The sequence below is a fragment of the Sminthopsis crassicaudata genome, chromosome 4 (assembly GCF_048593235.1).
Source record: "Sminthopsis crassicaudata isolate SCR6 chromosome 4, ASM4859323v1, whole genome shotgun sequence".
In the NCBI taxonomy this organism is placed as follows: domain Eukaryota; kingdom Metazoa; phylum Chordata; class Mammalia; order Dasyuromorphia; family Dasyuridae; genus Sminthopsis; species Sminthopsis crassicaudata.
In genome coordinates, this window is record NC_133620.1 from 361,591,247 (window position 1) to 361,697,730 (window position 106,484).

Consider the following 106,484-nt stretch of genomic DNA (forward strand, 5'->3'; position numbering starts at 1 on the left):
TAACTCGGCGCCCGGGAAGGACGCGCGCGACAACGCCAAACTCAGTATCGTGACGGCGGTGGTCGGAGGAAAGGGGGGAGGCAGAGGCAGGGAGCTGGGGGGGGGGGGAGTAAGTGGCCCCGCCCCCGCACGCCTATGGGGGAGCGGTGCGGGCCCTGACGTCACTTTTGCCTGCGTCCCTGCACATGGGCTGCCGAATGCACTGAGCGGGCTGCTGCGGGCCAAGAGCTGGGAGCAGGAGCAGCAGCAGCAGCAGCCTCGGGGAGGGGGGGGTGGGGGTGGGAAGCACGCGCGGCCTCGGGCTTTTGGGGCGCGGGTGCCCTGGCTATGCGGTGCATTTTTTAATTTTACAGTCCCCTCCTCTGTTTTTGCAATTTTCGCCCTAACATTTTGCAGAGGAGGGTGTCTGAGAAGGGTCTTGCAGGAACCCGTCTCACACTTCGGCCGCTTGCCCAGGACCAGCTATTTCCTGAAACTTCTGTATTTTTCATTTGTGTGTGTGTGTGTGTGTGTGTGTGTGTGTGTGTGTGTGTGTGTGTGTGTATCTATGCACTTGATTATATTAGCATAATTTCCCTTACACTCCTCTGGCTTCCCCACAGCCTGGGAGGAGTACACGTTGACAGGAAGGAAAAGCGAATTGGGGCTGGGGGTTAGGGGGGGAAGGGGAGGATTTTTTTTTTCATTATTATTTTTGCAAACAGAAAAGAGAAGGAAAAAAACAAAAACAAAAAACTAGTACACCGAGATGGAGAAAATGTCCCGACCGCTCCCCTTGAACTCCACGTTCATCCCTCCCACTTACGGCGTGCTCAAGTCCCTGCTGGAGAACCCCCTGAAGCTGCCCCTGCACCCCGAAGACGGTGAGAGTCACCACTGCTGCCGCCGCTGCTTGTCTTCTTCGGGTTCCTCTGGTTTGGAGAAAGAGACCTCCCCGGCTGGGGCTTTCCCCGACTTTGCTTGTCTTCCTGGGCATCCACCTTGTATCTCCAGCCGCCTTCGCCGCACCCCGCTCCCCACTTTGCCTTCCTCATTCTCTTCTCTCTACCCTTTCTTGCACTCCCCAGAGCCAAATCCGGTGCTGCTTCTGCTTGGATGCAATTGAGGATTGGCTCTCTCACCCGCTCTCCTTCTCCCTCCCCTCCTCCTCCATCGCCCACCCCCGAATCGTCTTTCCGCTTTATTTTAAGTAATTCTGGGAGCAAGTGCCCAACCTCTGTGGTTTGTTCAGCTGTGCAGGTAGGAGCTGATGCAACTTAAAATAGGGGTGGGATGGGATGGGGAAAATTCCCCCTCCCCCCCAAGAACTATTCCCACGAGTAAAGTTAAAGGCAACTAGAAGAGAGGAGCTTTGAGAGGTGAGAGTGTAAATGTCTACTTTACCTGGTTTGGAGGGACTCTTGGAAAGAGGTTTGCAGGCGAATTTATAAGCATAAGCAGCGTGATAGTAATGGGATCGAGGTGTTTTTTTTTTTTTTTTTGTTTTGTTTTTTTTTTGTTTTTTTTTAAGTAATTGAAGGTGTGGATAAGGAAGGAGTTTTAAGAGGCGTTTTTATTTTCAGAAGTTGAAAGGGGTGTAGTGGGGGAAGAGATGGGCTTTTCTGACAAAAGCTGATCCTCTAGTCAGTTTCTCCGGTCAGTTTCTCCCTCTACCTTTCCGGGTGGGAGAGGACTTGGAAGGATGCTCACGTGTAAAGTAAGACCTAGTCTCATGACATTCTGGCATTAAAGGTGTTGGGGAAAGATAGTCCGAGACATAGACTCCACTACTTCCCCTCCAGTCTTCAGCCAGAAAAATGTATTATGCTGGAAATGTGATAAATTTGTGGTTTAAGGCTTCTGTAGTTCTGTTTCCCAGCTAATCACGACAGTAAGTCTAGTCATTTGTAGTACAAAGTCTTCTAAGTGACTCCCTTAAAACTGATTTCAGGACATTTGTACCTTCTTTTCTTAATCTAGACCTGTTTGCTACGAATTTTAGGGACTTGGTAAATTTCCGAAATGCAGAATGCATTCCCTTCCCCCCCCCAGAAGAATCCACTTTGAAAAAAAAGAACGTGTTAAAAAAATAATATATATTTAGCTTGACAGTGTTCAGCATTCTAATCCAAGTTGTCAGGAAATTGACAGCATTCACGGTCGTGGTATTTAGAGAATTGAAACCGGGTATTTAGGGGCCAGATTCCCCTACGGGACTTCACTGCGGTTGAAGTTAACATGTCAAATGATCAATTATGCATTGAAGGAAATATCAGGTATTTGCCTTTACAAGATAGCTGCATGCTATCTCTGTTAGGCAACAGCTGTGTTTCTTGAAAAGTTGTGGACAAATACAATTGTTTTGTTTTATTTTGTTTTTTTAAACGAAATCATCTTAAGATCCCTCCCGGTACTAAGCATTTGAAGAAACATCTTGGTTTCTTATAAGAAGTTTTTTTTTTTTTTTTTTTTTTTTTTTAATCAAAGAAAAAGTCCCCCTGAATAATTAACGTATTTTATAAATCTGGATTTTTATGAACCCCATGTAGAGTTTATTGAAATTGAGATATACCTGTATAGTCAGTGAATGTGTGTGTAAAATCCAAATGCTGTTAGCCTTAAAGGTATTTGTAAGTAATCACAGTAAAGATTCCCCCTTACTGTAGGTGTAAATTTTTTATGTCCTCCGACAGAACTCAACTGTGCAACTGATTGCCCCACTGTGGGCCCTTATGGATCATCCTTATACCGCCAGCTTTTATCTTAGCTCATACTGAACCCCCATCCAGTAAAGCGATTGTCTCTTTCCAAAGTAAATAGGGAGATTGCGAAAAGCAGAGGGAACTCTACATTCAGCCAGACTTTTAACTCTGGATTATCTGAGGTCCACTGAGGACAAATGCAGGGGGACACAGTGCCATTTGGGATGAGAAAAATCCCCAAGTGATTTTTGGAAGGGGAGACTAGTGAGAGTAGCAAGACTAGTTTTCCCTAAATTAAAAAAAAAAAAAATTAACTTTTGTTTTCTGTTCTAGCATTTGGTAAAGAAAAAGACAAGAAGAAACTGGATGATGACAACAGTAGTCCTATGGTCCCCCAGTCTGCTTTCTTGGGGCCCACCCTGTGGGACAAAACCCTTCCCTATGATGGAGATACTTTTCAGTTGGAATATATGGACTTGGAAGAATTCTTGTCAGAAAATGGCATCCCCCCCAGCCCCTCTCAGCATGATCACAGCCCCCACCCCCCTGGACTGCAGCCAGCAACCTCAGCAGCCCCCTCTGTCATGGACCTCAGCAGCCGGGCCTCCACCTCCGTGCACCCCAGCATCTCCTCTCAGAACTGCCTGCAGAGCCCCATCAGACCAGGTAAACCTCCTGGAAGGCTACCCCCCCACAGGGTGGGGAGGGGGGAGATGGAGGCTTCCTGGCCATGCCCAGGAATTGGAGACCTAGAAATCCAACCCTTCCCTCCACAGGGGCCTCAGCTTGGAGAGACACTTGGTACAGGAGAACAATGTCCTAGTTCTGAAGTCAAGAGGATCTGGGTTCAGATCCTCCTCTGCTCAGGTTCAGGACCTCTAGTTTCCTCATCTCTGAAACAAAGCAGTTGAACTTGATGACCTAGGAAGGTCTTTTCCAGCTCTCAATCTCTGAAAAACTACCAATCCTCATAAATCTTTCTTTGTTTTGTTTTGTTTTTAGTGCTCAAATTACTCAGACAACAGATAGAAATTGGTATTTCTTTCAGGGCTTAACTTAATGGTTTGTACATAGTAGGTGTTAATAAATGTTTTTTGATTGAATTTTCTGAATAATTCAGATAGGCTTCCTGTACTGCTTCAGTTTTCTTGGTGTCTAGCCCTTCATTTCATAGCTTTGTAGATTTGGCATGAAGAAAATAAACTGGGAAAATATAGGAAAATCATTGGGGGTGAGAAACAGCTTCCTTCAATCTTGGGGTCTTGATGGTCAGACTGAGAAATTTAAGTATCAGAAAAGGAGATTGACACTTTTAGTAGTCTAGAACTAGAACTGAACTTCCCCACTCTTCTGATGACTTTTAACCATTTTGTTGAGATGTTGAGATTTTAGCCCTGGTTTAATCTCACTTTGTTCCCCCCCAAAATTGTCTATAGATACAATGTTTGGTTTTTTTAAAAAGTACTATTTTAAGGTGCATTGTAGGTGCTCAATATTTAAAAGAACTTTATGGCAAATTCTCTCCCCCCCAAATGGTTTAATGATAATTGCACTCATGTCTTACCTAGAATTTCATGGGATATAACTGGTATTTAAAATCCCTTCTGTACATGAAAGACAGAAAGATATCTATTTGCAGGCCTACAAAGTTTTGCCCAGTGCAAAATGGGGGAAAAGAAAGACACTTTCATACTTGGGTAATAGGAAGAAAGATGTAGCCAAAGAAGCCATCGGGATCTGTAGTCTGAAGGGAATGTGTCAACGATGGGATGTATGAGAGATCTTTATTACACTCTTTCTCCTGCGTAGCAATTTCTGGGACACAATGAGAGAGAATGAAAATAGAAAGAAATCATGTGAATAAGAAAACTGTTCTCTTAAAATGGAGTTGGGGGTGTATCTTTTCAACTCCTCCCTCTCCAAATTGGAATCCTGACATTGAACCTTTTACCTCCTCTGTAACAGCACCTTGGGAAATCCATCCCTTTTTTGGGATGTGTGCTTGGTCTGTAGCAAATGGGTCATGTTATTGTTAGAGGTATCTGCTTGTGAGAAGATTGGCCAGAGAAATCAATAGCCTTGTAAAATTAGAAAAGCAGAAGCAAAAAATCCAAACGAAAAGCAAATGTCCAAATAGAAATAAGCTCCAGCACTGCAGTTGTTCCCCATGTTTTGTGTATCTTATTTCCCCAAATACCTTCTTTTCAGAAGGCTTTGCACTAGTCTTAGAGGGATTAGGACATGTCTAATTTCATTTTTGCAAGGTAGGGCAAGTAACTCCTCCCAGAATTAAATACTAGGGGGTATATTCTGTGGATAATTACTTCATGTGGGTATTTCAGGCCCTATGCTCCTTTGCCTTTTGACCTAATTAACTTATAATCTATCAGTCAATTAGTATTTATTGAGCAATTCCTGTGTTCAAATATGTAGCTTGCATAGGGAATTGGTTTTATTCTAGCTAATGCTTGACAGCTCTAAGACCAGACCCTGCCTCCCCATGCCTATTCTTGTTGAGTAAGAATCAATATACACTGATTTTTCTCCCCCTCCCCCAAATATGGTGAAAAGAAATGGACATCTTCAGCGTCTACCTGGCAGAGTTCATTTGTTTCTCATTGAGCTGGTTCTTATAGTGATCTTGGGTCATCGCCTCCTACCTTCTTGCTGTCCCAGAGTTCCACCCCATAGTGTTAGAAACCTTGAATATGAAAGTGCATCCCTTCATCTCTGTTGATTTAAAAACAACAACAACAACAACAACAACAACAACAACAACAAAACCTAGCCAAACAGGCTTTGAAGGCTTTTTCTCTAGAGACAAACTGTACTTGAAACTCATTTTCTTTTCAACATTGAAATCTTAACAATAATTTTTAGTTTAAAAAAAGACTTTACAAACAGCTATTTTCTTCAAATATATTAATTTCAGTTAGAATACTAGTTCCCTGCATAGGCAGTACTGCTAATTTTAAAGAATATAGTACATTCTATTAATATTCTCAAAATGGCCAGAGAAATGGAGGAAAGTCAGAACCTAGTTCATTGTGGCGGACTTCATGTCTTGGGCACAAGATGGGCAGGCGTGAGTGGTTTGCCATATGCATCCTTGGAGGGAAAAATCTGCTTTGATGAAATCACAGTATTAGAGTGTTAGTATTAGAGCTCAAAATAACAGAGAAGGCCATTCAGTTAATAAACATTTATTAAGGGCCTACCAAGTTCTGTGCCAAGAATATAGAGGAAGATAAAAGACATTTCCTGTTCTCAAAAAGCTTACAGTCTAGTGGAGAGAGCTGTCATCAGAACCAGGAAGAACTGGGGTAAGTCCGGTCTGAAATATACTTACTGTATGATCCTCTCTAAGACTGAGTTGTAGGGAAGGAGCCAATCTGCATGGGTGGAGGGCCTTGACATTTCTTTCTACCCGTGATGTGCTGGAACCAATTTGTAAATTTTTAGTGTGAGGATTTATGCCTTAGAAATCATCACTCACTATATAAATCAGGGCTTTGTTGATTGTCCAGACATAAGAAAGTGTTGGAGAAAATGTTCATTTCCCCCTCCTGGAGAGCTGGTTGTAAAACACCCTAGGTCCAATCTGTAAATATTGTGTAGCTTTCAGGAATCCTGGGAGTCATTAGGTTGTCGAGAAGGTGTGTGATACTAATAAAAATGTACTTATCCGCCATTAGCATGTTGGTAAAACTAAAATGTCAGGCTGATCTGGAGATAATTAGAGTGCAGTTTTACTAAACATTTGTATTCTGCTATTTGCTCAGCATGTATCCTTTAAGCCATGCTTAATAGCACCATGTCACCAATGGTGCTTGGTTGGGAGAAAGGAAATGAAGCTGTAAGCTGACATCTCATATATGTCTTGAAAAAGACCCAATCCTTTTTGGAATAGTCAAATGAGCTCCCTGGTGAGGAGCATCTCACCCTAATTTGGCCCTGATTCCCTATCTTATCTACTCATTTTAAAACAAGTGGGATCCACTTTCTCAAGTAAACTGAAAGAATGAAATTTATATGACTGATTTCCCTGATTTTTGGGGGGAATTTTGTTCTTCCATTGGAGTTTGTGCTATTTATCTTCAGGGTCTATAAACAGAATAATTTTTTTTTAATTAAATGTTTTTTTATTTTCAATTACCTACATGTAAAAACTTTTAACATTTTTTTTTTTTAAATTTTGAGTTCCAAATTCTTTCCCTTGCTCCCCTTCCCCTGTCAGTAAGAAGACAAGTAGTTTGATATGTCTATACAGGACAAGCAGGATAATTTGAGGATTCAACAAAATGATGAATGAAAAGATGTCTCCATGGCTGAAAGGCTCCTTCCCCTGACTTCCCAGGAGCTCTTCCTCCCAGAGGCTCCTAAGCCAGCCAATATTGCACTACACTTGTGGTTTTATTAGCAGGCTCTAGCCAAAGGCCCAGGTTCCCTGTGTTTGGGAGGAGGTGGGGCTTCCTTTGGAGAAATGGGAATCTGCCTGCTTACATTGAGGAGGGCCCTGAAAAGTGGTTGGTTTAGGACAGCAGCTCCATGGAGGAGAGGTATCCACAGTGTACAAAGGCAGGATTATGTCTGTCTCAGACTAGCCAAGCCAGTTCCTAAATTGGTTCCTTGTGGTGTCCTATGTTTTTGTTTTGTTCTGTTTTTGCGCGGCTGGGACTAGCCTGCCTGCCTACCCTGGTAGAAAAGTGAGGGGACCTCCTGCTTGCCTTTCAACTGTCTCTTTCCTGGGCTTGAGTTCCTCTGGGAATGAACAAGATTTCATTGTCAGGTCAGAACCCTGTGGCAGCGAGACTTTATGGCTTACAGGTAGTGGTGGAGCTGGGAGGAACCAGAGAGGACTCATGGTCCGTGTTGCAAATGAAATTAAGGCCCAGGGAGATGGAGCAGTTTTCTCTGGGTCACACATTGAGCAAGTGGAGGAAGGATTTCATGGAGGAGGGGATTAGATTTGGATCTATTCTGCTCTAGGAGGTAGAAGGAGAAAAAATGGAGGTTACAAAGAACCATTCTAGGCTTGAGGAAAAATAATTTCCCAATGCTTTGGGCTACCCAAAAGTGAATGGATGACTTTGGTCTGGTGTTAGACCTTGGAGATCTATAAATAGAAGCAGGATGACCATGTCTCAGGTCCATTTGTAGTGGGGGTTTCTTCCATGTATGAGCTAAACATTCTTTTGAACTCTGTGATTCCAAGAAGCGACTGAGGAGAGACTAGAACCCAGTTTTATTTGTTTTGTTCCAAGTCTGAGTCCAGATATTAGTTAGTCTTTAGTAAAAAACTGAATCACAGATACCTGCTGAACTTCTCACATGTGACTTGTTACTTCCCCCCATCTTCCATGCTTTATGTTTTCCAGTATCCCTTTACATGTTGTCTTTCCCTGTTAGAATATAAGCATCTTGAGGGCAGGGCCTTCTTTGCTTGATTATATTTTTATCCTCAGTGCTTAGCATGTGCAGGAAACAGTTAATAATGTTGATTTATTGACAGCTGAACTTTTTACACGTGGCTTCATTTCCCTCCCTTTCCAGTACCTCTTTGCATATTATCCTCTTTTATTAGAATATAAGCTCCCTCTTGATTTTTTTATAATTATGTCCACAATGCTTAGCACAAATGCTTCACATTTAATAAATACTTTTTTAAAATGTCTTACCTGGGCAGAATTCTAAGGAGCACAGAAAGCAGGTGAAAAGGAAAGAAGTGAAGCACTGGATGGGATAGGAGGAGAGCCCCATTGTACTTTTAGTAAGGAATTGAAATGTTGCCGGTCTTCTCTGGCCAAAGTTTGGGTCGGTGGCAGTGGGGGAGATGCGTGCAGTCTAAGATGTCCAGTGGTAGCTCAGGGGCCATGCATGAGACTGTGCCAAGGCCTCTGGACTGGCTTGCTTTTAACCAGACAGCTGTGGGCTGCAGCTTTGGGGTCTGCCTTCCCTCAAGGGGCTGCAGGCTGTAGATTTTCCTAGGCAACAGCATGAATCGTTTGCAAGCAGGCTGCAGCAGCAGCAGCCATGGATGGTGTAGGGTATGTTTCCCCTCTAGTATTTGGGAAAGTATCTGTAATCCGTCAGGATCAAGGAGCTTTCAAAGGGATCTAGCTGGCTTTGTTTTCATTGGACTGTTGGGATGCCAGGTGAGCTTGTTCATTCTGTGTACAGAATGATTCGGTTTTCCCCTTGTAAGCCTTGTCCCTGCTCTTCTTCATGCTATCTGGTTTTATTTCAGTACATACTTGTTAGTGGTGTGATAGTCCCAAAGAATTTCAACCTCACCAAACCTCAGTATTCTCCTCTGGAAAGCAGGAGTGACAATATTGTCATGACAGCCTCCCTGGGTTGTTAGATCTAAGTGCTGTTATGTATTGGTGCTTTGCAAACTAAACTATTGTATAATTGTTTGTTAACTATCAGGCAACAAGTATGTGTTAAGAGTGCCTGTTAGGCGTGAGACCCTATGCCAGGTACAGAGGATACACATTTAAAATTGAGATATTCCCGATTTCAGTGAGCTTACATTCTGCTGGGATAGACATAGCATATTCATATATAAGTAGTAATTACAAGATATATACATACAAAAGAACCATAGAATATATTTACTAAAGAAATACTTAGATTGTTTTGGGGAGAATTGGGTAGGTTGGGAGGAAATCAGGAAGGCCTTGAAGTATTTGTCACTTAAGTTGACCCTTGAATGGATGGACTTCTTTGAGGTTCCAAGAAAATGAGTAGAAAAGGGAGAGTATTCCAAGCATGAGAGAGAGCCTGGACAGAGGCCAGAAGACAAGGAATGGAATGTCATATGTAGAGATGGGCGGGAAGCCAATTTGGCTGGAGTGTGGAATTCAATTAACATTTATTAAGCACCTACCATGTGCCAGGTACTGTACTAAATGCTGGGGATACAAATGTATGAGGGGAAATAATGTATAAATCATTCTGGAAAGATCAACAGCAGGCAGGTCATGGAGGACTTTATATTTAAAAAAAGAAAAAGAAAAAGAAAAAGAAAGAAAGCATGTATAAAGGCAGTAGGGAGCCACAGATAATTCTAAGGGCAGGGGGGTGACATGGGGTGAAGGATATGTTGGAAAGGAAAGAGCCTGGGTGTAGGGGACTAGTTAGGTGGCTATTGTTCTAATCCAGGGAAGAGGTAATGAAGGCCTGGACTATGATTATGATGGTGATTATTTATGAAGTACCTTCTGTGTGCTAGAAGCAGTGTTTGGCGCCATGAGACAAACAGGAGAATGAAGTAGCCCCAGCAGTCCCTGGACTCCATCCTGAGACACAATCCCTAGAGATGCCACAGACACACGCTTATTTGATGTTTAAATCAGAGAAAGGAGTAGAATGACCGCCTTCCTGCCTTTCCCCTAGCCCCAGGAGCTGCCACACAGGACCTCTTCCTCTCATTCCACCTCCCACGATGGTGTATACACTTTGAATCATGTCCCAGCCTGCCCTGCCCTCCTCTCTTCCTCCCAGGGCAGCATCTGGCCACCTCCCTATTGCCCATCCACTCCTGCTCCTTGCTGCCATGAGCCCTGCCAGCTCCCTTGCCCTCCCTGCACACCCGCGCTCACGTGAGCCCTGGCAGCAGAGGCTGCCTGAAGAAGGTCCATGTGCCATCGGCACGTGGCCATGCCCTCTGGAGTCTGAGACACTCTGGGCGGTGATCTGTTTTTCTCTCTGTGTCTCTGAATCTGTCTCTCTTGACTCTGTCTCTTTGTTTCTTTGTCCCTCACCTTCCGTCTCCTTTTCTCTTTTTGCTCCTCCCCCTTCTCCCTCCCTCCCTCCTCTTCTTTCCTCCCTCCCTTCTTCTCTTCTTCCCTCTTTCCTGATTAGGAAGATCCTGCCCCTGAAAGAACAGAGTCAAACTGATAGGGGGAAAACCAAGCTAAGTGGGGACATCTCCCAAGCCAGGGAACTCTCTCTGCCCTACACAGCTACTTCCAAAGCCCATCTTCTTTCCTCTCTTCTCTCTCTTGCTGATGGGACCTGAGTATTATTGAGATGTCCAAGATTTTTTTTTTTTAAGTCACTCCATTCCAAAAGCCAGGAGAGTGTTTTCTCCACAATCTTATGCATGTCAGATGAGAAAAATATGAAGAGGCAGGCAGATGATAGAAAGATATACAGCCAGCTAGAATAAGGAGAGAATGAGAGGGAAGCTCAGAGGCCTTTGGTAAAGCTTAATATGGGAAGGCAGACAGTTCTAAATTAGGGTTCTTGGCTACCTTTCCTTTGAACTTTGACTAATTGTGTTGATCATAGTTTATTTCTCTGTAAATTGGGGATAATAGCATAGGTACTTTTTCCTTAATGGGATCATTGTGAAGGAGACACTTTGAAAATCATGGAATTTATTATTTCTCTGTGACCATTTTTAATGTCTTAAGTGGAAAATGACAGGGAGAATGAGGCTAGTTAGGCACAATCAGTAGCACTTTTAGATGCTTTAAGGTTTGAAAAGCACTTTAGAGAGGTTATTTCATTTGATTTTACAACAGCCATGGAAGGGAGGTAAATTGAGGCCCATGAAGGTAAAGACACAGGATCACACAGAGTACATATTTAAGGCAGAGTTTGAATTTTGGTTGTCCTGACTCTCAATTCCAACTCTGTCCACTGCTCCACCTAGCTATCCTTGGGAATGTAGTAATATAGAAAGACCAGAGAATCCTAGGATTGTATAGCTATGGAAGGACTGAACAGAAATTCTTTTGCAGCTGTATCCAGGAATATTGTCACCTGGGAGAGAAATAGTTGAGTGTGAGGATGTAGGGTAGAGAGGATGATCTGGCTTCTTGGTCCAGCTGGGTCCCTGGGGCTGGTGCAGGGGTGGAGCTAGGAAGGTTAAGTCCTTCCAGGAGGGCAGCACAATGGCAGCAATCAGGACGACAGGAACTTCCTCTCTCAAGAACTCCACCCCTCTGTGGGACAAAGCTCCATTGTCCAGTGCTAGCTATAGCTTTGTCTCTTCTAGCCATTTCATTGTAGAGATGGGGAGAACTGAGGCCCAGAGACAGAAGTAGTTTACTAATTTAGCTGATTTAGTCTGGAGTCAGGGAGGCTTGAGCTCAAATGTAGCCTCAGACACCTAATAGCTATATGACTCCATTACTCTGTCTGTCTCAGTTTTTTGGATTGTAAAATTGGGGTAATAATAGCTCATTATGAAGAAGGCACTTTGTTTCTTCTTTACAAAGCACTTACCTCCCAAGGTTGTCTCCAGGATCAAATAGCATAGTAAACATGATATTTGTAAAGCAGGCATTTTGTAAAACTTCTTTCCTTCCTCCCTCCCTCCTTTCCTCCTTCCTTTCCTTCCTTTCCTTCCTCCTTCCTCCTTCCTTTCCTTCCTCCTTCCTTCCCTCCTTCCTTTCCTTTCCTTCCTCCCTCCTCCTTCCTTTCCTTCCTCCTTCCTTCCCTCCTTCCTTTCCTTTCCTTCCTCCCTTCCTCCCTCCCTCCCTTCCTCCCTCCCTCCCTCCCTTCCTCCCTCCCTCCCTTCCTCCCTTCCTTCCTCCCTCCCTTCCTTCCTTCCTTCCTCCCTCCCTCCCTTCCTTCCTTCCTTCTTTCCTTCCTTCCTTCCTTCCTCCCTCCCTCCCTTCCTTCCTTCCTTCCTTCCTTCCTTCCTATTTACCTGCCTTCCTTCTTTCCTTTTTCCCTCCACTTCGCTTATTAACAGAGCTAGAATTTGAACTCGGGTTTTCTAATTTCAAATCAGTGCTATTTCAACTACAGTACCAGTTCTTCTGAAGGGGAAGAAAGTACGATATAGAATTTGTATTTATTTCTGTAATGGGAGAAATTTCAGTGAATCTGTTCTTCCACTTGATATTTCGCCCTTTGTTACATAGGGCGTTTCCAGAGGGCCCAGACATTAGCCTATTAACCCAGCCTTTGCTTCCTAACTTGGCTCAGTGTTTCCCTTGAGAATGTGGGACCTCTTGGCCTACAATGTACTGGACTTGTCAAAATCACTTGTGTTGGAAGGCTGTTTCTTTAGATTTCATTTACCCTGGGGAGCCCTGCTTTCAGCCCTAATGTTCTGAAGTTGTTTTTGGTTGAATCCCAAACAGCAAAATAAGTTCTTTGGGGAGATAGTATCTCCTCTGAGCTAGGCTTCATTCCCGCAGCCACAGGGACAGCAGGAGTACAGGTGTATCCATTGAATCTTTTTATTCCTTCCTTTTTATTTTTCTTCTGACCCATATTCTGGCCCACAGTAATCCTGACTCTTCAAAGCCTCCAAATCCTGGTGTGCCCCTTGGTTAGATGATGATAATGACTCCCTTCACCTGCCTCTCCACAAAAGTTTACAACAGGAACCCTTGACCACTTTTGTGTCATAGATCCTCTTGCTAGTCTGGTGGAGCCTGTGAACCCATAGTTTTGAAGGGTTTTTTTTTTTTTGACTCTTAGTATTTTTAAGTGCATAAAATAAAATATAAAACCTTACAGAGAAAACTGGTTATGTTGAAATAAAGATGCTTTTTTTTTTTCCCCATCCAAAGTCATGGACCCCTCAGAGATCCATGGATAAAATCCCTGGTTTACAAAAAATATTAATGTCAGGTCAATCAGAAGGCACTTGTTTATGTTTTTTTTTTTATTATTTTTTTCTCTCTCTTCTTTTTCTCCCTTTTCCTTCCTCCCTATTCTTGGGGAAGGAGCGAAGAATAAGCAAAACCCTTGTGGTAAATATGTATAGAGAACAAAAAAAAATCTCACATTATTCATGTTCAAAAGTATGTCCCAGGATATCACATCTCTGATAGAAGAGGGGCAGCATGCTTCATCATTGATCTTATGTTGATTTGAACTTTTAAATAACAATTGTTTTTGCAATGTTATTACTGTATATATATATATACACATTTTTCTCTTGGTTTTGCTGACTTCAGTCTCCATCAGTTCATACAAGTTTTGCCTTGTTTCTCTGAAAACATCTACTTCATCATTTCTTAAGATACAATAGTCTTTCCTCATTTTCATAACATCATAATTTGTCTAATCATTCTTCAATTCTTAGTTTCCAATTCCTTGACATTATAAAAACTATGTTTGCTCACGTATAACCTTTTCTTCTTTCTTTAATATTTTTGGGTTCTAAGTCTAGTGGCAGTATATGTTTGGGATATGTGATATAATACAAAGGATACGCATACTTTAGTTATTTTAGGGAATTAATTTCAAATTTTGCTTGTCTAACTTACAGTGATAGCAACAGTAGATCAATTTGCTTGTTTTCCCATAGCCCCACTCACCAATATTTGTCACTTTCTCTTTTTTGGTCATTTGCCAGTCTGATGGGTATGAGGTAGAATATAAATAATTTGCATTATTTATATTAGATAGCATTATCTAATTATTGATTATTGGAGATTTTTTTCTTATCACTATTTTTGATAGGTTGGCTATCTTCCCATGAGAATTGCTTATTTATATCCTTTGACCATTTATCATTTGGGGATTGGTTCTTAGTCTTATACATTTGAATCATTTCATTGTATATCTTGAAAATGAGACTTTTATAGAGAAACTTGTTGAAAAAAAATTTTCCTCAATTAACTGTATTTAAAATAACTCTTTTACTGATTAGTTGGTTTTCAAAATCCTTCATAACTTATAGCCCTTCTACCTTTCAAGTCTTCTTACACCATTTTCCTTGACACATACACTATAATTAGTAACACTGCTGCCCTCCTGACTTTTTCATAAATACTGCATTCCATCTCTGTGCTCCAGGCATTTTCTCTCACTCTTCCCTTATGCCTTGAATACCTGTCCATGGTAACACAGTTCATAAATGTCTGAGGCCATATTTGAACTCTGGTCTTCCTGTCCCAGCACTCTACCTACTGCACCACCTAGCTGCCCCTCTTGACACATAGCAAGTACTTCATGTTTTTGATTGATTAACTAACACAAAGCCCCAGTCCTGATAAATTATGAAATGAAAAATGTTCATTGTTTCCTATATTTTACCAGTGGCTCATCAACCAATAAGAAAAATTAAAACAAAACTATTGTCTTTTAATAATTAACTATTAATAATTATAAATGACAAGTTAGAAATAATTATTCTATATAAAGATAGTATGGTGACCATGAAAGTAAGACCTAAAAAGTCAAAGAAAAAGGTTGGAGAAGTGACTTCACATGAATGATTCCATCCCTTTGTATCCAAGCAGATCTATGTATATAATCAAGTAAAAATTCTAAATGTCTCATGCTGTCCTTTAAAACCCAGTAAAATACAGTGTGATCATTAACTTGCTATAGTCAAAAATGCAATGCAGATGTATCATCATCATCATCATTATTAACTATTTGTTAAATAGTTTCTATATCCTGGATGAAGAGGACATGGATAGAGAGCCAAATAGATTGCGATTATACCCACCTTAACCTCAAGAAGCTTATAATTTGGGAATATCTTGGAGTAGATTAAAAGGAGTCTATCAGTTTGGCAAATGTTTATTAAACCCTAATGTGCTGGTGATAACGGAAACAAAAATGAGACTGTGCTCAAAGGGTTCCATTCTTCAGAGAAGTCAAAGGCAAGAGCTTTGGGGAGGAAGAAAACATTACTAGCCTGAGAGGGTTACAGAAGGCTTCCTAAAGGCAGTAATGTGTTGGTTAAGAGCCTTGAAGGCTGAGAGGAAGAAGTGCATTCCAGGAATGGGGAGCAGCCTGCTGTAGACACAGCTGCCAAATTCAGAAAACAGGTAATGGGCTAGTTGGCAGGAATATAGCATGCATAAAGGGGAATGATATGAAAATTTTAGGGAAATGCAGATTAGAGCCATTTCTGGAGGACTTTAAATGCTAGATCTGAAGCATTTGTATTTTACTCTAGAAGGAATCAAGAACTTTGGAACATTTTTGAACAAGGTTAGGAAGATTATTTGGCAATTGTGTTGAAGATAGGCAGGAAGTGAGGCAGGGGTGGGATACCCATGAAGCGGGCACTCCAGTAGTCCATCTAAGAGGTAATGAGGTCTAGAATAGGGGATGGTGTGCTTGTAAAAGAGCAAATTAGAATAATGAGGGCAAATGTAGGAGATGTTATGGAGTTATAATTGACTGGATAGTGGGGAGTGAGGGAAAGGATTACTAGAAGGATGGTAGTATTTTCAATAGAAATAAGGAAATTTGGGGCAGAAATGAGTGTGGGACTAAAGATGAATTCAGTTTTGAATGTGTTGACTTTTACAGCCTCAGGAACAACTAGGTAAGAGCTGTCCAGCATTCAGTTAGTGAAAGGGGAGCCAGAGTTCAAAAGAAAGATTAGGCTGAATATATTCTATATAGAATGTGTGTGTGTGTGTGTGTGTGTGTGTGTGTGTGTGTGTGTGTGTGTCTATTCTTTATAGGATCTATCTATGTAGAAATGATAATTGAAGTCTTGGGAATAGGAGGATGAATAACAATGAATTGGTGTAGAAAGTAAATGCTATGGGAATTGGAAATAGGGAGATTTCCAAAGACTAAGGCAGTCTGGGAAGTCTTTTTATAGGAGTTTGGCTTTGAACACTGAAGGACAGAGTCAGAAAGCATCTAATATGTGCCTGCTGGCATTGGAGATGCAGAAAAGACAAAGGCGACCTCCAAGTTCTCCACAACAGTTCTTTGTTTCATGGAATGTAAAGTCTAATGGGAAAACATATATACACTATATATGTGTATGTGCATGCAAATATGTGTGTGTGTGTGTGTGTAAACATCTCAAGTTAATTTGGAGTTGATCTACAGAGAATACACTGGGGATTAAGAAAGAAGGTGGGATTTTAGCTGAGATGTGAAGAGAGCTAAGGAAGTAAAGAGGTGTTCTTAATGTAAGCTCTTTGGACAAATTTCAGAGAATCTATGAATTTGGACGAAAAGACTATGACATCTGTATTTCCCCTAATCTCTTATTTGAAATTTAGCATTTCCTTTAATTATTTAAAAAACATTTTTCTGAGCAGGAGTCCATAAGCCTCACATGACTGCCAAACCTCCTTTGGGCTAAATAAAATATTTGTATTTTATCTGAGCAAGAGGTCTAACTTGTGAACATCTCTACCTGAGTTCAAGGTTGGGCCTTCAAATACCTTTGACCACTTGGCATTTTGTTGTTTTTGGCAATCAAACACTTCCTAATTATTAGCATTTTTATATAAATGTTCTCCTTGGACATCAAACAGCCTTATAAAACATGATGTTCTACTGATTTAAGTGTAAGCAGTTTAAAAACACAGAGAATAATTTTGATATGACATAAGTTGCCTACATTTGTGATTGTCAAATGAAAATTTTGGCAAAGAAAAGTTTGAGGGATTTCTTGATTTCAAATGTTCTTTCCCAGTCTGTGGAATTTTAAATGTCTAAAACCTTATTGAGATTGACCTGTCCCAGGAGAATTGAGGGACTTTAACAAATGCAATTCATTAATATTTATCACTTTGAAATTTGCAAAAAAAAAAAAAAAAATTGTCATATGAAAAAGCTTACCGGATCTTGCCAATTGAGTTGATTTTTATGGTTCTTTTTGAAAGAGTTTCCTACCTCAGACTTATGTGTCATTATTGATCATGTGAGATTATCAGCAGTGGGAATGAATGGATGCCTTACTAAAAATCCCTGGCTTTGTTTTTGGCTCGGTACCTCTCACATGAGAGAGAAAAGAATCATTATTCCAGCATTATGTACTGACCCTGAATTTTTTTTTCTGAAGTTTTGCACTGATATGTGTGTGTATTTGCTTTTGGACCATACTGTGGTATCAAGCCAAGATTTCAGACAGACTAGCATAGCTGCCATAACCTGAAATCATTTACTTAATACAAAATAGAAACAATCACAGTGTACTAATTTAACTTCCAGCAACATATTACAGATGATTGAAGGGCTCTCTGATGGAATTTAACCTTTATGTATTTACTGAGAAAAATCAATCGTTGAACATTTATAACTTCTGCAGGCCAGGTGCTATGCTTAATTTAGGGCGTTTAAAAGATTTAATAAACAGTTCAGATGCTGTATGAATTAGCCTTGGAAGAGGACTTGGAGATTATAGATTTAGGGCTGGAAGAAATCCCACCCTCTCATTTTAAAGATAAGGAAATTGAGACCCAGAGGTTGCCTAATATCATGGTAAAAAAATGGCAATCTGTATTTGAAACCAAGTCTCCCAATCCCCAAATCCATAGCCTTAGTCATTTATCAGCTATGTGACACTAGGTAAATTATTTAATGGCTTTCTGCCATAATCTCCTCATCTGTAAAGTGAAGATTGTAATAAAATGGGGATAGCCCCAAGATTGTTGTGGGGATAAAATAAAATGTAATAGTATTTATGAAATGCTGTTATTAACTATTATAATCTATATTTTTATTTTTCTTTACTTATTTTTTGGAGTTTTTTTCTGAGCAATTGGGGTTAAGTGGCTTGCTCAGGATCACACAGCCAGGAAGTGTTAAATGTCTGAGGGCAGATTTGAACTCACCTGACTTCACTATCCACTGTGCCACCTAGCTGCTCCATAATCTCTATTTTTATAGCACTTTTAAGTTTGCAAATGTTTACCTTATTAATATATTTTGTTTTCTCAGCATCTCTTTGAAGCAAGCCCTATAGACATTATTGTCACTGTTTCTTTCCAGATGAAGAACTGATGCTGAGTAAAAAAGACATGTCTTTATAAGTGTCAGAGGTAGGATTAGACCCCATTATTCTTCTGAGAACTCCCAAATCCCCCAGAAGTCCTGTATTCTGTCCAAGCCATATTGCCTTTGAAGTAAGAGAAATTGACCAAGGTCTCATGAGTAAAAATTAATAGTCTGGATTGGAAGCCAAGCCTGATGACTCTAAATCTATGTTCTTTTCACAACACTGGCCTAATAATGTGCAAAGAATTCTTTAAAAACAAACAGAAACCTTTTTTTTTTTTTTTTCCCTGATCTCATTATCTCCTTGCTCCTCTACAGCTTTATTCCTTCCTAGTGTGAATGTAGTTCCCTGAAAAATCACATGAAGCATCTGGCACACATTCCTCAGATTTTTTTTAAAGTAGAATTTAAGAGCCCTTATCCATTGGTGGGCACACTGGGACATTGGAACTTGGGGGTTTTGTAAGTCAGGAGTTCTCTGCTATTAATTCCCACCCTCCCTCTCCCTATTCGCCTGGAAAAGAAAATGTCCCTAAAGAACTCATGTGTGTGTATGTATGTGTGTGTGTGTGTGTGTGTGTGTGTGTGTGTGTGTGTAAGTGTGTATGCACGTGTGCGTGCGCGTGCTTGCATGTCACAATCAGATGCCTTGGAGAGCTGCATCAGTAAATTGTCTGTGACAGAATGTTCTCTTAGAAAGTGCAGTCACATAAATGGATTGTCGGAAATAAATGGTTTGGCAATGATTTCTTTGAGTATGGGGAATGGCAGTGATCCCTTTTCTGATAAGCTCTGGATAACAGGCTCCTCTGATCGCTTTGCTGTTGGGCTTAGGCAGGGGCCAGTGGGTCAGAGATGGAAGGAGTGTTTCATCAATGCTGGGGCTTGTCAATGGTTAAGTGGGACTGACCATCCATGGAATGCTCGGTTGGTAGTGGTCTCCCTCCCTCCCTCTCTCTCTCTCTCTGTCTCTTTCTTCTCTCTATCTCTGTCTGTCTCTCTTTCCTTCCTTCCCTCCTCTCTCTCTTTCCTCTCTCTTTTTTTCTCTTTTCCTCTCTCTGTCTCCTTTTTCTGTTTCTCTCTTTCTTCCTCTTTCTGTCTCTATCTCTGTCTCTTCCTCTCTGTCAATATAATTAGCTGGTTAAAAGAGAAAGTCTGTGGTATAATTTGTAAAGGATCTCACAAGCCTCAAGGATTGGAAAGAAATGCCATAAACCAACTGTGCATGATAGCATCTATAAATCATCTGTCAAATTAGCCAGGCCAGGACTTTTGCCCCAAAGTTTGAAAGGTTCTGCCTAACTCTTCCTTCCCCACTGCTCTTTAAAAAAGAATAACATGGATTCAGCCTTACAAGAATGTTTTCTGTAAGAAACAGATCATGAGGTTTTTAATCTGTGATCTGTGATCTTGGTTTTAAAAAAAAAATTTTATAATTGTATTTTGATGTAATTGGTTTCCTTTTTAGCCTTCTGTACTTTATTTTAGATACTTAAAAACATTATTCTAAGAAAAGGCTTCACCAGAGTGCACAGCAGTTATGACTCAAAAAAAAAAAATTAAGCCCCTAGTTTAGATGGTATCATTATATTAGAATGGGATCTTTCAATTGAGCAAGCATTTATTAGGGGAAGGGAGGAGAAAGTAGAAAGCATTTATATAGCACCTTCTGTGTGCAAGCACACCAACTGCTTTTTACAAATATTATCTCATTTGATCCTCATAACAACCCTTTGAAGTAGGTGTTATTATTATCCTCATTTTATACTTGAGAAAGTTGAGCCAAACAGATTATGTCTCCTGGGTCACCCAGATAGGAAGCATCTGAGGCTGGATTTGAACTAGGAGTTTTCTGAATCCAAATCCAGTGTTCTATCTACTCCACCACCTCTCAGTGCCAGCTGTATGCATGGGATTGTGCTAGATGCTGAGGATACAGTGATAAAATGAAAACAATTTCTGTCATCCATTCTAATCAATTGTCCAATTATTCTTGCTTTCCATTCTAGCACCAGGAGCCATCAGGATATTTAGAATCTGTTGGATTAGGTGTCTTTATTGGGAGCCGGTACTTGGCTACGGCACACAGTGCCCCATTGCTGTAACACTGACAGAGAGGAATCCACTTTTTCTAAGGGACAAAAATCTTTTCTCTCCCCCTTCCCTGACATTATTTTGTAAATGCCATAACTCCATTCAAATTGTCTTGCACTCTTCCAGTAAGCCAGAAGCAGATCAGATTAGAATGTCTGGCATATCTGTGTTTTCTAAAGTAGGTGGTAGATATAGAACCCCAAAAGTGGCCATTCCTTTGGTGGTGGTCAGCTACATTAGGTGCCCAAGGCTGGTTGTTAAGGAAACAGCAAAAGAAACTAGGAGTCCAAAAGTAACTTTGAATCCATGTGGACTCTATTTTCTCCTTATGCTCAAAGAACAGCTAAACCTCATTAATTCAGAATATGTTGTAATTTGATCTTAGCTGGGCTCAAGTTCACTTTTGAACTACCACACTCTTGTGTGGAAAAATGATATCAAATAAATTAGTAGTATAAGTGCATCTTGAGAGCACTTGTTTAAATCAATAGCACAAAATTGTTTTTCATGGGCTACACAGGCTGTGTGCAAATGGATGCTTCTATTTATTTATTAAAATAGGTTTAGACATTGATTACATCTCTGTAATTCAGACTTCTTAATTATTGGTCAAAACAAATCCTACTCTGATTCCTCATCGTGGTGTGAAGGTGACTTTGGGTTCTCCAAGGCAAGTACAAGATCCCCCAAGCTGGACAAGCTTTGAACATAGTCCCAGAAACGGACTCTGAGTCTCATCTGAGAACTAGCATAGCTAAGTTCAAAGAAGCTCATGATAAGACATGTGATTTTTTTTTTTTTTCCTGGCCCTGACAACCCACAAAGACAATGTACTAAGTCATAGAAAATCTGAGATCTCAATTGACGGAGAAAGCAGTATCCCAGCTCCTAAAATACTGAATTGGGTTTGAGATACCACTAGATGGTTCTATTATTTGTAAGACTTGATGAAATTCTTTTTTCTTTTTTTTCCCCCTGAGGCTGGGGTTAAGTGACTTGCCCAGGGTCACACAGCTAGGAAGTGTTAAGTGTCTGAGACCAGATTTGACTTGATGAAATTCATCTCAGAAAGATGTTTACCTAAATTTTCCCATTCCATTATTCCAGTCCATATTCTAAGAACATAATCATGTCTGACATTTGAGAGGGTACCTCCAATTTATCATTGTCAAACTGTGAGCTGAGAAGCTGCTAGTTAAATTATATTTTATTGAGAAGTGCTGAGATTGATCCCAGCCTGAAAAGCAAAAGATTATGTATAAAGGATGAAGGATGGGCAAAGTGGATGAACAAATGGTCATTTGCAGTATATTTATAATCGTCACAATATGTATACTATGATAGAGGGCAAGCTTGAGATTGATCATTAGATGCTATCAATGAACAGGAACATTGTCAACTTGGAGTACTTTTTTTTGTGTGTGATGTTTTTGAGTTACTTTATAGAAAAAAATTCATTCCCTCCACCTTTGTGACTTTCAAACCCTGGAATATCCCTCCAGCTCTATGGCTCCCACCCTTTGATGGAGTCCTCTTGGAACTTCTATTTTGAAGAAGTGTCCAGACCTGTCATCCTTCAATCATCTTCTAGCCAGGGTTCTGACTCTCTAGAATTTGCTACCCTGCCTCCTCATGGGTATTTTCTTCCCCTACTTTTTCAGATCTTTTTTTATGGGTTGCTGTCTCCATTAGGCCATAAACTTCTTGAGGGCAGGGGCTGTCTTCTGTTTGTATCCCTAACACTTAATACAGTTCCTGGCACATAGTCAGGGTTTAATAAATGCTTGCTTTTTTAACTGGCTGGTCGGTTGTGGCCCTGTCTGCTGGTGAGGTGGTTGTGGTAATAGTTGAGACCTAAGTTACTTTCATGTGTACTAAATACCTCCATCCTCCTGCCTCCCCTACTGTAAATCACTTAAGTACAGCTCTGTCTGCATAGCACAGAAAAGGGAGAGGGGGAAACTGAAAAGGAAGAAAAAAATAGATCCTTCGGTTGAAACCGAGTGGAAACATAAGGAGATTGAAAAACAAGAGTAGGTTATTTGGGGGGAAAAAGGGAGGGGGGGAGTTTGCTAAACAATGGGGGAAAACAAGAAGTTAAGTGATTTAAGAATTGGATTAACCTGATATGACTTTGTTTTTCAACCAGATTAGAAATGTGGAGTTTCTTGGCATGGACCTCCATACAGTACATTGTGTGCTGTAAATATGGGTGTGTCGGGATAAAGCTTTTAAAGATACAGCCTTCTTAAGGGATCATGAAGTACATCAGTACTAGGCTGGTTTTTCCCCTTTTGCTAGGAGAGTTTAATACCTTGCTAAAGCTCCTCTGGTATGTTTCTCATGCCCAATCCAATCTCTGTTTGTGAACCCCTTGATAAAAGGAGAGACAAAAACTTCTAACTTTAAATCCATTGAATCACTAACTTTAAATCCATTAAAAAACAAAAAGGGTGCAGGAAATCTAATATAAATATGATATCGATGACTGAAATTTAGACTGTTCCTGTGAGTATATTGTCCCCTTTGTGAAGAAAAAGAAAGGTAGCCAAGTTTGGTGTTTTCTTCTTTTCTTCTTCAGTACTTATTATTCTGACCAAAGGGCAGCTTTGAAAAACCTTGGACCAGCGTCTCTGGCCGGAAAACATGGAGGTCACTGAGAAGTTGTTTTCAAAGAAGGCAGGATCATCACATGCTCTGACAGAGATTCACTCTTCTCATCCTTCACCTATCCAACTGGTTTTAGGGGTTATTGAAAGTCGTTTTGTCAGTACTTCCCAAAATGCATTTGTGATTGCATCTCATTAAATTTTTTTGTTTTAATTTTTGCTAGACTTTGGGGTTTCTGCCCATAGAAGCCTTTCACTGCTGCTTCTAGAAGGAAACCAGTAATTATACAATCCTAGGTTTGTGATCCGAGGACTGTGTGTGCTGGTGGTGGACCACTCAGTTTTCTTCTCAGGTGCCATAGTTTTCTTGTCTATAGGTGGGAATAATTATACTTGCTTTGCCTCACTTGTGGGTCTGTTTATAAGAATAGAATTAAATAGTTGGAAAATACTTTGAAAAAGGTATCAGCTTATTCTATTATATCCTTATTAGAAAAGAGCAAAAAAAAAAATGAAAATGGGGTGACAAATTGTTTTAAAGCTAGACAAACGATAAAGATGAGAACATTGACCCAGGTACTTAGAGTTGGGTGGCCTGGAATCTTGGTTTGGATCTTATTCTTATTGCTTACTGTGAGTGTGGCCTTGTTCTGAGACTCTTTCCTCAAGTTGTAAAATGTTGAAAAAATAACACTGTATTCCATATCTCCTAGGATTATTGTGAAGATCAAATGAAAAAAGTACTTGAAAGTGCTTGCTTAACTGAGATGGCATCTTTAGTTATTATTATGCCTAATTCTGATAGTAACTATGAGCTTGGGAGATCACGCCACTTTATTATTATTATAACTTTTTTATTTGATCACTTTACTTTCTAACCTTAGTTCCCACATCTATCAAATTAGGTGACTGGGCTAGAACTTGAAAAGGTCCCTTCCAATGTCATCCTGCTACACTGTATTCTCTTAAGGGTACGTGGGATGGCAAGCAGCCAAATTATTATGCAAATGAAATTAGAGTAGCTGTTGCTTAGGATAATTCCTGGAAGGGGGTCTGGGAAGGATCGACTTCAAATAGTAAATAAGCTAGAGTTTAAATACTAAGTTAGCTTCCTCATCAGGGAACCATTAGGACTTGTAAAATAATGGTATCTGAAAGTTGATTGTAATTCAGAGTTACCCGGTTGGAATAAGCACAATGAAGAAAGAATGTTGGACTTCTTAGACATGTATTATTAGCCCTACCAAAACATACACATATTCTTTCTCTCTCTCTCTCTCTTCTCTCTCTCTCTCTCTCTCTCTCTCTCTCTCTCTCTCTCTCTCTCTCTCTCTCTCTCTCTCTCTCTCTCTCCAAAAACCAAAGGAGAGGAAAAACTCAAGGCCAGTCACTAGTTCCTTTGATGGCAGCTTTCCTGCAAGAGTAGCTGACAACTGTATCTTTGGCTGGACTTCTGGGTGGTTGGACACCTTTGCAGCCAGCCAAGTAGAGCTTGTCAGTGCCAGGCCACTGGGCAAAACATCAGTGGTTCAGTCCAGTGCTGTTCCTGTGCACCCTGGAAAAAGTGCAGGTCCCCCCCGAGGCCCCAAGGCACACATGCTTTTACCTTCTGAAGGAGCCCTTGTCTTGACTGGATTATTAAAGGGGATGGAATAAAGGAAGTCTCTACTTTTCTCGTCTCAATCGCAGGGGCAGGATTTAAAAGGTGTAACGAGGCTGTGGTTCAGTCGCTGTTGGAGTTTTCTTTAATGCATGAGTCAGGCACAGATGTGAGCCTTCCTGCTCCAACAGAGCCGTCCAAAAACCCAGACGAACCCTCCCCAAGAGCATATGGTCTCCATTAGGTCGGATCCAATAGTTAGTGCAGAAGATGCACTGGGAATTTTGGCCCAGGAAAAGGCTTTGGTGTTGGGCCTCCAGGAACCCATATGTTATGTGATTCTTTTAATAAATTGTATTGCTGATTTGTTTTAAAAATGGCATTCGAAACATGCCAAATCTATGTAATATCTGCTTTCAACTAAACACTCAATTAACCAGGTTAACAGAAGGGAGCATTTGAATAGAGAAGTAAGAAGTTGTTTCGTTTTGGTTCCTGAACATTTACTAAGCACCTAGTATGTGCAAGGCACCATGAAAATTAATTAGAAGGAATTTCTTTTTGTTTTGTGAATTCAGTTTCAGGAACATCTATTAAGCAAAACTTAAGTATACTTACACTTATCTACTAATATAGATGTGACACTTTGGAGAGAAGTGAAAAGTCTTGTTTTCAGTTGATGAATTCAGTTCCATAAATATTTATTAAATACCTACTGTGTGCAAGACACTATGCTGACAAATTGAAAAGAATTTTATTTTTGATTTGTGAATTTAATTTCGTTCCATAAGCTCCTACTGTGTATAAGGCTGTAGGGATAAAAGTGAAATGAAACAGCCCTGGCCCTTAAGGAGATTACATTCTACAAGACAGATTATAAGTAAGTATTCACAAGTGGAGAAAAACAAATCATTTTAAGAGGGAGAGAAGGAATAATTTGGGGCCCAGGAATGGCAAGATTTGGATCTAGGGATTGAGGAAAAGGAAACAAGCCATGTTTGACTCAAAATTTGTGAATCCAGATGACAGGAACAGAAATAAGGGAATTTGGCAGAAGGATAGGATTTCAGGGTAAAGACAATGAGTTCTGTTCTTTACCTTCTGGATTTGAGGGGCCTGTGGGACATCCAGATGGAAGAGTCAAGGAAGCAGATGGCAGCCCAGGACAGTTCTGGAGAGATATTAGGGATAGGTATGGAGATGTGGGCATGTTCTGTTGAGAATCTCTTATGAGATCTCTAAGGAAGAAAATATAAGAGAAAAGAGGGTCCTGGATAAGAGCCTTGAAGGGATTTTCATACTTGAGAAGGGAGGTGGAACTGGGAGGCTGGTCCATCAGAGGAGAGAGAAAAGAAACTAACAGACAAAAGTAGAACCAACAGAGCATCCTCTCAGAATCCAAAAGGGAACAGTGTTTTATGTTTTATTTATGTTTTTATCCAGTCCTGCTTCCCTCTCTTGGTATGCTAAAGTACCAAGTTCATTTTCTCATATTGAGCCTACCTGGATATTAAAGTTTGCTTATGTGCTCCCAAGCCCATAATATCTGGATGATGTCTGGGGCGAGGGAAATTCTGACATAAGCTGGACACCTGAGAGGTCAGCCTGGGATTCAGATTTGATTGAGGATAATCCAATAAAGGAATTGGGGCAGCTAGGTGGCAGTGAATGGAGTCAGGAAGTCTCCTCTTCTTGAGTTCAGATCTGACTTCAGACACTTACTAACCTTAGTGTTCCTAGGCAAATCACTAAACCAGCTTGCCTCAGTTTTCTGTTTTGTAAAATAAGTTGGAGAAGGAAATGACAAATCACTCTAGGATCTTAAAAAAAAAAAAATCCCCAAATGGGATCATGGAGAGTCAGACATAACTCAGCAACAATCAATTAAAGGAGCTCAGTGAAAGCTCACCACAATTCCTTTCTTCTTCTACTGATGTTTTCTATTCCCACTTGTCTCCATTAGTCAGATTTAACCTCCCCTTCTTCCCCAAACTTTTCAGCCATAGCTTCCCACAGGCAAGTGCAAGGCAGTTTGACAAGAGCTAATGTGAGTTTGTGTCTCTAGGGATTTAAAAACAACAGGGAAATGGAGAGCCCAAGAATTTTTGTCAGCTGAGAAAAATTGGGCTCTGCTATGCCAGGACAACTGCAGTGAAGTACATTGTACATAAGGAAGGGCTCTTTTCTCCCTCCCATCCCCACCTTACACACACACACACACACACACACACACACACACACACACACAGAATTTGAACTCATATCCTTGTCTCCAAATCTAGCATGTTTTCCTTTATGTCCTACTGATTCAGAGGAAAATATATTTCATCTAGCAAATTCTGCACATGCTGATGATTTCCAGTGCTGGTTTAGAGAGCAAGAATAATCAAAAGAAAAGTCAAATATAAGCTCTTGAAGAGCAGGGACTATTTTGTCTTTTAGTCTTTGTATTCCCAATGTTCAGAATAATGCCTTGCAGTCAGTCACTCAGCAAGCATTACTGTGCTTACTATGTGCTTAATGCTCTGTTAAGCCTAGGGGACAAAACAAAAGTAAAATTTTTTTTTCCTACTGTCCAAATACATTCTGTAGTGGGAGATGACCATGAAAATAAGTCCATACATTAAAAAAAAATCTACAGTGTAAATGGAAGGTAATCTCAAAGTGGCAAAAGTGGGGAAAAGCTAGCAATGAAGGAGATCAGGAAAGGCCTCCTGCAGAGGGTAAAAGGATTTGAACTGATTCTTGAAAGAATCCAGGGAAGCTAGAAAGCAAAAGTAAGAAGGGAGAGCATTCTATACATGGAGGACAGCCAGTGAAAATTCACAGATTTGGCTAGCAATTTAAAAAAAAAAAAATCATTCATTTGTAACGTTTATTTAAATTTTGAGTTCCAAATTTTCTCCTGTTCTTTGGCCCCTCTTCCACACTTTGAAAAGGAAAACAATATGATATCCATACATATATGTGTGAAGTCATATTTCCATATTTCAGCCAGCATTTGTTAAGCACCTACTACATGTCAGGCACCATAATAAGCACTAGGGACCCAAAGAAGGACAAAAGGCATCCCCTATTTCCAAGGAGCTCATGATCTAATGGAGGAAATAATTTGAAAATAACTATATTTATGAAATAGAAATAATAAAGCTAGGGCTTTAAGATTTACAAAGTGCTTTTCAAATATTATCTCATTTTATTCTCTCCAAATCCTGAGAACTAGGTATCGTTATTATTCCACTTTTACAGATGGGGAAATTGAGCCAGACAGTTAAGTGACTTGTCCAGAGTCAAAAAGCTGATAGCTGAGGCCTGATTTGAACTTGGTGCTCTATTCAACTTTGTCATAAAATGGAATGTGTGCATTAATTATTTCAACAGGCCTAGCATAGATGGATCTTAGATTGCATGGAGGGGAAACATAAGATAAGAAAGGTAGAAAGGGGCCTACTTGTGAAGGGCTTTAAGTGCCAAGATTTTATATTGAATTTTGGAGATGGTGGAGAATCTCTGGAATTTCTCTGTACCAGAGCAGATTCTTCCAGCTTTAGGAAAATCACTTTGCCTGCCCAGTGAAGGCTAGATTAAAGTAGGAAGAAACTTGAAGCCAGAATATAGCTTTTATAGTAGTCCACATGAGATGTGGAAAAAACCCATATTAAAGTACTACATGTGTGAGTGGAGAGAAAGGGACTCCTACAAAGAAACCTTTAAGATCTGGCTATGGATTGAATACATGGGGATGAGCCTGAGGGAAGGATCAAAGATAACCTGATGTATGAGTCTGGGTGGGTGATGGGGAAGCTTCTTGCAATTCAGCCATTGGTGAAATAGTCCACTCAGAGCTAGAGGGTTCTAACAAACAGACCTTTTCCACAAAAAACAACAACCCATTACCATAGGAAGAAGAAAAAGGTGATTTTTTAAAAGTTAAGAAAGATTAAAAAGGTAAAAAGCATTTAGAAAAGAGTCTCTGGGGTCTCAGAAACTTTGCCAAAAGTCCTAAAAATTGCTTTTATATTCTTCTTGTCCAAAGGACCCACACTTGGATCCTTAATCCATCTACTTGGGGAACAAAGTTAATGTAAACTTCCTGGTCTGCATTATCATGGCCAAGCTAGTGTTAGAAGGTTGAGCCTTTAACACTCATCCCCATGTACATTAGTAATAATAGTCCACAAAAATGATATTGTCCTTGACAGAATGTTGGGAAGGGGGAAGGTTTGTGGGAAAAGATAATGAGTTCCAGTTTGGGACTTGTTGAATTGGAGATATTTATAGCACATCCAGGTGAATATGTACACAAGGCAGTGATGATGTCCATGAGGTGATATGACAGTACAGGTCAGGAGAGGGATTTAGGTTATATATAGATTGGGGAATCATCCTCAGAGTGATGATAAAGGACTTTGCACATAGCAAGTGCTTTAATAAATGTTTATTGAATTAAACTAAAGAACTTCTTGTCCAGTAAAGAAGGAAGGAAAACAAGTGTTTATTAAGCTTTGATTATGTACCAGATACTGTGCTAAGTGTTTTTGCAAACATTATATCTCAAACGTGATCTTCACAACAACTTTGGGGAGTCAGTGCTATTACTATTCCCACATAACATTTGAGGAAACTTGATTTAAACTCAAGTCTAAGTCATACCTTACTTGTGACTGGTAGGGTCAACAAAGAAGGAGCTTACTACTTTTGACTGGGTATCCTTAAGCATTTTGTATTTAATTCCAAAGCTCAGTCTCCATACATATAAAAGGCACTGTGGTATATGAGAAAGTGGGAATTTTTGGCTTGTTCCTCTGTCCCTCCCACCTATAAGTCACATCCCTGAGGACAGACTTACAAACCTTTCATTGCAGGACAGTCAGTCTCTTCTGTTTGATATCCCATTACTTTATGAAGCTCACCAAATCCCAAATTTCACCCTAAACATTTTAAACATTATTTTAAATATTAGTGTACTAATGGAGAACTAGAATTTGCACCAGCCCACCTTTGAGGAGGCCATGGAATCATACAATATTAAAGCAAGAAGCTGGAAGGACCTCAGAATTCACCGTAGTGGAGGGGTTTTTAGCCTGGAGTTTGTGGATAGTTTGTTCAGGAGATCTGTGAATTTGAGGGAAAAAAATTACATTTTTATTTCAGTATAATTAGTATCTTTTGTGATCGTGTGGATTTTATGGATTTAAAAGGCTTCTCAGCAAGAATCCACAGGCTTCGGCAGAAACAAAATGGGCCCATGACAACCCACCTCCCAAAGAAGATTGGTCCAGTCGCCTCTTTTCCCAGAGAAGGGAGCTGAGGCTCAGAAGGCCTTGGCGGGGATAGAGCCAGGAACTTTCCTTGCTTGTCCCTGTGCAGTCCTGCCCTTCTTGAGGGGCATCCCATTTGTTTTTCTCCTGTTATCAGGTGGCAGCCCGAGCTCCAGAGGGGGCCTTCCCCTTCAGCCTCCAGGCTTTCCTGGGTACCTCCTTACGTTCTCACGTTCTGTGGGCCATCCGGGAGTTACAGTTTAGAGATCACATTTAACCAACACAAGGAGACCAGCTCGCCCTGCCTGGCTCTCCCCCGTCACGTGGAGCTGAATGTGTTCCCGCGCTGCTGCCAGACTGCAGTTCTCTGTGCAAAAATAAAAAAATAACACAGCAGAAAGCTGGCTCAGGGCCAGCCTTGGAACACACACTCACACCGACTCCTTGGCAGAACATCTGTGGTGGTGTCTATTTGGAGAGTAAGGCAGCGGAGTGTTGTTTCCCTCTGGTGGGTGTCTGCCTGCAGGACTTTTCCTCCTTCAGTGCATCCAGGAAGGAGAATTTGTAAGTGCGGAGCCCCGTGCTCAGCATATAGTTGGCACAATATAAATGCTTATTTCCTTCCCCTTTCCTGCTTCTCTGGATGAGACTCCCCTCACTCACCCTCGTTTCCTGGCTGAACCCATAAGGATCTCCTAGCTCCAGGGCCCAAGACAGCTACCAGAGCTCTGAGAGCCTTGAATGAACTACACACTTTCTCATAGCTAATGGTTCGCTTTTTTGTTTTTTCTTTCTGGAGATCTAAAGACTTCTCTCCTAAACACCTCTCTCTCCTATTGGTCCTGGTCCAGAAAAAGGGAACTGTTAAAATCATCAAGGGAACCTTTTGAGTATTTCTCCTCAGTTTCCATTTTTATTTCCTTGGGGGAAAGGAGGTAGTGTACTTGAATTACTCTATAATCTCCCCCCTTCCCTTTCTCTTTATCACCTTCCCTTCTCTTCCCCCCCTCCCCCCTCAAAGTCCATCTCCAGTTGGCCTTAGGACTGCTGCAGAGTATCTAATTCTTCCCGGAAGGGGAAGTGTCTATCTTGGGAGAGAGGAGTTGGGGGAAATCCAGAAGTGACTTTCTGAGTGGGAGGTTGATCCCTTTTTTGATTTCAGAGGGTATCTGCCTAAGGGCCAGTTTGGGCAGGGGGAAGAAGGGAAGGATAAAGCTGTGTCGGGATTGTGTAGCATCCTCAGAAGGACCAGAATCCTTGAGAAATTAAACTTTGTTTACTTTGTGTAACAAAGTACTGTATAGTAGTACTGTAACAAGTGCTGTAGAATAACTTCCCCCAACTCACCCCTGCAACCATCATCAGACAACAGACATTTATTAAATGCTTCCTATGGCCAAAAGCTGTGCTAAGGGTTGGAGATAATAAGAAAGAACTCATCAGGCCATACAATTTATAATTGAAGCCAGAAAGAAATCTTAAAAGAGGGATCTGGACACAGAGAAATTATTTCTTCTACACTTGTTCAGTCGTGCCCAAATCTCTGTGACCCCATTTGGAATTTTCTTCACAAAGATACTGGAGTGGTTTTCCATTTCCTTCTCAAGTTCATTTTACAGATGAGAAAACTGAGGCTAACAGGATTAAGGGACTTGCCCAGGATCTCGCAACTAGTATGTATCTGAGATGGGATTTGACGCAGGGGTTCCTGATTGCAGACCTGGTGCTCTCTGTCCACTGTGTCACCTAGCTGCACATTCTGCCCTCTCCCACCCCACTTAACAGAGGAAGAAATTGATACCCAGGGAGGAGAAGGGACTTGGCCATGATGACCCAGGTTGCCTTCCCACCTTTTAAATCATTTCCTGTATCATAAGGCTTCCCGAATGTTTGTCTGGATCCTTGATGTACCACTTGGAAAGCTGCTTTTTTTCTGTCAGCACCCTCAGGCCAGGGAGCAATTGATCCCATTTTAAGAAAGCTTTGCTGGCCCTTTTCTGCTGGCGGAGATTTCAGTCTTTTTGGATGGAAGGGCTTAGAAGCCCTGTCTGGTAGACTTTCTCTCTCTGGTGCATATACACCCCAGACTTACAGAGCCCCAAATCCAGTGGTCCACTGGTCAGCCTGATTTACTGGTCAATTAATTTTGGGTGAGAAATGGCATTACTCCCCCTCTACCCCTTGACCTTAAAAACATGTTCATGATGAGATTTTAAAATGATTTGAGGCTGGCAGCTGAATGAATTTAGAGGGAGGGAGAGAAGAGGGAAGAGGGAGGACCCTGGAGATAGGGAGATGAGTTGGGGTGGCAGCAGGCTTTCAGTTCTCCCAGTTGTCAAAATGAGCTTCCTCTCCCAGGTGAGGTTAGGTAAGGTGAGCCCAGAAAACGACCTCTTCTAATGCATCAGCTGTACAAACATGGTAAAATTGTTCAAATTCAGAAGCTCATTAGGAGGCTTTTTTTTTTTTTTTTTTTTACATTGCCACTGGTTTGAAGTCTCTTTGAATTCTCCTCACCTCATGCCCCATAAAAAACACTCTTTCCTTCCTTTTTAAGGAAGGCTCTTTCCTTTTTAAAGAATCATACTTTCTTCTTCAGCCACTCTCTAGTTAGACATTTTTAAACTCTGATTCTTCTTATGCTCAGATTTAAAATGAGTATGAGCATAACTAAAACATAATCTGTTTTCATGGAACTTACATTTTAGTCACAAAGTATTATCCCCTCCCCCCCCCAAAAAAAAGAAAAACAACAACTATCATAATCACGTTTGGGAGAGGTGGTTATGCAGAAAGAATGCTGCACTTGGTATTGGCATCTAGGTTAGAGTCCCAGATATGTCACTTATAACCTTGTGTGACCTTGGGCAAAGTTACTTAGAAATGGTCTGATGGACAGAGTGCTAGACATACAAGTGGGTTCAAATCCTACTTCACACTCCTGCTCCTCTGGGAGTCTCCCCATTTGTAAAATGAGGAGGCGAATTTGATGACTTCTAAGGCTTCTTCCAGCTCTAAAGCTATAATCCTGTGATTTTTTTCTTTAACCCTCAGTTTTCTTTATCTCTAAAATGTGGAAATTAGACTGGACGATGAATGTCTCTTCTAGTCCTAAATCTGTGATCTTGGAAATACATGAGAGAGGTATAAATAGTGCTATTTTAAGTTGGAGGGAGGAAAGAAATACCATTTCCTTTGGAGGAAAAAAGAAGTTGGAAGGAAGGGGTAGCCATTGGGAAGATGGGTCTTGGAGAAGGCCAGTCTGGAGGAATGTACAGAATTCAGTAGGCATTGATGGCTATCTGGGGTACAGCCCATAGAGATAGGGGAAGTTCTAGGTCATATTTTGGGAGAGCTAGAGTTAGAGTGCCTGACCTGGAGATGAGAAGAACTGAGTTCAAATCTAGTCTCACACACTTTCTAGGTTTGTGATCCTGGTTAAGTCTCTGAACTCTGCCTCAGTTTCCTTTTCTGTAAAATGAGCTAGAGAAAGAAATTGCAAACCACTATGAGATCTCCTTCAAGAAAACCTCAAATGGGGTCTGAAAACATGGAATAATAACAACTAGTAGTTTGTTTTGAGATGAAGCAAAGAAAATCAGCAGCATGTTTTATGGGGCTTAGTTTTATTTCTGATCAGATGTCTGTTTCCTGTGTATAGGTAATCTATTCTTTGGATTACCAGGGTAAATATTTAAGCCCAGGGTAGCTTGCCCTGCCACCCACAGGATACTTCCCCTTGCCATAGCTGGTATGTGCTTAAGGTTGGCAAATTTATTTTAGAGTTAACTGAAGCAACACGTGACACATTGCCCGAGTGGATCCATTAAGGGCAGGAGGATAGTTCACTGTGGATAATCTGTTCATGAATTACCAACATTTAGCTGGGTAAATAGAATCTAGGAAATTTGGGTTCATTCCTACTTTTGTCCTGTGCTGGCTGAGTAAACCTGGACAAGATTTCTTTTAGTTTTTCTGAACCTCAGGCAACTCCGAAGTATTTATTTCCTAAGGCACAACTAGGTCTCTATTGTGTTGAAGGAGGTTTTTCTAATTCTGGGAGTTTCTTACAGATCCTTCAAGGAAAGCAGTCCCGAAGCAAGAATTTATCAAGCACTACAATGTGCCAGGTACTGTGCTAATAAGCACTTTGTAATTCTCATATTTCATGTGCTTGTATAACTATTTTTACTGCTTTGAATATCAATGTTTTGGACCATGGGGAACATTACTCTGACCAATCCTGATACCAGGGGCTGTATCCTAACACTTAAAAGATTTCCTTCTTTTGCTTAAAACAGAGGAAAAAGTTCTCTTCCTCTTCCAGTACCATTTGAAGCTGATACACTTACCCCTGGGATTCTGTACCAGGGCAGATTTATGTGTGTGTGTAAGGTGATGAATGTTAAAGGAAATTGTAGCACTAGCTCATGCCAGCCTCATCTAGACCTGAGCCAGTGTGAGCAGTCCATATGGACAGATCTCCACCTCCAGTCATATGGTTTTAGTTATATGGTTCTTCTAATGCTTTGTGATGTGTTGCTTAATTTATGGGATCATAGATCCACAGATGGAAAAAGCTTCAAACTATCTAGTCCAACCGCTCAATTTTACAGAAGAGAAAACTGAGGGCTGGGGAGAAAAGCGACTTGCCCACAATGATCCAGTTGGTAAATGTCAGAAATAGAATCTGAACTCAGTGTCTCTTGCTCTAGAGTTAATTTTCATTCCATTGTTCTGTGTTGTTCCTAAACCTTTGTTTTTCAGCCATCCTAATTTGTGTTTTTGTATTTTCTGATTGGTGCTTAATAATAAAGTATCTTGAAGATTTTGGAGGTGTTAAAAATAAAGCAAACAGTTGCTCTTAAATTTTCGGTCTTTGAATGATGGAAACACAATTGAACCTCAAGTTGTAGTTTAGATGTACCCAGATCAATGGCAAGAATCTCTTTAAAAAGTCATCTGGTAAGGTTTTTAATTGATCTTTTATGTACTTAATTAAAGAGGGATGGTAGAACATGACACTAAGGCAAACAATTATCTTCTTGTCACCTTGTTAAAGGAGCTACTTGGAATCCTTTGCCTAGGAAGTATTCTCTCTTTAAAAAATTTTTTTTAACTTTCATTTAAAAAAATTTTAGTTCCAAATTCTTTCTCTTTTTCCTGCCTCTTCCCCACCCTTTGAGAAGACAAACCATATGATATCAATTATATGTGTGAAATCATGCAAAACATTTCCATATTAGCCGTGTTGCAAAAGAAAACATAAACACACAAAACAAGAAAATGAAAGAAAGCCAAAAAAAAAAAAAAAAAAAAGTCTGCTTCAATTTGCACTCAAGAGTTCATCAGTTCCCTTTCTGGAGGTATTTAGCATTTTTCATCCTGGGCCCTGAGAAATTGTCTTGATTCATTGTATTAATCAGAATAACTAAGTCTTTCACAGTTGATCATTATGAAATCTTGCTGTTACTGTGTAGAATGATCTCGTTTTGCTCACTTTGCTTTGCATCAGTTCGTAGAAGTCTTACAAGATTTTTCAAAAAAGGCAGTATTCTTTAATGTGACTTTAACATAATTGCTACTAGCCTTAATCACTGAATAAGTGTGGTCTCAGTCAAACTGAACCTGTTGAAGATCTTAGCTTAAAAAGACCAAGGTCTCCCATTGGACCATCTCCAGCCATCCTGCTCTCTCTCTGGCCACTGGACCCAAATGACTCTGGAGAGGAAAGTGAGGCAGGTGACCTTGCCCAGCCCTCCCTCATTCAAGTCCAAATCATTTGTATGTCATGACATCACCTCCCTGATGTCATCTTCTATTTCCAGAGCAAAGGACAAACAACAATAAAGAGATCATATTGTAGATTTGCAACTGGAAGTTTCCTTAGAAGCTAGGGTCAAGATTTGAATTCTGTTCCTCAGATCCAAATTAAGAATTCTGGGAGTAAAACTCCATGAAAATAACAAATAACAATTATAATGATGATAACAATAATTATTGCCAGCATTTATTTATTTACAAATATTTAATAGATTTATATTTAATACTTATATTTATGTTTAATATCTCATCAAGTGCCATAACATAACCCTTTGAGGTTGGTGCTTTTATTATCCACATTTTACTATAAGGAAACTGAGATAGGCAGAAGTGAAGAGACTTGCTCAGAATTACAAGCTTGCAGAGATCTAAAGAAATATTTGAATTCAGATCTTCTTGGCTCCCAAGTTCAAGACTATCCATTGAACTGTCTGCTTTACCCAAATTTGAGTGGGTTTGTACAATGTTTTTCTAACTTGGCTATGTCCCTTTGCTAGTATCGATTTAATTCATCTCTCCCACTTCCTCCCTCCCCTTTCCCCAATAGACATGAATTTTATTTTGGAAACAGAATAACAAAAATAGTACCAGATTTTTGTTGCTGCTCCCTTTTTCAGACTATGAGGAAGCCAACAGAGAGCCCCCTGGGGAGCTACCCATCCAAGAATTGCAACTTTACAAAATTCAATGCAAAATGTACATCTATAATTACATAGATAATGCATATTGTGATATATATCAGTTCACTATATATGCTAGATATACATGACAGACGTTATCTGTCATGACATATGAGATATCATATATCAGAATCTACTGTTCTGAATTCTTTACCCCATCCCGCTTTCCTATTTTGTATTCTCTGTACCTCAAACTTGTCCCTAGATATAAGGGTTCTTGAACTTTTTTCATTTGCAATATCTTTTTGTTCAAGAAATTTTTATACAACCCTCAGTATGTAAGTATACAAAATAGGTATACAAGTCAAACATTTACTGATGATAAATCATAATTTCACAATTCCCACATTCAATTATATGACCCCCATAAGAAGTTATGACCCACAATTTAAGAAGTTTTGCCCTAGGACATATCTATGAATGAATGGCATATGATCTGCATTAGTGGAGGAAGTTCCCATACAGGGAGGTCTATGTGGAACTATAGATATCTGGATACTCCTCTGGTCTTGTTCTACAAAAAAACAAACAAACAAACAAACAAACAAACAAAAAAAACCAGTGAGAGCCTTCCTTTGTCATTACACTCATAATTCAGTAGTATTTTCCCCAGATAATATAGTGGCAGCTAAATGGTATATACATGGTGACTCTGGGTGACCTGGCTTGCCTTAGTTTCTTCATCTGCAAAATGAGTTAGGGAAGAAAATGAAAAACCATTTCAGTATCTTTGCCAAGAAAATCCCAAATAGGGTCGTAGAGAGTGAAACTGAAATGACTGAACAGCAATGACAAAGCCATATACCTCACTTGGCCAGGGTGGATGAAGAAAGGGTTTGTTCCCCATTTAAATAAAGAAGGTAGGTAATTTAGGATATTGGATTTTGTTAATTTAGTTTTGGATTTTTAGCTTTAAAAAAATAATGGCATATTATTAGATAACCAAACAGTGGATAGAGCACGAGGCTTTGAATCAGGAAGACTTGAGTTTAGCCACTTATTAGCTGTATGACCCTGGATAAATCACTTAACTATTGCTTTCCCCAAATTACTCAATTGTTAAATGGATATAACAACTACCTCCTAGTGTTGTTATGATCAAATGAGATAATATTTGTAAAGCATAGAGTACAGTGACTGACACATAGTACTTACTTCTTTCTCCCTTTTTCCTTATCTGTTAAGTTCTATAAATTCTTTACCTGCCATAGCAATTTTAGTTCCTTTCAAATTAACAGATATTTCTTAAGCAACTATTAGACACTGGCAGGATAATGTAGTAGAAAAAGTATAAGAGTTCAACTCAGCAGATAACTGGGTTCAAATCCCATCTTCTACCCTGTGGAGACATTGGGCAAGTCACTTTGATTTCAGTTTCCTCATCTGTAAAATGGAAATTATAATAATAATAGTACATATACTATAGAGTAACTAGATGGATCAATGGGTTAGACCTGAAGTCAAGAACACATGAATTCAAATGGCCTCAGACATTTACTATGTGACAGTCTCAGTTTCTTCTGGGAATAATAAGAGCTCCTATATTCCAGGGATTATTAGGAAGGTGAAATGAGATAGTATTTGTAAAGTACTTTTCAAAAATTAAAATACTATATAAGTGCTTCCTGTGGTGATGATGATGATGATGTAGTAGATGTACCCCTCCCAGAGTTGTTGTGAAGATCAAATTGAGCCATTGTACGTCAGTCATTTTAAGCAACCATTGTTGTTTTGGGATTGAGCCTAGGATTTTATTAGTATAGGAAATGTTGCGGAGGAAATTCCTTCTCTTCATGTAATTTGGCACCTTCTCCACAACTCAGAGGGTTGCCTGGGGCTCTGAGAAGTCATGTAATTTGTTCAGAGTCACATAGCCAGGATGTGCTCAATATGGAACTTGAACCCAGGTCATTTTAGGTCTGGCTCTACAACCACTATCCTGTAGTGTCTTTTAGAATCCTTAAAGTGCCATATCAATGTCAACCATTTATTACCACTGTGTCCATTGCCATTACTTTGCATCAGTTTTATATGTGTCACATTGTTTACAAGAGAGGCAATGTGGTATATGGACAGAGAACCAGGAATGAATGAAAAAATATGTATTAAGTGATTACTTTGTGGACTCTCCTGCTGATACAGATAGAAAAAGAAGATAGTCTTTGTTCTTGGAGAGCTTGTGGATGACAACATGTGAAGAAAAATTGAGGGTCAGGGGATGGATGGGAAGACCTGTGGTCCTTAGTTTGGGTGAGGAGGTCAGTCCTATAGGAGTAGCCCACCACAATGGGAAGGAGAGAGGGAGTGTAAGGGTCCGAGTGGAGAGTGGATTTTGGGTTCTCTCTGCCAGAGTGGAGATGGAAGAGAAAAGATAAAAGAGCCATTAAGAGGAAGATGTGTATAGAGATAATCTCCAGGATGGGAGGTTGGAAATTTGAATCTACCAATGCCAATTCTGGCTTTGGTCTTCATGCTCTTGAGACAAACATTAATGATCCTTGTTAAATTTGTTGCTCACTCATTTCAACTGTGTCCAGTTCTTCCTGACCCTGTTTGGGGTTTTCTTAGCAGGGATACTGGAGTCCTTCTCCAGCTCATTTTACAGATAAAGAAACAGAGGCAAACGGGATTAAGGGTCTCTGAGGTCAAATTTGAATTTAAGAAGATGGGTCTTCCTGATTCCAGGCTTGACTCCTATTACCTATTTCTGTTAGTAGTGGGTTAATAAACAAACTTTGGAGTTCTTAAAAAATTAAAAAAAACTAGGATCTGCTGATGGGATCCAAACTGTTGGCTATGGGTGAACTAGAGATGGGATCCTTCTGGGTACCAGTTTGCTCAAAGACTTCCCAAGCCCCCCCAGATTGGGTAAGAGGCTGCCTTCCTACCAGAAGCAGTCCCACCTCAACCCCATACTGGCTATGTGATCCTTGAAAAGTCCCCTTAACTTCTCAGTTCTCTAAAGCTCTGTGTTTACAATTTGCCCAGATCCACCTCCATCAGTAGAGAAGGGAATTCCTCCTACTGATGGAAATTATCCATCCAGTTTTCCTATCCCTTTCTTTCTCTATCCCCTATATACACAGAAATAAACTTAATATCTCTTTAAAGAAATTAAATGAAAAAAGACTGCTAAAAGCAGCTGAGTTCACCGGTACTGTGCATTCCTTTCTAGTTATGTTTTGTTAGATGGGTCTCTAGTGATTAGGAAATGGGAATGGAATGCTCCTTAGAAAACCTGGAGGGAAAACTCATCTCACCTTCCAGAATTCAAGGAAAAAAACAAATCTAAAAAAAAAGGCAACATAACACAGCCTCAAGGTTTGGTTCAGCATGAAGTTGGCTTGCTAAGGAACTACTGAGTCAAGCTTCAATTAAGCCTTGCAGGGATGGCCTCATATGTTGGTTTGTCTGGTCTGAGGGCCAGAGGCTAGCTGATTACTGCCAAGAGAACAGCCTTTTCAAAACCCTTTCCTTCCTGAGGGATGAAACCCTGATAGTCGGTCAGTGTGTTCTGAGTACCCTAATAAGGCCTGTGAGCAGATACAAGGGAAATAGATGATCTGGTCTCTGCCACTGGGAAATCTAAGGTACCGTTAGTTACATCCACCCCGGCCAAAGCACCACTTAGAGTCCCATATCAATAAGCACAGTTTAGTACAAACAAACCACGGACATTAAGTGCTGAGGCGAAAAATGGGGAAAAAAAGTGCTGGAGACCAGAGTCCATAGGCTAGATCAGGTTGGCAGAAAGTTTCTCAACTGAATACCTTGGGGATCTGTTCTGTAAAGAGAAGGGAGAAAAGATTTGTTTTTAAAGTGCAGGGCTCATTTAAAAAATGAGCATTAGGAGTTTAATTTAAAATTTAATTTCCTGCCTTCGGTGTTCCCAGAATTTGGAGGGCCTTCTGCTGTGACCTTACCAATAAAGCGACACTGAAGGACAGACATAATTGTCAGGAGAGACTGAAGACATCCAGTAGAAGGATCTTAGTATATACTTGTTGAATTGGGAAATTGAATTGGAGGCGCTAGAGATGCAAGTCTTTTTGATTCTAATGCTTAATTTTCCCTTGAAGCTTGCCCAGATTGGGAGAAAAAAGATTAATTCTAATCCTGTTCTTAGGATAAATCTGAAAGGACTATGAATTGAAAATAAAGTAAATTTTGAAATAAGTTATTATCTCTTAAAAAATAAAATAAAAATATGCAGGGAAGAGATTCTTAATTCTTTTGGGGGGTCATGACTCCTTTTAATCTTTTTTTGGTGTCAGGGGGCCTTTTTAGCAGTCTGGTGTGAAACCTTCAAAGAATGATTTTTTTAAATGCATAAAATTGTTATTTTATAACATGTTCTAAACATGTATATGCATACACATATAAATATATTATAATACAATTGAAAGAAAACCATTTATGTTGAAATATATTATCAAAAATATATTTTTAAAAAGAAAAAATAAGTTGATGGAAGCAAGATTAAGAACTTTTGATCTAAGTTGACTCCCTTTATTTTACAGAAAAAAATACTTGAGTCTTAGAGAGATGAAATTGCCTGCCCAAGATCATAGAGGTAGTAAGTAAGTAGCAGGATGAAGATTTGAACTCAAGGCTTGAAATTTAGCAAAATTTCTACTATGTGAATTTATCTCTGATCAAGTCTAAGAGTTGCCTACTTCTCAGATCTATCGCAATACAGTCTGGAGATGAGTGGGAAAAAAAGGTCATCTCTTTGGCACAAGGAGCTTTCCATTTAGGCATCCTTAGGGGAAACTGATTAGGGAAGAAAGGTACCACAATGTAAGAATGTACCAACTCTACCTTCTTCCTACCTGGCATTCAGTCAACAAGCATTTATTAAGCAAGAATACATTTTTTTTTAAGCCCCAGTCCTTAGTAAAATACCTGGCACATTAGGAGGCATTTAATAAATGGTTATTAATAGAGCCAAACACTGGCAATATAAGGAAAGGCAAATACGGTTCCTGCCCTTAGAAAGTACATATTCTAATGGGAGAGACAGCTGTAAATAATTAGGTATACACAAGATGTATACTGGGAACAAGAAGATAGCATCCTAGTGCTAGAATACCAGGTCTGGAGTTGAAATCTGGCTCCAGACACTTACTGGCTATGTGGCCCTGGACAACTCACTTAATTCTCTCATAACTGAGCTGGAGAAGGGAATGAGAAATACATATGACCTATGATATAAGCCATATATATTTTTTCCTCTGAATATATGAAAGCAATCAGTAGCATAAGAAGGCATTCTGAAAGAGCCTGATAACAGTAGTGGCTTGGGAGACAGGGAAAGATTTCCCCTCCTAACATGATCTCTTATTCCTTGAAGGCAGGGCTACCCTCTTGCTTACTCTAGTTGATGTCTGGTCTCATATACTGTGGCCCATTTAGACATTGGAGGGGAGGTCAGTTAGGAATATTGGGTCGGTAGGCAACGTGACAGAGTGGGGAAGGTGCTGGGTTCACATTCAGATCCCAACTCTGATAATTATTTGGTGTTTCCTCTGGGCAAAATTTGAGCTAGATTTTGAAGGAAGCCAAGGGAACTCAACAATAGATTCTGCCCCTTCTCCCCTTCCCTTTTGAAGGAGGACCAGTTCTCTCCGCGGAGCATCTGAAGAAGGAAGTTTTCTCATGCTTGGACATTTGTTGAAGAAGGGGACTGGCATCCCAGAAGCATGGGCCAAAATAGATCTGCGTGTGAGGGGAGGACCTATCTGTCCTGCGTTCTCCAAGTGGGGACCAGATTTGAGGTTTTATCAGAAGGCATGGAAAGCAACTGCTTAGGATGCCCACCCTCCTGGGAGAGATTCAAGAACCAGAAGAGAAGCATTTCTTTATCACTGACATTACCATATACCGCAGGACCCAGGCTAGGACTGCAGACCACATTTATACATATGTGTGTGTGTATGTGTGTTTGTGTGTGTGTATTTATTTATTTTTTTGTTGAGACAATTAGGGTTAGGTAACTTAGTTAGGAAGTGTTAAATGTCTGAGGCCATATTTGAACTCAAGTCCTCCTGATTTCGGGGCAGGTGCTCTATTCTAACAAACAGGAGAAAAAATAGAGGTTTTATTTCACTTGATTGTTTTTTCTGGGCTATATTTCTTGGCTCTCCTCCCTTCCCCCTTTCTTCTGCAGTTCTGGAATTGCTACAAACAAGTAGAAAGCCAGTGAAGGTGGCAATCAGAGATATTGCCCTGCAGATCAGCCTATTTCCTTGTGAGCTTGTTATTTAGCTCTTGACCTTATTGAGTCAGACAGCCACTCGGCATATCCCATTAACTGTTGACTCTGCCTCTTGACACGATCTCTTAATTCTAGAAGGCCAGGCTACCTTCTTGCTTACTCTAGTTAGTGTCTGGTCTCATATACTGTGGCCCACTTAGTAATTGGAGGGGAGGTCAGCTAGGAATACTGGGTATAACAGCAATGTGACACAGTGCATAAGGTGCAGAGCTTGGAGTTGGAGGGGCTCGAATCCCAACTCTGATAATTATTAGTTGCTTTACTCTGGACAAGTCAGTTAATTATCTCATATTCTTGGAACTCTCTTAATGGGAAGGAGCTATAGTACAGGCAGTAATCCAGAGTGGTAGAGAATACAGGGCTATTTTGTTTTTGATCTTTGAAGTATGTTAATATGATTTTTTTCCCCAAGGGTAATAGCTTTATCTTTAAAATTAGGTTTTTTCTGTAGCAGATATTAAATTTGAAGTTATATTCTGTGAGCACATACCAACTATTGGCAGGGGATGGTGATTGTGATGATGACATGTAGTCAGCATCCATTTATTAAACATTTTTACTATGTTTCTGGCACTGTGCAAAGCTCTGGCTGGGATGGAAGGGGGAGGAGATAGAGGGAACAAACCTAGGATAAAAAAGAATAGATACATTATAATGCCACAGATAATCTGCTATATATATATGGATAATTGAGGCTTGTCTATTTATTGAGGAAAAAAACACCACCAAGCTAATATCTCCAGATAAGCAGAGGCTTATATGTCTAGGGTGAAATGGTGGAAGAAGACACGCTTGTAGGTTAGAGGTGGCAAAATTGATGTGATGTGACAGTTGCCGTGGCAACACGCCCACTTGATGAGAATCAGCAGTAGCGGGAATATAAGGTAAAACCCACATCTTTTTTCCAAGGATGAATGATCACTGCCCTCTGCCACTGTGCTCTCCTAGCGTGTCCATTCTTTAGGCCAAAGGTTTAGGAGCTGAAGGGACAAATTCCTCATCCAGCTGTTTGCCAGCTGCCTCTGTAAGATTGATTCCTGGTTAAGATAAATAAATGAGTAAACAAAAGCAGATGCTTGAAAACAGAGTGGGTAGAGGGTGAGATTTGAACATAGTGAAAATTGCTAACACCTCTCAAAAAAAAACTTTCCTAATTTTTATATGAATAAATTGAGTGATTTCTCATGTGTTTCTAGGAAAACCAAGGCCAGCCCAACTCCACTGTAATGTATCTACTGTCTAGACAGCATACTTTAGGAACATGAACAAAATTTCTCTAGAATATGAACAAAATTTCTCTAGTGATAAAAAACTATGAGAAGTATAGAATTAGATGGGGAAATTTTTTTTTATTATAGCTTTTTATTTACCAGATATATGAATGGGTAATTTTACAGCATTGACAATCGCAAAACCTTTTGTTCCAACTTTTCCCCACTTTCCCCCCCACCCCTTCTCCCAGATGGCAGATTGACCAATACATGTTAAATATGTTAAAGTATAAATTAAATACAATATATGTATACATGTCCAAACACTTATCTTGCTGTTTAAAAAGAATCAGACTTTGAAATAGTGTACAATTAGCCTGTGAAGGAAATAAAAAATGCAGACAAAAATAGAGGGATTGGGAATTCTATATAGTGGTTCATAGTCATCTCGATGGGGAAAATTTTAACTGAAGAATAGTATCATTAACTTTATAGCTTCCTCATCAGAAGCGGACTAATCTCAAATAAGGAGTTTTTCTTAACCTTCAGGTCTTTGATCTTTTAAAAAAAATTGATTAATTGTATTTCAATATAACTGATTTTCGTTTGTAATACTATAAATTTTATTTTATGCATTTAAAAACATTATTCTAAGAAAATTTTCTTTAATATTTAGCTAAAATCCTAACTTCTGCAAGACACCTTTCCTCACCTCCCTTAATAATATTAGTGTCTTCCTTCTTTGATTACCTCTAATTTAATATGAACTATGTATCTTGATTGTATAAATTTGCATATTATCATCCCCCTTAGAAATTGAACTTTTTATACCTTTCTTTGTATATCCAGTGCATGTACATATAAATGCTTAATATTTACTGACTTGTCTTAGTGACCATATTGCCAGAAGTCCATGACACACAAAAGGGTAACTTGTAGTCTAAAATAATAATAGTATAGAGAGAGTACCGGCCTGAAAACAGGAGGCCTGAGTTCAAATATGGTCCCAAATACTTAACACTCACTAGCTGTGTGACCTCGAGCAATCCAATTGTCTCTCCCTCTCCTCATATAACAAAATAATAGTAGCAGTAATAATAACTATAATAATTAACATTTATTTTGCACATTTGTAATTTGCAAGGAAATTTCCTTCCAACAGATAGGAGGTTAAATAATTTCCTTCTTGTCATGTGGCTCCTAGTAAATAGAGTTTGGATTTGCACAATGCTCTTCTGTGAAGTGCATTTTCATGCTGCCTCTCAGGCATTATGAATACTTTCCTCCTCTCATGCTTGCCTTTCCCAGAGCAGACTGACCCTCCTGCCCTGTGCTGCCCACTTCGCTTCATGGATTATAAAGCTTGCAAGTTCTCTCTCAGATCGTTGGCTTGCAGTTAGCTTGAGTTGCGGCTGCTCAGTGCAGGCTGGAATCTCAGCTGTGGCCTTGGGGCCTTGCATGTTTGTGCTTAACTCAGGGAAAGGAAAGCACATTTTCTCACCCAATTTGACTTTTCCTATGAAAATAGGATGCTTTGCTAAAACTGTTATAGATAAACCTTAAAGGATACCATACTTTAAAACATGTCTAATTAGAAAAGCCTTTTTAAACACCTCCATGACCATTTAATGCCTTTCTCCCTACTTCTTAATTGTTAATGATTCTTAACCCTTGCCTTTCTTTCCCATTATAGCATTAAAGAAAGAAGTCTTTGATACTTCTTGCAGGCCTTGTGTAGTTTTCCACCATAGTTGTGGTTACCTGCAAACTCAGCCTTTTTTTCCTTGCTGAGCTAGCTCTGATTTAAAAACATCTGGGGAGGGATAAAGTCAGCAGCAGCTCTGTTCCCTTAGAGGGCCTCAGCCTAAGGAATTATTTCTCTTGTTTCTGGCCCTCACATTCTGCTTCTGAAACAGTTTCCCAAAGGTTGGAGTACTTCTTATTTTTGAGCTTATCTTCTTTCCTTCCCTACCTCCCTACCCCCTCTGTTGCTGCTGAAGGAGAAAAGAAATTACATTTCTGCAGAGCATCTCCTTGCCTTTGGCAGCAGGAATCTGCATTTTCTCCAACCAGAAAGATTTTCTCCGGGTGCCTCAAATTCACAGAACTAGCCCTGCATACAGCAGGCTCTAAAAGAAAGCTTACGGAGCCGAATCTGTTGGAAACAATTTCTCTTTAGAGGACTTAAAGAGTCAAAAAAGCTAGGTTCCTGGAATTTTAGGATTCTAAACACTTATTTAAACAGAACATATCAAGGATTTTAAACCAAGATATGAAGTGGTTTCTCCCTAGTTTAAATGGCCTGCCAAAATTTTCCTCCCAGTGAAGTACCCTGGTGGGAGGGAGCATACCAGCATGTTCACAGGATTTTAGGCACAGGTGTTGAAAAGCTAGAGAAGAAATATGCAGAAACGTTAAAGAAGGTACAGAAGTGTTTGCTAATTACATAGTGTCTAGTTTCTGTTTACCCAGGAGGCGGAGGCACACAGTACCCTTCCTTGTGCCAGAGGCTGTTTCTTGCCCTATACCAATTTCTACCCAGAATCAACACAAAGCAGGAATTTTCCCTATGGCAGCAGTTAATACTAATAAAGACTAGCTTCCAATCGTAAAAAATAGTAATAGCTGACATTTATATAGGTCTATAATAATAACAAATAATAATTATAACGGCTAGCATTTACATTTACATAAAATTGCCAGACTGCTAAATGGACCTTAATTCATCTGATCCACACAACAACCCCATGAGCTAACATTACTCAGCCTCAATTTCCCCATTTGTAGAATGGAGATCATAGCTTGTGTGCTGATGTAATCTCCACATTACAAATGGGGAAACCGAGGCTGAGAAATGTCACATGGCTTGCCAGGGCCATACAACTGGGAAATCTAAATACCTAAGGCAGGATTTGAGTTCAGGGCTTCTTGACTTAAAGCTCAACTCTATCCATTGCTTCATGAGATAGTGGAATAGCAGAATCAGATGTCTCTAAGTAGAGTCAAGAGACTCGTAAGTTTAAGGTCTTAGGACCTGATGCTTACTACTTCTATGCTCTTGGGCAAATCAACTAATCTCTCTGGGCCTCTTTTGTAAAATAAAGAAACTCAATGGCTTTTCATCTTTCAGTTTATGGTGCTATGACTTCCAAGTCTCTAATATACGGGGCTGCCTCTGGAGAACAGGTAAGATAGCTAGCTAGCCAGATAGACAGACAGAAGACTGACAGATAGATATGTATATGTGTATAGAAATCTATGCATATATTTATGTTTGAGACAGTTAAATGCTATGGTAGATACAACACTGGGCCTGGAGTCAGGAATACCTATATATAAATAGGTGGTACAGCAAATAAAATGAAGGACTTAAAATAGGAAAGATCTGAGTTTAATGCTGTGATTGTTAAATCATAACTTCTGTCTGTCTGCATTTCCTCATTTGTAAAAAGGGCATAATAATAGCGCTTACTTCCTGGGTTGTTGTGAGGATCATATGAAATAATTTTTGCAAAGTGTATTTTGATTCTATTTATTATTTAGATAATATTACAAACCTTAAAAGTATTGTGTAAATGCTAGTTATTATTATCTTTTTTTCCATCCTAACCCTTCAACCTAGGCTGATTCACCTTGAGTACATATAGATAATATTACATATTATATGATAATATAATACATTACTGTATGTTAATAGTACATATGATAATATTAAGGACATGTAGAGAAATTAGGAAGAAATCTGAGACCTTTCCCACCACTCCCAAGATCAGTCTAAGACTAGGAAGAATATCACAGATAAATTACACACAGGGACTTCTGTTTCTTTGTCCCTCATGAAATATGTGTGGGAATATTGTGCAAATCATCTTGCTAATATATTTATGTGAGTTTTGGGGGTGGGGACTAGAGATAGGGGCAATGTTTGGATGCTGAGGAGTCCCAGGGAATATCCTTCTTTTAACTTGAAGTACACTGGAAATTTCAGTCTATGAAATAACACAATTCTAAGATGTTGTATAATCTATAACATCACTAAAATGTATATCAGTGTAGGGTATAAATGTAAAATTAAACAAACTTAAGGCAAACTTTTATGTGAGTGCTAGAAATTAGCAATCTCCCTAATGCAGAATGTGGATGGGGAGAGGGAGAATCTTGCAAGTTTTTACTGTTTTCCTGACCAAATTAATAGAAAAATGCATCAGTTTTATAAGATGTGTTTTTTACCATGAGTTTTAGGAGTTAGGGTTAACTTTAAGGGGATCCTTTGCTTGATTTACAGTTGGATTCCAAAAATAAAACACATCTGTGAGAGATTATTTCATGAATTTGAATTTCGATTACAAATTGTTTTAAACAATAATGGTCACATGTTTATCTACACATATATCATAGGTGTATTTGTGTATACACATGATGCTTTTTGGTCCACACCTACAATTTTATCAGTGTGGGAAACTCCCTTCACGAGAGCAGATTGGTGACTCAGTGGAAACTTACATTTCTACAATGTTGTTTAGGACCCTGAAAAGTAACCCAGCCAGAGGCTCAACTAGAATCCAGCTTTTTCCTGATACAGAAAATCATGGCAAGTATTTATGTGGCACTTAAAGGTTTCCAAAGCAGTTAACAGATGTTTTTCTCACTTGAAGTAATAACCCTATGAGGGAGGCTCTATTATTTTTTCCCACTTTACAGTTAAAGAAACTGAAGTTATATGATAACTGACTTACCCAGGGTCACAGAACCAGATATTGAGGCAGGTTGTGAATAATAACAATAATGATGATGATGATGATAGCAACTAACATTTATGTAGTGGACTACATGCCAGGTAATATTCTAAATGCTTTAGAATTATCTCCTAAAATTAATCTCTCATCAAACCTACAAGCCAAATGCTATTATCATCCCAATTTTAGAGCCAAAGAAACTAAAGCAAACAGGTTAAGGCTTGTCCGTGGGCATATAGCTGGTAAGTGTCTGAAGCTGGATCTGAACTCAAGTTTTTTTGACTTTGAGCACATACTCCATAACTATGCTTGTTCTGTCTGGCTGCTTTGATATATGCTTATGTGTGCATCCATAGATGTGTGTATATATATGTATGTGTGTGTATATATACACATATATATGCACATATTTATGTATATATAAGTATATATGTTTATGTTTGAGACAGCTAGATTGTATGGTAGATGGAACACTAAGATTGGAGTCTTAGGAAGGTCTTATTTTTCAATTGTGCTCAATTCTCTATGATCCCATTTTAGGGTTTTCTTGGCAGAGACACTTAAATAATTTCCTTCTCTAGCTCTTTTCGCAGACAAGAAATTGCAGTAAATAGGATTAAATGACTTTTGGTTAAGTCACTTAACTCTATTTACCTCAACCTGTTTATCACATAGAGTTTTAACTCATCAAGTGTCTTACTAGTTCCAAGCCCAGTGCACTATCCATTGTGCTACCTGGCTGCTCCTGAGTTCAGATGTCACCTCAGATACTTATTAGTTGTATGTCTCTGGACAGATCACTAAACCTATTTGCCTTAATCCACCGGAAAAGGAAATGGCAAACCATTCCAGTATCTTTATGAAGAAAAACCATGGACGGTATCATCCATGAGGTTATAAAGAGTCAGACATGACCAAACAATAATAAATATCTATACTTACCCATGTATGTGTACAAATCAATATTCTTACATATCTTAATGCAAAAAAGCATATAGATCTATATCTGTGTGTCCATCTATTTCTCCATCTCTCTATGTCAATCTTTCTGCCCATCTATCCATCTATTTCTCTGTCTCTCTCTCCCTCTCTGTCCATCTGTCAATCTGTACACCTACACATATATAAGGCATCCCTGTTCCTCATCTGTCCTTATGCTTGAGAAAACTGCATTAAAAAGGCAGATATACAGAGGCAGACTAAGAAGATCAGAATTCAAGTCTAGCTTCTGACACAGACATGTAACTGAGTGAATCATTGAAACTTTCAGTGCTCTTGGAAACTCAAGATTTATGTGTTGCATAAAGGATGCTGACATGTTTTGGTAGAGGGTGTTCTCTCGATTGGGAGTTCCCTGTATCAGTGAAACCAGAGATCCGATCCCTAAGTACTCTATAGGTTTGTATTCATATGTTAAGTCAACTCCCTTGTGGTGCTGACAGAGTCCCAAGTGCTGGAAAAAATAGTATGCTGGAAGGATGCTCCAGTCCCCTGGTGACAGGGATGAAGGAGATAGAACATTGTTGGAGTGGATACATGGGCAAATGGTATAGAAATTATTCATGTTTATTGCAAAGCACAACACTAGTTTACTTTTACATTATCATTATTATCTAAAAGCAAGAGTCCTTAAAACAAACTTATTTGGTTTATATGTATGTTAGATGACTAAGTCTGGGATGGGGTTGGGAAGACCAGAGTTTCAAATATGGCTTTAGACATGCTCTAGTTGTGTGAGCTTGGGTAAGCCCTTAACCTATCTCCATTTTCTCAGCTATAAAATGATAATAAATAATATATGATATAAAATAGGAAGATGATGATTATAAAGACATCTACCTCCCAACATTGTTATTGGGATCAAATAATATTTATCAAATACTTAGCAGAGTACATATTAGATGCTTAATAAGTACCTGTTCCCATCTGTTTGAGGAACAAGGACACTTTGTGGAATTAAACCAAAATCCCTCTCCCCATTTTTTAGTTGTCTCTGTGTGTGTATGTGCATGAGAGTGTACGTATGCATGTGCACACACAGAATTCCATAATGCTAACAGTGTGTGCTCCCCAAGTGGCCCCGATTGCCTAGCAACAGCTTATTAAGTATTATTATTAACCACAAATGGAGACAAAAAGATGCACCTGTTGTGTGTTGCTACCTTTCAGTAGCAGAGCTGCTGTGTTTTTTCCAAGGCATTCACATCTCTGATTGTAAACTGCGCCATGTACACATATAGTCATCATCTCCCTCCTACTCACTCTCTCCCTTTTTTCTTTTCTTTTTCCCTCTCCTCCCACACACATTCCATTGAGATAAGGAAGCTGAAAGTGCAGTAATAATAATAATAATAAATAATAGATAGCACTGATTTATTCCAGCATGCCTGACTACTGAATAAGATGATGATGATGATGATGATGATGACATCCTATGTTAATGGTCTTTATTGTACCTTAAGGTTTGCAAAATTAAGCATAATATCATGGTTTTGAACTTAAAAGGAGAGGAGCTGGTTTGGGGGAATGCATGTTTTTAAAATATAGTGAACAGACCAAGAAAAATGATAGTTTTGTTCAGTTTGCTGTCCAAAAATTACAAAGAACACTAGGCTGGAACCTTTTGGTACTATTTGGGGGTTCAGGGGAGAGTTAATATTTCTTGATCTCCCTAAGAAACCTTAGACAAGCTTTTTTTTTCCATTTCATGTTGGATAATGTAGACACCAAAGAAAATCTGGGTTTTCCTTTTATATTTTATTAAAGGCAATAGAAAGAAGGTGTATACAATTGGACCCTAGATTGTTTGGTGTTGGTCAAACTTATGGACCATTTTTCAGAAAAATGTTTACAAATGCTTAAAATTGTGTAACCTAATATAAAATTGCTTGCCTTCTCAATGGAAGAGTAGGAGATGGGAGGGAGGGAAAGAATTAGGAACTCAAAAATTAAAAACCAAATGTTAATAATTGTTTTTACATGTAATTGGGAAAAAATGAAACATTAAATTTTTAAAAAGCAAATGCACATTCTATATGAGATTACAAAGGAAGTCAATTATATTGAAAAATAGTGGTTAAAATATTAATAATAACAAAACTGCAGTTCATGGACTTCATGTGAATAGTCTGTGCTATAAGAAGCCTTTCTCTGAATAGCTAATTGTCCGCATAAGATAAGAAACCTCATTAAAGTAGAACAGAATAGAATAGAGTTGTGGAGGTAGACAAATGAGAAAAAAATCAAGAAAAATGTGAGTCTTGGGTGAAGTAAGAGAAGAAGAGTATTTTAAAAATTCTTTCTTCATCTATAAAATGGGAACATTAATTCTTTACAGTATCAGCCTCATGAGGGTTTATGAGGCATTGTAAAGCTTAAAGAACTACATAAATGGCAGTTATTAATGGTGATTTTTACCCATAATTTCATCAATGTGCACAGTCCTTTCACTGACACATCACCCCCGTCTTGATGGGTGGAGGTACTGCTACTATTGAATGAAGCATCTTTGATGCCCTTTTGTCTAAGGATGTCTCTGAGGTTAGTTAGCTAGCCTGGTCCTTTAAAGAAAACTTATTTCTCATTTTTTAAAGCCGTTTTAGCTTTGAAAGAATTTAGTGCTCACGAAACCTCAGAATATCCTTGGAGAGAAACCTTGTGAGGAGACATTGAATGAGGATTCTGATGGAAGAGAATCTGTCATTCAGCAGATAAATCAGATAAAATTGAAAAGTTTAAATTCAGCATCTTTAAGCTAAACCAAGGAAATAGAAGGTACCTATTTTTCATAAAGACGTTGGTGTGGGCTCTATCTAATTGTTTCCTCTCCTTTTTTAAGCCTTTGTAATATCACACATCATAGATCACACTTAGATTTAGAGGGGGAAGAAACCTTAGCAAGCAATTCATCTAGCCCCCTGATTTTACAAAGGAGGTAACTGAGACTCAGATTGGATAAGTTCATGGCCGTAGATGAGCCAGAATTCTTTCTCTTTCTTCATTCCCTATTGCCAGGGAAATAAGTCAGGAGAGAAGATTGAGAAAACATATAAGATCACCAGTTAGTTTTTTATAACTACATTCAGGGAGGGAGAAACATGGTCTTTAGGCTTAGTTTTATTTGGGAATTAGAAATGCAGATAACACAGACTTTTTTCAAACTGAAAAAAAATTCTTTGCTTGGCCAGGCATGCTTTACATTGATTTCTGTTTTGTTTAGCTTCTGGACTGTCTGTAAAGTAATTTTCTGAGGTTTGTTTGGCAGGGAGAACAAGGGAGGTGGAAAGGAGATAGGGTGAAGGTTGGGGGGAAGTTGCAAATCCCCAAACAAATATTGTCCAAATTGCCACCTTGGTGATATGATTGGGGTTTTTTCTTGTTGTTTTTTAGTAGAATCTGTATCCTATTCCATTTTTTTTAATATATAAAAGCTGATAAGGGATCACATGTGCAGACTAAGTAAATAACCTCAGGATTATTCTGTCCTTTAGAAAAAAATGTTTTATCAAAATTCAATCGGTGGAGTCCCCGGCATAGGGCAGAAAGGTGAGAATGGGGCTGGTTAGTAGGTGTGCTAGCCTGTTCTGTTGGAATAGTGTGCTAATGAGGTTGAGGTGAAGGGCAGGGATCCACCAGGGCCTAGTTAGCTTTGTACAGAGAAGCCCTGTTCTCCTGGGGTACAGACTGGAGTCTGGACCAGTCTGCCTCCAAGTGCCTGGCTCTCCTCAATTACAAGATGGGAAGCTGGATAGAGAAGAGAGTGTGGGGGATGCTAATGATTGCTGGTATTTATAGAGAATTTACAGCTTCCAAAGTGCTTTCCTTACCACCCAGGTCCAGTACTGGAGAAAACAGCTAAAAAGCTCACGCTCTCCTCAGGAGCTCTATAAGGGGATCCCAGTGGGATGGGAGACTCACAGCCGCTGTGTCAAGGCCCTGGGGGGTGCAGAAGGTAGAGCGGGAGGGCTGCAGAAAGGTAAATCTGAGTTCAAAAAAGTCTCAGGGGGCAGCTAGGTAATGCAGTGAATAGAGCACTGAAATCAGGAGGATCTAAGTTCAAATCTGGTCTCAGACACTTAATGCTTCCTAGCTGTGTGACTCTGGACAAGTCACTTAATCCCAATTGCCTCAGGAAAAAAAAAAGTCTCATGTGCTTAGTGACTGGGTAACCTGGGCAAGTCTCTTTATTCTTCCTAATCTGTAAAATGGGGATCATAATAATATTTAACCTTTCATGATTGTTGTAAGGATTAAGTGATATACTATTTCTCAACATTGTATATACCATATAAATGTTATTTATTATCATTGTCTTGGACATAACTCAGGATATCTGCCCTCAAGCAGCTTTCACTCTCCTGAGTGGACAGCAATTTTCAGTAATGAGAAAATATTGTCTGACAGGATTAAGTGCTGACTGAATACAAACAATAAGTGCTGGGAGATGATTCAGAGGTAACAGGCTAGGACCTCGGTCCTGGTTGGAGCTGTCATGGGGGAGAGGAGGGACATAATGTATTCTCCTTTTCTGCCATCTGGGCTGATCTCGCATGATGTATTTGGGAAACGATAAATAGAGAATTTTGGCAGGAGTCTCCCAGGAGAAAAGATGGCCTAGATTGTGGAAGGCCCGAGGGTGAGACTTTACAGAGAGCCCTGGAAACGTCATCTATCTGTGTGACCTTGGAAAAGTCATCTATAAATCTCATTGGCCTCTAGAGACCTTTCCAGTTCGAAATAGATGGTCTTTTGTCTATAAAATGAAGAAGTGTGCTCTTCATTCATGGATCCTGTGCGACCTCTGGATGTCCCTTATAATTTTGCAAAGATTCAGGGGTTGCTAGTAGTGAACTGAGCTCTGGGTTTGGCATTGGGAGGACCCAGGCCCTCATCTACTCAGGTCACTTAGCTGTGTGTCCCCAAGGCAATTACTTGACCTCTCTGTTGACTGGCAACTCACTCACTCCCAAAAACTTATCTACTAAGTTATATTAATCCACATTGGTAGAAAGAACACCCACACCAGAAGGTCTCCCACCCTAACACAATCACAGATCCCTCTCGTATTTGAGTAATCTGGCAGCTGTGTGCCAGATGGAGTGGAGGCAGGGGAGGCAGGAGTCTATTGTAATTGTCCAGACATCTGGTGGTGGGGGCCTTGAGCAGGGTGGTAACAAGAATAGAAAGGGAAAGAGTACGTGAGAAACATCGTCAAGGAAAAACCCACGTGGCTTAGAGAGGGGAAGGGCAAGAAGGGACTTTCTCATCTAATCCAGGGGTTCCTAACCTTTTTTTTTTTTTTTTTTTTTTTTTTTTAATATTATGGCTCCTGTGGCTTTCTGGTAAAATCTATGGAGCTCTTAGAGTAATCTTTTTTTAATGCATAAAATACAATACACAAGATAACCATGGAAACCAGTTATGTTGAGATACAGTGATCAAAGTATTAAAAAAAAAAAAATTCACAGCCCCCTGGTTAAGAATGCCTGATCCAATCCAGCCTCCTTCACAAGATGCTTTAGAGAGGTATAAATGACGGTGTCCAAGGTCAAATGAGGTTAATATTTATAGAAAGTGCTTAGTCTCAATGTCTGGTACATAGTAGGTACTTTGTAAATTCATGGTAGAGAATGTTTATTTCTTCCCCTGCCCACCTTCTTTTTTTCCTCTCCATGGAGTTTATTAAGGGCAGAATGGGAACTAGAAACCCTCCTGCTTCCTGCCCCCTATTCCTTTTTTCTTAGCCCCAATAGGAGATGGGGAAGAAGTCAGGGATGAGGCCGTGCTTTTGAACTTGAAGGAGGAGATCTGCTTTGGGGGAACGGATGAGGAATTCAGTTTTAAACAGTGGTGGATTTAGGATTATGGCCAGCCAAGAGGAGATGGTAGAGCAGGTCAAGATCTGAAGTTGGCTGTCCAAAAATTACCAGGAACATTGGGCTAGAAGCCTCGGGTCCTATTTGAGGGAGGTTTGCACAGGTGAGGGAGTGTTTACTGGGCTCCCTAAGGAACCTGAGAAAAACGTGTACTTGAGTTTCATGTTTGATCTATGTAAGAGCCAAAGGAAACCTTGATTTCTCTTTTGTCATTAATGAGAGAGGGTTGGAGGGAGGGAGGTGTGTATAATTTGTTCCTGGTTCGGAGTTTTACATGGATAAAAGGTCTAATTTTGAGGAACTGGAGGGCTGGAATGAGGATCGGAAGACCTGAGTTTCCGTTGAAGGCACTTATTAGTTGCATTACTTATGTATAAGTCATTTAAGCCTCAGCCTCAGTTTCTTAATCTGTAAAATGGAGATAATAATACCATTATAAGGTAGATGTGAGACTGAAATAAAAGTAGTTTCTTGTTGTCTCTTCATGACTTCATTTGGGGCTTTCCTGGCAAAGATATTGTAGGGGTTTACCATTTCCTTCTCCAGCTCATTTTACAGATAAGAAAACTGAGCCAGAGAGGGTTAAGTGACTTGCCCAGGGTCACTCAGCTAGTTAGTGTCTGAGGATAGATTTGAATTCACAAAAAATGAGTCTTCTTGACTTCAAGCTTGGCATTCTATCCATTGCACCACCTTGTTGCCTTCTTTTCAGAGAATTGATTGTTAAATATTTACTAGCATTCTCTTGCCTAAGGGGAGAGTATTGTATACTGAGAAAAAAAAAAAAGGTAAACACAAAGTAATTGGGGTAGGCTAGTAGTGCTCTGGGGAATCAGGAAAAGCCTCTCATATTTCCTTTTTTTTTTTTTTTTTTTTTTTTGCTGAGGCAATTAGGGGTAAGTAACTAACCAGGGTCACATAGGTAAGAACTATTAAGTATCTGAAGCTGAATTTGAACTCTGTCCTCTTGACTTTAGGGCCAGTTCTCTATCCACTGAGACATCTAGCTGCTCCCAGGAAAAGCCTCTCATGAAAGAGAATGTGGTACTTTGAACTGAGCTCTGAAGAAAGAGGTTCTGAGGGGCACTGGGGGGTACAGTGGGTAGAATGCTGGGCCCAGAGCTTCAATCCAACCTCAGATACTAACCTCAGATACTTAACTCAGCTATTGGATCCTAGACAAGTCACTGTACCCTGTTTGCCTCAGTTTCCCCATCTGTCAAATGAATTGGAGAATGGCCAACTACTGCAGTATCTTTGTCAAGAAAACCCCAGATGAAGCCATCAAGAGTTGGGCATTCCTGAAATGACCGAACAATTAAAAAATGATGATAATATTCCTATGGTGATATTCTATATTAATGGTCTTTATGTTGCCTAGATTGTACTGGTGCAAGCAGTAAACATCATTTTTTTGGTTTCTGTTTTAAAGAGAATCTGCTCCTGTCTTACATTAACAAATACCTAGAAATGGACCTTATATTATTAAAATTTGATTGTATCTGTGATCATATCAGCCAATTCACTCTAAAGAAATGAGCAACAAGCCTGTTAAGTCTTATCCCCTATGTAAAGTGAGGATGATTGTGTCTTCTACTTACCTTATATCAGATGATATATCATATGATATCATCTTCATCTTACATATGAAGAATGAAATTTGATAGGAATGAATGAACATTAAAAAAGAAAATTCCACTGTTTAAATGCAAGCTGTTAGTTATATATATATAATTATATAAATATCAGCCCCTCCAGGGCTTGGTTTTGAGGGCCTGCAGTGTGTTTGTGTTTCCCCCTTCTTGTGCTTCCCTCACTGATTGCCCTCTATGCTCACAGTTGTAAGCCCCTTCTCTATTTAGTCTGAACATGGGCATACATGGATAGAATCCTCCAAAGGAAACTGTGAGGTAATCCTGAAGCTTCAGACACCACTTCATCCCCTTAAGGGCAAAAGGAAGGTTGTCCTTTGGCTCTTAGGTATCTTCTCATGTATTCTTATGGACATCCCAGTGAAAGAGATTATTCTTCCATTTTTATAAGGGAGAAAAAGCAGCACAAGGGGCCTTTACATTAATGAGCTGAGAATCTCTATTTTTCTTTTATTATTAAAGCTTTTTTTATAAAGCATATGCATGGGTAATTTTTCCAACATTGACCCTTGCATAATCTTTTGTTCCAAATTTTCCCTTCCTTCCCCCACCCCCTCCCCTAGCTGGCAGGTAGTCTAATACATGTTAAATATGTTGAGGTACATGTTAGACCCTTATCTTGTTGCACAAGAAAAATCAGATCAAGAAGGAAGAAAAAGAAAAACTGAGAAGAAACCAAAATGGAAGCAAATAACAACAGAGAGAGTGAGAATGCTATGTTGTGGTCCATACTCTGTTCCCACGGTTCTCTCTCTGGGTGTAGATGGCTCTCTTTATCACTGAACAAGTGGAACTGGTTTGAATCATCTCATTGTTGAAGAGAGCCACCTCTGTCAGAATTGATTGTTGTACAATCTTCTTGTTGCCATGTACAATGATCTCCTGGTCCTGTTCATTTCACTCAGCATCAGTTCATGTAAGTCTCTCCAGGCCTTTCTGAAATCATCTTGCTGGTCATTTCTTACAGAACAGTAATATTCCATAACATTCATATATCAAAATTTATTCAGCCATTCTCCAATTGATGGGCATCTACTCAGTTTCCAGTTTCTGGCCACTACAAAGAGGGCTGCCACAAACATTTTTGCACATACAGGTCCCTTTCCCTTTTTTAGTATCTCTTTGGGATATAAGCCCAGTAGTAGCACTGCTGGGTCAAAGGGTATGCACATTTTGATAACGTTTTGGGCATAATTCCAGATTGCTCTCCAGAATGGTTGGATTTTTTCACAACTCCACCAACAATGTATCAGTGTCCCAGTTTTCCCACATCCCCTCCAACATTCATCATTATCTTTTCCTGTCATCTTAGCCAATCTGAGAAGTGTGTAGTGATATCTCAAGAGTTTCTTAATTTGCATTTCTCTGATCAATAGTGATTTGGAGCACTTTTTCATGTGACTACAAATAGTGAGAATCTCTGTCTTAAAACTTCTAAGTGTCCTTTTCCTATAGTCATGAAAAGGGGAGAGAGATTCAATAACAAGAACCTATTTGTAAGGTACTAGAACACTTTCTTCATAGAAACCCAGTGAGGTAGATGGTGAAAGTGGGATTTTCCTCATTTTTTACAGATTAGTTTTTACAAACTAAGGCCCAGGGAAGTTAAATGGACTCTCCAGGATAACACAGCTAGTAATTTTCCAAGTCAGGACTGAGATAAGTCTTCTAACTCCAAGAGCAGTATTCTTTCCATAGTGCTTCGGTGCTCCCCAACTTACCAGGTCTAACAGTGGATTACTTGTATCTTTTCTGAGTTTTAGCCTTGTCATTCAGTTGAATAGCAAAGGGACATTGAGAATGAACTATGGTGGACAAAAAAGGCAGGGGGGTGTGGGGAAGAGTGTTGGTGATGTGAGAGTGCCCCAGTTATTCCTTTCTGGCAAATCCTCTTGTTTCTCCACTCCAAAAGCACATGTCACCAGTTTGAAATACACTTCCTCCTGTCCTGGGCATCTGGCTCTGTGACTTTTCTCTGTGGCTGGGCTCCCGCTTCCTTCCCTGCAAACCTCTTAGATCTGCTGCCATTAGGATGAATCATGGCCCTTGTACCCACAGCTTCCTCTCGGTAACCCTGGGCCCATCCCCTCAATCCCAGTTGCCTCAGTTTTCTCATCTGAGGAAAAGAGAAAGGAGAAAGAAATGGACATCTATTCCAACATCTCTGTTAAGAAAACCCCAAATTGGGATTTGAAAAACTGGAAAAATTATACAGCAAAAACTTTTTAAACCACAATTAAGGAGACTTTTAGGGGAGTACAGTCAACTCATGTCCCTATAGCAGAATGCTCTTTCAGGCTATTCTGATCTCCTGAAATTCATTCATTGACACCTCAGCCTCAGTGCCATGTCTGATTCTTTAATAAAAGAAGGTGTTCATGTCTGCCTTGGTCTCATTGTATCCCTCAGCCTTGGAGTCCAGATAGAATTCTCGTTAGCATTGCTGACAAAAGTTACAATAGCACAAATATCATCATCTTGTAGAAGACAAGCTAACTGTCAAATCCAACATGCTGTATGGAGCGCTGATTTATATCTCAGGGCTAGCGTCTCGTGCTGGGTACCATTGGGGCCTACCTGAAGAGCAAGCTACTTTTTCTGGTAGCTTTTTCATCCAGAGAAGAGCTACAGGTGAAAGACAGATGGCAAAGGGAGACAGGGGAGATGAGGAGAAATTGCTGGGACTAGAGCGAAATGCATTTCATTTTTCTAGCCAAAATGGAGTGTTAACTGCTATGATTCGGGGGGTTGAGAACATCTCTTATGTGTCATGCAACCTATAAAGTCGGCTTCTAAATGCCTTCATTACTGCATATATAGCCAACGGTCCTGCCTCCTTTTTCTGATGAGAAGTTTCTTTTGATCTACCAACATTAATTTATTTTTAAAAGGCTTAAGTTAAATGAAGCCTACTACTAATTAGAGGCATGATATTGCATGCTATCAAACAGGATGTTAGAATTAATTTATTGAAAAGATATTTATTAAAAATTCCAGCCAGCTAGGTGACATGGTGGATAGAGTGCTGGATCTGGAGTTAGGAAGGCCTGAATCCAGACCCCATCCCAGGCACTAATAGCTGGGTGATACTAGGCAAGTCATTGAAACCTTTTTTAGCCTCAGTTTCTTCATCTCCAAAATAAGGAATTACAATAATAATAATAATAATAATAATAATAATGACTATTATTATTATCATAAGTACCACTTCCCAAGGTTATTGTGAAGGTCAAATGAAATAGCATAAGCAAAGCCTTTTGCAAACTTTAAAGCACTATATAAATGCTAGCTATATAATTTGCTCTACTTAAGGACACCATTTTTGGTATTGTGATATAGTCAGAAATAAAGAAGCTGAGATTTCCCCTTAGCTAGAATGATAGTCTTGAGCTTTGATGTGCACTCACGAGACTAAGACTTACTCTATCATTGAGAAGGAGAAAGATGACGATGAAGATCATAAAATCACAGATCTAGAACAGGGGAGAATCTTAGAAGTAATTGAATCCAATTCCTTCTTTTGCAGATGAGGAAACTAAGTCACTATTAAGTGACTCGGTCATGGCCATAGGAGTAATTGGCTGAGATGTGTTTGAACCTGGATCTTGTGCATCCTCTGTCTGTTCAGCGTGATTTTTATAGTGAGAGGACAAAGATAAGGAGATGAAGAATGAGGAACATGATAGAGATGGCTGGCTTTTACTTTTCATTGCCTGTCATCTCGAATCAAAGATATATAAGAGGCTATATAGTTCCTGCCCCATTGAGACTTGGTTGGCAAAGTGGGCATAAGCAGCTGCCTCCCTTGTCTTCAAATCAAGTAGATTGTGATTATAGTGTATAGTATGTATGCATAGTAGGGAAGGAAACACAAGTCGAGTGCCCTTCTTTCCCAATTCCCTTGGAGCAGTCCCTCTATAAAGTAAGGCTTGTTAGAGTAATGGTTGGTAGCCAGTGTTTTGGGGACCCCCGCTTTTTAAAGTAAGTTCTGAGTCTGAGAGGATTTTTTCCCTTCTTTTTTCACTGAATGTTCCCATGTGCATAAGAAGTAGCCTAGTTACCTATTACAAATAGTGACAGACGCATGTTTCATAGTGAGTGTTTACATTTCACGCCTTCGGCTAAATTTCTAACATCACACCTTTGCTTGTATTTGTGCTGGCAACTTGATCCTAGGCAAAGGGGAGCATGGAAAATAACTCAGAGAGACTCTGTGTTGACTTTTAAAATCTATCTCAAAAGGGTTAATTTACTCAAGGTCACAAAGCTAGTTAGTTGTAATACAAATCTGCAGACTTTCATTGCTCTAAAGCAGCTGTCTCGATTGGACTTTTGCTCCCAAACTAATGGTTTGTTTATTTAACTCTCATGAGAGAGCCTTTATAATAGATCATAGATTTAGAGTTGGAAGGAACCTTAAAAGTCACCAGGTCCAAACCCTTCATTTTATAGATAAGGAAACTGAGGACCAGGGAAGTTAAGTCACCAACTAGTAAGAATTCTAGATCAGAATTCAAATCTAGATTTTCCTGAATTTAAGTCTGGCATTCTACCCCATTACACACAACTCTATATATTCATTTTATGAACATTTCCCAAGCACCTGCTATAAGTGCTTTTCCTAAGCTTCTTTAATGTTAGTGTCTTTCCTCTGTTCATTATCTTTAATTTATCCTGTCTGTAGCTTGTTTGTACATAGGTTCCTGTATTTTTTTATCTTCTTTATTAGACTGTGAGTTCCTTGAGATAAAGGTCTGCTTCCTTTGTATTGGAACACAGTCCTGGTACATAGTAAGTGATTTACTGAATAGGCTGACCATTCCACCTACACCTGACCACATACAAAGATCTTTTCCTTTATTGCTAAAGGACATTCTCCAAATATGTAGATTTGAAATAAGTTAGAAAGATTTCCAGATACCCAGATGTTGTCCAGAAGGAACCATTCCCAAACTTAATCCCCCACTAAGCCTTTTTAAAAACTCAAGTCATGCTATGCCAGTGATGGATGCTCTTTCTTGGAGGGGAACACCAAAATGGCCCTTGCATGATTGGGAACTAATTAATAAATTACATTCTCTTCTGATAGGTGGAAGGTAGGGTGGGGGAAATGCCAAGATCAAAGGGTTGTAGACTTAGAGCCCCCCTCCCAAAAGAATATATTATATAGCAGCTTGATGAGAATTAGGGAATGGCTGATGGAAAAATTAAAGGAAGAGACTTTCAACTTTGCTTAGTTTCTTAACCTTTTTTTTAAATGTGTCTGGTAAAGCCTGTGGACCTGCCCTCAGAATGATGTATTTAAATTCATAAAATCGGTATATAAGATGATAGAGAAAACCAATTAAATTGAAATAGTCATCAAAATTTATTTTTTGAAAAAAAATTCATGGGCCCCAGGTCAGGAACCCCTGAATTAAAAGCAAATATTTATATATTTGCCAGCAGTTCTATATGTCCTTTTCTGAAACCAGACAATTCAAAAGGAAGCATTGCTTATTTTAAGTTCTGGGTTGCCAGGGAGGGAATTTCCCACTAAATAGATTGTCTCTAGGGAGGTCAGCTTATTATTACTACACAGAGATAGAGAGACCTACTAATCAAATGACAACTCAAGATATAAGTGCAAGTCTGGTTGGTCTGCTTGTTGGGGGCATATGCTTTTGATGTTTCAGTATAACACAGAATTACACTCAGAGGTATCTGCGATTTGGGTAAAGGGAGTATGCTCTCCAGTGACGCAGGTCACAGCCCTCCCACGCTTGTACAGCCTGTGTGAGCCTCATGTGAATTTGATATAAGGGGTCTACCTGAAGTGGTGAGGTCTGCCCTTACTTTCTCTTGACATCAGATGGATACCTGTGGAGCCCAAGGATCTATTTCTCTCTGACCAAATGATCGGTCCAGTTTCTTTCTCAATCCCACATTTTGGGGTGACATCCTTGATAATGCTTCTTTTTAATTCCTTGTTTATGCCTGTTTATGACCATCATGTGCCTCTCTGTTATCCTTGGGACTAATTTGAATTTCAATTCTTCTGGGTAATGGGAATTAGAAGTCACAGACTTGATAGCCATACTTTCTAAACAAAAGTTGGAGTATATGATTTGATATTCATTTTGCAAAGAATATTCATCTTGCTAAAAATATTCTAGTTTGCAAAGCTTTGTTAAATGGAGACTTTTCTTGAAATGTTGAGTTTCATGCAAAATCTAGGGTAACTATAGTTGTCCTATCTACACTGTAAAAATCTTTCAGTGTCTTAGAAATTTGTGTCAAGTGGGATAAAAGGACTATAAACTTTGAAGAAGTTTCCCAACACAATGCTGAATGGAGTCACTGCCTAAATCTAAGTAGCTTCTATGCCTTGGGAGACTGGCTTCCCTTGGTTCTCCAGGAACCTGATTGGAAATGGGGATAGTGGAAAATTTGATTTTGGGGTCAAAGGACTTGAGCTTGAATTGTTGGTCTACTACTTATTATATCATGTTAGGTTATCATTCACTTTTTGGGGGATTGCTTTTTTTCCTCAATAATATTTTATTTTTCCAATTATTTGTAAAGATAGTTTTTAACAATTTACCTTTGTAAGATTTTTGAGTTCCAAATGTTTTCCTCCCTCCTCCCCGAGACAGCAAGCAATCTAATATAGATTATACATGTACAATTATTTTAAAGATGTTTCCATATTAATCATGTTGTGAAAGGAAAATCAGAACAAAAAAAGAAAAACATGAGAAAGAAACAAGCAAACAACAATTACAACAACCCCCCCCCAAAAAAAAAAGTGAAAATAGTATGCTTTTATCTGTATTTAGGTTCTCTAGATATAGATGGCATTTCTCATGCTGGAATTCATTCTAATTATCTAAAAGTAATGGGTTTATGAGTTGACCTCTACAACCTCCAAGGTCTCTTCCAGCTCAAAATATAGAATTTTAAGGACAAGATTTTTAGAATTACAAAGATCTTTAAAACTTGGTAGGGAAGCCTTCTGACTTGCCAGAGGCATCATCCCTTAAATTAGTTCTTGAGTTTCAGCCTTAGTTTGACATATTTGCAGTGGCTAATAACCTTTAAAAATCAATAAATTAATAGGAGGACAGTGCTGGAAGACATTTTGGAAGGTCATCTTGACCAGGCCCTTTGTTTTAGAGGAAATGGAAGTGAAACTCAAGTTGGATGACTTATCCAGCATGGCAGAGCCAAACCTAGAATCAATCAGCTATTGTACTTATTGAGAGATTACTATAGGTCAGAGGCTCAGAGTTCAAGTAGAAAGAGTGTAACAATCCATCTTTAGGGGAGCTCAGATCTCCTGACTCCCAGGTCCCCGACTATTCTTTTCACTTTACTAGCTGCCTAGATTAAACTTGAGTGTGGTACTTGGACTCCCAAACTAATATTTTGTTTATTCAAATAATGAGTGATATGTCCAAAGTCGGGGGTTGAGGAAATAATTAACTATGGAGAAAGAATAGTAAACTAAAATATAATTTATTACCTTACTATAATCATAAGTCAATAAATTATCAGTCTGTGTCAACATGGGCACAATTGACTTGGCTTGCTGGTCATTGATAAACATTAATCAAACCAGCTAATGGGATATGAGCTGCAAAATTCCTTTTAAAATTCATGCATAACAGGAAGCATCCAGTTTTCAGCACTTTTCTTTGAAATTAACACGTCCAGTCCTGTGACAAAAAGGAAAGCCAGCTTTGGGGAGAACTGATGTCTTTCCAGCTTTCTTCGCTCCCCTTTGATCCACCTTTTTTTTTTTCTCCCAGATCCTCCCCAGCCCTTCCTGGAAGTCTCTGTCATCAGGACCCTTTTAAGAAGAAGAAGCAAAGAATGCCTTTTGTCCTCATCTCCCCTCTTAGTCTTAATTCCCTGCAGAATCCAATTCTAATTCAGACCAGAGAAAACACCAGCGCACATGGTTTGGGGTTTGGATTTGGGAATTTTTTTTTTTTTTTTGAAAGTGAGTCTCACATAATTAATTAGCAAATGTGGCTTGCAGAAGAGGGAGGCCTGCAAGACCTCATTTGCATCTCTTAGAGCCAAAATCTGCCTGCTTGGCTGGGCTCCTTCTTGGAAGTTATAATGCAGATGTACAGAGTTTGCAGAGAAGGCAGAGTGGGAACTTTGGCAATTGCAGCTTTCATCTTTCAGAGAGCATGGGTAAGGTTGCAGGGGCCCAGAGCAGACCACCCTACCTAACTAATCTGTGGCCCAGATGTCTTCTCTCGGATGTGGGGCGGGTATATTTGTACTACATTGAATCAGACAGTTCTTAGAAACTCCCTGAAAGATTTGGCTGAAATACAAAAGCATGTAGATGGAGTGCTGAATATAGGGTCAGAAAGACTGGAATTTAAATCTCACCTCAGATACTTGCTAGCTGTGTGATCCTTGACAAGCTACTTAACCTGCCTCAGTTTTCTCAGCTGTAAAATGTAAAACAATAACACTCACCTCCTGTGGTTGTTGTGAAGATCAAGTGTTCAAAGTGTTTGTCAACTCCTAAAGCACCACATACATGCCAGATCTTATTATTACAGAACATGGCTGTTGCAAGGTTCCTTGAAACTTCTCCTTCCTCTCAACTCTTAAAACCTCAACTCCTGCAGGAGGCCTTTCCTGGTTCCTCTCATCCCCACCCAACCCTAACACCATTGCTTCCCTTTGCAATCTCCTTCTGGTTACATTTTATATGCATCTTGTATGTACATTTGCATATTGTCTCTCCCATTACTATGTGCTTTCATTGTGTGCAGGAGTGATGTTTTATATTTTCAGAGCTGTGCACAATACTGGGCCCTCAGTAAGGACTTAGTACTTAGAAGGACTTAGTGTCAATTGATGGAATTTTTAAAAAAAATTACAATAATTTCTCTTTGTGCAAATGTACTTTAAATACAAATAATTACAAGCAGATATTATAATGTTACTTTGAAAAAATTCTCATTCTACTCTCTTTGCCTTATGAATAAAAAAAAAAAAAATCCTCTCTCTATTGAAACCATTTGATCTTCTGAGGTATTCTTTTTTCCCTGTGAGGTATTTTAAAATTCTAATCCTTTTATGAATAAATGTTTGTTGATTGACTAATCAAGCACTTCCTCGAGGAGGATTAAAAAGGTGTGTGTCCACTACAATTTGTACAATTCTACATTTGTAGAACGTTTTAAGATTTACAATGCATTTTAAATATAACCTGATTTTTATTCTCATAACTACTCTATATGATAGTCCAGCTCTCTCTCCACTTACCTCCTATGTTTTGAACCTTATTAGCTAGACTAGAGGATAGTTTGGGGTAGGGTGGGGTGGAATTAGGTCTGGGTGTGCATTCAAACACATTTCCTTTGCTCAGATGTCAAGATACACAAAAACAAAACCTGGAATGCATTCTCTAACTGAGAAGGCAGGAGGTAGCACTGCTCTCAGCTGGATGGGACCTCCATACCATAACTCTTCCCTTTTGTACCCAAGGAGACTGTCTTAAAACCAAAGGAACTGAAAGGTCATCTGGAAGCTTCGGCTTTATCAACCATCCCCTTCTTCACTTCTACCCTGAATCAGCCATTTTCAGAATTTCCCAGGCCAGTTAGAAACCTGTGGGCTTCCTGCTTCTGCCCAGAACACATTTCAGTGACACTTGAATGAGTCCCTCTGTTTTCATACACCTTGGCAGTGACAAGCAATAGGAGTGAGGCAAGTTCAACTGCTCCTGACTTCATCATTGATGTTTTCAGTTTGAAAGCAGCAGTTGTCAAGTTCACATTAAACTGTGGACCAAAAGTTCCTAGGACATAACACTTTTTGTTCCTAAGCACTCCCTTACCACAAAGTCATGTAAGATAAATCCCATGAAAACATTTTCTGATACGATTACTATAGTGCAGGGAGGACAGCCCTGGAGGCCTGGGTTCTTTTTCCCCCAAGAAATCCATTGACTCAATTAGTAAAGCCACATAATCTGGTCTAGGAGAGTGTTTTGTAAAATGGACCTCTACAGCAGTCCATGAAAATCTATAGACGTCTTCTTAGAATCATGTTTTTATGTACTTAAAATAAAATACATTAGGTTATGAAATTAATCCATTATATTGTAGATATTCAGCATAATATTTAAACATATATTTATTAAAATGTATTTTTAAATATTTTAAAAATTTTGAGTTCCAAATTTTCTCTCTTCCTACACCTTCCCACACCCATTGAGAAGGCAGTTATACATATAAAATCATGCAAAACACATTTCCATATTAGCCATATTTTTTAAAAAAGAGAGAAAATGACATTTTACTTGCACTCAGAGTTCATTTAGTTCCTTCTTTAGAAATAGATAGCATTTTTTCATCATGAATCCTTTGGAATTGTTTTAAATCATATTGATCAGAGTAGCTAAATCTTAAAGAGTTGATCATCATTATTGTTACAGTGTAGAATACCTCCCAATTCTTCTCATATCATGTTGCATTAGTTCACATAGATGTTTCCCTGTCTTTTCTTAAACTATCCTCCTTGTCATTTCTTATAGCACAATGTACTCTGTCACATTCACATGTCACAAGTTGTTCAACCATTCTCCAATTGGTGAGCATTCCCTCATTTTCCAATTCTTTGCACCACAAAAAGGGCTGCTATAAATATTATTGTACACTTAGGTCCTTTTTCCTTTTTCTTTGATATCTTTGGAATATAGACCCAGAAGTAGCATTGCTGGATCAAAGGTTATGTACAATTATATTTCTCTTTGGACATAGTCCTAAATTGTTGTCCAGAACCTGATCACTACTCCCCTAGCAGTTCATTAATATATCCCTTTATCCCTTCCATATTTGTCTTTTCTGATTGGTATAAGATGGTACCTTAGAGTTATTTTAATTTAATGTAATACCTCCCATATTGATGGATTTATGTTTCAACGTCATGACTAACCTATGTTCTAAATCAAAAGAAAGGGGGAGATGTTAGGATTACCAGGTGAGAACTCAGGTTGTCTGGACAGTGACAAGGTGAGAACTCAGGTTGTCTGGACAGTGACAAGGTGAGAATTCAGGTTGACTTGACAGTTCTCTGGCTCAGACCTTTGGTTCAGGCCTTTAAAGGGAGTTTACACCTTAGGAATTCTAGGAGGAGCAAGCTCATTGGTTGAAGTAATGTTTCCCAGAAGCCCTTGCGTTATGTCCATTCTCTGGGAGGATAAAAGAAGGGCAGCATTGGGTCTGAGAGAATCAACTCTGGGATAAAGTCTTGACGCCAGGCAGGCTGAAAGGAGACCAATCTGATTTGAGAAAGGACAAGAGTTGGAGGAGATTCAGAGCTCCCAAGAAACCTGCACACAGAGGAAAAGATTTTACAGATCTCCTCCCAGAGAAGGATTATAATTGAGCAGACGACCAGACCCTCATAATTCAAGAACATTACAAATTTCTCTTATCAACAATGAATTAGAGCATTTTCATGACTATAGCTAGCTTTTTAAAAAAAATTTTTTTGTTCTTATCCTTTGACCATTTAGCAAGTGGAGAATGATTCTTATTTCTGTAAATTTGACTCAATTCTAAACTCAATATATATTTGAGAAATGAGGTCTTTATCCAAGAAACTTGCTGCAAATTTTAAAAAATATTATTTCATTGTCTATAGTACCTTTTTGCAAACTGTAGTTTCCTTGATTATCACTTTTAATTAGATCTATTCTTCTTTTGCTTTCTCTGAGATCATGCTTGCTTCCCCCTGCCTTTTTTATTTCAGCTGACGCATATTAGAGTCGGTTCTAGTTTTTTTTTTTTTTTTTTTTTTTTTTTAACTCTTGTGTGTCTTTCCATTTTAAGTGTGTCTCTTGTAAGCAACATGTTATTAGATTCGGGTTTTTAATCCATCCTGCTGTCCATTTCCATTTATGGGTGAACTCATCCCATTCAGACATTTATAGTTATAATTACTATGTATTTCTCTCCATCTGATTTTCTTCTTCCCTCTTATCCTGTGCCTTCCCAAAAGTCTGTTTTATTTCATTGGTTTCCTTAATCTGTCCTCCTTTTATCATTGCCCACTTTTCTCTCTTATTTTCTTCTCCTTATATTTCCCTATTGAATAAGTTATATGTCTGTACTCAATTGAGTGTGTATATATGTGTGTATGAATTTATGTATATGTTTGTATACATGTGTGTGGGTGTAATATGCATATATATTCTTCCCTCTTTGAATCAATTCTGATGAGAATAAAATTCAAGCATTGCCCATCATCCCTATTTTCTCCTCCATTATAAAAGCTCTTCTTTGTGTACCTCCTCTATGTAAAGAAATGTATTCTGTCTTTTCCTTCCATCTTCTCTCAGTGCATCCCTCTTTTCACTCTTTCATTGTTTTTGAAGATCAATCCAACATAACTGACTCATATCCATGCCCTTCTAATTGCCCTAGTAATGATAAAGTTCTTAAGAGTTCCCTGTGGGAATATAAACAGTTTTTACCTTTATTGAGCCCCTTATGACTTCTTGTGTTAGAATGTCAAATTTTCTAGTCAAGTCTTGTCTTTTCATCAAGAATGCTTTAAAATCCTCTTTCATTAGGTTTCTATTTTTTTTTCCTCCTGAATAATTATATTCACTTTTTTTGGATAAGTTATTCTTGGTTGTAATACCATGTCTTTTGCCTTCCAGAATATTATATTCCTAGTCCTCCACTCCTTTGAGGTGGAAGTCATTAAATATCATGTGATCCTGACTGTAACTCCACAATATTTGAATTATTTCTCTCTGTCTCCTTGAAGTATTTTCTCTTTGACTTGGGGATCTCTAGAAATCTGCTTGTTCTTTGGTCATGGTTTTCATGTAGTCCAGTAATCCCTAAAATCTCTCCTTGATCTATTATCCAGATCAGTTGTTTTTCTGATAAGATTTTTCATGTTTTTTTTTTTTTTCTATTTTCTTTTTCCCATTCATTTGACTTTGTTTTATTGTTTTCTGATGTCTCCTGGGATCATTATTTCTATTTGTCCTGCTCTAATTTTTAAGAAATTATTTTCTAAAAAAAAAAAAGAAAAGAAATTATTTTCTTTGGTGAGGTTTTAAACTCCTTTTCTCATTTAGTTATTTGTTTTTTTTTTTTTTTTTTTTTTTTTTTTTTTTTAAGGAGTTCTTTTCTTCAGTGAATTTTTGTACCACCTTTTCTATTTAGGCTTTTCTGCTTTTTAAGGATTTCTTCAGTGAATTTTTGCTTCTCTTTTGTCATTAGATTCTTTTTTTTAAGATTTATTTTCTTCAGAATTTTTTGTGCCTCTGTTAATTCTCTTTTTATAATTTTCTTGCATCACTCTCATTTCTTTCCTCAATTTGTCATCTACTACTCTTACCTTTTCAATTTGCCTAGGAATTATTGTTGGGCTTAGATCCAATTAACAATTTTTTGAAACTTTATTTGTAACTGTTTTCATATTGTGGTCTTCTGAATTTATGTTTTAGTCTTCCCTGCTATAATAATAGCTTTTTATAGTTAAATTCTCTTTTTGTTGTTTGTTCATTTTACCAGCCTGTTTCTTTGACTGAATTTTATATTAAAGTTGGGCTCTTCAGCTTGGGATAGGAAGGCACTGTTCCAAGCTTCAGGCTTTTCCATGTTGTTCTTTTGAGAGCTAGTTCTGTGGGGTCTACAAGTTTTGTGTGTTTCCAATGTGGTATGATCTGGGGAGTGATATGGTCATTACTCTCCTTATCTGCTCCCTTCACAATATTTTTAAAAACATTCTTGGACAAAGAATCAATAAATCTGTTTTTCAGTACTGGCTTTCATATTTACTGGTAGTTTGAGCCTAAATAAGTCACTTTCTGAGTCTCACTTTACTCTTCTGTGATATTGAGGTAATACTGGCACTGCCTACCACAGGAGAAGGAAATAACCTTTTATTAAGTACCAGATACTAGGCAAAGAACTTTATTTGTAAAGTATCTCATTTTATCTTCACAACAATCCTTGGAAGTAGGTACTATCATTAGTTACTATTATTATTCCAATTTTACAGTTTAAAAAACCAAGGGAGACACATTAAGTGACTCACTCAGGGTCATTTGGATAATAAGTTTCTGATAACAGATTAGAACTCAGTTTTCTTGAATCCCGTTCAGGCCTCTATATACTGGTCCCCTTCACTGCCGTGTAGAGTTGTTGGTCAGAATTTATGACTCTTAAATCTCCACACATATAGGTGCCTTAGACCTACTCTGAATTTTAACAAATCAACTTTATTCCATGTTTTGCAATCAGTAAAATTATTAAAACTCTACTATTCTTGCCTTTTTCATGAGAATATTGTGGGACAGGTAAAATAGCAAATTCCTGAGCACCAAAGAAACAAAAGACATGATTGTTATAAATTTTGCTTCCTCTTAGAAAAGTGAACTAGTCATTACTTTTGGGAACTCTCTGAGGATATTTCTGTTTCAAAACTCCTCCTGTGTCATTACAGGTCAGATATTATCCACAAACCGCAACACGCCAAGTCCCATTGACCCTGAGACCATCCAGGTCCCTGTGGGTTATGAACCAGACCCAGCTGACTTGGCTTTGTCCAGCATCCCTGGCCAGGAAATGTTTGACCCTCGAAAACGCAAGTTCTCAGAGGAGGAGCTCAAACCACAACCCATGATTAAGAAAGCTCGCAAAGTCTTCATCCCTGAAGATCTGAAGGTAAATTGGAACTGGTAACTAGGCTGGAGAAAGAAAAATTCAAAGGGCTATCTGAGGAAAGTGATGGTGTCTTGTGGTTGGGAGACATGGGATTTTGGTTGTTCTTCCTTTGGGAACAAGGCAAAGTACTTCATTTCATTGTATCTCACTTTCTCCTGTGCCTAAAGACCTCCTCTTCCCTTTGTATTTCACAAAAAAAAAAAAAAAAAAAAAGGAAAAGCATTACCATTTTAAAGGTTTTTGAAGCTCTTGGCAGAAAGATAATAGAGTCAGCACTTAATTATCTACTATATAATTTTCACTTTATAGTTTATCCTGCAGGAATGCTTAATCCCAAGTTGGTTTATCTCTGTCTTGCTGAATGAAAATAGAACGAGGAAAACACATCTGTTCCTTGGGGGGGGGGGGAAGGGGGGAAATATATATATATATATATATATATATATATATATATATATTATAAAGCCAAATAAAATGACTTTTTCACTTATCTAGTATTTAGTATCAGGTATTCTTGCCTATACTCTAAGACATTTGACTTTTATAAATTCAGAATAATGACATTAAACAATTAAATTAATGTTTATTGGTGGGCTGGTCATGGAATGAAAGCATAAGATATAATTAGCATCCAGGGTCAGATCATCTGGAGGAGAGCTCCAACCATGTTGAGTGGACACCCTTTGGAGGATTTGTAACAGGATACATAGAATGGATGGATGTAATCTACTGTATCACTGGAAAGAAGAACTACAGCACTGAGATCTCAGATCCACTGATGTATATAGAAATAACTCTCTGTTCCCTCCTCCTCCCTCCTACTCATCCAAACTGAAATATGGTACATGAAGTAGAAAAATCTTTTGTTGGAATAAAGGGGGATGTAAACTTTCTGGAACTGATTTATGCTGATAGTTCCACCTTTGATTTCTAGAATGATGTGTGGGTAGTGGGGAGTAGTAGGGGTCAAATAACAGTATTAACTCCCATAACATACATACTAGTTTAAATCCCTGGAAATACCTTCAAGTATAATATCATGCTGCATCTTGGCACGTTAGAAATCTCAAGTTGAAAACTAGATTTTTGAAGGGACTAAGAAGACAGCATCTGCCATCATCAGGACAAGATAGAAAAGATTGAGATATACAACAAAATATACCCTAAACCCCAATTCCTTGGGTAAATTTAGCAAAAAGTGGAGAGAAATGATGGCTTCTTAGTATTGGAAACTTACATTCATATATTGATGTTTTCTTTTCCTACCAAATATTTACTTTGTATCATAAGTACAAGTCATTGTTATGGGTTCTAAGGAAGAAACAAAGAAAAAAATGTGGTCCTAGCTCTCATGGAGCTTATGATCTAGTGGGGTTGATATTTGAGCAGATAGTATGTCTTCTCTCAATTGATTTTGCTGTTTTTTGATTTATTTTCTAAATTTTCTCTCTATCTCAAGCCCTTATCTATTGCATTTAAGCTGGGGAGCCTATCTAATACAGTTTCCCCCAAGGTATTTGAAAGTTTCCCAAAGTGGGGATATCTTATTCCTGGGGAAAATGTAAAGAGAGTTACCAAGATTAGTTAGGTAAAGGATGTAATGGCCAAAAATTTCAAGTACTCTTGATGATAAAATGATTCTTTGTCACATATTTCCTCACAAAAACAATTTTTTTGAAGATAAAAGTAAACAATGAGGCAATGAGTAAAAATACTATGAAGACTGAACATATATGAATAAGAACAAGTCTTGTAATTGGATAAAATTTAAAATAAAATTAATATATAATATAGTTGTTATACCAGGTGGGGATGAGGCATAAATGGCAAGCAGTTTATGGAAATGGCTAATTATTAATACTTTTATAAAAACCTAAAGAACTTTTACTTTTAAGATCATGGATAGGAGAGAAGGAATTATTGTAGAATAATTGAGTCATGACCCTTCTGAAGATTTCTTTATTTCTAACTCAAGAAGAGCAAAAAAGCCAGATTGTACCATTTTCTGGAAGGTTTCTGGCAATGGATACCTGGTTGTTCTGGGAGCCTCCAGGCTTATCCATTTAACTTCTTCCCATGTGGTCCTCAAGGCAACAAAAGTCAGGATAGGACAATCTTTATGATACCAGGTCAAGCTTGGCTTTGGAAGATATCTTTTGACCCTCTATGATAAAAATTGGAATCCTCTCCTCCAAAAAAGGAAAAGAAAATTGGAATCCCCATTATTGAAAAATACAGATGACATTGTGAATCCCAGAAGGAAGAATTTGTTCCCTTTAGATGCTTCTAGGAAGTAAATTGGGATAAGGAATTTTCAAAAAAGGTTTATGTCTTTTGATTTATTAATCCCAAACTCAATATAACTCCCCCATGGTTACATTGGTCTGCTAATTATGAATTCATTTGAGTTTACAAGCAAACATTTCAGGGAGGTTAGTAAGAGATGATACTCTTCAATATGAAACAGTTTCATCATATAACTGGAATGTTACACCTGGGAAAACAATATAACATTGTTTTGTAGGTAAAGAAACTGAGGTCCACTTATTGAAATGGCAAGAATTGTGTTGGGAAAAAGGGGTGGCAGCAAACATTTTAGAGCATGGATCCCTAAAGGTTCTCATAATAGGGAACTTTGGGCTATATGGCAAATACTTTACCCAGAGACTCAGAGGTATGATAGAGGAAAGGAATGGAAGTGAGAAGGGGGAAAATGTTGCCCAAATCAGGTTTTTTTTGTTTTTTTTTTTTTTGCCTTCTCTTCCTCCTAGAGCTATATTTCTATTCCCATCCCTTCCTTTTCCAAGGAAGCTGGAATGAATAATTGTTTTAGAAGTTGAAAGGAAGCTCAGAGATCACCTAATCCAAACTCCCCCATTTTATAGATAGAAACTATGATCCAGAAAAATGAAATGACTTACTTAAAGTCATTCAACTAGTTAGTAGCAGGATAGTTTAATTTAAGATAGACCTATTCCAAAGTATTGGAATAGTCCATGCTGTTTGAATTTCTACTGGTTAGAAAACTAAGAGTTTTAATAAGCAAAGGCTCCTGGAAAAGTTAAGAAGTTGGATAGCAGTCAGTTAGGAGCAAGTTGATGAAATCAGTGTAATGCAGAGAAGGGCTTGAGAGCTTTGATGTGAATGTGGGAGGCAGAGAGGTAATTTTGGAGTGTGAGGCACTTTGGGAGAAGACAGGGCTGGTTGGGGGAAGCCTGAATGTAGTGATTTGTTGGAGAGGAGGAGAGAATGAACAGGCTCAATAAGGAGCTCCAAAAAGGGAGGTGGACAGAGAGGAAAAAATTTTGACATCTGTACATCTATCCCATGATCCTGGGATGGAAATTGTGAATAAGCTACTCGTCCCAGAGCAACAGCTCTCTGACCTACCCTTTTCTCCTTCATTTTCTATCTATATTGAGCATTCTGATCACATAAGAAATTTTATTTCAGCTTTATATGTGACATGTATAAGGTATGTGGGAGTGATTGACAGGAATGGGAACCATAGTTAGTTTCTATGTAACAAATAGCAGGAATGTGTATATAGGGAGTAGTAGGAAGGTAATAAGCATTTATTAAGCTTCTTCTGTTTGCCAAGCATTATTCTAAGACATATTTGCAAATATAATCTCATTTGATGCTCACAACAACCTGCAGGGTAGGCACTGCTATTGCTGCCATTTTATAGTTGAGGAAACTGAGGCAAACAAAAATTAACTTGTCACATGGCTGGTGTCTAAGGTTGGATTTGAACCCAGATCTTTCTGAATCTAGAGCAGGGCTCTATGTGCTATGGCACTAGCTGCCTCAGCAATAGTTTCTATAGCATGACCCTCAAAGATGTTTCTATTTCTCCTAAGACCTTGGTTATGAAAAACAGATCTCATGGTACTGGGAGCAGACTTGGGGTTAATTTGAACCCTTCTGGTACAATCACGTGCATTGACCATGACCCTTAATGGTCTCAGGGGAATATAAGAAGATTAGGTCCCTTGGGGCTTCCTGGGTGGCACGTGACTGCAGCCATCAGATTTGCCCCTTTCAGTCTGGGATTAAGAGATTTGTTGTTTCAATTTGTTAAAATAATGAGGGATGGGGCTCAGGTAGCATCATAAATGAATTGCCTAAAGCTGATTTTGAGAAAAGGGGAAACCTAGATGGAAAGTTTTAAAGCAAGATTTATGCAGCCTGTTTTTCCTAAGAGGATTTTCTTTTATTTTTATTTGATAAAAAGGAGGATTGCTTCCAAATCACCACTAAGTATCTAAGGTATCAGCCAGGTTAAGCAAGGTCCATAAGATGTCATCTCCTTGAGTCTTAGTTTATCTTATTTCTTGAATATTCCCTGATCACTCTGTATCTCAAAGAAACATTAGGATGATGATCAATATAGTGTGTCCCTGTGGAAAAATTACATCATCAACCTTTGCTTATCCATAACATAATATTCACTTTGTAATCTGCCAATGATGTTTAATGCTGTACTGAATGTAGTTGGAAATACACATGCACACAGATTTAGATATAGAACTATATATAGAAATAGGAATATATATACACACACACATATATATTTATACATATATGCATGCATTCACTTATTCATGCATTCATACATATGGATAGAGAGTGTTATTAGCATTTTGTTGGAAACATCAAAAGACTTGAATTTCTGTGTGTGTGTGTGTGTGTGTGTGTGCGCACGTGTGTCCCATGAAAGGTGAGAAAAGGGGAATGGGTGCAGTTCCATTTTATGAAATACTTTCTTCATCACCCTTCTGACATCTTGTTTAATTAAGAGAGAAAGAGAAAAGGGAGGGGGAAGAGAAGAAAAGAAGGAAGAGGGCAGAAAAGGAGAGAGAGAAGGTGCTATTAAGAGTGCATATATATATATATATATATATAATGCAAATATAAATATAAAAATTTAAATACATACAAATATTTATATGTATGCATATATAAACACACAAATATATATATATATAATATACAAACGTACATAGGTACACATAAATAAACTATCAATCAAATTATATCTATATATCCATACATATTACTATATCTGTGCACACATGAGTAAAATATCAATCCCTTATATCTATCTCTGTGTGTACATATACATATCGATACATGTATAGGTATGTACATAGGAGATAGCCGGCATGGCTTAATGGATAGAAGCTGACCTGGCTTCAGGCCTTGCCAGTGGCGCACACGAATCTTTAACCCCTTAGTGCCCCCCCACAGCTCCGGAGCCCTTCAGAAAGGCGGTTGTCCCAAGGAAGCTTCAAGGAAGCTTCTCGGAACGCACCCTGGGTCAGTGAGATGGGGCGCTTCTTCGCACCTGGGGTGTGACCCCTCTTCTGACAGGCCACGCCCACCCTCTGGTGAGGGTCTGAGGAGGGAGGGGAAGCTCCCCAAAGGGCCGGAGCCTGTTGCTCCCCCCCCCCCACCCCGGAACGGGCAGAGCCATAACCGAGTGGGACGGCTGATTTCTAGCCAGCCCGACTTTGACTCCAGGGCGCTCCTGATGCTTGTCCCCAAGTGGGCTGCCCTGGCTCTCTCTGGGGCTCTAGGCCCGATTGGGACACCGTCCCTCCGGAGGTTCTGGGAGTCTCCGACCTCCCCCAGTAGGAAGCCAAGCAGAGCGGGCCGGTGCTCCGGGTCCGTGGGATGACCTAGGTAATCCTGTGGTTTTGCTGAAATCTAATATCTTGTTCCTTTTCTTTCTGTAACTAATGAGCAGGATGACAAGTACTGGGCAAGGCGCAGAAAGAACAACATGGCTGCCAAGCGCTCCCGAGACGCCCGGAGGCTGAAGGAGAATCAGATTGCCATTCGGGCCTCGTTCCTGGAGAAAGAGAACTCGGCCCTTCGCCAGGAGGTGGCTGACTTGCGGAAAGAGCTGGGTAAATGCAAGAACATACTCGCCAAGTACGAGGCCAGACACGGGCCCCTGTAGGCCGGCGCTGGGGCCGGTGGGCGATTGCCTAGATGGACAGTGTTTCCTGTTGGATAACACCACATCCAGACCAACCTTGCTGTCATCAGCACTTTACTAGAAGCATCAACAGAAACTGACTTGCATTTGTGTGTGTGTGTGTATGTGTGTGTGTGTGTGTGTGTGTGTGTGTGTGTGTGGGATGCGCGCCCGCGCACGTTGTGTGCACCGAGGTGGGAGGGCCGGTGCCGGTGCAGTTCCCATTTTTATGAAACACCCTCTTTCCCCTCTCTCCTCCCACCTCTGACTTTTCATTTAGTTCTACACCCACAAAAAAGTGCCACATTTTTACTTGGACTATTGAGATCGATGGTGGCTATTCTCTCCCTTCGTTGTCTCCTGCATCCTGACCCTCTGGCCGCAGTCAGCGCCGCTTCCCTTTAGACTTTTATTCCTCTTTTGATCCCTTTCCTTGGATTTAGACAGAAAGATCCCAGTTTAAAAAAAAAAAAGTAGATCTCAGTTTTTAAAAGTACAAGCTATTGTTTATGTTTAATCAAACGTTAACATACTAATAAGGTGCACAGGATAACTTAGTGCTACACTGCAGAAATATTAATTTAGAGATTGCTTTCCTCATATTTTTAAATTCTGGTGATATTTGTCTACAAATCTCAAGTGTTGTTTAGATTCATTAGGGCCCCATATTTACTTCTCCGTATCTGCTAAGTTTCCTTTTGAATCTCCGAGCCCCAACTATGTAAGAACACCATTACTAGGGCACACAGAGTGTTTTTTGCACTGTCTGTACCTAAAGCAATAACCCTGTTGTATGCTAGAGCATGCTGCCTGAGTCTTCTTACTAGTGGATGTAGGATCACTCCCTACCTGAGAGTTTCATTGTCTTAAAAAAATAAAAGAAAGAAAGAAAATAAGGAAAGTGACACATTTTGAGCATGCCCAGAGCATCCCCAGATTCAGAGGCAGAGGAAGGTGCTGGGTCTACAAGAAAATGGGCAGTTCATTGATATCAGAGCCAAATAACAAGTCTCACGCTCATCAGCTTTTGACACCAAAAGGAGTTTAATTTGTCTTTCCCCCACCCTTACACACACACACACACACACACACACACACATACACACACACACACACTTTTTCACTTCTTTTGGCACTTTTCTTCCCTTGTTCCAGTTGAAGATGACAGATATCCAGAACATAGTTCAGTGGTCTCAGATCTGTTTTTTTTTTTTTTTCACTTTTGTAAAATATATATACATATATATATATTTTTGTGAACTCTCTCTTGCTGTTTCTAAAAATGATTTTAATTGTTAGCAAGTTGGGTATTTTTAAAGCCCCACCTCTCCTTTTCTTCTCTACCCTGGTGTTGTTTTGAAATTATTCATGAAATAATAACAATTCTGGAATTTCCTTTGTTGCTTTATTGCTGTTTGCTTTAGGATGTAAGTTCTGTTATAAAGTGGACTTCTGAAAAAAAAAATGAATGTAAAGACACTGGTGTATCTCAGAAGGGGATGATGTTGTCATAAACTGTGGTTAATCCAATCGATTTGAATGTTTACTCTAGACCAAAAGGAGAAATTATTAAAAAAAATGTTTAATGTTTATACAGAGTAATTATAGGAAGGTTTTTTTTGTACAGTATTTTTCAGATACAAATACTGACCATGTATTTTGAAAGACATATATTATATATAGCAAAGAGAAAAGGAAAAAAATTTATTCCATGTTTTAAAATTATATAGCAAAGATATATATATATATAAATATATATATATTCACCATTATTGTACAGAGAAGGAATGCTTTGGAGTTTTTGAAATCTTTACTATTTCAAGCCAATCACTGACTCATCAGCATGTTTTCTGCTGCAAATGAAAATTTTTGACAGTACTGAGGCTTGCCACAATACTTCTTGCTTGTAAACACATAAGGAACTTTCATATTTTCTTTTAGGAATTAAAAAGTAAGTCAGTCAATATCACCCAGAAGCACAAAATGGATTTTAGTCAAATATTTATTGAATGATAACAGTATTTTTTAGGAAAAGCATCTGCCACAAAATTTTCATGTTCACTCACTCTAGAATGACATATTGCTGGGATGGGTTTCCTGCTGCAAGTATTTGGAACAGCCCCATTCTCCCTTGCAGACACACGTCTCAAATACGGTATTGAAATGTGGGGTGAATATCGGTGCTAAGTGTTTGGTCCGTAATTTGCTAGATGTTTCTCCTTTAACAAAGATTGTTCCTTGTTTCACTGGAGTGTATTATGTCAACAGATTGCAATGTTACTGAAAAAAAAATGGAACATTTTGTTCTAGATTAAATATTTCTTTTATTCAATGGGATTTTCTAATTTCCTGCCTCATGAATACCCAGTTCTTCAGTGATGTCTCACATCAGTCCCTTAGGAATGTCTCTGTATTAGCATCTTTGTGAATGTGACAAAACTGATAAATTGGCCAGGTTCTTGTCCTCCTATTGGCATTCACTCTGCCCCCAAACAACAGCTCATGGAGGATGATATGTAAGGGAATAAAATTCTTGTCAATTGGCATCTGAAAAATTGACTTCCCAAAGGTAAAGTAGAGTGGGATAGTACATCAGTTCAAACTCCAATGATTATGAACTCAGATTTTTCAGAAGCAGTGGTTAATTGCAGTGGAATTGGTAATTGACATATTCTTAATAATATGGGTACATTCAAATGGCCATAATTAACAGTTGTGAAGTCAGTGACATAAATTATATCTTGCAAATGGAAAAGTGTCGGTGAATTGCATTTTGGACCATCCTAACTCATCAGAATATAAAAAGGCAGCTGAGCAAACATCATTGATCTTTCTTGGAATGGGCTTATTTGTAAAGAATTAATATCACAGATGTTTTATATGGAAAATGAAAAAAAACAAAAAACAAAAAACAAAACATAACCCACCACATTCTTTCTATTGTGTGCCAGGAGAGGTTTTAAGCAGCTACCTCATCTTTACAGTTAAACACTTCTGAGTCTGCACAGGTGCCTTATATCTGTTGCGCTCTCTTTCTCGCTGTCTTTCTATCTCTCTCTCTCTCCCTTTCTCTCTTCTTCCTTCCCTCCTCCTCCCTCCTTCTCTCTCTCTTTCTCTCTCCCTCCCCCTTTCTCTTTCCCTCTCTCCCTATTCCCTTCTCTCTCCCTCTCTCTCTCTCCCTATCTGTCCCCTCTCTCTTGCTCTTGCTGTCCTTCTCTTTCCCTTTCCCTTTCCCTTTTCTTTACCTTCATTCCCTCAGTCTCCATCTCCCCCATCCCTACTTCCACCTCCCAGTTGAGCTAATCATGCCAGGAAGGTTAATCATTCTGGTCAGTGAAGTGGAAGTAATCTCATACTGTGACTTGGTGATATCTAGAGCAATCAGGACAGGACAAATTCAGTCCAGTTGTCTTTAGAACAATGTTGATTGAACATTGTTCTGTTATACAAATCACATTGTCACTTTCATCTGTCATTATAAGCACCTTACAGGGATTAAAAATCCAGGGAGTTGAAAAATCGCATCACCCCAAAACAAATCAAGTTAAAACTTGAAATAGGAATCTGCAGACTAGAAACTTTGCTGGCAGCTGCCTTTGACAATTCCTTTTGACTAGCAGAGAAGTCTCGAAAATTTATCAACCAGACCAAGTTAGCAGCCCACTCTTCCCACTAGGGAATGCTTGTGAACAACAATAAATTCCTTCAACAAGTAAATACTCTTTCATTCTATTTCTGTGGCTTTTTTTTTTTTAGCCCATGTGAAAATCACATTTGACCAGATAGAGTTAGAATGACTATGAATAGAGTCAGCAGTGCAGAATAATAGACATTCCCTCAAGTAAGAACTTATATAATGGATCTCTTCAGTCACCCAGGGTTTGGATGGATTAAAATTTATACTGATAGAGGAAATATCTATGTCTCAGTCTATATATTACTTTAAATATTATTTATTAGGGGGAAAGCATGATTGCTTCTTAGAACAATACCATAGAAGGTAGCATTTTGCCCCTGTCTAAGGAAAATCTGGCATCATAGATTTAGGACTTAAGTGATGACAGATCTGAGTCCAAGCTACGTGGCCAACTCTCCAGGTGGTACTCACTCACTTCCCTCTATCTTGCCCCCTTCCCTCTATGGTTCTTCCATTCCTACATTTCCATAAGGCCTGAGTCCCTGCTAAATTCTCCTCTCTTCATCTGGGAGTGACTTAAAAGTCAACAGAAACAAGCCTTGCTGTAGTCTTGGTAGCTTCTATTTGACTGGTAAGATGAGTTCCCTTTTGTTCTTTTAAATTTCCTCTTTTGTGATACTTAAGGACACTGGGACCTTTCATTTGAGACCACCAGACAAAACTCTATCCAGTGATCAACCATTGTAATTTTGGGGAACACCACAAGATTGCATCTGTTAAATAACTCATGTTCACCTAGACAATCAGCTGAAATTGTGCATCATGATACAGGATTGCTTCTTATATGTTGTTCAGCCCAAACCTTTGTTTGTTATTCTTAATGTTTAATAAACTTTGAACATTTGTCTTCTCCTTCATGTATCTGTATTTTGGTCTGCCAGTGTTAGAACTGATTTTCTACTTTGATAATGATTATAACTCATATCTTGAGAGAGCATTGAGGTTTTCTAAGCACTTTCTTCACCAAATGAGAGGCAGCGTGAAGTAGCCAGTGGAGAACTGACCCCAGAGCCAGAAAGATATGGTACCATCTCTGACATTTGCACCTGGGAAAGTCTCTTAACCTCTCACTGTTCTAGGCAGTCTCTAAAACTATAAATTACACAAAAGGTGCCAACTTATATTGGTAGAGGGAATTTCCTCACTTGAGAATTCTCTATATCAGTGGTATCATAGGTCCTGTCCCTTTCCTTATTCCAGTTCTTAATCAAATGGCTGTGAGATAAAATGATACGCATAGTACAATAAGAAAAGTGGTGAATGTGGTATGGTGCTTGAAAACAGGGGGATAGAAGAAATTATTTTTCTTGCCATGAAGATGAATAGAATTTATATGGAAAAAAGCTAGTTTTAATTCTACTGATGGTTCTATTATCAAGGTAGTGAACTTGACCTATATTAAGAAAGCGGTTTGAAGAAATGTTGAACAAGACTACCACATTACCATGTCAATGAAGATGGCATTATCAACACAAATATTACATGAAGAGTCTGACTCATCTTGACCTTCAGGTATCCTGGTGGAAGCAGGGTTCAGGTAAACAGTAGAAAGACAGCTGGAGTTCTGGTTGGAGAACCTGAGTTTACTTCCCATCTCTACTTTCTAATTCTGTGTGACTTGACTTCTAAATTTCCTCACTTAATCTCTCCACTTCACTTGCCTCATCTGTAAAATGAAAGGGTTGAACTAAATATCTGTGCCCCCTTCTGGGTCCAAATCTATAATTTTGTGACTGCTGTTCCTTCCCACATAACTTTAAATGTTTTGCGTGGATATTCTTGGAAGTAGGTGGGCTTAACCTCAGGGGATGGCTGTTACAGGCCCTAAGCTAGGTATACTTCCAGAAGGTAAAGTGTCTGAGCATCTGTTTGGGTGTCTGAGCATCTGTTGGGGTGGCAGTTCCCAATTTAGGTGTCTGACTTCTATTTAGGTGACAGTTCCCAATTTAGATTGAGACTTTTTTTTTTTTAATTGAGGTTACCTGAAAAAATTAGAATCAAGATTTTTCCCCCTTAGAAAACAACCTTCTTTCCAGGGTAGATTGGGTTACCTTAAATATTGAGGAGAAAATATTGAGTAAAGATGAGGCTATTATTTGTTCAAGGATCATAGACTTTAAAGCTGAAAGATATCTTAGATGTAGATCATCTAGTCCCATCTCCTCATTTTTATAGATGAAGATACTGAGCCCTAGAGAGGGAACAGAACTTGCCACAACTCATATGGAAAGTGAATGTCAAGGCCAGAATTCACATCTAGCTCTTTTGACTCCTGGTCTAATGTACTTGCTACTCTATTCCCTCCCTCTCATTTTCTCTTTGGAAGTTATTAAATGCTGGTGTAAAATGTAGGAGTTACTTGTCCCCTGGTGAGTTCCTGCCTGCAAAGCACCACAGACACTTTGGGAGACTGTTGTCTGCTTTCCCAGACTTCACACAGTGAGTAACCTCATCACATGTTCTTTCTAGTCGAAGGTCTTTGTGTTCCATGTTATAAAAGAAAAGAAAGAAGGAAAACCTCAGACCTCTAAAGATCTATATAGAAAACTCCCTCCTCTTCTGTCTGCAAATTCATTTCATCTCTTGAAAAACACTGTGACTAAAGAGCTGCTCCTGGCTTTAAGAAGCCGTAAAGTCATAGCCAGGGGAACAAGCCAGGAAATTATCCCTTTGAGCTTGGAAAATGATCTCTTGATAAAGCATATAAATAATCTCTCTCTCTCTCTTTCTCTTTATCTTTCTCTCTCACTCTCTCTCTCTCTCTCTCTCTCTCTCTCTCTCTCTCTCTCTCTCTTTCTCTTTATCTTTCTCTCTCACTCTCTCTGTCTTTTTTCCCTCCCTTTCTCACATTCTCATCTCCCCTCACCATTTTATACTATATCCACCCATCCATCTATTCTTCTTTCTTTGCTCCTCCCAATTTTCTACATTTTCCTCTCTCCTTCCTTCTGTCCCTTCATTGTCTCTTCTTTCTCCACATATAGAAATGCATAATAGAACTATTAAAGAAAAAATTCAGAAATAGAACAGGAACTGAAAAAGTCGCTCTTTCTGAGCTCTATACAGTCCCTATTTTGTGACTCCAGATTTTAGATTTCTAGAGACAAGTGTGAGATAAAACTTCAACTTTTCTAAGACCCATTTCTCTCTCTCTCTCTCTCTCTCTCTCTCTCTCTCTCTCTCTCTCTCTCTCTCTCTCTCTCTCTTTCTTTCTTTCTTTCTCCCGCCTTCCCCCCTCTCTCCTTCTCTCTCTTCTCCTCCATCCTTTCCCCCTTTTCCCCTTATCTCCCCTTCCTCCCTCTCTATCTCTGTACCTCTCTTTCTCCCTCTTTCCCTACTTCCTAAAGGTAATTTGTCTATATCTCATGAACTGCATCATGTCACCAGTTTCTGTTGATGAATGCCAAAGATACAAGGAAGATCAGCAAAGTGGATGAGATAACTAGTTTCTTGCTCATTGAAGTTTCCAAATTTAAATGAACAAATTAATGAAAAAACATTTAAGTATTTACACCATGCAAAACACTATGCTAAGTGCTGTGGACACAAATAGAAATGACAGTCTCTGCTTTCATTCTAATGGGATTTCTAACATGTTTCAGTTACAGGTCAGATGGAAAGGTCTCATGTTTCTTAGGAGTGCAGCAGAGAAGTACATAGCCATGAATCTTCTCACAATATCATATAGGTTTCTGATGCTAAACTATTGATGAATCCAAGGACTTTGGTAGTGAAAACTTTTTTCACTTTGGGTTTTTAGCTGTGACTGCCAAAGATGCTTGAGCTCTAGCATCTACAGTAGCAGTTTGACAGGTTGCACATAGTACTGAATGATGGTAGGAGCTTGGGGGTGGGGAGAGCTATGGCTTATATAAAGATAAGTATGGTATAACAGTTTGGTAAGGAATGGGGAGGAAGAAAAGTGAACAAGAGAAAAGCAGAAGCGAGAGACAGAGAAAAAGAATGAGCCAACCCGTGTGAGAAGGGTTGGAATCTAAAAAGCAGAGATGAGGAAGGAGTGCATTCCAGGCAATTTGCATGAATTTATGGAGACATGAGAGAGAATATTGGAGGGATTTTAGCAGTTCAGTCTGACTGAAACATACAGTTAGTCCCTGAATGGAAAGTTATGCAAAGTAAGTTTGGAAAGATATATTGTACAGGACCTTAAATTCTAGGTTGAGTAAAGGAACAGAAAGGATTAGATTCATAATTTCATTGGTCATGGAGATTCCAGGTGAGGAAACTCACTCTATTAATACTAGTTAGCACCTTCTCTATAATTTACAGTCTTAAAGTTTCCTAGACAATTGAAGAGCTGAGTGATTTGTCCAAGGTCACTATGTATTAAGAGCTGCAACTTGAACCCAATTTTTCTTGGCCAAGGCCAGCTCTCTTATATACTTTATCACAGTGCCTCTCATCATTCTCTTCCTAGATTTGTCTAAAAGAAAATAAAAGATTCAGAAAAAATTATAAGTGGGAGAAATATTGCCCCCAAAGAACTAATTGACCTTCATGTCCTCATTATTCACGGGTTTTCCTGATTCTGAGATCAGCTCTCTAACCACTTCATTTTCCCAGAAGCTGTAAGGAACCACTTAGGGCTTTTGAGTTCATCAGGGCTTCCTGGTCATACTTACACCTTGGGAAAATTATTTTGACTGTTGTGTAGAGAATGAATTCATGAAGGAAAAGTCTACTCCACAATATAGATTCACCTGCATATTTGAATGATTAATAGTCAGAGTGAATGATGGCAGTGCTGGTCCAGTGGAGAGGTCACTGGTTTTGGAGTCTGGAGACCTGCATTGAACTTACAGCTTTGCCACATAATACCTCTATAACAGGACTATTTACCTCTCAGGGCCTCAGCTTCTAAGTTTCCTGCAAGCTTTCAATCTATGATCTTTTTGAACCTAGGGTTCCTTTCCACTCAAAGGATTTCTTCAAAGAACCAAAATTATGATGACCTTGAAGCTACTATCTTTCTTTCTTTCTTTTTTTTTTTTTTTTATGGGGGAGAGTAGATGTACAAGATTTCCCTGCTTAAGGATCGTAGAATGCTCCAAACTATTATCTACTAATTTTTTGCATTCTCTTGAAATGCTTAATGTGGCTCTTTCCTCAAGTAGAATATCAGTAAACATTGCATTGATTTAGTTTACTTTTGGTGATTTCTCTTACAGTAAATTCATTGTTTATTTGAAGAGACAGTTTCCTTATGAATACCCACAGTTATTAGTGGGTTCTAAGACTCCATTTAGGTAATAGCCACAATCCTATTTAAAAGGTGGTCCAAATTAGCATAGAAAGCATGTCCAAAACACAAGCATATCTTTCCAATTTGAATTTGAAATACATTAAATATGTAAAAAATCACTGTTTCACTAACTCTTTGGTCTCAAATTATGCTGGAACTTTTCAGACTATTGTCTTAATAAGAGCTGACTTTTGATTTCATTGGCAAAGGGAATTCAGATGGCTTAATTCCCTGTACCAGTGGCAGCTTGGCACCTGTTCTAAAGCCTTGTAGTCTTAGGGGATTAGTTGCCTGGACTCTAGATAACTGATAAGCTTGTCCCAGTTCTTCCTGACTCTGAGGCCAGCTCTCTTTCTATTATACCATAGTACTTCTTACCATTAACTTCATAGATATTTCTAAAAAGAATGAAAAATTGATTCAGAGTAGGATTATTATGAATTTGGGAAATATATCCCCCCAAATTGAGTGATCATCATATTCTTGGTTTTGCATTCCTTCAAATTATCTCTTGATCTTTGCTAATATATTTTCAGAGTATTTGCACTGTCTTGTACTTTTTCATTTAAAATTATTCCATATACCCATTTCCATTTGCCAAAATCACATATTATTTGTCCTTTTTAGTAGCTGTATTGGACCCAATTCTCTACCAAAGACCTCCTTTGATTCCTCCTTATAACATAAAGAGGGCCCTAACTTTTCAGATTTTATTTAGGTGGAGAGATTTTGAGTGCAGGAATAATAAGAAAGGAATAGCAAGTCTATTATCCATGACAATGAGCAGTTGCCTATTGTTCCTATAATAGGGGATAACTGATATTTGTATTATCCATTTAATAGTCATTGTGGAGAAAGTCCTTTTATGTATAAATGGAAGTTGTCAGTATTATCATCACAGCCTGTCTTGTCTAGATCTCTGTCTCCCTAATAGCTCTTTATCCTGATCTCTTTTGCTTTAGAGCCATCAATAGTGGGCAGCTATAAAGCTATCTCATTCATCTTCATCATTTAATGAATCAATTCGGAATGTTCATTCTACTGTTTCACTTTAATAGTGGATACCTGGTGGGAGGCTCTGTAGCAAGAATCAACTATAGACACATGTCAACATTGGATGGGGAGAGGGATTAGATATGTGATTTCTTTGGTATAGGAAACTCCTGTACTTCCCTTATGCAGGTTGGCAGCTTCTCCATAATTTATATTCTTAGGGAACTACCTAGAGAAATTATTTACCTAGGGTGATACAACCTTTCTGTTCCAAAGACAGACTTTAAACCCAGGTCATCCTAGCTCCAAGGTCAGCTCTAATCCACTACACTGTTCTGTCTTATGAGATGAACAATGACAAAAAAAGTAAATACTCAGTCCCATTGAATTATAGAAATTTATGGTTGGAAGGGATTTTAGAGCTCTTCTAACTAACCTCCCAGGTAGTATAAGAATCCATTTTATATTATCCCTAACAAATTATTTAAATTATCTCTAACAAATCTAGCATCTTATAATTGACTGACTATTCCTTTCTTATCATCCCTACTCTCAAAATCTCTCCACCTAAATAGAATCTGAAAAGCTAGGGCCCCATTTATGCCATAAGGAAGCATCAGAGGAGGTCTTTGGCAGAGGATCAAGTCCAACACGGCAACTAAAAAGGACAAGTAATGTGTGATTTTGGCAAATGGGAATGAGTGTATGGAATAATTTTAAATAAAAAAATAACAAGATAATCCATAAGCAATACTCTGAAAATCCATTAATAGGAAACACATTACTTTTTGAAGCAATAAATTCTATTTGCACTAATTATTAAAATGTTCTTCCATATATGGATCTGGAATTAATTTCCCTGGAATTTCCATAGGATTTTAGAGCTGGAAGGAATCTTTGAGATTTTCTAGTCCATTCTAATCATGTTAAAGAGAAGGAAATGAGACTCCAGAGGAAGTGAAATGATTTGACCAAGTCACACAGCCAGCTGGTGGAATAGATTAGACTAGAATTTAGGTCTCCTGACTCGGGTCTTCCCATTGATGTCACATTGCTTGTCAGCTAATAATAATATAATCAGTAATGAATATTTAATAAGTTATTATATACCAAGCTAAGCAATGGGGAATCTTATTAAAAAAAAGGCAAAAACCAATTCCTACCCTTAAGGAACTTACTATTAAATGAGGAAGATGAAATGCAAACAAATATATATAAACAAGCTATATGTGGGATAATAGGAAGTATTTAATAGAGAGAAGGCACTGGAATTGAGAGCTGTTAAGGCAAGGGATCCTAAAGAAGATGGGATTTTAATTGAAACTTAAAGGAAACCAGAGAAGTCAGTAAACAGATGAAAAGGAAAAAGTTCCAGGTATGGAGGACAACTTGAAAAAATGGCTAGAGCTGCAAGATAGAGTGTCTTTTTTATGGAACAGCAAAGTGATCGGTGTCATTGGATTGAAAAATATGTTTTAATAAACCTGGAAAGGTGTGTGGGAGGGGAGAGCTAAGGTATGAAGAACTTTCAAAAATATAGAATTTGGAGGTAATAGGGAGCTACTGAAGATTATCAGGTAAGGGGGTGACATAACCAGATACGTGCTTTAGGAAAACCACTTTGGTGACTGAATAGATGATTGATTGAAGTAGGGAGAGACTTGAAGCAGCAGACCCACCAGCAATAGTTAATAGACATGAGGTAATAAGGGTATTCACCAGAGTAACAGTAGTGTCAGACAAAGAAGGGTGAATATTAGAGATGTTGCAAAAGTGATTTTGACAAGTTTTGGCAACAGATTGAATATAGGGGAGATGGCACTTAGATTGTGAGTCTAAGGAACTAGGAAGATAGTGTTATTCTCAATAGTAAGTAGGAAAGTGAATGGGTTCAGTTTGGATACAATTGAGCTTAAGAAGAATCCTAGACATCCAGTTTAAGATGTCTCAAAAACAGTTGAAAATGTGAGATTGAAATTCAGTAGAGAGGTAAGGGCAGGATCGATAGGTATAAGAATCATCAGCATAAAAATGATAATGAAATACATGGGAGCTGAGGAGATCACTAAGGAAAGTAATAGAGAGGGAAAAGAGAAGAGCAGGAAGAACTCTGTGGATCAACTATGTATGGTTAGAGGATGTGAATTGGATGAGGATCCAGCAAAGGAGACTAGGAAAGAGTGGACAGAGAAGTGGGAAGAGAAGCAGGAGAGAGTAGCATCTTAAAGACTAAATAAGGCAAAGAGAGCCTCAGGGAGAAGAAAAAGGTCAACAGAGTTAAAGAAAAAGATCAACTGAAGAGATTGAAGAGATTAAAAATTGAGAAAAGACTATTGAATTTGGCAATTGAGAAATCATTGGCAATTTTGGAGAGAACAGTTTCAGTAGAAAGATAAAACTGGAAGCCAGATTTTAAGAATAAAGTGAGAAGAGAGAAAATGGAGGTACCTGTTATAGACACCCTATTCAAAGGAAGTGAGCCACAAAGAGCAAAAAAAGATAAAAGATGATAGGGAGGATCAAAGGATCAAAGGAGGATTTTTTGAAGATAAGGGAGACAGGGACATGTTTGTAAGCAATAGAGAAGGAGTCAGCAGCCAGGGAGATATGGAAAATAAGTGATAGACTGTGTTGGAGGAGAAAGGATGAAATGGTACAAGTAGAGGGATTAGTCTTGGTATGGAATAAGGCTGCCTCTTCATGTGAAAGAGGAGTAAGGGAAGAGATAGTGACCTAAGGCAAGAGATAGTGGAATTATTTGGTCATAATTTTTTTCTGTAAAATATTAGGCAAAGCTCTTAACTGAGAGGGTGTGTTGTGTGTAGGGGAAGCCATGGAAGGTTTGAGGAGGGATGAAAAAGTTTGGAAGAGCCTCTGTACAACGTAGAATAGTGAGTATATAAGAGAGATATAGAAGGAAGCTCAATTGAGATTTTATAATATAAATTTGTAGTGGGCAGTCAGAATAGTTGCATAATTCTCTCCACCTTCATTCAACAACAAGTGTATAGGAACTAAAGCAGAGGATGATGGAATTGATCTAAGGCTTAACTTTGGCAATGTAAGATCAGTGATATGATAAGGAGGTCAGGGACTCAAAAGAAGGGACACTGTAAAGTTAAATTGATTCGAGTTAGGGGAAAGAGGAATAGCTAATACAGGAGTGATTACCTGGAAAAGAACCAAGGGGTTAAGGGATTGAAAGTCACAGTGAGGGCAAAGAGCAGGATTTGGTAAGGGAAGGGAGAGAGAAAGGTAGAATGCCAATAGATTATGAGCAGATAAGGGATTTTAGAATTTTTGAACATGGGGGTGTATGTCTGTAGCTGATGACAAGATCAACTTTGGGGTGGCTAGGTAGGATGTAGGAATAGCCCATGGAAGGTGAATAGATTGAGGAAGTGACTGGTTAGGGTATTTGACGGAAAACTAACATGCAAATTGAAGTTCCCAAATGTGAGGGCGGGAGTTGGGGAGGAGAGAAACTTTGTGAGCCAGATATTAAACTCATTGAGAATGGAAGAGGAATGACCTAGAGGGTTTGTAAATAATAATTGCCAGGATTTTAACTGGATGAGGATATGAATTAATTGCATGAACTTCAAAGGAAGAGATATTATAGATGGATGGAGGTACAGGAAAACCTGGAAGCAATGATGAGGAGGAAGAAGTATTTCAGTTCCAAGAGGCAGCAAGTCCACTACCTTGATCCTAGTCCTGTCCTATGGAACAATAGAAAATAAGCCTAAATCTCTTTTCAAGGAATCTTATATGGAGCTATCAACAGTCTCTGAACCACTACCATTTACCTTACTCATGACTCAGTGACCTACAGGATGAATTCTTCTGAGTTACAAGTTACCTTGGAGCTTATGAGAATTATACTCATTTAAAAAAAAAAAAAGTCTCATGATTACAATTCAGAACATCCGAAGCCAAGATTAAACTTCAATTGTTTTATTTAGACTGAGATCCAGGCTTCTGTCCTGCTTTAATTCTATGCATTCCAACCTATTCACTGGCTTCCTCATTACAATTTGTCTATTTGCAATAAATTAACAGACATCAGTCACAAAGCATTTGTATCCAGGCATAATTTATATGAGACAAAAATTAGGAATTAGAAATAAGTTAAAGAATTATTTTTTAATTGTATAGAAAGTGGTTGCCAAATGTAGATGGGGAAGCAAGGAGGGAAGTTAAATATTTTCTGCCTTTTCACTCATTTCAAATTTTGAATAGGCAGAGTAGTGAGCAGCTACCTTAATGTTAGTCTGCATTCAAAGTGCCTTTTTACTCCTCTCCAAACTGCAAATCTTATTCAGATGTTTCATCTCAGAATCTTCCCGCATACTCTTTCAATCCTTTCTCCTCCAGGTGAGAGGGACTTATGTTGTCTCTTTGGACTCTCATTCCCAAAGTAGCCTCTTTGAAAACCTTCCTTTCTGTTTGAAAAAAACATTCATCTTTTTTAGAAGTCTGGTTACATCTGCTATTACAAATTCTGAGACGCTATTGTCTCTTTTGAGGATCCCATCATTTTGTGGCACTATTGAAAGGCAGCAAGATATGGAAGAACATTATTTTTGGAGTCAGTGATCTAGATTTTAATCCCAGATTTAATACTTTGATCATAGGGATAATTCTTAAGCTCTCTGAGAGCTTCAGTTTCCTCAGCTATAAAATGGAAATAAATAATGATAAGCTCCCTTATTTCCAGAGTTATTGTGAGGAAAAATATTCTGTAATTTTAGCTGTGCTAAATGTACCATAAATCATTATTGTTATTATTAAATAAATTGAATTACCATTTCATTATTTCATATTATTTATAATAGATGTAAATTAATGTTTTTTCATTATGAGTACATTTATAATAAATATTTATTTTTATTATATTACTTATTATTAAAATTTACATTCTACTGTGGAGATATGAATTAGTTCAACCATTCTAGAAAGTAGTTTGGAATTATGCTTTTAAGAAGTGTCCATATCTTTTGACACAAAGAACCTGCTATTTAACATATATTTCAAGAAGGTCAAAGAGAGGCCAAATATACAAAAAATTTATAGCAACCTCTTCTCTAGCAGCAAGAAAATGGAAGCAAAGAAAATGCTAATAGATTGGGGAATGAGTAAGCAAATTGTGATACATTCATGTTATGGAATATTAGTGCTCTGTAAAATAAAGACAAAAAAACCCCAAAAAAGATGAATATGAATCATAGAAATAAGTCTGAGAAGAACTCATAGGAACTGATACAAAACTGAACTGAAGGAAAAAAATGCTGAACAACTGCAACAATGTCAATGGCAAATCAATAACAAAGCAGATTGAATATTATGAAATTATAATAACCAAGTTTGGACCCAAAGAAGAGTTATCAAAATGCACTTCTTTCACTTCTTTTCAGAGATAGAGCCTGTGGGTGTGGAACACTGTATATAATGTCAAACTTGGTTGATGTTTTGATTGGTTTTGCAGAAATGTTATTCCCTCACTTTCTTTTTCATTCTTCATTATAAGAGATGGCTCTCAGAGAGTGGGAGGGTATAGATATATGGATATATTGGGAAATGAGAGTGATACAAAGACAAAAGATATCTTCAGAATCATTGTCACTGCCAACCACTTTTTACCACTATCCTACAACCACTGCTAAAAAGTAAATTAAAAAAATTTTTTTAAACAACATAAGGCCATGAAGGCTACTTTCTTACTCCTCCCTTTTCCTCCTTTTCTCCAGTCTTCTAATGAAAGGGACAGAATGGAAGCTAGCATCTCACTATAGAAAGAATATTTGGAAAAGCATATTTCCTGGCCAAGATTTGAAAACATTGGAGAAGGAAACATAGCCAAAGTATTGGACACTATAGATCAGTAATCAAGTGGCTGTAACTGTCGTTGTAACTGATAAATTATTTGCTTAGGGGTAAGAGAGTAGGTATAAAGATAATTTCAATTCTTGTCCCTTCCCTTATCCTACCTCCATTTTATCTTTTCCATTTACAATGTCAGTGATACCTTCCAAATACTGATTTACCTGTCCCAAACAACTCTCCAGAAGAATGAAGTAATAGATGTTTCGTGTCTCGTTTCCATCCATAGGATTCTATAGTTATGAGATCATAGGTTGAGTACTGGAAAGGGCTCCAAAGATTACTCTAGCCCAATCCCACTCTACCCCATAATTTTACAGATGTTGAAATTAATACTCAGGAAGTTTAAACTCAGCTTTAGACACCTACTAGTTCTATAACCCTGGGCAAGTCACTTAACCCATCTCCTCAGTTTCTTCAAATGGGGATAACAACTCATCTGATTATTGTGAGATCAAATACTAATCAAAAAGCTATTGCTTTTGTAAAGCATCTAGTACAGTTCTTGGTACATAGTAGGTGCTTAATAAGTTCCTATTCTGTTCCCCTTTTCCCTATGCTATCTCCTCTTACTGTGTTACTCTGGTAGTTTTTTTCTACTTAAAAAAATAAAATAAAATAAATAATAAAAAAAAGCTGTTCTTAAACTTTCTCCATCTGTTCTGCATCTTTTGCCCCATAAAGGGTTAAGTGACCCAGGGTCACACAGTTAAGAAGTGTTAAGTGTCTGAGGTTAGATTTGAACCCAGGTCCTCCTGACTTCAGGACCCATGTGTCTATCCACTGCACAACCTAGCTGCCCCCTTAAATAATTAAAAAAACCAAGTTATCTACCTGATAGTTTCCTGGCTCTTAAATAGCCAATAACTTCTGTGTTTCTTCCTTTCTATCTCTTTTAGGAAAAAGAAATCTCTTATTGAGGAAGTGAATAACAATTGTGGCTCCAACTCTTTTTTAATCACTAGTCCCAACTCTCAAGGACCCAGGAAGAGAGGTTTTGGTGAAATTTTCTGTGAGTTCTCCCACAATGTATCCTCAAGCTGTCACTCTCATGCTGCCCCAATTGTTTCCCACTCATGTTTCTTACCTAGGCAAGATTACAGAATGTTAAGAGTTGGATGATACATCAGAATTCATTTAGTGTAATCCTCTCATTTTACAAATGAGGCACCTGAATATGGAAGTGATTTGTTCAAGATCATACAACCACGCTGTATAGTAGAGGAGAAAAGACTTGCCTTTTTATTCAGAGCGCCTGACTTCTCTTCCCCCTTCTGCAGCTATCTGGTGTCTTTGGCCAAATCACTTTACCTCACCTCTCCAGATTTCAATTTTTTTTATGTGCAAAATAAATGAGTTTTACTAAGATTGTTTTATGTTTTTGTCTTTATATTCCCACAATTCATCTCAAAACTGGAACTTAACAGGTGTTTAAAAAGTTTGATTGATTAGATGACCATCAAGGTCTTTGCTACTTCTACACCTACAATGTCCTAGAGAGGATGTCCTCACACCAAACTAAGTCTCTTAATTCCTAGTGGGTATCCTTTGCTCTTTATCCGGTTTGTTGACCATTGTACTACATTGCTGTCTCCCATTAACAAAACCTCTCTCTTGACTTAGTAAGTGACTAAAAAAGTTCTGTATTGAAATTAAATTAAAGAGAGGCAAACTATAATAAATGTATTTGGTTGTATTACTGTCAAATGTTAGGATTTTAATAAAACAGTTTGATTTTTAAAAGTCTTTTCTTAAAATGTACCTCCCTCCTTTCTTTGCAGAGGTGGGGAACTATGGGTGTAAAATATTACATATACTGTCAGATAAAATTGATGGATTGGTTAGTTTTGCTTAACTGCTATGTAAAAATTTTTTAAACCTCTTGCTTATAAATGATGGTCTTGTTGGGTAAGAATTTGAGGAGAATATATATTTAGAAATGAAAGTGGTATAAAAACAAAAAATAGCAATATAGATTAGAATTTTTTAAAAAGCTTTTCCCTTCATTTGTGCCCACCATATTTCTACCTCAGATTACTCAGAAGCTCAGTGCCAAGAAGACCAAAAAGAAAAAGAAAAAAGAAGAGGGGATAAAAACCTCACAGAATAAAAATCTTTTTTATTTTCCTCTTTGAAGTGGAAAGATTTTTAAAGATAAAGAAAAAAGAGCTTTAAAGAGTAGCCTCCAGGATGATGAGAATGAGGAAAGGGGATTTAGGGTCCAAGGGTTCTCTTCCCCCATCTCATAGGCCTTTGTGGGTATTACAGATTCCAGCAGGAAGCAAGCTTGCTTTATGATACTGACCCTTTTCCTCAAGGGTGATGAGAGGGGCCAGGAAGATAGAGGAAGTGGGGGATAGAGAAGAGCTGTCTTTTCATCCAAACAACCAAAATGCCTTAGAGACAATATCATTTCCTTCTGTGTGAAAAGACAGTATTTTATCTTTTAGAGATTTTTATTCTGTAAAACTAAGCCTTCTTCAAACATAAAACCACAGTAGGTTAGAACTGGAAGGAATCATAGACTTAGAGCTTGAATAGGATCTTAGAGATCACCTAGGCTGACCTCCCCTATCCCCTTTTTCCCCCTCTATGGCATTTGGGGTTAAGTGACTTGCCCAGGAGTCACCCAGCTAGGAAGTATTAAGTGTCTGAGACTAGATTTGAACTCAGGTCCTCCTGACTTCAAGACTGGTGCCCTAACCACTGTGTCACCTAGTTGCCCCTCCCCATCCCTTTTTTGCAGAAGAAAAAACTGAGGCATTAGAACAATTAAGAGACTTTCCTAAGTTTGTACAAGCAGTAAAGAGGTAACTGGTAATGCAATGGGACCTGCATTCAAATCTGGCCTGAGATACTTACTAGCTGTGTGACTTTGGACAAGTCATTTTAACTTATTCACCTCAGTTTCCTCAATTGTAAAAATGGGGATAAATAGTAATAGCATCTATTTCACAGGGTTGCTGTGAGATTGAATGAGATAATGTTTCTAAAAGCACATAGTACAGTGCCTGGCAGATACTATATGCTGAGTGAATGTTTCTTCCTTCCTCGAGTAAATGACAAAACTCAGGCTTTAACACAAAGCCTCTGACTCCAAATCCATCATCTTTTCCCTTGCATAATATAGTGTCTAGAGAAGCACCACACCCTTCCACAGATTGTAAAATTGAGGCCAGATTTAGAGAGGGAAAGCAACTTCAAAGTCACACTGTTAATTAGTAGAAGTGTTGAACCTAGAACCTCAAACAAGTGCTTTTTTCAATACATTGGGTTCTCTCCCTTTTTACTTCTCTTTCCCCCCCTTTTAAATAGTATTTTGTTTTTTCCCAAATTGCATGTAAAGATAATTTAAAAAAAAAAATACTATTTTATAACATTTTGATTCCAAATTTTCCCTCCCTCGTCATTTCTTCTTCCTTAAGATGATAAGCAATTTGATAGAGATTATATATGTATAATCATGTAAAGCATATTTCTATGATAGTCATATTATGAAAAAAAGAAACCCTTCTTAACTTTTACAACATCCATGAAAGCAGATGTGAGGATGAGAGTCCAATCCCAATTCCCCTGCTTCAAATAATCTTGTATCTATTTTTGTGTATACATTATATATGATATATAATATTTTATATATTTTGTGTATGTATTAATATATATATACATATATATATGTTGTTCCTCCAATAGAATGTAAAATAAAATGTATTTTTGTCTTTCCCATAGCATATTCTCAGAGTTGGAAGACAACTCAAGGTACATCTAGTCTAACTTCATGAACAAGCTGAAAGTTCTCTGATTCCAAGCCTTTGTTCTTTTTGGTGTACACACATGTCCTCAGTGCCTATTAAGATATCCAGCACCTAGTACATGATTAATAAATATTGGTTTGATTTTTATTTTATTTACAAATGGAGAAACATAGGAAGACCAGTCCAATATTCTATCTTATGGGTCTGAATATGACTTATGTGGTCTTTTACTTTGAAAATATATGTCATGTGCTAGCCGAGTACTTTGTCAAATGCAGTTGGCTTAAGAATTCTGTGACATTTTTATGTGATATAAATTACTCACAAACTATGCATTTCCCATCCCATCCATATCTTCTCATCCTTTTATGTCTTTGCAGGAATCCTCTATGGAGGGGCAATGTGCTGTGCTGGAGGCCTTCTTCTATTTCCTTTAATATTTCATAGTTACCAATGCAAACCTTACACTCACCATCTGGTTCATTTTTACTCTTGTAATATGGCTGGCACACTTTTACTGGCCAGGCTCAACCTTAATGACACCTTCCATATCACTTCTCTTAACAGAAGTCATCACTGGAAATATGCTTCATGTAGCCTGCTTACCTCTTCCATAAATATTTAGATCATTGGCAATTGTAATTCTTAGGAGATCATAATGATTCAAGATTCTCATCTATATGAGCATCAGAGGGCAAAACTGGTATTAAGAAAAGTCTTTTAGGAACTCTGATCCATGCAATGGAACCAACCATAGTTGCAGAAGATTCTTAATGAAACACACTCTCCAGATAGAGAGGTGACGAACTTGAATTACAGATGGAAGCATATTTTTGAAATATAGAAATTTACTTTGCTTTATAATATATACTTTTAATGAGTTTCAGTTTGGGTTTTTTGTTTTTACCTTTTCAATGGATAGAGGTAGAATATAGACAGTAAGAAAGTAATAATTTTGAACTGAAAATAAAGTAAAATTGAATTGTTAAAAAATGGAACTTTCTCTCAGCGAACAGTTCAAAATCATTGAAAGTGCCATATACTTTTCTGGATGTGTTCCCATCTTTCTATTTACTTCTTGGTCCAATTCTTTGGGAAAAGCCTCCTGCAGATACTAGAATTTGAACTAATTCTTGAAGAAAGGTAGGAAATCCAAGATAGAGCACTGGCCCTGGTGGTAGTGATGGTGGGGACAGCCACTAAAAATGCATAGAGTTGGAAGATGGAGCAAAGTATAGGAATACTGGAAAGGTAAAAGAGAGGTCATATTATGAAGGGCTTTGAATGCCAAACTGAGAATTTTATATTTGATCCTGGAGCCAATAGAGTAAGTACATGTACTGAACTAGAGAACTATTAATCACCATGCTAAACTAGATAACCATTGTCTTTATCAATTCCACTGAGTTAACACCTTGTAAGAATCCTTGTTTCAAGTACAAGAATTCTGGCCCATAGTAAGAGAGGTGCTGAAATTTATGCAGGGAGTAGGGAGGAGTCATAGTAGAGGAAGGAGAGGGATGATATGGTCAGACTCTATTATAGGAAAATCATTTTGCATCTGATTTAAGGATGAACCAGAGTGGGGAGAGATACAGATAATTTCTGAGGTAAGGCACTAACAACTGAAGGGGTGTTTTTACTTCCTTTTTTGATCTTTTTCCTTTCTCTCCTTTTCCCTTTATTTCTTGTTTTCACTCTTCTTCTTTTCTTTGCCCTTTTACTTTTTAATCTTTATGTTTTTCCCTCTTCCTTTGCATTCTCTCCTGATTTTTCTATTCCTGACCTTCCTTTTACTCTCTTACCCTTCCTTTCATTCCACTTAAGTTCCTCCCTTTTTACTCTTCTTTTTTTCCTCTTTTCCCATCTCTTTTTACATTTCGCTTTTCCTTCCCTTTTAATTATTTTCCCTCTTTATGGCATTATCATCATAACTTCTGTAGCATTTTAAAGTTGGCAATATGCTTTACAAATATTATTAGAGGCAGTTAGGTGATACAGTGGATAGAGCACTGGTTCTAGAATCAGGAGAACTTGAGTTCCAATCTGGCTTATTAGCTATGTATCACTTAATACGGTTGCTTCTCCTCCTACTTCCACACCCCACCCCAGAACTAAACAACAACAGTAACAATAAACCCCCCAAATATTATCTCTACTTATTATTTCAACAATTCTTCAAAATAGATGCCATAATTATTCCCATTTTACAGTCAATGAAACTGAGCCAGACAGAAGTTAATTGACTTATCCAAAGTCATATAGCTAGTAAGTGTAAGAGACCAGATCTTGAATTCAGGTCTTTTTGATTTCAGATCTAGCACTCTATCAACTGAGACAGCTCATAGATTATAAAGTAATAGATTTAGAACTGGAAAGGACTGGAGAAGCTATCTGATTCAACTTCCTTTTTTTACTTGGGACACAGATAGTTGAAGTGATTTATTCAACATTACATGTAAGTGGCAGAGCTGAGATTTGAACCCAGAGCCTCTAACTTCAAGCCCAAATTCCATCTGTTCTTCAAATACAACTCTATCCTTTCCTCCCTCTAGTTAAAGCGCCCTTTCTCAGGGCAGATTCAAAACCAGCTCTTTTGAGTTTAAATTCTATCTAGTTTCTTTTCATCCTTTTTATTTTCCTTTCCCTCTTTTTCCTTTCCCTTTTTTTCCTCCTCATCTCATTCCTTCTCCTAAGGATGTCATTTCCTCCAAGCTTTGCCATGGGGAGTTGTCCCACCTCAAAATGAAAGAGGTAAAGTCTTTTACTGTCTATGACTCCATTTTATTCTGGACAAGCTAGGATAGATAGGACAAAGGGTTATTAACAAAGTGATCAAGAGAACGGGTCTTTAGCAGAAGGAATGGGAACATAATCTTCTCGTGGAAAGTCAATTACTGTTTGCACACTGCCTTCCAAGGAGGTCGCTGACCATGCCCTACTTATTAATAAGCCCAAGCCACCCACTTGGGACCTATTCCACGGCGCTTCAAACTTAATAGCTTGCCCTTATTATCAATATTTTTTCCCCTCTTGGGTTTTGTTTGGAAGGAAAGGCTGGCATTACTTAATGCATATTCTTTAGCCATAGAACTAAAATAACTCTAGCAAAACCCCTTCTGGATGGATTTTAATTAGCAGAAAAAGTCAGCCCTTCCGCTATATTTTACAGCTTTCAGTTGCCTAAGCTCACTTGGATATAGTGAGAGCTGATGGGAGGGTAGGGAAGTGAGCTGGACATTTTAATGGGATGTCTCAGATGAAAATCATCCAGGCAATTGTAACTCCTTCCCTTCCAGAGGTTGAATCTAAAGAAGAAGTCAGGGAAGTCCCAGATTTAAGTGTAGACAAAAATAGATGATTTTGAACTTTATTAACATGCCTAAAGTGAAAAATATAATAAGATAGAGGTTTCTGTGACAAGAGTTGAAAATCACTTGATAAACTATGTGGTAGTCTGGTGGGGTTGGATCCAGAACCAGCCAGAAAGAAAAGTATTACATGGAGGAAACAAAAGATCCATTGAGTTTAGCACAGGGTAGAGATTCTGACCCGAGTCCTTTGATGTACCACTTCACAGAAACAAATAGGTAGTTGATAGACATCACTTTTTGATTTAAATCTTTGTGGAAGAGAAATATACTCTTTGTTATGAGTTGCATCATTTAGTAGCCATATGTTCTTGAACAAGTTATTTAATTAACTTCCTCTTCTGTAAAATGGGTATAAAGATAATATTCAAGCAGATCTTCACAAGGTTGTAATGTGTATCAAGTGAGAGAGTGACTAGGGAAAAGGCTATTTATATTGAGAGATTATGGACTCCTTAATGAAGTGGAAAGAATTTTGACTTAGGAGTCAAATGTTAATTTACTCCTTATTATATGTGTAATTTGGGGCACATTACTTAATCTCCATAGGTTTCTTTCTTTCTCTATAATATGAAGTACTGGATTAGATAACCTTAAAGATTCTTTCCACTTCCTGTCTGTATCCCATCTTCCCAACTAAACTGTAAACCCTAGAAGACAGGTACCTAACCTTACTCATCATTTGGTCCCAGAGTCCAGCCCAGTACCCTACCCAAAATAGGTTCTCAATAAATGTTTGCGATTGATGAGACTGATGATTCAAGAACCTCTCTTGGCAAACTTTTCACTTTACTTTGGGTTCCCAGATGGGCTCCCTTGCTGAGAAGAGAATGTGTTCACAGATAAATTTTGGTTCACTCACTTGGCAGTTACAGATCTCATCATTAATGATTAAATTGGCTTTCCAATGTAAATCAATCTTTTCCTTTCCAGGCCCTACTGCTGACTCATCTCCAAAAGACAGTTTTTGCCATTCCTTGGAAACTTCTTCACCCTGGAAGCTCACTTAACCCTTAGCCTTTTTCTCACATTGAATGTATACTTCAACCCCATGGTTGTTGTTCATTTCTTTCCAAGCTGCACCCTTGACATTCTGGATTTTTTCTACTATCCCTCACTCTATCATGTCTCTTTACTTCTCATTCCAAGCTCAAGCTTTTTTTGGCTCTCTTTTATGTTTTGTGTTTTCCCATTAACAGGGCATGAGCAGTTTTTGCTTTTGCTTATATTTGTATTTCCATTGTAATCCCTGGCACATAGTTAGAGCTTAATAAGTGCTTATTGAATCATTTAGTAGCTATATGTCCTTGAAAGAGTTATTAATTTTTTCCAGTCTTTAGTTTCTTCTTCTGCAAAATGTGTATAAGGATAATATGTAGGCAGTTTTTCACAAGGTTGTAATGTGGATCAAATGAGAGGGATCGGAGAAAGGCTATTTAGATGTGAGGGACTGTGGACTCCTTAGTGATAAATTCTTCCCAGGTACTGATCAGTCCTGGATAACTTGATCTTCAATATTCCAGATTTGGAAAACTAAGAGATACAAATCTTAAAATAAGTAGAAAAGGGATAGCAACCTTGAACCTTTTCCTGATTAGAAACGTACTTCTTGTTATAAAAAGTCACTTTAGTCCATGGTCATGGTCTCAAGCTTTATCGTTATATTTGATCTTTTCTTTCCTTAAACATTTTCAAACCAATAGAGAAGAAGCAAGTTCTGATCCCCTACCACTGGAGAAGAGCTAGGTGTAAGTCAAGAGCTGACAACAACTCTGAGGTCCTAGTGGTACTATATCTGGTGTGGCTATACCCTCTACTATAATCCAGTTGTCCTTTGGCTACTAGCCCTCATTCCCTATGTTATATTCTGTGGTTTTTACTAATTGACTCTTTAAAAATATATTCCAGAGAGTTCTGGTCTCATTCAACATTATTTTAATAGCATATCAATGTAATTATGTATATATACACACACACACACACACACACACACACACACACACACACACACATACACACACACACACACACACAGAGACAGAGACAGAGAGACAGAGAGAGAGAGAGACTAAAGAACTCCTTCCCTTAAAATGATGCTTTTTTTTTTTTTTTTTTTTCTAATCAGGTTAAGGGCTGAAGGTCCCAATTCATCCCCCCCCCCCCCCCCCCCCCCCGTATCAATAGGAGTGCAATGACTGCTTTCTTTAAGAGGAATTTAGTGTTCTTGAAAGGAGTGGGGTGCATCAGTCCCAGAAGAAAAGTGCTGATCAAACCACAGGCAAGTTCCAGTTCAGGAAGGGGGCATATTTCCAACAAGATTCAACAAAAGAGCTACATTTGAAGTCAGCTGGCCTTGACTTTAGGAAGGGTGGGGCCAAGAGGAGACTTTGTGTCTCAAATCTATCTCCTACTTCCTCTTCCATCCAGACCACAAATCCCCAGAGTCCCTGCAGGCATACCACTGTCTGAAGGAAGGAGGGAGAGAAGTCAAGTGGAAGGGAGGGAAGGGGGAGAGGAGAGGAGAGAAAAGGACTGAACACAAAGCAATTCAGGATAATGAACTTCAATGAAGAGAAAGAACAGATAATTAATAAGGTATAATCAAAACTAATCAAACAAGTATTTATTAAACACCATCCTGCACCAAGCATGTGTGCTAGGCACTGGGGAAAAAAAAACAAAAACAAAACAAAACAAAACAAAACAACAGTACTTCTCCTCAAAGAGCTTATATTCTACTCCAGTGGTGGTGATGATGATGATGATGATGATGATGTGTGTGTGTGTGTGTGTGTGTGTGTGTGTGTGTGTGTGTGTGTGTTGGGGAAGTCAGAACATAAAATGTAAACATAAATATAGACATAAGATCATAGTGTTACAGGTTCTTCTAATACCTTCCTAGAGGCAGTTGATTATGCAAGCAATAGAGAACTGTGTCTGGAATCAGGAAGACGAGTTTAAATCCAACCTCAGATTCTGGGCAAATCACTTAACTCAGTTTCTTCTCTTTCTTCAACTGAAAAATGGAGATAACCACAGTACCTTCCTCCTAGGGTTGCTGTAAGGCTCAAATGAGACAATATTTGTAAAAGCACTTAGCATAGTGCCATGGCATGTAGGAGACACTATATAAAAATGGTTATTCTCCTTCTAGAAATTGACTGGAAGAAAAGAATAATAAATCATAAAGGGTATAGAAAGGTAGGTGACAAAAACAGGTATTCATTGCCCAATGCCTTTGAATTTCTTCTTTTTGCCCTGGAAAGACATCTGCTTTTCCCTTCTACTCCTGCCTTTCCTTAACTGTCTCCCCACAGAGCCAGGAGCCATCTCCCAGAGATGGGAGAACAATTAGCAGGGGAGGCAGCCTAGAGACACATGATACTTGTGGTTGCTACAACTATGAAAGCTACCATGGCTAGAGCCCAAATTAGGTGTCACAATTTCTGAGTTGGGACAGATCCCAGAGAGCCATGGTGATAGAGATCTAGGAGCAGAGATGGGGTCAGGACTTTAGAGACTTGGAACCTTCAAAATGAATGGGACAATCAGCTTCTCTAAAATCACAGCTGTAGTGACTGACTTTAAATAGAAGGATATTCCCAAACCTCAGCCTTTCTCCATTTTCTCCAGTGGCTCACTGAATTGATCTTTGTAACTTCATTCAGTTCCTTTCCTTACTGCTCTCCATGCCTTGGCCAATGAAGAAGGCTGAGAGAGTTGGAAGGGGAAATGACTGGATGAGATAGCTTCTTCTTTACAGTTTTGCCATGAATCAGCTCTCTTATGGCTCCTTTTAATAAATCATGTGGCCTTTGAAAAAGTCAGTCATTTGAGTCTGAATGAACATAGTTGATTGGTTGACAGCATATTCCCCAGATGTGTGTGTAGTGGTAGCTAGAGAGGAGGTAAGAGCTTTTCTATTTTAGTAATTTGGGATGATGCTTTATATATATATTTCTCTTAGATCTACACTAAACTCAGGCCCAATGTCCATCTTTGATCAGCTTAGCTCAAGGCAGTGAGAACAGGGAGTAATTTAAGATTATTTTTTAGGCTGAACAATCTCTTGGGAGTAGTGGGGATATTGCTGCCTTGGAGAAAATCATTATATCTACTGACTACCCACTCAAGAAGCATCTTGGCTGGTGGACTGAAGGGAGTGCCACCTGGTGGCCAATCTATATTATAATCTATTAATTTGCTCTGCCTAAAGCCACCATATATCTGTAAGGCATATAATGATACACACATACATATACATATGTATATTTGTTATTTACTTGTTTCAGTAACATGCAACTCTTTGTGACTCTTCTTAGGGTTTTCTTGGCAAAGATATAAGAATGGTTTGCCATTTCCTTCTCCAGTTCATTTTTATAGAAGAGAAAACAGTCAAACAGGGTTAAGTGATTTGTCCAGGGTCATATAGTTAAAGGCTAGATTGAATGCAGGAAGTTAAGTGACTCCTAGCCTGGTTCTTCCTCTCTCTCTCTCTCTCTCTCTCTCTCCCTCTCTCTCTCCCCCCTCTTTCTCTTTTCTTCTATTTTCTCTTTCTCTTTCCTCTCTCTATCTCTACGTCTCTCTTCCTCTCTTTCTCTTTCTCTTCCCCTTTCTTTTTTCCTCTTTCTATCTGTGTCTCTCTTTCTATCTTTCTCTCTGTCCATATTCATCCATCCATCCTTCCATCTATCTATCTATGTCCCTAAGAGTTGTTTATAATTTGTTTATAATTTACAGCCTCTTTTATCTTCTGCCACCACAAAATGTAAAGAAGTTACTATTTTACTAATTTCAAAGGCCTAAGTTTCCCAATTGACTTTGATAGGATTATAGAAGGTCTAAGCCTGGATGAGACAACTGATGTCACATTGGGGACTTGTAGTGATTAGCTCAGAGGATCAGCCATGCCCCTTGAACCTGTATAAAAAGGCAAGCAACTCAGGTCTAGCATCAGCTGAGAAAGTGAACACTCATGAAAGAATGTGTTGATCTTTTCCTTTCTAGAATACAGCAAAGAGATGAGAAGGTGGGTGGCAGAAAGGGAGTAGGTTAGGGGGAGAATTTCTTCTCTCCTACCTTTCCCTGGCACTGGTGTCTTAACAGCAGAAGTACATAGCCATAAGAAATGCCATGTCTAGCAGAGAGCAATTCGAGAGTGTTCAGATTCAAAGTTGAGTGAAAGAAATTAGGAATTGGTTTGTAGTGCTCAGGAAATTTGCAAGCCCCAAAGCTGAGATAGTGATAAAGCTGGATAGCCTTATTCTGTTCCAAGATCTTAGTCCTGCTAGATGCAGAGGATGGTAGGTTGCCCAATAGATGCCCAGTAGAGATTCTTCACTCAGTAGGGAGTAATGAGAGACTGTTAGGAGAAAAGAAAAGGTATCAGGACCCGATAGAGGTGAGTTGCCTTGGCCATATGTTCTCCTTATGCATGTATCTATTAATGTGTGTATATACTCTTCCCAGTATTAATATTTATTTGTAGGAGAGTATGTTCCAGATTTACAGAGAGAATGTTTTGTTGCTAGTGTCCATGCCATGCTATTTAAAAAAAATGCCTTTGCTTTGATCTGGTTGTATCAATTGACTGACTGTAGTTGTTTTGTCCTTTGTTTTCAAAGAGGACCAATGACATCAGAGGATGG

General features: G+C 38.6%; 1 protein-coding gene across 4 annotated transcripts; it reads left to right on the forward strand.

Annotated features, from left to right (window-relative positions):
* The first annotated feature begins 289 nt into the window (after positions 1-289).
* Positions 290-82,423, forward strand: HLF (HLF transcription factor, PAR bZIP family member). Of its 4 annotated transcripts, none has more exons than XM_074261836.1 (4): positions 290-863; positions 3,015-3,347; positions 71,668-71,888; positions 77,638-82,423. In XM_074261836.1, the coding sequence occupies exons 1-4, from the start codon at positions 749-751 to the stop codon at positions 77,854-77,856; spliced, it is 888 nt and encodes a 295-aa protein (XP_074117937.1). In that variant the 5' UTR covers positions 290-748; the 3' UTR covers positions 77,857-82,423. The 4 variants fall into 4 exon arrangements, with proteins under 4 accessions (XP_074117937.1, XP_074117938.1, XP_074117939.1 ...); XM_074261837.1 differs by having other exon boundaries at positions 292-863; positions 77,641-82,423; XM_074261838.1 differs by lacking the exon at positions 290-863 and adding an exon at positions 871-1,358.
* The last annotated feature ends 24,061 nt before the right edge of the window (positions 82,424-106,484 follow it).

Coding starts and splice junctions, on each gene's coding strand:
- HLF (XM_074261836.1), top strand. CDS start 749: ATGGAGAAAATGTCCCGACCGCTCCCCTTGAACTCCACGTTCATCCCT. Junction 864..3,014: donor GCCCCTGCACCCCGAAGACG/GTGAGAGTCACC, acceptor TTTCTGTTCTAG/CATTTGGTAAAGAAAAAGAC. Junction 3,348..71,667: donor GCAGAGCCCCATCAGACCAG/GTAAACCTCCTG, acceptor GTGTCATTACAG/GTCAGATATTATCCACAAAC.